Source organism: Mixophyes fleayi, unplaced genomic scaffold (genome assembly GCF_038048845.1).
Source record: "Mixophyes fleayi isolate aMixFle1 unplaced genomic scaffold, aMixFle1.hap1 Scaffold_46, whole genome shotgun sequence".
In the NCBI taxonomy this organism is placed as follows: Eukaryota; Metazoa; Chordata; class Amphibia; order Anura; family Limnodynastidae; genus Mixophyes; species Mixophyes fleayi.
The window spans coordinates 228,781-350,676 of record NW_027448146.1 but is presented as its reverse complement, the minus strand read 5'-3'; the positions used below and the strand labels follow the sequence as shown (position 1 = coordinate 350,676).

The window sequence follows — 121,896 nt, the reverse complement described above, 5'->3', positions numbered from 1 at the left end:
AAAGGGGTGGAGAGAGGCACAGTAAGGAATAAGGGGGATGAGAGGCACAGTAAGGAATAAGGGGAGGAGAGAGGCACAGTAAGTAAAAAGTGCTGGAGAGAGGCACAATAGTGGGGACTATTAATTTAAGATGGGGTGGTTTGGGGGTGAGTTTAGGGAGAATGAGGTCTCTATTAAATGTGCCTATGAATTGTTTAATGGCAGTGACAGGTTCGGGATATTTCTAAAATGTAAATACTATATATTTATTGCTGGGGCTGTTTGTATGGAGGGAAATAGTATTCATATTTAATAAATAAACCTATTATTTTAATGTTGGGGCTGGAGGAAGGCCTAATTATTAATGGTGGGTGGTACTGATTTAACGCCAGGGCTGGCTGTAATTTTCTAAATGTACCCATTTTTTTTTTCAAATAGGTCCTCCAACATTCCAGGATCCAGACAAGCCGCAACTAAAGAAACCTGCAGCACAGGTGGTGAAAGTGAGAAGAACAGGTAGGAGAGAGCAGCAGAGTTTGTGAAATGTTGTGATTCTAGTAGGACAATCCTAATTTTTGGTGATCGTTCAATGGTGTACACAACAATGCAGATTTTTTTGTCTGTAGGAGGGTGCATCAACACACCCATTAGCAATATTGAATAAATATTGAATAAAATTGTAGTAATTATATATATATATATATATATATATATATATATATATATATATACATATTTATGTGATCTAATTAAAGCTTCAATATAATAAATTATATATATATATATATATATATATATATATATATATATATATACACACATACACACACACGAGAGAGAGAGACATGTATAGTCAAAATTGGGGTTATGTTATCAATGTTTATTTTTTATGTTAGTTTTAATGTGCGGTATCATTGCTAGTTTTAATGTGCATTATCAATGGTATTTTTAATATGTGGTATCATTGCTAGTTTTAGTGTACGTTATCAATGGTATTTTTAATGTGCGGTATCATTGCTAGTTTTAATGTGTGGTGTCAATACCAATTTTAATGTGGTGTTTTGATGATTGTTTTAATGTACAGTATTTTAGTTTGTGGAAGCAATGATTTTTCTTATGCAGACAACCTAGGCGAGCCCTGTGGGAGAGCTGTAAGTGTCATACTGCGGGCTGTAGGTGATGTAATGCAGGATGTGTCACTATGCCCTTAATTTTAGATCTTAGGGCCCCTCCAAAGCCTTAATCCATCTCTGCTGATAACAGTAAGATAAAGTCTCAAATATATTTGTTTGATGCACGCTGACACACTCTATACTGAGAATACAGTATTATATTGTCCCCAAACACACTTATAGGTCACTGAGACCCACAATACTAAGCAAAAGTACTTGTAGTCATCTAAACGTGAAAACAAAGTACCAATCACACTGTAATAACAAGTGGTTGAGGCATAGAAACAGATATAAAACCTGAGTAACCAATCAATATAGGAAGAGAACATTAAGAGAAGCTGCAGTCGGAGGTGATCGCGGCCTGTCACTGGGCAAAATGTCAGAGTCCGTGAGGGAGAACCCGCCAAACCAACTGAGGAGGCGGATGCATTACTCCCCTCATCTATTTCTACCCAGAAACGGATGCCTCCTCTAAGGAAGATGCTTCTGTTTTTTATATGTAGGTGCTGTTAATATAATGGAATATGTTTAGCTGCTCTCTGCTGCTTTCCTCCTCATCCTGACCGTTAGTGACAGTTACTATTCAAAGTCGTCACGTCGCACAAACATATTTCTCCATCTCCGCTGCTGATAGGTTCCACTCTGAGGAACTGCTCGTTGTCAGGGGAATGACGACCAGCTGAGAGGAGCGGCTCACAGCATCACTCTCATGAGCCGCAGAGAGCAAGTAAAAAATACCCCCACCACACTAGTTACCCAGCAGCTGCCGTCGCATTAGGGTGAGGGAAGCCCAGAGGCTGCACACCACCTGCATGGGCCCAGAGTGAAGGCAGGCGCAAGGCTATTCACTCTTGTGGGTAAAAATTAAGGATCTCTGCAATGCTAAATAAAAATGTCAAAAAATATCCAAAACAATTTAAATGGACAAGAGCCCCCCTCCACCCCCCCAAATTGCCCTAACTCCTGAGCACTTTATCTAAAACAGAGTCTTAGTCATAGTAGGGGAGGAGCTCATGTTCAAAACAGTTATGTATCAATTGCTACACTCCTGTAGCACCTACTATAACCCAATATCTCACAGTGTAATCCAATGTCAGGAAAGAGATGTCCACTATGATGCTTTTTAAATTATCCGAGGAATGAAGTTGCTGTCCCAAAAACCTAATTTTTTATACTGTAAACACAGCTGAATAAATTTGCATATCCCTATATGGAGCAGTGTCCTGCATTGTATCCAAAGTTTGTTTTGATGTATACTAACACAATGTATATGCAATATCCAAACAGCAGAACCAGTTTTCTCATTTTTAGAGGGGACACAGATTCAGAACACTTTTCTTTTAAAATAGTTTATTTACAAGTTCCTTAACAAAAGTACACTTCTGGTTACACTGGAAGAATTGTCTAGAAATTTTACATTTCATATTCAAAATGATAACCATTTATCCTATATACACGAGTCTTGTCACCGTTTATTGCAACCTGCCCCGCTAAGTACTGCTGACCACAGAGGCACTGCTATGGATATTATTTTGCAGACTTGTATTCATAGTAGTTTTATGAAATAAACTTCCAGAAATGGAACTATTATACAATTTTGTAGTTGCTGTCCATTTTAAAAGAGGCAAGATTTAAAAAAAAAAAAAGGAAGAAAGGAGGCAAGCAACTAAAGAACCAAGGGAAAGTAGTGCATGCTGGGTAGACAAACTATCACGCATGACAGACTATGGTACGACAACAACAAGGCTGTTAATGTCTCTAAATGGACGGAAGTTGCAGCTACAGTACAAAGCCAGTCTTTAAATTTATTTGCTATTCCTAGAAAACGGTTTCCTAATCAGTGACCATTATGCATGTGTATCTGATATATCTAAATGTGCATTTGAACTCTGCATGGTTAATTTAGTTTATAATGGGATGAAAGCTGAATAAAAACAGCCTTTCTCAAACAAAACTCACGTTAAAGCTTGCACCAGTATCACCTTTAAATAATACTAATAAAAAAGGTTCTATACTGCAGGCTCTATATTTATAATACTGCTGTAAAAAAAAGTTGCATTTTAATCTATACAATAAAACAGGCAAAAGTTGAGCCTGGAGCTCACGGTGTCTAAATACAAATATATTTATATAAATACAAGATGTGTAAGTAGAAATACATTAAAGTATAAGCATGGTTTATTTAAATAAACACTAAGGCAGCCAGTATATGCAAATTAATTACATAGAAAAGTATATTAGAAAAAAATCAAGAACATGTTATGACATACAATAAGCGGTATAATATAATTTATAATAATGTCTTATTGTTAAGAAAATTATAACATGAAAATGTAAACAAAAGCTCCTTCGTAGTTAAACAGTCATATGCACAAAAAGAACTAATTACAAATTGTAATCAATTATACAATAAAAAGTGTAAAACAGAATTCGATAAGTTCTATTTATGTACTCATTCAGTTCATTCTTGGCTGCCATTCTGGTATGTATAAGTGGTTAAATGTACACTCCTTGTTTACAAGCTTGTAGGCAGCCTTGGCTATAACCACTGAGGGCCTCATGCAGGAAATGCTATTATCATTCACCAAATACAATCAACATAATGGATGCCATTTTTCTGTTTTAAATTTACAAATACCCAACTCTTGCATGTGAGAAGATTCAATGACATTAATGCCTATTTTTGCCAGCTAGAATGTAGCTCGTGTGTGGTAGGTAGTCTGATGCTTATGGATGCGTGATTAGTTATTAAAAGACAAAAATTAAATGCACAATAACTGTAAATGAAGCTGTGAGAACAGTACAGAGTGTTTAAAATAGAAGCTTTTAAGGGAAAAGCAAACATATATATGTTAGACCACTGCCCCTAAAGTTGGTTAGTCTGCAGGTTAGGCCATCCGACCATAATTTTCATGCAAAATCTGACTGCAAAACCATGCCGCGATCATGCAATCACATCACTGCAAATAAATAGCAAGGAGAATATATTAATGGTATGCAAACATACATAAATCTAATATTCTCAATCTAAAACCTCCTGCATACATTTCTCTTTAAGATAATTTACTATGATGCATATTTGTGACCTAAAAGACTATTTCAACCCAAAACTGAAAATTCAGTATTGGGTGGAGTTCCATAAATTATACATTTTCACAAATTACTACTTAATCTAGGTCCAAATGATCCAGCAAGTCCCTTATGTTCTGGCAATGTTATCATTACTCCTTCCAAGGCAGCCTATTTTCATAAAGGCACAGTGTTATTACAACAACATACTACCAGCAGGCGTGAGAGGAACATCATCAGACTGCCGGATCTCATGGAAGTAATATTCTGTGATAATGTAGGTAATGGCACTGCACACAAAACTAACATTTTCAGCCTTGGGTTGAGTTATCATTTAAATAGGAGCATCAGCAGCTAAAAGAATATACAATAGACAACGGATACTTGGTAAACATTTACAGCCATAACTATGTGCATAGCATCTTCTTTCAGCCAGTTGCCAAAAGCCACCTGTTGATTAGTAGGCAACACAATCAATAGGAAATATTTTTTATTACTACTTGCATGTGTAGATCATTTAAACTGGCACCACAATACTATGTAAATTAAGTCAATCACACAGCTTGCTGTGTCAAACATAAGCCTTGCATCCATTCATGTGTTTTATTAGCGGTTTTCACGCCAGTTAGAAGCATGTAAATAGATATGACACTAGAAAACATTGGTTGTAGGTTCACCATATTCACTAACTCTGTTACTAACTTTTGCTAGCATTGTCGTAGCGGTAAGGTTTTTCGAATACTACTGGCTCTACCCCTATGCGTTTGGCTATTGTTAAAAAGACACAACTGCAATGCAAGTGTGTACCTGGCCTTATGCAAAAAGTTTATTACCAAGTCAAAGAAGGACAAACTTATAAAACATTTCAGGATCATGTTTGTAGATGTTTTTAATTATAGGTGTAGTGATATAATGATCACCATTATTGTTTATATTACATTACATAATTATATAAAATATACAAGTTACCCCTGCATATACTTGTATAAAGAGTAAATAATGTAAATGCTTAAAATCAGTGATCATTAGGAAAATGTGATTATTATGAGGAATAATGCACTCCCTACTATAAATGACTGCAGATATTACAAGTGACCTGTATTTAAGCACTTTGCCTACAGTCTCATACAGAACTCCGATTTTTAATATACTGTAACATTTTGGATAAAAGATCTAATATGTGTATTTGGATAAAAAAAAATATATACGGTTTGAGGAAAAATATCTAAATCTATCTGCATGTAAACCTGTTGCACAATGGTGTATGTGTATTTGCGCTATATCACCATCGGCAAGAAAAATGGGATATACACTAAAATGATTTGTTGACTGAAGTTTGATACACTGCCCAACGTAAGGTTACCAGCCCAGGTTACATGCACAATAGCATTTAACAGGGTTAATAATATTTAACTTCCGGCATGTGAATAATGCATATAAATGTATTACAATAGTGGTGTTTAAATATGTAACGGTCGTCATTATTCTAACATCTTACCCTACGGTTGCGCTTTAAAATCTTTTGTCTGATTATAAATTATATTTATATAGGAGTGTTACATATAGAAGTAAAGTGATTAAGTCATAACTTTGATATTGAGATGCCAGTTTAAATTATTTAGTTCTTCAAAACAGTCAGACCACAAAGTGCCAATACCATAAAACAGGGTATTTTACTGACAAATCTGACCTTCATTTTGACCAATGCAAGGCATGTAACCCTTGGTGCAGAAATGTTAACCGTATTATCAGTATTAATTTCATTATTACTTTGTGAAGACTTGAAAGTACTAAAATTAGGAATACATTTTTCTTCTGCAATTATTCTAACTTTCATGTCAGTCTAATAATATCTAATGAAGATCTAGTTATCAAAATATGAATCCTATAATGCATTAATCAATAACATTAGTTGATTAGTTATGTTGTTAGTAAAGTCTTCCTGTTAGGCTAATTAAAGTCCCCTCCCCCCATAAAGTTTTCACCATCAGTTGTAACACACATACAAACCACTTGTACATCCTTAAAAGGGAGTGTTTACCCCCCCCTTTAGTAAACAATGGGAGGATATCTACTAAAAAGTCCCTGCATGACAAATATACCATCCTTCAGGCATTAATATATTCAAGGTATGCCAACACCAGATTGGGACAGGTAGCTTGGTCACGGAAGATGGCTTCCTCTATTTTGGAGCATCGCCGTGTAAGGATACCATGTTCATGACGTTAAATCTTAAGAATGCGAAATCATGGGGGCAGGCGTATGTTTTTGTTCAATAAAAAAAAACAAAAACCAAAAGTGGTCACCCCCCTTAATAGTCTTTATCAACAAAAGAGACAGGCAGAGAAAAAACCAGTTACAACACAAAGAAAGAATTGCACATAATCTAATCTCAACCAACACACTAGACACTGGGAGCAGATGCTTTTACTGGATAGTCAAAAATGATTTTCAATTACATTATAATTTTAGCAAGTGAATAAAAAAGGTTTCACTGACACTGAAGGTACCATTATTTTCTTGCTTTACTAGATAGTGCCCAGTGAACCATGTTCATGGAGGAAAGATCATTTTACTGAAAGCATTATGCTCTCTCATGGGCATACTTTCTCCAGTCTGTAAAGCGGTGTAAAGTAGCCAGCACGCTAGTCTGATATGCTCGCTCCTGGCCCAGCTTCCTCCATACTCCACTGACCCCATGGGCGGAATGAAGCCTGCCCAGAAGAGAGCATAACACCAAGAGTAAAATTATATCTCCTGTGTCAACAATGCTCCAGGTAAGGCAATTTTTTTCCCCGTTTACTATGTAATGCCAAGATACTATGTAGTAAAGCAAAAAATAAAATAACACTACATGACCTGTGATACGTCTGCTTTAAAAGATCACTAGACCCAAGTACAAGTGGATCTGATATTACAATAACCCAAATGAATGAACCAAAGAACCTATCATTAATTTTGTTAGCTAACTGATTGGACTCAATCACGTTTCAAATAGCTTCCTGCAGTTCCCTTCAATAGACTGTCACAAATGAAGTCTGATGTGTACAGGAAAAAAAAAAAGTGTTTCTACAGCACTAATTACTTCATATATGTTCAGTTCCGACAAGTTCCTGGAATGTTTGAAGACAGTGTATGTGTTTAGATGCTTCTAGCAGTTGTTTCATATAATTAATTATATTTTAGGCTTATTTGACTCTTTAATATGAGTAGCTGAATTTTAAAATATTTGGTTTCTCAAGCTGAATTTAAATAATTTTATAATGTTCTATTATGATACTTAATTATCAGAGGCAGGGGCTGGTGGACATCTAACCCACAGGCAAGTCCCATAGTGGGCATTTTTTCCATTAAATTGTGCCCAATAGGCTGCTGAGCAAAGTCTCGCCCCCGAGGCTAAAATTTGCCAGTCAGCCTGATAAGAGGGGACTTGGCCTGGCTTTGAATGTGTTTTTTTTTATATTCAGCATTTGTTTCCTCTCAGCAAAAAATGTAAATCCTCCCATACAACTGGGCTAATCTTGACACAAACATGGAAGCTTTACATCAGGCCTGTCTAACCTGCGGCCCTCCAGATGTTGTGAAACTACAAGTCCCAGCATGCCCTTCCAGCCATCAACAGCTTGTCTACTGGCAAAGCATGCTGGGGCTTGTAGTTTCACAACACCTGGAGGGCTGCAGGTTGGACCGGCCTGCTTTACATAAAAACAATAAGACATCTACCATGTAGAACACTACAACCATCATCTAGCCAAATATGGGATTTTGCTCTGCATTAACTTTCAAATGACAATACTTTAATTTCGCTCTGCAACAAAATAATTAATATTTATAAAAGTATTTACAATTGAAAATCCCATGAATGGTTTTGGCATGCATTCTAACATTTCAAAGTGAACAGCGACTTTCAAAAACCTTTTAAATGTGGTGTGTTGGCTTAAAAATAGCTATTACAGCCTGCTACAATCTAGCAATTTTTCAGTTAACAGTACTGCACCCATGTTACGGTATTATTCATGAAGATTTCTACAGTGATGTCCCAAGGAAGAGACTGCGACTGCTATTTCACAAATTAATGTTTTGTATAATGAAAATGACAAATGGTTCCAAAGCTGCATAAATGCAATAGGAATAATTTAAAAAGAATTAAAGCTTACATGATAATTGACATATGCCTCTGCTTTGTGCATGCTTCAATGAAAAATAGTAATCTAGTTACATTATCGCTCTATTGTACCAAAGTGTACCCATCATCTACTCACAATGGAGGCAACTATTTTTCAGACTGAACCACTATGGACGCATCCAATAAACTGGCTAGGAACTAGTCATTTTGAATTGGATCCTAAATGTAGATGACCATAATAGCTCTATCCATTGTGTGCAGAAGACTGGAAAACGATAATACCTTATTTCCTGCTTTTAGATGGCTCAAGTTGTAGTCATGTGTCAAAATGTTTGCATTACATTTCGATTCTAAACAATTCATTGCCCTCCGAGTTATTTCAATGTAGCCCAAATTCACAATTAAAAACTAAAACACTGAACATACATGTTTAAAACAATTTAAAGTGCTACCTTATTATTTATATAATATTACTAAAGTCAACTAATTAAATAGAAATTGAGTTTAAATAATAATTATAATGGCACAAATTACATTCACTTCTTGTGAAATTTTAAAAAGGAAAAGTTTTAAAAATGCCTCCTGTCGTAATAAAATCTGCAAATTTATTCCCTTATTTTTCCACATTTTTGGAGAGCAGTCATATAAACGATTGCAAATATTTCATTCTTATTTGCAGCTCACAAAAATAGTTTTGGTTTTGACCTAGGAGGATACACTTACTCTACCCCTGGTGGTGGTTTGGCGTGCTGCAAGAAGTGGTAAATATATGTAGTCAGACAGCACAGAGCATTCCAGTAAGTTGCCTAGCCTATCGCAGCACGTAAATGGTTTATATACATATTCCTGAAAATCCAGTTTAACATTCTGTGCATACAAAGGGCTTTTCTGGAGTCAGTTTAACCAACCTCTGTTGAATAACATAAAAGTAAATACCACAATGAAATGTGACCACACACTTGCATATATGTACATTTGGAGGGCTTGTGCAAAATGAACAAGTGATTTTAAGACATCATGTACCAACAATCACAATGTATGATGGCATGACTGTACTTAAATACTGCCTGGACGTATGGTGGTGGACACCCTGTGCTCTGTTCGTCCTCATCAAACAACACAACATGCCCTACTCTTCCATAGTTGAAGGCACATTACATGCCCCCCAGACTGTGAAAGTCCTTGGCGTACTGTGTCTGACAGTGTTGTGGCACCTGGCTGCGCTGTAATATTCCTCCCTAAATTAAGTCAGGAAGTTAATGAATTAACAGTAATTGTCCCGATAGCACTGTGGTGTTTGCTCATTAAAGCACACATAGCGAATACATTTCATCTCCACCTAGATAAGATAAGACTGCCTGGACACATCATTCGTAAGACCACATAGAAAGATAAATCAAAGATTTGTGTTTCTTATTTTAAATCAATGTTTTGCTTAAGAAACATTTCCGATGTTCTGACCTCGGAACAAAAAACAAAAATAAACAAAAAAAAACCAACAACTTTACACCTCATTTTGAAGTGTAGAACTTTTTGGCACTTTCAATGTAACTCAAAATGGCCAAATATAGACAATATCTATAAATTGAACAAGAGGGTTTTATAAAGAGAAGAACCAAATTAAAAGCACAATGGTGACATTTCCTGAAATGTAGTTATATGCAGCCCAAGTTTATGGTGCAGATTTTCCAGCATAAGGTTCTTCTACCTCGCTGTAGCTGGTTGGACGTGCCCTGGGTAAGACCTTCTTGAACTTGTGGCTTGTCTTTGTCTTGCAAGGAACGACTGTCCTGAGCCTGTGTTTGCTAGTCTGTCTTCTGCAGCTTTTTTATGCAAGTTCATGCCCTGAAGATAAGAAAATACCAGAAAGAAAGATTTATTTTAATGAGCACTTGACATCAGCCCCGGCATCATAGTACTTTTTGCCAAGTCAGTTGGAGCCCGTTTCATATAGCTACTAAACTGGTTTTCATACTACACATTACCTTGCATTCAGCATTGTAGTGCCATCCCCGTAATGAATGATATGCTGATGGACGAGCAGAACATGTTTTTACCTCACTTCCCGAAAGTGCACCAACCCGCTTGTGTAACATCAGTAACAGGGCCATACAGGTTGACAGATGAGATCAGTTACCCATAGGTTCTTTCAACATTTTTCCCATGAATAACGTTGGTTTACATACATTAATGAAAATACCACATTCTGTACTTTTTCTGACTGTTTTTATTATGTAGTTCACACTTTTTTCCTTATCTCACCCAGCTCCTATTGACTTTATACTATTTTGCTCAATGGGTGCTAAATATACTAATGAGTAAGTAAAGTTACTTATAGAACACAATATATAAACACAATATATTAACACCTATGTATTACGCTAAGCTAAATGATAAACAATGAATAATGTGTTTATGCTTCAGTCAAAATGTGCAGTGCATTATTTTCTCTCATCATCCTACACTCCCCTTGGCCTTCACAGCACTGTTCTCTCTTGGTCCTCACAGGGGTGGATCTAGACTTTTTATGTACAGGGGCAGGGGTGGTTTAGCAGAGTCCCCCATCCCCTCCCTAATTTGTTAGTTTATAGGATTCTGTACTGTCTATATGTTATGCTGAACATCGAAAAATTGAGCTGCTTACTTTAGTGGTACAGTAAAACATATTTCTATTCAAATAACCTAGCGGAGACAGGGTGGTTTAATTACACATACATCTTTTTCTTGACGACAGGTTCACATTAATGCAAAATAATTCACTAATGTTTAAAACCTTTCAAAATATAAACAAACAGGCAGTATTGTTGAACACAAGATGGTGCTTTTTTTTTACAAGCTGTTGGCACGTATATGTTGTACTTCATCCAATCCAGTGTATGCAACCTGAAGGGATGTACTCTGTCCTATTAGTTTGATATGTGATTCCTAATTTCTGAAGTTCAGCTGCTTACTTAATACTATCATCACCTAAAGGTCCACCATTGCAGTTGGTGGCAGTACATGACAGGCTCCTCTGCTAATGAAAGGATCAAGATATTACAGAAATCACATGACATCCTACACTCTGATTGGTGGATAACTCCAGCTATCCACCATCAGAGTGTGAAGACTCTCCACTGAATGAATAGTTAGCGGCATCCACCTTTCAGTGTGCTAATGGGTGTGCATGGTTGTGTCTGGCAGCTGAGAAGCAGGCGAAGGTCTGCCCATTTCATGCTGGAACCTTTGGCACGTCTATGTAGTGTGCGCTCACAGGCAGCTAGAAAACCCTGCGGGTGTGGGGGCCACAGTGCTGTAATCGTGTCACCTCGCCCCCTCCCACACTTACCACTAGACCTCCCCTTTGGTTGCATTTTTTAGGGGGGGTTAAATGATGAAAGGATCTATTTTACAAGCATAACTCCTGACCCATCTACAAGTATTTAATAGGTTACACGTGGCCCCCACTGCATTGTCAGGTTACTATTTCAGCAGTTTGCACTGAGCGGTGCAAATAGCTCTTTGTGTTACTCTGTTGAAACCGGACGACGTGCGGTTTGTAGCAGAAGTAAGGGCTGGCTGCAGACAGAAACTGCATATGTGTAGCTCATTGAGTATAGAGACACAGAAGTAAAGGAAAGTGCAATCTTAGAGAGAGTATGTAGCAAACAACTACAAGTAGAATAGGAGTTCTATTTGTACATTGAAATCCCAACAATCCCCAGTAAAAATAGACTTATCCTTTACATTTTTACAGCCCACTATTTTGATGATTCTTACCATATTATACCAAGCAGAAACAATCAGCTTTTCTTCTTGATCTCTCTGTGTCTTTGTTTTCTCAAATTCTTTCTAAAATAGAAATACATCAGAAAAGTTAATATAATATACACTGTATAGAATATATATTGCTTACTGCAACTGCTCCCAAAATGATATGATATGTTGCATCTGGCCTCTAGCTAAATAACACTGTTGAAATACTTACACGCAGAAAAGCAAGACCAAATAAAAAAATATAAAACTATAACTGTATTAATAATCATTCAGTTCTTTAATCTCTTTCACATGAACTTTACCCACTACTCTTAAATTCCTATGGCACATTGCTGATACTGTAATATTGTAAGAAATACAATTATGCCCTGACAAATAGGTTATAAATCAACAACATACAGGGCAAAAAAAGTTATTTTTTCACTTATAGTTGCATGCATTTTTTTCCTCAAAGCCACTGGGGGACACAGAGAATAATTGGTTAAAATCTGACTAAAAGACAGGACACTGATAGATCTGTTACTGCTGGGCAGGGTCAGCTGACACAGCAACTAGAAGAGACATTTGAAGGCTGACAAAAAACACTAAGCTTAATGGGGCTTTAAGCTCGCATGAAACTTGACCTAACCCAGCGAGAGACAGACTGGCTAGAAATCACTCTTACCCATACATGCCAACTTTCAAAACTTCTCACCCGGGAGATACCGGGGGAGAAGTCATGTGACAGGGGGTAGGAGGGGGCGTGGTCATAGCCCCGCCTCCACTATAAACTTCCGAAATTCACGGCATTGAATAGCGGGGCTTAATGACACGTTTAAGCCCCGCCCCCACCATTCATTGTCATGAATTTCGGCGAATCTGGGAGGTTTGCCTACTCTTCCAGGAGGACTCCCCAAAATTGGGGAGCCTCCTGGGAATTCCGGGAGAGTAGGAAAGTATGCCTTTACCTTTCCTCAGACCCTATTCCAGAAAGGACAAAAGGCAGTAACAGGGAGCTGTTCTTTCATGTGGATGAATAAATTCTAGACCACAGGTGTGGAGTTTGGATATAAAAAAAAAATGACAGTGGGCCCCGATTCATTAAGGAACTTAAGTAAGAAAACTTACTCAAATTATTTGCCTAAGTTTTCTGGACAAAACCATGTTGCAGTGCAAGGGGTGTAAATTAGTTATTACTGGCTGTTTTTTCATGTAGCACACAAATATCAACTTTAAATGTCAGTGGACAAATAAGCTATCAAGTATTTGTGTGCTACATGAAAAAACAGCCAGTATTTTCCTTATGTGCAAAATAATAAACTAATTTGCATCCCCTGCATGTAACATGGTTTTGTCCAGAAAACTTAGGCAAGAAAATTAGTAAGTTTCCTTACTTAAGTTCTTTAATGAATCTGGCCCAGTAGGAACAAACTTGGTTGACATAAAGGCTTGAAGCCACTTTTGGACAGTAGATTGATACAGTCTGGAGTACTGCCATATTCACATGAAAAATAACATTGAGGGGAACTAGAAGGATCCAGTGGAATCAGAACTGACAATCAGTAGAATTGGATTCACATTCTTAGCCTGCTAGAATGCTTTTTTTTTTTGTTCCATGGACAGATGTTTTAAGCATACAAAAGAAATCAAAACAAACAAAAAGGAAAGCAAACAATTTCAGTTTTTAGCTGAATGTTCTGTTTTTAGAAACATTTGTTTCCTGTTGCCTGACGAATATATCTATTGCCAGGTAGATGAATGCTGCCCTAACAAGACTGGCTCACTGTATATCTATATATCAATCTATATCAGCCCTGTGAAGTCATCCTGCAACTTGGACATAAACAAATTCCTTTACCTCCAAAACGTAGCAAAAGTTGACATTACGGCTGCAGAAAAGGGACCACAAATGACCAAACAAAAAAAAAAAAAAAAGGAGGGGGGGGGGGGGTTTCCTGCAAGTAACTACCCCACTTATCTGTACTCCCCCTAGCAACAGGCCAAAGAGGCAAAAAGACTAAAAATTACAGTTAGACTAATTCTGCCTGGATTAGCATAGGAGCATGGTTGCAAAAACAACCCCCCGAAACCTTTATAAACATATGCATAAACCATATATTTAAGGATTCCCGAGATTCTTTGTGATGGTACACAACCCCTACGTGATCAGAGTGTACACAGAGTCATATAAAAGTCTACAGTTTTGCAGGGACAGGAACCGCTAGTAATCCTAGAAGTTAAGATAAACAACAGCAAAGATGCCTGCAAAATGCTAAACAGCGATTTCCACGTTTTTAGTGAATGTTGAACCCTCTCTAGTTTCTCTGGAGTATGGGTATTTTAGTATGATCAGAACCTGTGCACTCAGTTGTATGTAAACTTGAATGAGAGTGCTGCTTGAATGGCAACAACAACACTAGGGGGCACATTCAATTAGCTTGGTGGTCAGTGATTACGCGCCCGCTGCGCTTTAATTAAAAAGTAATGCGGTACTGTATATTTCCCTTCACAACCCTATGTGGTGCGAAGAAAAATCCGCTTTATTGCGGTACCGCGTATTACTGTCACCAGCAGTTCTGGCGCGTCAGTCGCGGCACACCAAGCTAAGTGAATATGCCCCTAAGGGCAAAGTGTTCGGCATATGACTGATGAAAAAATAATTTTTTAAGAAAACATAAATATATAGCCATATAAAAGAAGAGTCATTTGAATATTTGATTTCTGCACAGCCAACATATTTAGCAGCTGTGAACAAACACATATTACAACCTTTGAGAAGCCAAAACACAGGGTTTACTAGTTAGTTGCAGATTTTATTATAACACAGGATGCAAAATCTTATAACCCATTCAGATGAGGAGATTTCCCATGAATTTTGTTTCTAAATGTAAATGAGGAACTAAAATTAAATACTTAATTGCCTTTGGTAATGTTTATCTGTAAGTCATAAAAAAGAAGATTTACACTGACACACTACACTCTATCGCAGAGAGCGAAATGCGTGTTCTGGGGTACATGTACAGTCAGGAAGATACACACAATTGTTTCTACAAAGAATTACACTGCGGTAGCAGAAAATAAAAGAACGGAGCCAATGTTAAAACAAATTTACTTCTGGTTTCATAGTTTACAACTGCATCCATCAATAAAAATTAAATGAAAAGATTGATCCAAAAGTCAGCAGATAACATGCAATGAAACACCCCGTGAAACAGGGTCAGATTTATATCTCTGGAGTCTGTGGCCACCCAGGAAAATGTTACTTATTTTGCTGCACCCCTCTGCCAGCAGCTAGTTTATCATCCATAAAATACACCACATGCTATGTTTTAGGAATTGGTAAAAATATAGTAGAAATAAATGGACTTCTATAGTTAAGATAACATAGGACATGACCAATATGGAAATGTAGATGGGGCCTCTATGATGGCCTGATGTTAACACAGGGCTGTGTATATGCAGGTGTGGTGCTGTAATCAGTGCGCATCTGACGGTTTCTGGTGTAGATTGGACTGTATGTTACAGCTATGATTACGGTGGCATGGGACTGCATAGGGTGTTCATTAGACTGTGAGGGAGTGTCATGGTGGCATGGGAATGTATACGGTAGGCTTGCTGATCTTGTGCTGGGTATCAGACTGTATGTTAGGGGAACGCAAGGGTACCACTTTTCTGAGTTTATTTTTTATTCCAGATGAAAAAAAATAAGTTGAGAAACCCACTGAACAGCTGAAGAGAAAGGCAACATGTCATTATATGAATACATTTTAAAATGATTACCTCTGTGTACAAGTGATAGTGTTAGACTCTCCTATTTTCCCTGGTGACACTCAAGCTTCATGAGAAAACACCTGGTACGTAAACACAGTCAGAGCTCCACCTTCCCCGCCCTGTGGTCTGCATGATACCAGATAATGTGTGGTGAGGAGTTCCACTAAGGGCTAAGTGACTGAACACTCGATTTAAAATTTGTAGAAAAAGTGTTCAGTAACATTTAGACTGAAGACGCAGCCACAGCTCAGTACTTAATATCATGAAGGGCCTTGCAGCAGAGAAGCTGCACTGCCGTACATTTAGAGATATCAGCATTAATTCACTCTGATCTCTCAGAGTGGAGTGCAGTAAGCAGGGCTTCTAAAGCCCACCCCTTCTTCATGATATGAAGTACAGTCCATGAATGACAGGCACATCAAGGTAGTGCATTGGAAATGACATGAATGCTGCAGCACTAGTGCTAATGTAGGGGACTACTCCTCAATGCTGCTTCAGCTTGGCATGAGCCTACCATGCATAAAGAGAAATCTGCTCCTGACTGGGCCATTACTAATATCCAACCATGATGTATGAGCTGTTGCTACCCAAAGTGAAACTCAAGGCAAACTGCATTCAATGTTATCTGGGTCACCCAAATATAAATAAGTAAGTTTCAGCTACTAAAGTGCTAAGAGCATCTACTGTATATCATCTCCCAGATCTCTATGGTCATTCTTATTGAGGTGTAATAATCCTATCACAATACACAAGGTGGCCTATTGGCAAGGAATATATGTGACATCATTGGGGGCAGAGCATGATATCACTGCTGTGTGGTCAGGTCCAAAAAAAACACCAAACAAACAAAAAGAAAAACAAAAAACACAAAACATGACAGAACAGGCAAGAAAGGTGGCAGACACAGTCCCCTTGCTCACAGCTTGCATAAACGGATAACCATGAAATTATGCTAGGCACAACTAAGACATTTCTGAGGTTACAGTACCTTTAAACTTACCTCTAAAGAATGGAACATTTTATCCCTTTCTTGTAGTTGATTTTTTAAGGCTTGTATCTCTGGTCCTGTTCCCTGGTTCTGTTTTGGATCCAAGGTGCGGATAACCTGTGGAAAAATACATTCTGGTCAAAAATCTTAGTTACAGTGTGTAGCCACCTGCAAGCCATGAGCCAACAAATACAATATAAAGTTTTACTCAGAACTTACACTTTTTGCCTTTTCTAGATATTTTTTGTAGCGTTCCTCCATTTGTTTCATGTCATCTTCTTTCTTTCTTAAAGCATCTTGTAATTCTTCAATTTTAATTGCTTTATTAAAACAAAACAATGAAATGGAGAACAATGTTATTAATCAGGACAGGCTTTACAACACAGTCAAGCAAAAAACACAGTAATGGACTTCTGTGGGGGGTGATTAACACATAACAAATATTGTTTATATATGATGATCACACCTCAGGACTATCTGTGCATGGTCCTAGGCTACCACTAACTACTTTAAAGCTGTATTTTTCTGTTAATTATTTTTTTAAAGAATGTTATAACAGGAACAAATAAATGCGTATGCACCTCTTCTCCTTTTTACAGTAACTTATAACTAATAATGCATAACAACTGAAACAATACAAAAGAAGTCAATTGCATAACCATCAGATAAACTAGTCTACATAGATGTTAAAGAACTGGAAACAGGAAAATTTAACCAGAGATGCAGACTCCATTCTGGAATATGTTGCAGTTTTATAAATTACATAAAAATAGTAGAAAAGAAATGCAGTAATACCATGATCAAACTGCCACCCCGACAATATCCCGGATTTTTGAACCCGGCATATTGCCGTATCACAGAGCATCCCAGCTCATCAGACCCCATTCACATTACACCTTGGACCCAGGAAATACCCGTTTTGACCCTGTTCATACTGAACCCGGGTCTGCCCTGGTAATAAGTGAGTCATCACAAGAGGAGCTTTGATTGGCTGACAAAGATCACTAATCCCCCCAATCAGCTTGTTTCTGAGACATGGGTTGAAAAAATGGCGGCTACCCGGGATGGACCTGGGAATAAGCCTGCAAAAGTCTCGGGTCTAATTTCCAAGTCATCAGACCCGGGTAGATGCAGGGACCCCTGTTCACACTGATCCACAACCCGGGTCGTTGGGGGTCACCCCGACAATATCCCGGGTTTTTAGGTCAGTGTGAATGTGGTATTATATTATTTATTTGTTGATATTTTTAATCCAAGGAGTTGTGTCACTGGGGTTTGATTAAATTTACTGCTTCCTCCAATGCTAAAGGACAGTCAAGTAAACATTTTGATCATTGCTGTGAGCAGCGTCAGCCAGAGTAAGGGCTAGTACACACAGGCGTTGAAAGCAGACGTTTAGCATGTATTTAATTTGCTTCAGCAAAGCCTAGGAAACACTCTCTGGCACCAAAATATTGTAAGCAAGTGGACCCTTACACAGACTGACTAATGCTTGTTTCGCTTTACATCAATTTCAGGGATGCCTGCAGAAATCACAATCTATAACAGTCGGTAGCCGTTTTGGGCCACAGATATTGACTGCGATATTGCAGCGTCTATAGCCAGCAGTGAGTTGTCATAGGAGGCTCCTGCCATAGTGATGTACAAATATTTTTATGGCACACGCGTATCTATAAATGAAGAGCATGTGTGTGTGCAAGTACACTGAGCCCATATAACAACCTTACACAGCAGTACATCTTCAATTTATGGTTTCTTTTGCCACATTCAATAAATCAAACTTGAACAGATTAAGTAGCATCTAGATAATACCATCAGCTAATTAGTGGTAATAGTGACCATGAACTGAAATTGAGGAAGAAAACCTACAATCATAACAGCTGCAGCTTCCAGCAGTTTGTGTGGATACCATTCTGCACTAAACATGCCCTCCTTAAAGCTAAGCGGAAGCATAAATATTTTTCAACGTTGTATTATACTGTCCTTTTAAATTCAAGATGTTAGGAGTGATTAGGAAACACCAATATGCTGTACAGTTAAATATGTTTCTTGTAAACACAAAACATAGAGGCCATAGCATTATACATTAGATGTTGAATAATGATGAAAAGTCTGTAAGGTAAAGTTATTAGGCAGAACCTCCTGGGTTACTGAACGAACAGTCATTCAGTTTGATTTAAAAATAAACCCTAAGAAGCCGGAATAAATATGCTTAGATGGACGAGATTGCAATATAACCCCTCTGCTTTAAATGCCAATTGATGTCACACTGCAGTGTAAGCCAATCATGGTCTGCTAATTATAACTGCAACCTATCAGGTTCCAGTCACACTGGGGAGGTTGCTATGCAAGTTACAGGAGTGCATAGCAACCCAACAGCTCTAGTAAAGGACGACATATGGGAACATCAGAGCATAGCACGGGCAGGGAGGAGGTACAATCCTCACCCAGGTCCACATACAAAATAAAACGTAATTTTCATACATAATTATTACATGCCTGTGTAATAAATATGTCCATTAGATTTGCACACATTATTTATTCTACTTATATATCCATCCGAATTTTACATGTTTTAAGAAAGGCAAAAAAAAACCAAACAAGATTTAAAGAAAAAACTCCCAAAACAATGAGCTGGATTTTCAAAATACAAGGATTTTTAAATGAATAACTTCTAATTGGCTAGTGGGGATCCTGCACTGGTAAAGCCTGTACTACTTTTATAATCTTAGCAATTGCTTCTATGCCAGAATAAGGAAGATGAACATACAGCTGTTGTTGTAACGCGGCTCCAAATCTTCAATAATTGCACGTTTCTTCTGTAACTCATTGTTGGCTTCATGAAGCTTCTCTCTGTAATTAGAAGGACAAAACACTTGTTTTTAGAAGTACTAGAAAAGTATAGGGATATTGACACAGTAAGATATGTAAGTAAGATACAGTGAGATATACTAGCATACATTTAAAACAAAAGTCATGATGAGTTATTTTGTTAAGAGGTAGGCACCACGTAACACGTAATGACGTTTGTTCCTTTCTTACGGCCATCTAGACTATGATTTATTGGGTTTTGTAGAGATTAACTGGAGTCTTTTTGAGGAGTTGAACTTGATGGACATGTGTCCTATTTCCCCGTATACAGCTATAATGTGCACAAAATTCTCTTATTCATATATATGCTGACACATACCGATTTATAAAATACTTTTTAATTCAACCGTCCATAATGGAACTTAATAGATGATATACATCAGCAGGTGCCAATGGGATTAGGTGCATAAATCTAGGAACCCCTTTCATCTAAAGACCACAAAACTTTATCTAAAACCTCAAAAACATGGTCAGCTGGTGCATTTTTCATTACAAAAGCGCTGTGTACGCACACTCATCATGTGAACGGGCCCAATACCAGCTTTTGCTCAATAAAGCATTACGTGGTCTTCCTGAGAAGACATGGGGAAATAAGTAACACAGACAGTCCTGGCTGCTCAACATCAGGCGTGACTGTGAGAAATAAATAGGGTCTTCTAATTGGCTGAAGGAAGTTTGAAAGTAATACAGATGGTTTTTAGCACTTACTACATTGCAGATTTCTAAATCGCATCATCACACACTTTGCACCAGAACCTATGGAAAGTCAGTGTCCCACGTGTGTCAAGGTAAATACATAGTCTGATGCATTTCACCACACAGGACCACTGCTAAAATAGTGATTATTGGTCTATGTGAAGAACAGCCATACAATACAGAGGAGTCTACTGAAAAAGCATGACGCATCAAGAGCTCAAGAAAATACTGCCTGCTAGTCCACTCAACGCACTATATGGTGATTCTCCATATGGATCATTTGTCTATATTTATAAATTACAGTAGAAAAAAATACAAAAAGTAAATCTCAGGAGCCTTTAGGCACTTACATGCTCCTGAGCATCCCTATGCAGAAAACAACGATAATATACAAAGAAACTGCTGCAGTAGAAGCACTTTTATACAAAGCATTTTGAGAAAGTACTTACAGATGTTCTTCAAGTTTCTTCTTCAAAAGAAGTGACTAAAAGAAATTAAAAAGAAATATCCACATCAGACTCATTACTAGTTGTAAAATGATAAGTAAAAAAAAAAAGAAAAAAAAATGTATTTAAAACATTATGTATTCAGGTAATATTTGGAATAATTACAATAATGGCAAGAAGAAGTTCTATGACTGTACAACGTTTACGGATCTTTGGCAGAGTTCACGTCATGGTTATCAGAGGCGATTCATTACTTTATTATTAGCCATATATTTTCCTTGAAATACATAAGTGACCATAATGGAAAAGCTATATGGTTTACTACAAATTATCCAGACACATTACTATATATTAATTATTCAATTAAAAATTTCAAATATAAATTGTATATGCCGATACAAATTCTATACACATAAGCCTTTCCCCAATTTAAATAAAAGTTTACAGTTTGTAATAATTTAATCAAAAGTAATCATTACAATCTCCATACTTACTATGGCCTTGTGTGAAGCACAATCCATTCAAGAGAAGCATTGGCAAAGGGATCAAGAAAACAAATTATATTTCCCCCAGACATGACATTGCATACAGACAGTTCACTATGCAAAATGGACTTTAACACCTAGATGTGATACATACAGTTTTACCTTGTTCCACTACATGGCAATAAGTACCCCGATAAAGCCAATCATAGCTATTTAATAGGTCATAGCCATGTGCTAACAAAATATCACTCAATACCTCCAAAGTTCTATAATGGCAGGTTTCCATCGCCACAAAGAAACGCGCATTATCAATCCAAAACACAGGTTTTAAAAACGGTGATAGGGAGAAGGAGAGATTATACGTCAATGTGTATAATAGAAGTTAAAGGGAGACCGATACTACCCCCATTTTACTTCTGACATCACAACATACCAGTGATAAGAATATGAAAATGAAGCACTCGAACATTAAAAGGTGATTTTACTCTATATAATCTGTATAAAGTAAACTATCATCCATCCCTCCCCATCAGAAGACGAGAAAACACCACACACAGCTGGACAGGCCCTCTCCTGCAACATGACACACAGCTATTGTCCCCACATCCTCTCTGTGAACCTCTGATATCTCAACACTCGCTACAGATATTCAAACACATTGTTTAATTGGTGAAAAATGCTGCTGATGTTTGACTAGTGGGAGCCACGCAATTTCAACATAAACAGCTGTGGCTTCACCACTTGAAATCATGGTGGTTTCATACAAACGGCATACCAAGTATATCCTGTTTTACTACACTACTCACGTTAACCATTTAGATTTGCACTCAACCCACTAATCATACCAAAACACATCCCATTTACTTTTGTGGCTCAATCCCATCCTCTTTCATACAGGTGCACAAAATGTAGCTCTCCCACCCTGACAAGATGGACAGCACTAAACCAGAGCATGCATGATTGATTATACATAGACCAGAAACTATAATTCAGTCTGTGTGGGCTGCACTTACATCTTCTGCTTTTGCTCCTTGCTCTTGTAATGATTTCTGAAGCTCTTCCACTTGTGACTGTACTTCTAACAGTCTCTGATTCCCCAGTCTATGCACGAAAATGTGAATACATCAAAGTTAGAGAAAATGAACAGCAACAACACAAGCTAGCAAAGCAACATCTGGTCTCTTGTACCTGTTTTCTGTCTCCAGCTCATTTTTCCTCATGTTTGCATCATCAAGCAAGCTTTGCAACAAAGATATTTTTTCATTGTCTGATCCTTCTTGATTAATTTTTAGCATCTTATTTTCATGCTGAAGACGAATTAGCTTCTCCCTAAATCAACAGAACATTTGTTACTGAAACTGGAAATGGAAAACAAAAATGTGACATTTTGCAATTAACTTTACTTGCAGTAAAGCGTATAGTACTTTTCCCGCAATATATTAAATGGCTATTGTGGCTTTTTTCCATCGTACATACGTTGATAAATGAAATTGTAAAAAAATTACTTGTAAGGAAATTTTCAAACATACATAGCACAGCTTAACTGCATCAAAACAGGCTTCAGGAACATTAATGTCTTTGCTTAACAACTCATAAAAACTATCACCAGAGGCGTAGGAATAGTGCAGCAACCAACTCTATCCACGCAAAGAAATTGCACTGTCACTTTGAGCAGCCGCTGAAGCTTAGTTTAATGAATGAGAAGCAGACAGAGTGTTAGTGACTTATGACAACACAGGCAAATATCAACAGCTGACCGGATGGAAAATGTGCACATGGATACTTTTAAGGATGGTAGAGAGAATTGATAACGGACCCGAAACTTAGATTTTTTTACAATGCCCTTAAGCTACAGCACTGCAACAGCTTTAGTAGAGTAAAGAACAACCAAAGAAGATACGCAACAGAACAGTCTACTGCATATTTGTCTGAGGACCGACATGTGTGCACATTGCATGTTAGTGTAGTGTAGAAAAGATAAAAGAACCCATAAAAAGTGAAGAATGAGATATTACTCAGACAGGTTTCTCAATGAGCAAAAAGCCAAATTACACTTACTTTATTTCAGGTGTAACAATTTCTGCAGCCAAGCTGTCTGCCGGTTCCTGGTTACCTAATGGCATAAACCCTATCAGAGTAAAATACCAAAATAAAAATTAATGATCAGGCAAATTGAAAAAAAAAAAGTGAATGTTGGTGTGACAATGGCACAGAACTGTGAGTACAGATAATAAGACTATGTGAGTGTATTATGTACAACACATAGATATGTTACCTGCTGTGGTGAGCTGACCTTCTTGAGCCTGCACACATCTCAGCTCTTCAATGGTTTCTTTCAGAGAGTCGCGTTCTGACCTTAGTCTCTGATATGTTACAAAGGAAAGATAAATAAGGTATACATTAGGGCAATCTGAAATATCTCACAATGGAACCGATATGACTCAGAAGCATGAAATCTCTGTATGGAGCTATACAAACAACAGACAATAAGACATGCTGAAGATGTATTTGTAGATTTTATACTGAAGTAGTGTAAGCAAAAAAAAAAGATTCCAATAGGGACATTTTCCCAATAAAACAAATGAACAGAAGCTTTTATAGCAAAGATGATTTTATATTTAGTATATGCACAATTAGTTGAACCTCAGAAAAAAATAATTATTAATTCTTATCTTCTTTAATGTCTCTTGCATTTTACTTTTTAGTACCCTAGATATTTTATGGCCATGCCTCAAGTTTTGCTAGAGTGGACAGATCAGTAAATTCAGGGGGTTAACGCAACATTTGAGGCCATCTATGGCTATAACAGGCCAACATCGCCATCTACTGGACATTTCTCCCAGCTGAGACTATAAAGTGAAATGAAATAAATGTAGCCTTTCATTTTCTATTGTAATGTATATTTATATTTTCCTTGGCCCTAAAAAGGACCTGTTCTCTGAACTGTGTTATTAATTACTACAAGTAATTTCAGTGGAAAAAATATAATGTTCTTTTCTAACTCAATTTCAGTGTGAAGTACTGTTGATAATACAGACACATTTGTACAAAAATGTTTAAATGTCACAAATATTTGCAGCCACCAGAAACACTGCGAACTTCCTGCATTCCATCCAAGGTTACAGTGCTTTTAAGGTGTTTGGGGCTCTTTTCTAGCTAACAAACATTCCAGCCTCTTTGTGTTTATAGATGGACAAAAAACATGATTCACTCTAGTAGTGTAGATAAGTGGTTATAAGCAGAGGCTAATCCTTTAGCAGTCACCATATTTAGGCTTTGAACTCAGTGGCGTTTCTTCTGTGCATTGTGCTAGTACAAAGCATGTAACTGGGTCTGAAAATGGAAAATTCCAAAGACCCTGTGTCACGATATTACTCACATTTCAGAGAGTACACAAGTGAATGTATTGGGGAGGCCTACGTAACCTCAAATGACCTCCCAAACCCTAGTAAAACGCTAGCATATTTGCATTTCAGATGCAGTTTCACTGGCATTTGTTCTTATTTATTTTAATGCATAAGAAATGAAAGTGGGTATGAGGTCTACATACCCCAACACCTGAAAACTTAAATATGTCATGAAATGCACTACAATGCTCAGCAATTCCATCATTTACAAAGGCTGAGTGAAAATATGACCACATTTTAATTACAGATTACAAGAGTCCCGCGTACTGGTTGTCCAGTATGAAGAAAATTAGCAGTGTTGCTTCAATGCTGCTAAAAACAAAATGCTACTTACATCCTTTTCTTTTTGTAAGCTGTCAATTTTTTCTTTCAGTCTTTTGTATTCAAAATCCAGTTTGTCTGCTTTTTTAGATTCTTCTGAGAGTCTATTCTGCAGCTCAACAACCTGTTTACCAAGTGGCACATGCTGCATTAGAAAGGAAAACAGTGGCGCAATTGTTTATACAAAACTAGAAGCTGTAGATGTACCTGTCTCTTGTAGGTTTCAAGCTGACTGCGAGCAGCGTTTGCTTTCCTAAGCTCTTCTTCTAGGCCGACTGTATTTTGCATGTACATAGTGTTTTTTTCCTCTAGCAGCTTCACCTGCCTTCGTAAATCCCCAAGATCCTCCAGTTTTTTCTTATAGGACTCTACTTGACCCTCTAACTTTGCTACTTTATCGGAAGAGTGCCTGAAAACAACACGCAACAAAACATTAGCACAACATGGTCTCTGTAAGAAATCAATAGCAGTCAACAACACACATACACGTTCCAATTCTTCAACAGACACTATATCTAATCCAAAATAAAGAAGCGCCTTGTAACCTAGTGAAGGCAAATCGTACTAAATGGACTCTGCCCCTAAATGTATCCAATATAGCTAATGAACTACTAGGAATCGTTCTAGTAAAAATAAAACCATGACAGAGGATGGAAAACAGTTCAAGCAGTGAAGCATACAGTAAACAGTCAAGAAAGTGCTATCATGACTATGGCCTGCACCACACTATTTAAAGCAAGCCATGCAATTTAATATTGTGTATTTGCCTACTTGTCTGACTTGCACTGTACAGACAAATGTATTTTATATCTGTATGCACTTTAATAATCAGTGTCAGTTGGCTTATTTAAGAAAATACAATCATAACTATTTTTTCAAGGTATTAAAAAAAAATTGTTCTGATGACAATTGAAAACCATTCAGATGATGAGGAGTGCTGCAAAAACCACATGTGAATGACATAAATGATCAAACATGGTTTTATACCGTAGAACATCCATTTCATCTTTCAGCGACTGTGCTTCGTCTGCCAGCGTGGTTAAATCCTCATTCTGTTGTTTTAAATCTGTGATCTCCTTCTCAAGCTCTTCACAGCGTATCCTGTAATCATCTTTAGATGCTTCAAGCCTATAAAAAATGAAAGAGACGCAATGCTTTTGTTTACAATCGCAAGTAAAAAAAAAAAGAAAAATCTAAAACATTTAATAAAATATATTAAACAATGAATGCTTAACCCAGCGCACAACTTCAATTACACAGAGTTACTGGTAGCATCCACAAAAATACATTAAATGCAAAAGTGTCAAGATCAAAAGTCTAAGCGTATATGATATCTCTGGAAGACAATCTGCTTTGTTGATGACACGACTGTATTTTGGGATTTAAATATTCATGAAACCTATTGATGATTGTGTGGAGAGTGACAAAAATTAGAAATATTAAATAGATTAAAAATCAAGAACGTGATAAACCGGAATATATTGGACATAGGTTTGCGATTCATGTTTTTTTGTTACATAGCAATATATTTTGCAAATCGATTACGTTTTATAAGCAATTGCATATGTACTGCCAACAGTAATGTAGCAGTGATGAAAGTGCGATTATCCAACGCTATGCTCTAGAGCATACCTGCCCCCAAATAGGGAAGGGGGAAGGAGTTCATGCTTATGAAGGCAGTCAACTCATGAATATAAATAAACACTGCCACCAATGATGTTACAGACTTTCACCATATCAGCTAGAGTCAGATAGGGCAGTTCAATAGTAGAAAACTGGAAACAAAGAAAAATGATCATATAGATAATAATGGAACTGAAAAAAAAAATTCTAATGATTACATAAATAGGCTCATAAAATAATAGAATAAAAATGTATAATAAAGCAAAGCCACATATCATACCTAAATGTTTCTTCTTGCAGCTGTTCAAGCTGTGTCTGAAGCTGTAGGTGTCTTCTTCCTGCAGGGCTGTTGGGGTCTTCTAGAGAATCAGACTGGTTTAAGCGCTCCATAAGAACCTGGTTCTCAGCAAGCAAACTGCTCTTCTCTTCCTGGAGGCCTGCAACCTTAAATACAGACAGAGGCTAAATTATAGTGGAAGATAGCGTTTCCTGTACAATCCATGGTGCATGCCAGCCACACACAGCAGTCATGTCAGTGGCATAAGTGTTTATACAATAATCTTGTGGCATCAAGACCTTTGTTGCTGTGTAGTTATGCTTCAAATGCATTATATGGTTAAAACATACCAAACAAAAAGCCAATCCAACAAATAAATATGTATACACCGCTCTTTCTTACTTCCATTAAGAGTTTTACTTTAGTTATAATCACAGGCGTGAATTTCAATACACATCAAAGTGTTGTGGTTCTTAATTACTTACGTCAGACGTATAAAAAAATAGCAACAGGATTACAATTTTCTACTACTGCCCATTATAATTGGATAACTACGCCTGCATTGGCTGGGGCTCTAGGTCTAGAGCCCTGTGCAGTGACAAAGCAAAAAGGCATCATCATATTGAAAGATTATGTGAATAAGATTACCATTATCAACTATACCATCATTGCTTCCTTAAATTTGTACAACTAACTTACAGCCAGAAACACCTTTCATCTGTACTAAACAAAAAGGTTGGTCTATTGGACTCCTATGCTACAAATGATTGCAAGTGAAGATATCCAAACCCAAAGTTGATTTATTTTAGTCTTCTTATTAAATGACTAACGTCACACCGACTCACTGTTTATCATTAATAAAAACATCTGTGTATTTGGAAAGCACAAAACATGCTATTGTATATATTACCCCTACTGAACTCTCTTCATGTATTAGTGCTTGACTACCATAGGACAATGCTAATGTTCTGAAATATTTTATTAACAATGTAATATGCAATATTAGTATATGTGAATAAAAGAGAAATAAATAAATAAAACAGTGCATATGCAAACCAAAGCATAAATGTGTTAGTAAATGGTGATGCTGTGGTGTGGACATTCACAACTTTACCCTTTCTTCTAGCTCATTACATTCATATTTCAGTTTATCTCGCTCCTCTTGGACATAGTACACCTTTATTTGCATAGAAAGCAAAATAAGATTGGTTAACAGTCTATTATGTTCTGTATGCTCATTATGTCAAGAACTGGGCATGTGACCAGGACTAACGGCCTATCTCTGAAAGGTTACTAGCGTGTCACAGGTTCCGCACAGCAGTTGCAAATTTGTAAACATGGCAATTTGTTGTGGAATTCTATTATATGGTTTCAGTTGAAAAAGAAAGAAATAAAGATTTCTACGCTAGATATTTTTTACCAGGTGGTTGCACACTATTTTACTGGCTTTGGATGCTTATTAAATTACTACTTTTTCTTTGAAAAAGCCTCTTAACAAACCACCACGAACTGACAAGATACTTAATCGGTTGCAAGAGACTTTCCAGAAACAAGAAACTTGCCACTTTTATTTCCTGTGCACTGGGCAATATTGCATTTACTGTATGTAAATATGTTTAAAGGAACATGAAGTTAAATGTTTGGACTAGTTGTTTCCCTGGCTACATTTCAGGAATCGTTAAATATATACAAATCCTGTTCACTTTGCCATTTTTCATGTCTTTATATGGCCACATAACTTTTGTATTAGTTAGAGAATCCATATACTCTGATAACTGGTCAAATATAATGCACATGCAGTATTTTAGGATTAATGTCAGATACTAAATTATTTTATATAAATAGATATAACCCTCATTTGGATTAAAAAGTAGAATGGAGCAAAGCAAAGAATAATAAACTAAAGTAAAAAGAATTAAGCAAAACAGTATAAGCAACAGGAAAAAAGTTGAACACACTGCTCCTATGTCAATGCCACTCAATTGGTCCCCAAACATTCCATTTTAAGGAAAACCATGGAAGACACAAAGAAATCCTTATATTTTACATGTTACCTACACTTTGAAACAATGGTCAAAGTGGAAATTTAGAAGTAGCGGTATGGAAAATCTAATGGCAATGTACGTGAATGGAGTTTGATAGTTTTACAATTATTATTAACCTTTATTTATAATGTGGTCCACAGTGCTGTACAGAGGGGGCAAACAATGCAAGCATAGTAAGACCGTACAATACAGTAAACACATAACTCTACAATCCTCAACACAGCTACTGATAGTCTATATTGGTAATGGCGCTCAAGGGGTATATTCAGCACAAGCCGAAACCTGTGCCCATTAATGCGGGTGCAACTAACAGGTTTAGAGCCACTGAAAGAGGTGCAAAGACAATGGAGGAGTGGAGTCAAGGGGCAAAGGAGGAAGTGCACAGTGAGGCTGCTGAGCAAAAGTTATAGGTAGTAAGAACAGGAGAGAAGAGGGCCCTGCTCGCTAGAGCTTAAAATTTAAAGGGAAAGGGGCAGACAAATGGTTGACACATGGAGGTGAGGCAGTGTAAAGAAATCTGAGGGCAAGGTATGCTCTATGGTGAAATGGTTAAGCGGAGGACTGGTAGGGTTATGAACAGGTAGGTTTTCAACAACCGTTTGTAACTCGACAGGCTAGGGGATAGTCTGATAGATCGAGGGAAATTGTTCCAGTGGTAAGGTGCACACAAGAGAAATCTTGAATTTGGGAGTGGGATGTGGTTACCAAATGGAAAGAAAGGCGATGGTCATTCGCTGACCGGAGAAGGCAGGATTGCGTATGTATGGGGATGAGGTTGGAGATGTAGGAAGCAGTGGAGTTGGAGAGGGCCTTGTACGTGAGGATGAGGAGTTTGAAGAGGATTTTGTAGGGGGAAGGGGAGCCATGGTAAGGCATGACAGAGGGGGGGCAGATGTGGAACGACAAGAAAGGAAGATAAGTCTAGCTGCAGAATTAAATATAGATCAAAGAGGAGCAAGATAGAAGCAGGGGAGGCCAGTAAAGAGAAGGTTGCAGTAGTCGAGACGAGAAATGATCAGAGAGTGAATATGAGCTTTGATGGCATTCTGGGAGAGGATGAGTCTGATAAGAGCGATGTTGCGGAGCTGTTAGTGACAATCAAAGCAGAAGTAGAACAGGCGGCATGGCATACCACCGTATACACTTCGATCACTGCTTCTAACAGGAAATGCATACAGGAGAGAGTAATTTTTCCATTTTATTTTAGCTGAGTGAACCATACAATATTTGGTAGAGAGAGTAGGCTACATAATTTTGGCGACTGAATATAGGAATTTCATTGCTTGTGATGTGATTGACACACAAAAATATTCCTATTGTACAAAAATACTAACCTGCATGTCTAGTTCATGGCATCGCTGAGCGATTTCTTCTTTTGCTGCTAATGCATCATTCAGTTCTTCCGTAGTCTTCTTTAACTATTTGGTATGATGCAAGCATGAATCAGTTAAGAACAAAACCAATACCTGATGTCTTTAGAGAATTGTGTCTCACAGTATAGAGAGATGTATTAGAAACTCTTGGTGCCCAAAAGTCTAACATAACATAAAAGTAGATGGATACCTGTCGGTCAAGCTCAGCATAAGCATCTGTCCCAAGAGAGACCGGGGTTTCTTTGCTCATCAGCTGCAAATAGAGAGTTATATAGCAATGTCAACCAACAATTGTTTACGCAAACATAATATTATTAATAATAATAATAATAATAATAATAATAATAATAATAAATATCTAGGTGTTTTTTTTGTGTTGCATTTTTTTTAAATGCTACTTATTACAATGCAAATAAAATGTATTTACATGTGTATGTATGCATTTGATATGCTTTTTACAAGCACTAAAAGACATCTCAAATACCAGTGGATACTGAGCCTTAGTTGGCAAAACCCCACTGACTTATAGCTTATGTCAAATATATTCTAACTTTAGCATTGTGTTTAGTCCTTTACCTACAGAGCACTTCCAATTTACAACATCTGTTTGTTTTATCTGTACAGATTTTTTTTATTTATTTATTACAGATATTGAGCCTCATTTAAAGTTAGGAATAAATACAGATACGGAAAACAATATTGCACTATAAGGGAGCCAGTTTAAAATGAATGGACATATTTAAAGTTGGGAGAGAACACTAAATAAGGCCCATTATTTTTTAAGTTTTCTATATAGATCATACGTTTCAAATGCTTTCTATGACATCTTAAACTATATGTATGAACTTGAGTGACATCATAAATTTACCACGCCAGACAAGGACCTCACATCTCTGCAATGTGTTGCTTGTGGACCTTGTTCCTTCTACCATCTAACCCTCAGTCTATGGTTTCATGTGTACCTTCAATCCCCCTCTTCATATCTTGACACTGCTCCTATTACAAGCAGCCTCTAAACAAAATCATATTATTGGACAGGCTCACTGCCTTACACTGGATCAGAACACCCATTCTGTGCACCTTCTAATGATCTGATCAGGTTATTCTATCCTGTCCACTTCAAAATTGGGTACATATGGAATAAAAGGTAATGAAAACTGAACACAAAAAGATGCTCAGCAGTGTTCGCCCCAGAAAATTATGCCAGCCGAGTGGCATTAAGAAGGAGCCGGGTGTGGGGAAGTGTAATATTTCCAATAATAATGAAACATTTTGGATGTTATTGCCCACACCTACCAGGACTGGTCACACAGGTGATCAGTGGTCACACACACTGCTGGCTGTAGTGCAGCCGAGTGGGATTTGGGGGAAATTAATGATAAAACCTGGGATACTATTTTGAGCAGTCTGTGTCAAGTTACTGCTTCTGCTAGATTTCGTCAGGTCATGATTTTTCTTTTACATGGAGCGTATTTCACTCCCAATCGGCTTTCCAAATTTAATGGTGGACAACTGGTTCTATGCCCCAAGTGTGGGAGTGTGAGGGGGGACTTTGGCACATGCTCTGGAATTGCCCATTGGTGTCTTCCTTCTGGAGGGAGGTGGGTGCTTGTATAATACGGTTGGGGGTGGGAGTACACGCTATCACACCAAGATTATGCATATTCGGTTTGGGTAAGAAAGTGGATGGCCCCAGAGGGTCCAGCCCTGAGGGATTGGATTGATCTGGTTAATGACACAGTAGGCCATGAGCGATTCATGTATATTAGCAGAAATTTGCTTGACAAATATGAGAAGATCTGGTATAGATGGAGAATATCTCCGTATGTTAGAGGGATTAAGGGAGGCAGACCTATCTTGAGAGTATTATGTCCGGGGCGGGCACCCAGCCTCCATTATTAAAACTGTTGTTTTGATGCCTTATTGTATGCTGGATGTGGGCGAATTGTACGGGGAGATTATTCCTGTATTGCATGCCAAGTATAGATATGTTTGTATATTCTTTAAATATGTCTGACATTTGATCCTAATCTGTACATATTTGTTGATGTATGAGGTGTTTTGACAATGCATACATGAACTTATGACACTGCTGTTACCCCTGCGTGGGTTTAGTTTTAATTGTCATAAGCCTAATGTGTTGGGCTTTTATGTTAAGTTAAAAAAGAAAATAAATGCAATAATTTTTTTTTCTGACTTAAAAAAAAAACCAACAACAACAACAGCCGGGTGGAGCACCCGGGAAATAGGTGCTGGGGAGAACACTGTTTTCAGTGTTTGAGCAAACTTGCTACTCACACAATTTGTTACAGTTCACTACACAGATCAACTAACCTCTGAAGTCGTTTTTCCTCCAAAATAAAACGCACAACTTATAGTAAATTTGCATTGGTAAAGCTCAAAATCAATAACATAACTTACCTCCTGAATAGCAGTCATCACCATATGCTGGACAGACTCTTCCATCATCATGATGGTTTGGATATATTCTAGAAATATATGATGTACACTTTACATTTAATCTGCTTTTTTAATGCAAACATATTTATACACAATGTAATCCTAACCAGTATCAATGAAATTTGACAAATTAAAATATTTGCTTCTGTAGAGCCATGCTGTCATGGGACTAGTGTCACTTGCCTTATTTTTAAAGTGTTTATAACTGTCTTTCAGGTCAAGCACATCTATATAGTTAGACAACTTAATAAACGTCACCTTGAAGTTCTGTGACCTGTATAAGAACACTCAGCCAATGTATATGTTCTGGACTTCTCACTTACTTATATTTTATAGTGGGGGATTCAATAACCCATAACTAACACTTTACAAGTGTCCCTCTTTTTATGTAGTGGTAAGGGCGGAAATCATAGGGACTTTTGAATAGAGAATATATGAAAGTTGAATACATTTCTGCTAGCATTCCATTGGTTACACAGTCTATAATTTTAAGCTCTGTTAAATACAGCTGTAACTCCTCCAACATCTTTAAGAAGGGGAAATAACACAGGTCCAGGCATTTGAGTTAATGTGACATCACTGTCCTACCCCTGTTTATAAATCACCAAATCAACAGTCTGTATTTCAGCACAGCAAGTCTGCAAGTGGTCAATCACACTATGCCTGCTTATAAAAACCCCTCCCCTAACTTTAATGATGTGGAGTGAAAGGATGCATGGAAGACATGACTGTGTGTGCCAATACTGCACTAAATATTTCATGTATATTATACAGCTCAATAATTCACTGCCTTTGCTGTATATTAATGTCAAATAGTGGATTTACTTTCTCTTTACAAAGCAAACACCTGTCACCATGAACATTCTGGGCACTTTCTTATGATAACCTCAGCAATGATGCTCTGTCAGAGAGAATTGCCACCTATTCAATTTATCCCAAAGATGCCCAAAGTGACTCCTTCAATACCCCACCATCAAACAAAATGTGGGTGGTCAAGTCAACCGAAAAGAGATTTGTTACCATGGTGACTCTTAAAGAATTCCTCCGTGTAAATATAAAACAAAATCAACATCTGCCATATACACCCAATTGTAAAGCGTTACGGAATTTGCTGGCGCTGTATAAATAAATGTTGATGATGATGATACACTCATCAAAATAGCACATCATAATCACATCAATACAAATGTGAGCACGGCCATAGACGCTGTTTATAGCACCGATGCACAAAATGCATGCCACTGGGCCATTTCTTTGTGGCCCCCAGGGAAGCACGAACATAGGCGGACAAAAGATCATGGACAAAAATACTACTGTAGTATTTCTGTCCCAGCGTTCTGTATCTGTACTTATCCCATATTGAGATCTGGCCATTAGTCACAGAGGTCAATCTAGCAACAAAACAGAATGAATGGACTTCACACTAACTCCCTGCCAAATTGTCCCTGGGAGAACTGTAAAACTCTCACGAGCAGGCCCCGCTCTCCCATAGTGTTTTCTTGATATGTAATTATGTAGTATGTATTTATAGAAAATGTGTCACTTTTGTACTTATGATATTTTTTTGTAACCCTTGCTGCCCCTTATAATTAAAAGATAATAACATAAGTGTGCAAGGGAATGTGTTGCTACAGGGGTGGGGAAAATGTGTTACAGGGTAAGGGGCATGACTTTCTCCCGATGCGACGTCAAGACACCCACCACATGGGATGGCCTCTTTCAATCATCCCAGCAAAGAGGCGGTGCACACAAAATAATCTTCCCATTTATAGCATACAGAGCATTGTTTTAACTCGTCAACATTTTGATTACTCCATTTATATTTTTAGGATCTGATACACAAGTCCCATGTGTTTTGCACTTTTCTTAATTCTTTTTTCTCTTTACTGTATGTCTACATCAGACCCACTCGTAGGGCTTGGACACATGAGCACTTCTTACTTTCCACATACATATGAAATGTGTAGAACGCATCAGATTAAAGAACAGAATGGACCCAATTGAATCATACACACTGACTTCTACTATCTGCATTTGCAGAGGCAGCTCGGTGTGCTGCTTTCCATGAACACAGCTCGAACCTTTTCCTTCTGTTCAGATGGAGTGTTTGAACCGAAAGAAAATTATCGACAGTGAAAGTGACTGGAACAGATGCTGAACCAACCCTGTACACATGAAGAAATGAATGGCTATGCATGCATTTATGAGCCGTTCAGATGCTCAGTGTGTACATACCATTAAACAATCACATAAAACTTTTGTGCTGGCAAACCCTGCCTATAAAATCAAAAGTAGATGGAAGAGAAAAATACAGCAGCCATTCCAGAAATAAAAAAACAAAAACAGCAAGGTGGTAGGATAGAAAAGGTCTACGTAGCACGCCCTTTCTGTTTTAGCACTCAGTCTTCTAGACTAAGCCGTGTCTGCTGTTTTGGGGTGACACGTACACCTTACAACAGGTGAATTACCTTGCTTTTGTTCGCATTTTACAGCACAGCCTAAAATAAGCTGGAGCATTCGTCCAAGTTCTGATGCATCAGAATGTTCTCCAACCAAATTCACATCTGGAAGTGTAAAATCATTGATCTGATGGCCTAAAATCTGAAAACAGTATATATTAAATTGTTATTATATCATTTTAAAAGGACACACGTGTTATAAAAGCTTCATTTAAATTTAAAAAGATACAGCAATTTAACATGGAATGTTAAAACATATTAATGTTAACAAAAGGCAGAATCATTTCAACAAAAATACCAATTGAAAATGAATGCTACACTGTAACCCATGGTTACAGTATAGCATGTAAGGTACCTATGGCTGAACATCTCCTCCCAGGATATTCAGCTGTAGCAGTGAACACCGTCCTACATATGTAATATCATGACATTCAGCATTTCAATTCAAGATTTATTTTTTGATTACCTCATGATTGTAATCCAAAATTCCCTTCAAAATCTTCTTCAGATTACTAATCTACAAGAGGAAAATGAGAAGTTAAATGGCTGTATATGCTTTTTTTTTTTTTGAGTGTAATAAATATATATATTATATATAAATAAACACGTGACCAATTGTAAGAGACATACAAAAAGGGTGGAGCCTAAATTAAGCAAGGCCACTGTACTCAGGTGAAATAAGATTCAAAAAAGACCGAGGGCTATTGGTTTGAATTAATATATGTAATTAATTAATCTTGTTTATTATTGTATCTGCTAAGCAAGGTGCAGTCACCAACCCCCAAACAAATCCAAGGACATAAAGGACATAGCACCTGTACTGATTTAAACATAAATCTTGTGCTAAACCTCATTCTCACAAGCAGCCAAGAAAAAGATTACTGCTAGGCTGGGTGAATCTCGCTCAATAGGTCATACTAGTTAACAGGCTCCTGGGTCAGCCAGAATTTAAAAACTGTATTGCATGGGTGCATCTCTAATTAACCCATCAGCCAAACATACAGATAAATTAATATAGTAATTGTAGAAGTAGAAAAAAACCCAGCAAACTTAAGAAATCCTTTATGAAAACTGCTGGACCAACAATTAATCAGCTTACAATATTTTTCTCCTATTTTTTTTTTTTTTATGAATTCTATTCTCTTCCCCTCGACCTTGGGATGATTTAAAGGCTGATGTCAGAACGGTCCAAGAACCAGAAGATATTTTTCTCATTGACCTTCTTTTAAAGTGTGGGTGTCGGGGGCGATTCTGAAGGTTTTTTTGGCTTTTTTTTTTTAGAAGGAAGGAGAGGGGGACATGCAGTAATCAAGAAGAGCTGTATACAACAAGGGAAAGCCACAGTTTATTATGCTGCCTGGTTCCCCTTTTCCATGCCTATTGCAAAGCAAAGTTGGTGCTAAACTGCGTCAAATCAAGAACAGAGGGGGGCGGGGGGGTTGTTATTTGTTTATAATAACAAACAAGGGGGTTTTTTTGAAGGAGGAAGTGGGGATTGCATGTATGCTGTTCATTAAAATTAAATATTGCTGTATGGGTGTGATTATTTCTAACTTACTATGTCAGTATAATGGACAAGATTGTTATGGAACCTTTGTAGACTATATAGCCATCAGAGGGGTAAAAGAGTTGAAATAGCCCCTTCGCTGATAGAAGTTGTAAGGGTTGAGGGTCATCCTAATGTTTTGTTGGGATTATTTGAGTTTTATTGGCCGTGCTAGTCCAATGTCAATTAGAATTGTTTCTTCAATGGGAGGTCATCCTACCAAAGTGGAACCAATGCTGCTAAAAAAAAAATCAAAACAATAAAAGCAGGTGGTAACTGGGCTAATGCACAATATCCTACAGTGACGTTTAGCAGGATCTTGATGTTGCTGTTACACGAAATGAGAACAGTTTTAATTTATTAATGAAAAACACAAATCCTATTAGCTTACTGTATAGGGATAGTTTTCAATCCACTCCTATTTCTACCCTAAGAGCCAACTCATACCTTCTACTGTTAAGCATTGCTTTTAGGCCTATAAAAGGCTGTTTACAAATCACTCCAGAAAGGAGAGGAGAGAAATGATTTAGAATGTGACACAGAGGTAGAATTATTTAAACTACTAAGAAACAAAACCCTACTCTAAGAAATCAGTAAGTGACAAGAGAATTAGTTACATGGGACACTTCAGATAAATCCTCTTATCAAGAAAACCGTTTTGAAATATTGGCACATCACACACGCTGACCTTCCATATGGTAAATATTTAAAGATAAGCATGTACTAGACAGAAAAATAAACATTTACTGGCAGCCAAAAATAATGGGATATTTCCTGGTTATAATTGCCAAAGTTGTTCTGCAATTACTTTAGTGTACAGTAGTGTGGTAGTGTGCAGCATCCAACTCACGGTACCTCTATTCCATGAAGAATCTTTTTTATATGTAATTTTACAGGCATAAAGTTGTTCAAAATGCCCATGTAGGAAAGTATTCAAGGTCCGCAAAAGTAAATTAGAATGAGCATAGATCAGTTTTTCGATTATAATTTATTTTTTTTTAAAAATAATAGAAAGTTGAAGGAGAGAGTGGGAAATACAGATATTTATAAGAGCAAAAGTGAGAAGGATACAGCAGTAGCTAAACATTTCAAATCTATGAGACTATGGGGCAGATTTAATTAGCAACTCATAGAGCTGCGAGTAGAAAATTTGCAGAGAAATTCTTAAGAACTACGCGGCTAATTCAATCTACCCCCATGTGTCAGAATTATGATGAGGACATTACGAATTACCTTTCTGACATTAAAACGCAAATTGATACAAAGCGAGGTTTACCGAATTATGAAATTAAATGCAGGACTTGTCCTTCGCACTTTAAGGTTAAAAATGTTTTAAATCCAGTATAACCAAAGGTACTCGCAGTTGTTATCTTGTGTCAGGGAGATCAATTCAGTAAACTTGTTTAATGCAAGTTTCAATGGAGCATGTGGCATTCAAAAAGCAACAAATCTACGGCACGTCTAACATCACAAGTGGGTAAGGGACCATTGCAGCAAATTGTTTCCATTTTCAAAAGTCCATTTCCGTGTTTTGTACCATCATAAAAATGTTAATACAACTTTCAAAATTGAGGCCAGAGCGTATAATATGTTACCGTTACAGGTACTACTATAGTTCAATTACGCACATTTTAAATTGTTGTTTTTTACATGATGGACAATATAAAACCAGTATTAACTATGTACAAGACTGCATACCAATAAAGGCAAAATAGTCCTCAAAAATTACCTTGAGCCGCCAGTTGTCGCCCACATCAGTTTTAATCCGTATTAACCAGTTTTCATCAAAGTATGCTGGGTCACTGTTAAAGAAAATCACATTCCATAAAACTTTTTGTGAATCACTGGTATAGTTAATGGAAACTGAACAAGAAGCAAAAAATAGTAGCTCTATTTAAACAACTGAATATCCTTTGATGAGGCCCTGACTTTTCAAATCATTCACCCAATTCTTCAGATATCAACAAACTAATCTCCACTTGAAACTGAACATATAAAAAAGGTCCTATTTCATTATTATGTACTGCAAATATGGTCTATGTGTAGAAAAAAAAAAAAACACTTAGCTTTTTGAGGCAAAAATTGGATTTTTGTACCTACGTAAAATCCGTTTCTCTTAGTCCATTGGGGGACACCGGCGACATTGGGGTATAGAGTAGGGACAGGTTGAACTGGCACTTTAAACTTCTGTTTAACTAAGCCCTAGCTCCTCCCCCTCTATACCCCCCTTCCTGCTAGCCTCAGTTTATGTTTAACAAAGCCCACAGAAAGCAGAGAGAGAGAAAACAAGAAAGGAGAGAAAACAAGAAAAAAGAGAATAAAAATAACAAAACAACAACATTCCCTTAACTACAAGACAACATGTCAAACAGTAGGAGAAACCAGAGCGTTAATAAGGGTGGGCGCCCGGTGTCCCCCAATGGACTAAGAGAAACATATTTTACGCAAGTACAAAAATCTCATTTTCTCTATCCTCCTTTGGGGGACACCGGGGACATTGGGGACATCCCAAAGCTGCCTCACGGGAGGGAACGCTCAGAAGAAATGACATGAAGCACCTTTCTTCCAAAACTTGCATTCTTGAATGCAAAGACATTAAACTTGTAAAACCTAGTGAATACCACGTGGCCATCCTACACAGCTGTTCACTGGAGGCACCATGGCAAGCCGCCCAAGGAGCACTTACAGACCTTGTAGAGTGTGCCCGCAAATTATCTGGGACAGGCCCACTATAAGCCTGCAAGCAATAGTCACCTTAAAAGCTGGCCAACCTCTCTTGTGAGCATCATAGAGAATCAAAACATCCTCAGTCTTGCGCACATTCTGAGACCTTCGCACATAAATGTGTAAGGCTCGGAAAACATTGAGATAACGAATAGAATCATCGTCAGAGCAGGAATGACAATGTCTTGATTTAAATTAATTCTAGAAAGGACCTTAGGAAGAAAAGAAGGCTTGGTTCGAAGAACTGCCCGGTCTTCATGAAAAACAAGAAGAGGAGACTTTCAGAGCTTGCTGCTTTATCTTGCAAGTCTTCGTGCCGTAGATATGGCCAAAAGGAAGACCGTGTTGCAGGTCAGAAATTTGAATTCCACTGTATTCAAAAGGCGGATGCTGTAAAGCATTCAACACCAAATTCAAATCCCATGGTGCTACCGGAGGAATATATGGAGGTTGTACATGGAGCATGCCCTGAATGAAAGTGTGCACATCAGGTATGACAGTGAGTCTTTGTCAGGCGCCGCTCGGCGGCCGCCCGCCCGTCCACACAGAACGTCTGGTTGCCTAGCAACCAGACGCGTCACTTCCCCTTCCGCCCGGCCGGCCAGCTCAGACCCAGAAGCGTCCCCGTTGCTAGGCAACGGGACGCTGCATGAAGAGAGCGCTACGGCGCTGCAAGATGACTAGCGCTACGGCGCTACAGCTATGACAGCACCACTAGTGCTGAGGGCATTGGCTAGCAGCACTATTTAAGTCCCTCTGACCTCACCTCCTGTGCCAGAGTTTCAGGTCCTTTCCTGTCCTCCAGCGTTCCAGTGTTCCTGTGTTTATCTGTTTCCTGACCCTTGCCTTCCTCCAGTTTATTGCCGTTTGCCTGTGACCCTTGTGACCCGGATTGCCTTGACTACCCCTTTGGATCTCCCTTTTGTACCTCGCTGTCAGAACGTTATCGACCCGGCTTGATTCACACCCCGTTCGGATTCTCCTTGTGTACCTGCATTGCCCGCACCGTTGCTGAACCCGCCTGTCTGACATTCCTCTCGTGCTTCGCTATCTGACTCGTGGAAGGACCGCGACCTGCGTGTTTCCTGCAGCCAAGAACACCAGGGGCACGTTAGACTCCGCGCCTTCCTCCGAGTAGTGCCAACGATAGCAGGTACGCTATACTAGTCGTGACAGTAAACTCTGGCCATGACTACCGAAGGAACGGGGGAACCCTCAGCCCGGGACCTTCTCATTCATTTGGCTCAGCGAGTAGAACAGCAAGAAGCAGCCCAAGCACATCTCCTACAATGTGTTCAAGGTATCGCTACACGCTTCGATGCCTTACAAGGCTCCCTGCCTGCTGCTCCTGCCATTACCACCGCCCCAGGGGCGTCCGCTAGTGTGGTTACTGTATCCACTGCAACTTCTGGCATGCGTATCCCCACGCCTGAAAAATACGATGGAGATCCCAAGAAATGCAGGGGTTTCTTGAACCAGTGCTCCATCCAGTTTGAGTGCAATGCAGGAGCATTTCCTTCAGAGCGAACGAAGGTGGCGTTTATGATCTCCCTCCTGAGTGGTCAAGCACTAGCCTGGGCTTCGCCTTTGTGGGAAAATGGAGACCCTCTTCTTAATAACACCGGCTCCTTTATTGAAGCTTTCAGGAGAGTCTTCGATGACCCTGGGAGAGTAGCCTCTGCGGCCACCAGCTTGCTGAACCTGCGTCAAGGCAACTTATCTGTTGGGCAATATGCCATCCAGTTCCGGACCTTAGCGTCAGAGCTGAAATGGAACAATGAGGCGCTGGTCGCAACTTTTTGGCAAGGTCTAATCGACCGTATTAAGGACGAATTAATTTCTCGGGATCTTCCCTCTGATCTTGATACCCTAATTGCGCTATGCATTAAAGTAGACCTACGTTATCAAGAATGCACCCAGGAACGTCCTGTCTCTAAGCGGGTGGTTCCTCGTTTGGCTCCTCAATTTCAAAACCCAGTTTTGCCTATGGACGAACCCATGCAAGTAGGACGTTCCCGTTTATCCCCAGAAGAAAGAGAGAGGCGCTTCAGGCAGCGTCTCTGCCTTTACTGTGGCGATTCCGGACATGTTCTCAAGGTCTGTCCTAAGAAACCGGGAAACCCGTCCTCCTAAACGGTAGCAGGGAGGCCGGTTTAGGAGTATCTACAGTTGCTCCCTACTCAAAAAACACCCCTGAGCTTCTTATGGCAGTCACCCTGAGCACCCCTAGAGGTCCCTTCTCCACCACGGCCTTTGTGGATTCCGGCTCCTCCGGGAACTTCATTTCTGCCACTCTCATTGCCGGGCTTCAAATTCCAACTCTCCCCTTGCCTCAACCATTATCGTTAACAGCAGTAGATGGGAACCGTGTCAGCAGTGGCTCCATCTCCTACATCACTTCACCTATTCGGTTAATGGTTGGAGCCCTCCACAGCGAGATGATTCAGTTGTTGGTGTTGCCAAAATCCATCAATCCCATTATCTTGGGGCTTCCATGGCTACGAAGACACTCTCCGCAGATGGATTGGGATCGAGCTCAGGTTACTCGTTGGGGTACAGAATGTCATCATAGATGTCTACCTAGTGTTCTGCCTCCTGATTCCCAAGTTGTTGCTCAGTCCACGGTTACGGAAGTTAGCCTTCCAGCTGCATACACTGACTTCCAAGATGTATTCAGTAAAACGGAGGCCGAGTTATTACCTCCCCATCGGCCCTGGGATTGTTCCATCACTTTGCTTCCCGATCAACCTATACCCAAGGGGCGAACGTATCCCCTTTCTCGCCCAGAGACCCTGGCAATGTCCCAATATATCAAGGAGAATCTGGAACGTGGTTTTATTCGCAAGTCTACCTCTCCTGCTGGGGCTGGATTCTTCTTTGTCAAGAAAAAAGATGGGTCCCTGCGCCCATGCATTGACTATAGACCCCTGAATCGTATTACCATCAAGAATCGGTACCCGTTACCTCTTATCTCTGACCTATTTGACAGAATCAGCGGGGCTCAAGTGTTTACTAAATTAGACCTACGAGGGGCCTACAACCTCATTCGTATAAAGAAGGGTGACGAGTGGAAGACCGCCTTCAATACAAGGGATGGGCATTTTGAATACCTGGTAATGCCCTTCGGTCTTTGCAATGCCCCCGCCATCTTCCAGAATTTCGTTAATGACATCTTTCAAGATCTGTTGTACACCTCCGTAGTCGTTTATCTAGACGACATTCTAGTGTTTTCTAAAGATTTGAGTTCTCATCAAGAACAAGTGAGGGAGGTCTTACGAAGACTGCGCAAATATCATCTTTATTGCAAATTGGAAAAATGTGTTTTTGAAGTTCTCCAAGTGTCCTTCCTTGGGTTCATTGTGTCCGGCTCCGGGTTACAGATGGATCCCACCAAGGTGTCATCCATCTTGAATTGGCCTCAACCGCAGAGTCTTAAAAGTATCCAAAGATTCATTGGATTCGCCAATTATTATCGACAGTTCATCCAAGATTTCTCTTCCATCATTGCTCCAATTACAGCATTAACTAGGAGATCTGCCAATCCAAAGATATGGTCTCCAGAAGCTGTTTCTGCCTTCACTATTCTGAAGAAAGCCTTTTCCTCTGCCTCTGTGCTCTCCAAGCCGGATCAACAGCGACCTTTCTTTGTGGAGGTAGATGCCTCTTCAATAGGCATTGGAGCCGTGTTATTCCAAAAGACACCTTCAGGTACCCATTCTCCATGCGGGTTCTTCTCCAGACGATTTCTTCCCAACGAGATTAATTACGGAATCGGAGACAAGGAGCTTCTCGCTATTAAAGCAACTTTGGAGGAATGGCGGCACCTATTAGAGGGAGCCCTATATCCAGTTACCATCTTTACAGACCACCGAAATTTGACATTCATTCGGGAAGCTCGCTGTCTGAATCCTCGGCAGGCCCGCTGGGCATCATTCTTTGCTCGCTTCAACATGATTCTTACCTTCTGTCCAGGTGCTAAGAATGGGCGGGCAGACGCTCTATCTCGTTCTTTTGATGATACAGACCGCCTGAATCCATCGATTCCTCATTGCATTATTGACCCTTCGAACATCATTGCTATTACCAATACTGTGAAGGATGCTCCGCCCACAGGACGATCATTTGTGGAACCACAATTACGACTCAAGGTGTTGCGTTGGGCCCATTCGTCCTGTATCGCGGGTCACGCTGGCATAAAGAAGACCACATTCCTTCTCTGCCGTCGTTTCTGGTGGCCTACCATACGCGCTGATATACGGGACTTTATTGCAGCATGTACCATTTGTGCCCAACACAAAACTTCCAGGAAGGTTCCTGCTGGGTTGCTCCAGCCCCTACCTACGCCGGATGCTCCCTGGGAGAGTATAGCCATGGATTTTATTACTGACCTTCCCTGCAGTTCTGGATTCAATACTATCTGGGTTGTCATTGACCGATTTTCTAAAATGGTGCATTTTATTCCTCTTTCAGGTCTACCTTCAGCCAGTCACTTAGCCGACACATTTATCAAGGAGATCTTCAGACTTCATGGTTGCCCTAAGGAAATTATCTCTGACAGGGGAGTGCAATTCATCTCCCGGTTCTGGAGGGCTTTCTGTAAAAAACTGGGTACGGAGTTAAAATTCTCATCGGGATATCACCCCCAGACCAATGGTCAGACCGAGCGGATCAACCAGGATTTAGAGACTTTTCTCCGTTGCTTTACCGCTGATAATCAAAGCAGATGGTCGCAATTCCTTCCCTGGGCAGAATTCTCACACAATCACCATGTCCATGAATCTACCGGGTTTTCTCCATTCTTTATTGTGACCGGGATGCATCCTATTATCCCAGATCCATTTCCCAATTCTTCCTCCTCTGTTCCAGCGGTGGACTCACTTTATCGAGAATTCTCTATCATTTGGGCCACAACCAAAGCAGCTCTGCAAAAGGCATCACAGCACCATAAGATCTTTGCAGATCGCCACCGTAGAGCTACTCCCCTATTGAAGGTAGGGGATCAAGTATGGCTTTCCACTAAAGACTTAAAACTCAAAGTACCATCTATGAAAATGGCTCCACGTTTTATTGGTCCTTACATCATCTCACAAGTGATTAATCCAGTGTGTGTTAAACTAAGCTACCGGCTTCTTTACGATGTCATAATACTTTCCACGTGTCTCTACTCCGGCCATTGGTGCTTAACAGGTTCTTTGTACCTCCATCTCGACCTCCTCCTGTTCAAACCTCCTCTGGAACAGAGTTTGAGATCAGCCGGATTCTGGATGTCCGCATTCGCTACGGGCAACAACAGTTCCTTGTGCACTGGAAGGGATTTGGCCCGGAAGAAAGATCTTGGGTGGATAAACCGGACCTTCACGCTCCTCAGTTACTTAAGAAATTCCTCCAAACAAGGGGAGAAGGAGGAGGGCATACTGTCAGGCGCCGCTTGGCGGCCGCCCGCCCGTCCACACAGAACGTCTGGTTGCCTAGCAACCAGACGCGTCACTTCCCCTTCCGCCCGGCCGGCCAGCTCAGACCCAGAAGCGTCCCTGTTGCTAGGCAACGGGACGCTGCATGAAGAGAGCGCTACGGCGCTACAGCTATGACAGCACCACTAGTGCTGAGGGCATTGGCTAGCAGCACTATTTAGGTCCCTCTGACCTCACCTCCTGTGCCAGAGTTTCAGGTCCTTTCCTGTCCTCCAGCGTTCCAGTGTTCCTGTGTTTATCTGTTTCCTGACCCTTGCCTTCCTCCAGTTTATTGCCGTTTGCCTGTGACCCTTGTGACCCGGATTGCCTTGACTACCCCTTTGGATCTCCCTTTTGTACCTCGCTGTCAGAACGTTATCGACCCGGCTTGATTCACACCCCGTTCGGATTCTCCTTGTGTACCTGCATTGCCCGCACCGTTGCTGAACCCGCCTGTCTGACATTCCTCTCGTGCTTCGCTATCTGACTCGTGGAAGGACCGCGACCTGCGTGTTTCCTGCAGCCAAGTCCATACCTCCTTGCGGGGGTCCCTGGTGAACACCAGGGGCACGTTAGACTCCGCGCCTTCCTCCGAGTAGTGCCAACGATAGCAGGTACGCTATACTAGTCGTGACAGTCTTCTTTGAAAGAAGACCGAAAGGGCACACCTGACCCTTAATAGAACTAAGGTGCAAACCTGCATCCAACCCGTCCTGCAAGAACAAGTAACCTGGCCAAGCAAAAAGAAAAGTAGGATACCCCTTCTCTTCACACCAGCCAATATATGTTTTCCAGACTCGATGATAGATCTTTGCAGAACCCAGCTTACAAGCCCAAAGCATGGTTTGCACCACACGTTCAGAAAAACCTTTAGCTCACAGGATCAAGGCTTCAACAGCCATGCCGTTAAAGCCAGACGTTGTAAACCTAGATGACAAAAGGGACCTTGAGTTAATAGGTCTGGGCGTAGCGGCAAACGCCACGACCGAGCTCCTGCCATGGAGAGCAAGTCGGTGTACCAGACCCTTCACGGCCAATCCGGCGCTACTAGAAGGACAGGAACACCCTCTCTCTATAGCTATTTTTTTTTTTAAACACCCGTGGGAACATGGCTACCGGTGGGAAAAGGTACACCATGTCTGTCCCTTGGAGGTACCGCTTAGTGTCTCCTGCGACAGCCATAGGATCTCTTGTGCGGGAGCAGAAGAGTGGGACCTTGTGGTTCAACCGACATGCCATCATGTCGACATCCGGCTGACCCCACAGTTCCACCAACTGACGAAACACTTCCGGATGGAGGGACCATTCGCCCGGATTCAGAGTCTGCCTGCTTAGGAAATCTGCTTTCCAATTTTCTATTCCAGGAATAATAATGGCCATGAGCGCTGGAACGTGAGCTTCGGCCCACTAAAAAATTTTGTGCGTCTCTCGCATGACCAAGGGACTCTTGGTGCCGCCCTGATGATTAAGGTATGCCATCGCCGTGGCATTGTCTGACTGAATCTTCACTGGCCTTCCCTGCAGCAAGAATTGCGCACTCAAAAGAGCATGAAACACTGCTTGCAGTTCCAAGACATTGATTGGAAGCTTGAATTCCTTTTGAGTCCAAAAGAAGGAGCATCCATGTCAGAATCCACCGCTAATTCACCCTCCTCCTGGGAACAACAGTCAGAATCTGACGCATTTCCCTGTAGGGGTGCCGCCACCCAATTGCGCTTATGTGAGGAAGACGGTGTAGCAGATTGCAACAACCTCTCTAAAGAGGAAGAGACCGAAACCAAACCTTGTACTGAGGATGCAAGTCCCCGTACCCAAGCTGGTTCTACAGACTCCGCCGGGCTAGAAACAGGCAAACCCTGACTTAGCGAACCAGAACCCATGTCATTCGCCACAGAGGAAGCAGAATTAGAAGATGGAGCGGCCACAGCCTGTGACCGCACCAACTGCCACAGTATTGGAAAGAGACCGAGCCCAGGCAGGTTCTGCTGTATCCAAACCAGCAGCTGTTATTTCACACGGTGTGCTCTCTGAAGACTGACAGGCTGCGCACAGAGCCTTGCGTGCCTGACTCTCCAGACGGTAACTTAATATTACAGGCAGCACAGGTGAAACTCAACATAGAAGTAACACCAGCCTTAACATGCATGGATTTTCCCTTATCAGACATGTTAACAGATGGGACAAAATACACAGATAATAGTGTAATAAACACAGTATAGACAAGCAGCACACAAATCTAAAACAGAAAGTGAGCCTGAAAAACAGCCAAACAGCCCCACAGACTAAAAGAAAAAACCTTGGAAAACAACAGCCCCAACCCTTTACCTTACAGGACTCAGAACAGAAAAGGAAAGAAGCTGGATGGCTGCCTATTCTGGTGTCTGCACACAAAGGAGGAGACCACCAAGGAGGAAGTGCAATAGAGGAACACACCTCTCCCCCAGGGCCCAGCACTGGATTGGCAAGCATCCAACAGGACAATCACCTCAACCAATCCATTGCCTAGCAGGGCTCACTATCTTAGTATGACCCAGTCCCCTAAGCTAAAAATAGTTAATAGTTAATGCCTTCCTAGGAGCCGACTGTGGCCGGCTCCTAGGAGGACATTAAAGCATATGCAGATGAATTTTGGCAGCAGAGGCGCCTCCACGTACCTCCGATCCTCACCTCCAGAAGGCGCACAGCCTTCCATGCTGTGCTCAGCAGACTGTCTTCAATAACAGCAGCCGGCAGCCGGGGAGGCGCCGGCTGTCAGGAACAGGAGACTAAAGTGTCCGACTAGAACAAAAACAAAAAAATAAACAGAATTGGGCTGCTACTCAGCCCTAAACGTTCGCCGGGCACTTAAACTAAACTGAGGCTAGCAGGAAGTGGGGTATAGAGGGGAAGGAGCTAGGGCTTAGTTAAACAGAAGTTTAAAGTGCTAGTTTGCCCTGTTCCTACTCTATACCTGTCAAGAATCGGGCCCTAGTCCTGTATACACCACTCGGCGGTACCATATCACCGTACATCTCCCTCCTGGTCGAATGCAGCATTCTATCTTGGGACAAGCATGACTTCTGTCTGCAGTACTTGAGGCTGCCATCTTGGGTGAGACAATTGCTAAACATCCTGCCGAGTCTGAACACCTGATCTCATCCACCAATTGGCTTTGTCTGCAGACTATAAGAGTGTCATCCTACACTCAGCAAATTGCCAGTGCAACACTTTCCTAGTTCCTGATCACCACAGTTACTGTCTGTTTTGCTGCCTGCTGTATACAGCTCTCAACCCTTAATATGAATTCAGCTTCATCCTGGTTGCTGCTTCTATCCTCCTGCCGTATACAGATCGCCACCATTTGTCCTCTGAGGGAATTCAGCCACACCCTCAGCTGTGTTATGGACTTCTCTGTGCGAGTTCAACTTCATCTTGCTGGCTGTTATATGAACTGCAAACCAATAACCCTCTGTGAGAATTCAGTTGCTTCGTCTTGTTGCTGTTATGTGAGCTGCAAACCATTAACCCATGTGTGAATTCAGCTTGATTCTGCCTGCTGAAATACTTTTGGTTTTATTCCTCATGTGTATTAACCTTCATTCCAACTGCTTGTGTACAGATTCCAGCTACTATCTTCTGTGTGGTTCCTCCTCCCAGTTTCCACTACACTCCTGCCCCAACTAGTCCCAGGGGTCCAGAGACGGATTCCAGAAACCCAATTGCCGTGACAACACCCAAATGTCCCTGGTATCCCCCAAAGGAGGATAGAGAAATACTTATTTTTGCTGCCCTTGGATACAACACAAATAAGCTCTTCTTACATGTGCGAAGTTCAGAGCAGTTCAGTGCAATATTAAAAGGTCCAAAAATAAAAAGAACTTTGCCTGTATAATTGTAAAATGTTAACCAGAAAACACAAAATAAAGACACTAAATTAAAGATGTAGGAGGTTATGACCAATACATTGAAGTCTTCTGAATACAATGTAAAACCCTTTAATTTTTTAGGTATAGGCCTAACATTATAAAATGACTAATATTATCTCAACATCAACTGTAAATCTCTTACTTTACTTTTATGCCTATACCCCCAGTTGACTACTTACATTTTCTGAAGGACCATGGCCATTGCCACACCAGTGGTAAGGTCTTCCACGGTTTTGCATGGTGCATCCACGTGAAAGGTCTGTATCTGGGAAGGGAAGAACGCAGAGTAAATTCAGAGAAAGGAAAACGCTAACATTCTAAATGGATATTAAAAACAGCTGTTTTTATAAACAGCCATTAACAGCATGTATAAAAAATATATGTTACACACATATATATATATATATATATATATATTATACACACACACACACACACACATATTTATATATTAATAGATTGGTGCTATTTAAAATTAAGCTCAATGAATATAATGCCAAACTTCCAAGTTCTGCCAAAATATAGGAGCATTTTATATCTTTGTGAATACTATGAATGGCTCTTTGATATAAGGCATTTTAGGTTCGGTGGCCCTTTAAGCATGTCACCTTTCAATAAAGTCTTTGAAAGTCAACCTTTAGAAAACATTCAACCACACTAAGAGGGCAGGAAATTAAGTGGTGGTGTCATTGCCGGTTGTGGTACTCACTCTGCAATGCATATCTTAATTATATGTAAAATAGCTGAAGCAAAGCAGAAAGTTGGTTAAAGTTAGGCTGAGATTACACAACATTTCTCCATGCTTTACAGTCAAGATCTGAGACAGACAAACATAACCATCAGTTTAACCAAGTAAACACATATGTAGTGTGCCTATAAATTGAGGTATAGGACAAATTTAGAGGTGTATCTCTGGTATTGCACTTGTTGTGCGAAACAAACAAAGGGTAATATAATAGTTACTCTTTTTGGACTATTTTAGCATTTTTCACTAAAATATATTCCTATGCACAACCACATTAAAGCCCCTTAATTCAGGCAATTAACAAGTTACAAAACAGATTGTCTAAACACATGGCTCTTAACATTGTATGATTGGCCAGAAGGTTATCTTTCAACTACAGCTTTAGGACTCTTCCACACAAGTGATTTCTCGAGTTGTTTTAAATGGAATGCACATTGAGTAGACCATCTGAGAAAAAGCTTGGCATAAAGATCAATTCAATCACAGACATTAGATATATATGCGGGTCAGATGTTGCTATGAGAAAATTATGTCAGGCATCAGTTCCCAAAAGTTGTAAGTATTCATTCATTCATTCATTCTTCTGTGATCCATTTTCGATATATATGAATAGAGGAGGGACAGAAACTTGCATAGAGATTATGAAATGACACTGGTGCAGTGCATGCGGCTGTCATTACTAAGCAAAAAAGGGTTGATGGAAAGTAGATCATATTCTACTTTCTCTATAAATTGCTTGTCATTTGACCTGTGAACATGGCACTTGGGCTCTCCACATAGAGATCATTATCTTTCATGAGACTCTGTAGCCCATTTACGACCACGTAAAAGTGCAAACCCAGAGTGTTTTTCATGCTCCTACCTTTGTGCACCTGTATCTGATCTTATGGAAACTGCAAAATGGGCCAAAACAGCAGCATCTGGGGAGGTGCGAGCACTTGCTGCTGGGAGGAGATGGGTGGATCGAGACATGCCTCTTTAAGTACACAAGAGGTCCACAAACATGCTTGGCTACCCTTTGACCCGGATCCACCCAAACCCCATGCCTCACCCTATACCTTTATTAGGATGCATTTTGATTCTGCACATACCAGTTTAAAGGCGAAAAAGTGCATATCCCTCCAGGTGCTCCACTTTCCTCCCAGACTCTAAAGACATTCTGGTAGGTTAAATGAATTCTGATGAAAGATCTACTGGGGCAGGGACTGATGTGACGAATTGATAATTAAATATAGTCTATAAAGCTGGGTACACACTACAGGGTTTTCGTCCAATAATCGGCTCAATCAGCCGACATACGGCAGCTCGTTCGAAAGTCGGGTCAGTGTGTGTAGTGACACTATGGTCGAAAGTCTGCCCAAATGGACGATTATCGCCTCATTTAGTTGGTCGTACCGTTCAATTTTCTTCGATCAATCACCTAACTATCATGTAGTGTATATGCACTCATGCTGAATATCTCCATAGAGTTTACAGAGTTGGGCTCTTTTCAGCCGATGTTAACACTGAATGTCAGAGTGAATACATGTAGAGAGTGCTGTAGAAGGAATAGTTCATTTGTTCGTTCTGAGACAAAATATTTCGTTTCAGAGTCACAGAAGCTAACGAAATTCGTTAGGACATGTGGATAGCTATAACAAGGCGGTTTTAATCAGTGTAACAATGTGACAATAGTGAATGAATTAATATTGTGGACAAAGGACCAGATGAAGAGCACAGATCGGAAGGTAAATCGTGTCAGTGTATATGCATGAATCTCCAGACTGATCGGACCTTCAGTCGTAGGTATAATCGTTTCAGATAGCACATCAGTCTGACCAATTCTTCAGTGTGTACCAAGTTTTAAGCACTGTGTAATATGTAGGCGCTATATAAATAACAATAACTTACTAACAACAATCTAGGCACACTTCGTATCAGCAAGCTTGCAAATGCAAGTGCATCCTCCTAACACTGCAGTGTTCCCAAAGACTGAAGTTATCGTTCACACCAAAAAATAAATAAATAAAACAGTGCAGATTTGTATTTGTTTGCAGTTCATAAAGGAGCCTGTCTGTGCTCCATTCAGCTGCTCAAAATGAAACAAAGGAAAAAAAAAAAAAATTACATTGTGTGCAAAGACTATAAGGTCCACTATTTGTTCAGCTCAGCTATCACACTGTTGTGATGAACAGTACAACACTTTCTAAAGCTGGGTACACGCTACAGAAATTTCTACCAACTTTTTATGCCGAGCAATTTTACATGCGATCGATGTTCCGATCGCTCGGTCCATGGACTGCATACACACTAGCCTTGTTTAGAACGATAAAGGGAAGAGCGGACGTCCCTTTAGCGACTTTTTACAGCCATGTTGTCCTGAGCAATGACTGTAATTTCGTACTCACTGTTGTGGATCGGTCGGAAGTTTATACACACTACACAGCGGAAACGAGATTGGAACGAAAATATTATTAAACGGAACGACCAACCAAATGAGGCAATAATCGTCCATTTGGGCAGACTTTCGACCATCGTGTCACTGCACACACTGAACCGACTTTTGAATGAGCGGTCGTATGTCGGCTGTTTTGATTATTGGACGAAAACCGTGTAGTGTGTACCCAGCTTTACGCCTCTTGCAAACTTCTATAAGCATGAGCGTGTGACAGCACAAACACCTACTGCAACTGGAGTTGCAGGGTTTGTAGCTATCTTATATGAGCAACATTTTCCAGCCAACGTTGGCTGGAAAAAAATTACTTTATAACATTGTTTCAATGTTTATATGATGAAGTAGAATTACTTGATCAGCTATGATAATTGCATCACATATTCAGGGTCTGTCTGTATGTATTGTGTATATTGTCAATATTTGGGAAATTGTACAGGAAGTACTTTAGTCAGATGACTAAGTGAGAAACAGTCATCTGACAATAGCTTTCACTTATTCCGACTGTATGAATATTATTCTTGATATCCTGTATTGCACTCTCGGGTCTGTAACTGTGCAAATTAAATAAAATAAAACGCTTCAGGCACTTCTGTTGAAATAAACTTGCTTCCTCAGATAAGACAGGCAGTGTTAACATTTTGAACACACTCTCACCACCCACTTTATTAATCAGTGTCATTATTTACAATTAGCAGCAAACTTTCACTAGAACTATAATTGGGCAGCTTATTTGCCCAGTTCATTGAGGAAGACATCACCCTCTTGTGATCTGAGGACAGCTACGAAATATCTCAGGCAGTCCTCAAGTGGATGGTAGTCAGCAAACGTCATGCCTTGCAGAGAGTAATTATGGACACTTTACATCAGCCTTGTACTATTTACAGTAACATGGCTCTGTAATGGCCTCAAGAAGCGAACAGGCAGCAAGTGTTATATTGCACCAGTTACAGTCTCTGTCTGTGTTAAAGAAAGCTTCTTTCTACTCAGAAACAATTACCTTTGTTTTTACCCCACTCCCATTTTAAGACCCATGGTTCAGTGTGGAATTACTGTTGAATAACAGAACATATGTCGCCTATACATTATAGAGACAACCATTTTGCCTAAAACAATATGTAGAAATATCATGCAGACCCATACAAACATTCATGGGCATTCCATTTATTTGTTTGCACCCTACAGAGAAATGAAGGGGATAAGTAGAGCATATGTCCGGAGCATAGAAGACAGAAGTACATTCAAAAATTGAGCAGTAACAATGTCAACATTACAATTTACATACATCAATACATACTGCCCATTAGAACATACATGAAGTCCGGAGTCTTTAAATTTCGTGTCCGTTTCAAAAGTAAAAAATAAATAAAAAGTGCAACACTTTCCACTATGGCAGTTAAACATATTTTTACTGCTTAAATTAAAGTTCGTGAGACATCAGGATTTTGGTGAAAATCCCCCCTCCCCTGTTTCTTCAATGGGAATATGTTTTTATTATTTCCATCATATTGTTTGGGACACAAAATATTTTTCAGCACTGTGTTGGATCTGTAACATGGTGTGTGACATGTAATAGCATTGGCTGTCTGTCACTGACATCTAAGCCTATGTCCAAGCATGTAAGCACATGTTCTAACCTTAGAGGTGCTGTGAGGAAGCTGCTCTGCTTCTTACAAGACACAGGGGCTATAATGTCTGCAGGAACCCCAGTGCTAATGACCACAGGGCTCCTGATGATCATGGAAGAGTCCAGTGGCAACGTGTATAGCTATTAAGAATACATCAGGGGGTAAATGTACAAAGCTGAGAGTTTTCAGGCGGGTCTGAAAAGTGGAGATGTTGCCTATAGCAACCAATCAGATTCTAGCTGTAATTTTGGAGAATGTACTAAATAAATGATAACTAGAATCTGATTGAGAGTTTTTCGGTGGGTTTGAAAAACCAATCAGATTCTAGTTATCATCTCCACTTTTCAGACCCGCCAGAAAACTCTCAGCTTTGTACATTTACCCCCAGGTGTACAAAAGGATTGATGGTGTTGTCATAAAACCTACAGCACTGGCAGTCAAAATGGTCAAAAAAGTTCCTTCTGGAATCAATGGCATGAAAGCCAATGTAACATTTTCTGATCATTCCTAGAGGAATCATTTGTTGTTTAAACAGAAATCTATGTTAAACAAAAATATTTAATTTGCAAGCATTTTATATTCTGTGTGCAAGTATGGCTTAGACAAATTACTATTCTACCCATGTCCTGCTCGTCTAAAAAAAATATATGTTTAAAACAGCGTCACAGGTGAAAGTTCCGCAAAAACCCACTAGAAAGGAAAATGTTGTTGGTTGAACATTTGAAAAATCAGCAACTGCTCTGGTGGGCAACCCATTAATTAAATGTTACAATATTAAGAAATGATTTATGAACGTAGCCTGAATTTTAAGATATTTTTCCTCTAACTGGAGGGAAGACACAAACTATTACACCTGTTAGACCCTAATGAAACATCCTATAATATACACTAAATTTTAAATATTTGCCTTAATATAATAAATAAAACCGTTAACTATGTGTAATTAAGAGGAAAAATAAATCTTTAGTCTCTATATACCTTCCTGATTTAAGGAGATTGTCACACTGTTGCCAGCTGGCACGACTGTCCCAACACCTAGAGGCGAGGTGTCAGCCAGTCCACTGGTGTGCACAGGAAATCAAGGAAGTGGCCTATCCGGACTAGCTGTGGCTGCAACTTTTTTTGTATTCTTGTGCACAGGAGAAAGACTAATGTTGGTAAGTATGTTTCTAACATGGATCGTCATTATTTAGTCAATATAATCTTTTTTTTTTTAAATATCTAAAATGTAATTAGAGTAAAAAAATTCTATAATCTAAATAATAATAAAAAAATGAATGGTAAGCTACAGGGCCGTAACTAGGGCTGTGCGATAGGGGCGACCGCCCAGGGCGCAATGATGAAGGGGGGCGCAATTTAGGAATATTTTAGGTGCATTTGGTTAAAATTGAGTGCTAGGGGGGCGGCATTTGTCTTTCTCGCCCCAGGCGCTAGAATTCTAAGTTACGGCTCTGGTAAGCTATGCCAAACTTAAAAATTAGACACGATATAGAACTAAATGATAATAGCCTTACAATAAAATTAAACTACATATTAATATTGCATATTCTCTAAAAAGTACTTGCTACATGTGCAGTAAAAGGAAAAATTAACATTTTTATTTTCCCAACAATGGTTTATATTTTTTCAAATTTTATATTTTTCTTTAAAACACATTTTCAGTGTCATAGTCGAAAACTTTTTTTTTTTTATGCCTTAAGTTAAACTGACAATGCTTAAAAATATTTTAATTGTTTGCAAAACTGATATCCATGGCCTGGCAGCTGGGCCTATTCATTTTGTAAGTTACTCCAGCCTCACAGCCCTGTGGCTACTGGGAGAGGAGGGATGTTTACCACCTTCCCAATATAAACGAAGCAGTGCTGCGCTGACCTGCCTATCGATTTTTGGAAAGGAGGAGATTTAGTATACAAGTTAAATAAAGTGAAAGACCCCTTGAATGGCCCCAGGGTTTTCATCAATTCATGACCAATTACTATTTTACTTTGTCTTCAGGGGGGAGGGGAGGGCAGAAGGGTGAAGGAGGTGCAGAGGTCCAGAATCATGTCTCCTCTGCAATCATCAGCCACTTGTAGTAACCCAACTATTACACATGATCTATCCTTTCTGAAGTGCGTGGTACAGCTGAGTCAGGGTTTTTGGTGGGTGTGACACACAATGTGCAGACTACAAAGTGCAGAAACAGGAAGTTGTTTTATTTTGTTAAAGCCAACAGAAATGGATAGATATTATTCCAATCTTGCAATAAGCAAGAACTAAGCAACTGGACAGCTCTGCTTAAGACCAACAAGAAATTTGATTATGTTTTCCTTTTTTCCCTCTTTACCCCATTAAGTAGTTAATTATTGCAGAACCAGAAATGAATAGTAACAGTGATTGGCCAAAATAATGTGGCCAGTAAGAGCCAGGGAACATGTGCATCCATTAACCTCAACAGTTGTGATTTCCAAAAGTTAAACACCAGCAATATTTTTTTAGTCAAACTGGCTACCAGGCCCCTAGGTTTCATCCAGCCCTGTAATGTGTGTTATAGCACATGTTGTTACGGTAGATTTTCTTTCATAACGGATTGCAATAATAAACCATAGAAGGGCTGAGTTATGATTCCACTCTGTGGAGAGGCAGTACTAGGAGGACAAGGTGATGAATAACAGATTCCCACCCCAACTTGGCAGTAGAGTCTACTGAGTAGACTGTAGAGGAAGAAAGCTAAAGTGGAGTAAAGCTAGCAAAGGTACAGGGAAGCACCGGAACACACAGAGAGGAATGCAGGACAAATGTTACAGCCGTAAAGGGAAGAATGGAAGCGCTATGGACCACTGGAGAAGTTATGATGTTTATATAGATAAATGAATACATTGCACAATTTACAACACATAGCTGTCCTCAAGACACAATCAAACAAGTTATTGCTATTATCCTTTAATTAGTAGCAAACATATCCTGCAGTAGATAAGAAACATGCATTTATTTTGTTTTCTATTATTTCATGTTTTTTATTATTCTACATTTGTTTTAGATTTTTTTTTTTGTAACAAAATATTTTTATTGAATTTTCCAAACAAAACAACAACGGAAGGAAGGAGGAAGGGGGGGGGGGGGGGGTTAAGGAGACATCGCCAGGATCGTCTCTAGACAGGGGCACAATGCGGTCCACTATATGATCGGCCAATGATGGAGAATGTGAACCCTAACTGGACTCAGAGGGTGAGTAGCATAATAGCCAGATCAGGTGAACCACTTTTTCAGGGGGGAGTTTACCGAAGTGGAATACCTGAAACCAATAGTTTCCATAACATAGCTGCACTGAGTTTTTGCTATTATTTTGGAGAGAGGCGGAGGAGCCGAGTTCTTAGAGTGTTGAGCAATAGCAGCTCTAGCGGTTATTAGAATATGGCCAGCAACATATCTATGATGTGCTGGGAAATCTGGAGGATATAATTGGAGGAGGACCAAAGAAGGTTATAGAGTGATGGCATAGAGGTTACTTGTCGGATTAGTCCGAACATTTCATCCCATAATAGTCTGATTTTGGGGCACGTCTAGAAGATAAGGAAGAGGGAGCCGGCTTCCTCACACTCCCTCCAACAAAGTGTAGATATTGCGGGCCAAGTTGTATGCAATTTGTCTGGAGTATAATATAATCTATGAATCATCTTAAAGCATCTCGACATCGTGTACACATTTTTGAAGATTATATCCCAGTCTTCATCCGATAGGGGATGAGCGAGGTCAGATTCCCATCGTAATTGGGCTTGCAGTTTACAGACGTCAGGCAGAAGAAGCTAATACCAGCCAGATATGCCTCCGGAGTGGGTGCGAAAATAAATCAGATGCTTCACTAGGGGAAGTAGGAGCTTCAGTGGGGATGGGAGGAACTTCTGCGACTGGATCCAGTGGCGCACTTGGGAGTTATTTGTAGAAGTCAGAGGACAGGATCTGATAGCGCTTTTGAAACAGGAGAAGGGCATCAGGACCACCTGTTAAAAAAGGTCTAGGACTTTAGTAACTCCTTGAGAATACCAGAGATCCAGACGCAGGTCCAGGACCAGGGAGGCAATTGTGAAAAGGAAGATATGGGAAAAAAGAAGGAAGAAATCCTGAATCAACTTCACTAGTTTATCCCACCAGGGAATCTTTAATGCTATTCAATATGACCACCACAGTCGGCCTGGTTTTATTTCCCAGCCAAAACAAGTCTTATATCAGGACCAGGGACACCATGTGTGCACCGATCAAGAACCATGGTTTGCGAAGGTGGGGAGTTGTCCAGTCCTTAAGCTGGTCCCAGCCTTGCAGCTTGTTAATAAGAGTTCCAGGTCAGGGGCTGCGAGGCCTCCTCTCAATTTGGGGCAGAACAAACGTGACCGAGTCATTCCAGTGTGCTAACCTCTCCACACAAACTTTAGGGCAATCGCATAGAACTTGTAGAGTATCTGTTGGGGGACCAAGGTTGTTATGGATCGAAACAAATAATTTTTTTTTGACAAGATCATCATTTTTTTATGCGGCTATCCTACAAAGCAATGAGACCTCAAATTTCCACCTATGAGTTAGTAAGAACTGGTGCAGGAGTGGGATGTAGTTACAATCTAGAAGGTCAGGGTGGGAAGGGATGTGAATTCCCAGGTATTTAAGAGGGGAGGCGCACCAGTGAAATTTGTAATCTGCCTTGAGAGAGAGAAGGATATTCTGTGGAAGTCCCACAGAATGGCTTCCGATTTGGTAGGGTTTATTTTGTAGCAAGATGCCTCAGAGTATGCTCAGAGGACTTCATGCGGTGTGGGCAAGGGGGTCTCGGGATTGGTGAGAAACATGAGGACATCGTCTGCAAATAAGCAAAGCTTGTGATGCGTATCCCCAATTTGGGTGCCAGTAATATTGGACGATGTTCTGATCCGCTCCACCAGAGGCTCTACTGCCAATGCGAAAATTAATGGAGAGAGCGGGTAGCCCTGCCTAGTTCCATTGGTAATTTGAAATGGAGCCGAAAGTAACCCATTGATGAAAACTCTAGCCGATGGGGAGCTCTAGAGGGTTCGAATCTCTTGAAAGAAAGGACCACAAAACCCAAACCTGGCAAGGACGGCCAACAGGACGGCAATTCCAATGTATCCTGTCGAATGACTTTCGGCATTCAAGAGCAACAGAATCGAGAACCCGTTGAGTCTTATTTGGGGTTTGCCTGCCCAACACAAAGCCAACTTGGTCCTGATTGATCAGGCTCAGCAAGATAGGGTTTAACCTATTTGCAATCAGCTTATTTGCATTTTTTCCTCTTATTTATACATTTTATGCTGATTTATACATGGTTTTAACCCTAATAAAGTATTTTAAACCATTCATCCAATTAGAATCAGAGGCAAAATATTTATTAGCCCGTCTGACACTCTGCAAGTATCTTTGAAACGTCCGATATGGAAGAAACACGTAGGAGCAAAGAACCAAAACTACACTTTTGATCTAAGGCAACCACCGTTATTCTGCCATCACCAATCCAGGACATACCCTTAGGGCTTAATAGTGTTGTAGTTCCTGTGTTGCAGTTCAGTCCTTGTGGCTCCATACACTACCTTGTCATTAAAAGAGCTATATCATTGTGCCTTGATGATTTTTGTTTTTTCTGCCTAATCATATTTATGTATTTATTTTTAGTTTGATTTATCATCTCCTTTTCGATTTTACTTTATTTCATTATATGGTTTTAATAAGTTTGTTTCACTTATTTGTATACCCTAGATTCATACATTATATTACCCTCTTGTATCCTGATTTGAATCCTATTTTGCACCCTTTTTTGCTTCTATTTATCATTATTTAGATAATGATTGAGATCTACAGTCAGATTTTCAATGGTGTTCCTTTCTCCTTCCCAACTCAGCAGGTTTTATCGCAAGAAAGCATTTTAGATCTTTATTTTCAATTCATTATTTAAGATCTTTATTTTCATCGATCAGGGACATCTTAAACTGGGTACATCAAGGCCATTAGAATTATAAAAGCCCATTATAGAGCTGAAAATAATAAACTTGATGTAGAATATACATTTTAGTACAGAACGGCATACAACATAACAGCCACTTATTTCCTGTTTTCTGTGCAAAATATTCTACAAGGGCCCACTGTGGTTTGGTGCTCAGTGTTGGATCTTCAGTAACTGTATCCAGTCAAGGTCTAATTTAAATGTATAGCTTATTTTCATTTTACTTAAACAAAAATCATTGGCTGCAAAATGTGATCTCCTCCAATAACAACTATGAAATACACCCACCCAAACATTCAGGCCCAAGGAGTAGGACTTACCACCTCTATTAAATGAGTGCATGGCCAAATCTTGTTCCTGCAATGTTTGTAGGTGTGGAAATATATTGCAAAATACACCTTGGGGATACTAAATTAATCATGCCACGGTTACCTTATCTATGCCCCTACTTATTACCTTCATAAAAGGAAAGCATTTCGTAATAGCAGTACATATACAAGATGATACCCACTAACTAACCTATCAGCATGGGCGTATTTCATCTGGTTTTGTTTCAAATATTGCCTTATTGTACAGCTGTCTATCAGGCCTATTTAAGGCACATTTGGGTGTCACAAGCCAGCCCTTGCTAGATGTAAGCCCCGGTACCTGGCAAATGAGTGCATCTGATTTACATTGCATTTTAACGGTGTGTAGAGCATATAGGTCAGAGTAGGACCTGCATACAATGAGGTGCCCTTGACACTGGGACGCAGGCTTAAATATTTTGATCAAAATGTGAACGAATAACTCACATTTTCATTTTGCGAGATACACACATATATGCAGTGTTAAAAATAAGCACTGACAATAACTGTCTTTGTTTTAGAAAGAAAACAAAGAAATGCGCATATGCAAACTAGCGCGTATCTGACACTTACACCAGCCTGTGCCTAAAGAGGGGGACGTGTGAGGGAAGTGGCATTCTATCATTGGCCAAATACAGTAAAAGTGTGTTTACACAAATGCAGCTCATGCAGACCTGCAGAAACCTGCATACATACGGCTGTTAGGAGGCATATATTTTAACATGCTAATTGGCAGGAGATAGAAGGAATGTAAACCTGCTGTGCAAATGTACGTCATATACACTGACATGAACTAATTCCCATTTATTGAAGGGTTTCCTGACCAGCATGGTCAATTCATATTAAAACAGTACTTTTATGTGTTCTTATAATAATAGATATATAGTTGCAATAATAAAAAAATAAAAAAAAGTAGCAGTAAATGTCATATTTCTACCAATCACTATACTTTTCAGTACTTTTTAACTATATGTAACGATAGTAGTCAGCATATCGATGCTGACTACCCCGACACTACTTACCCCGACGTCGAGAGACCAAAGGGCTCCTTCCCCGACCAGTGTGCAGGACGATTTCTGTGTAAACCGACTGGAAGTCATGGCGATCCCTGAAGAAGCCGGCGCCAGCATCACTGATAACCGCAAAGCAGTGATTGGTGCTGTGAAGGGGGTCATCAGCTGGCGCCGGCTTCTTCAGGGATCGCCATGACTTCCAGTCGGTTTACACAGAAGTCGTCCTGCACACTGGTCGGGGAAGGAGCCCTTCGGTCTCTCCACGTCGGGGTAAGTAGTGTCTGAATGATGAGGATCATTATTTCGTACCCAACCCATATGTAATACTGTACAACGTAACAACATTTTTGTTTCCCTGTCACCCTGGGCACTCACACCATTTACCCTTAAGGGCAAGTATTGGAGGCCTCTATGATCTATTGGCATCCGCCATGCTGTTCAGGTCCTTACTAGGGAACATATACAGTACAGACTTACACTAGGGGGTATATTTACTAAACTGCAGATTTGAAAAAGTGATGATGTTGCCTATAGCAAACAATTAGATTTTGGCTGTCATTTTGTAGAATGTACTAAATAAATTATAACTAGAATCTCATTGGTTGCTATAGGCAACATCTCCACTTTTTGAAACCAGCAGTTTAGTAGTACATATACCAGCAGTATTTTGTTGCACAATATTAGTGACTGTACATCGGAGAAGCCCACATGGAAAGAGCTGTGGGCACTATGCTGGCAGCAATGGAAATAATACCAGAGATACCAGGGGTTGTTTACTGGTATAGCATTAAAGTGCCCAGGATGGCAGTTACTCAATGAGAAGGGCAACAACATATTGAACACAAAATGGTTTAATAAGTTACATTGTATAGTGTACAACATTTCAAGTGGTGGCTGTATAATCACGTAGTACCCACACACTCGCCAAAAGACTTGATCAGATGTCAAATTGGCCGTAATGCAAAAGGCAATAATGTCACAGGTACAGTTTGGTGGGTAGGCGCAAGGCAAGATATATAATGTTTCCATTCAGCCAATGACCTTACAGGCAGACCGATATGGTCACTGTTAAACTGGATTCTCCATCCTGAGCAAACTTCTGTTTAGTTGGATTTTGATTCTATTGGACAATCATTTGGGCTCACACACGCAGCAAATTCTATTTGGTATGTAACTACATCCACCAGCAAAATTACCAAATGTGTAGCTAGATTTATTCTACAATGCTGTCAGCTTCAAGTTCACTTTTATGCTAATAACATAGCCTGGCTCAAAGGTCAAGAAATCTCAGCATCGTGTTTGCAATTCCCGTGCAGAGCTAAACAGTGATTTAAGCAATATCCTGGAAATTATTAGCATGATCAAATAAAACATCATACGAAATAGAAAAATCATCTCTGTCAAATTGATGGTCCCTAAAATCATTTGCATTGCCCTGTCCCCCCAAGCACTGTAATATTCCTAAATGAATCAGCCTACAAACACCAATTTATAAAATATGCTGCATTCCCCATTAACACTGTCCACAGCTCTGCTCCAAAAATGTCCAAATGTATCATTTATGATGAAACATTACATTTTAACATTCTTGTGTACAGAATATTAGAAACTAACATGCATTTCATTGTATCAAAGTTTAAGCACAGAATAAGAATATGAACTCTGCAACAAAACAATCTAATCAGATTGCTATGTTATCTTGGGATAGTGATGATAGACACATTCTGCTTAGAATGAGACAGACAACAAAGATCAAGATTGTTCTATTGAACCATGACAAAATACTCCTTATCTCATCTTTATAAGCTGTACACACAGTCACATGGACAGTGGCAGCATACATTCAAACATATGGAGTGTACCTGATAATTAGCATGACAACCAGAACAATAGCAAACCAGAACAAGCTGACAATGCAAAGAACTTTTTTCATTGTATGTAAACACAATGTTGTACACATTGTTGATCACTTCACATGTTTATATAGCAAACTACTAAAGTGTGATGTGTACTTACCTAGCTTACCCAGGAACATTAATAAAACTTACATTAACTAGAGGTTTCATATAAGATGGATAGCAGCAAACCAAAAATGTAACTGCTGTACCAGTAGCTAGCATATAGCTATTCCACAGGATTAGTAAACCATTTATTGATGCTAAGCATTTATCTGACAGAACCCATAATTAACAGAATCTGTAAAATGGGATGTACTTGACTATATCTGGGGCAGCACAGTGGCTAAGTGGTTAGCACTTCTGCCTCACAGCACTGGGGTCATGAGTTCAATTCTCGACCATGACCTTATCTGTGTGGAGTTTGTATGTTTACCCCGTGTTTGCGTGGGTTTCCTCCGGGTGCTCCGGTTTCCTCCTACACTCCAAAAACATACTAGTAGGTTAATTGGCTGCTATCAAAATTGACCCTAGTCTCTCTCTCTCTCTATCTGTATGTGTGTATGTTAGGGAATTTAGACTGTAAGCTCCAATGGCAGGGACTGATGTGAGTGAGTTCTCTGTACAGCGCTGCGGAATCAGTGGCGCTATATAAATAAATAATGATGATGATGTATCAGAAACATGTTTATATCCAAGTCCAGAAACCAAAGATATAGTACTAATCTACAGCTTACCACATCCCAATTAAGGAACATTTTAAAGTCTTTTTTTTACATCATTAAGTATATATAATTTGAATACGTGTTTTAATATAATAAAATCATTTTTATGGGTCTCTGGTATATTAGCCAAAGTACAACACTGCATATTATGTTGGCGATTCACAAAGGAAACTAAGAAGACTACAATCAAGAAACCTATTCTATTGATCTCTAGAGAAACATACTTCCAATACACTTAAGTGATGAAACAATGAGTATCAATAGAACCACTGGATGTGACAGCAGCAGCAGCTAGTATGTGCCAGTGTGTTCCTTGCAGTGCAGGGCCTCTCAGAACCTCAGCCCGGGGGTGGGGGATGGGAAAGCCCTTCCACACTTACCCACGTCAACAGACTTTCACACAGATCCACTCGGTCCAGGCTCTCCACGTTCAACATCCTCTTTCCACTCCGCTACTCGGTTTCCGCCAATTCCGCCACCAGAGCGATCCTCTCTATCGGCAGCAACCAGACGAGTCTGAACACCAGGAATAAATAATAAATCACATCCACTGCATGGGTTGTTGCGTGGACAATGCTCCTTGTGACGATTCCCTTGCACAGGTGACGATATAGATAACAATAATACTGTATAGGCCAATGACACTGGCTGACGAGTAGCGGGGCTGACACCTCAGCAGCACCTCTTATGTAGAAACCAGATGTCTGTCCTGCTATGTGTCTGGTGGTGGCCCCGTCCTTGGTGTAGGGTGGCTGCTGTGTCCGGTTCTGGAGGGGATGATCCCGGGAGGTTCCCAGCGGCGTCCCCTTAGTCTGGGCTGCACCGGGTCTTGCTGGGGGATGGGTGGTCCGTCTCCTCCTCTTCCCCCTGCTCGGCAGTGTCTGTCTATGGATGAGGCAGCCACACAGCTGACACCCAGCGCCCACTGCGCACAATCGTAGCATCCACCGGATATTTTGCAAAGCTTAGCCCCGAGGCCCGTTTCTTTCCTTCATTCAGTTGTCATGTTACTCGGAGGATTTACTAACCTGTCTACCCAGCCACTGAGAGTACGAGGCGCTGCTGTACCTGTCACCACAGCTTCACATTTACTGATAGCCAACACTTTACCGTCCTTTATTAAATGCTTATAGTACCGAATTGAGAGTAAATGCAATTCACAATCCACAGCCCCAAGAGCAGGGGCGGATTTGAGGGACGTCTATTTAGTGTTGACAACCCCAGTACATGTTCTACAGAAATACCAAAATTACTTATTTCATGATACTATAATATAGTAATCAGGAACCTTTACTATATAGGGGTCAGATAAATTTAGAAAAGCTATTGAATGCTTCCATTTGGTTGTTAGGTACATTAAAACAACTATGGAAAAAGTATCCTACTATTTGTAATGGGCAGAGATGGTTTACACTTAAGAAGAACAATTTACATGTCTAGTCTGAGGTGTAAACCATTACATGAGTTACTTTGTACTGGTTCCATCAGAAATTAAATTTTTATTGCTCTATCCAAACAATTTAATATTTTGGGGGCATTAAGATGTTTATTTTGGTAACATATTGAAATATGCTATTTTATGTCCATTTGTTTGGGAAATAAACACATTTTCCCCAAAATAGTTTACAATGTTTTTCCTTTTACTACTTTTTCCTTTGTCAGAGTAATATCAGAAAACCACCCTGAATAGTATCGTAGTGTTTCTGAGTATACGGTTATCAAATATGTTTACAGTTAATCAAGGCTTTAGACCTCATACCAAGGGGCGTCAAAATAAATGCTTTTACTAGTGGGTTTTAACATTAGTAAAAACATGTAAACTGCTCTGAGAACGTATCCCATTGGTTCCAGTTACCCCATACCCGCTAGCATTGCATTTGTGTTTGGGAGAGTTGTATTGCAATCTTTTTTCCCGGTGCTGCCTGCTCCATTTAAGTTAACATATTGGGGCAATTCAAACACTGCATGTTAAACGCAACCCCAGAGGGTAAGTGCCCTTAAGCAGTTGTAAGGGCAGAAACAGGGACATGGTTTTTGTCTCTTGGATTAATTTTATTTCTTTGTGTACGATTTATTGATACTCAAATAGCTCTCTACCATTTTTGTTAGCATTAGATACAATGCAACCAGGACCATGATCCCCACATCTCATTGATTATATTTACAAGCTTTGTGGTATTGCAACACCAGATGTGGCATTTAAAAACATAATTTTGTTTGAACATGTTAATCATGAAGTGCATCAAAACTCTGATTTGTAGGAAAAGAAAAGCTTAGTAATATGATGTCCAGCCTGAAAAACAGGACTGTCTAGAATAAAGTTGATCTTACGCAATTATTTTTGAGTCCTTTATCAGGTTTATTGTGGTTTTTTTTTAAAATAAAATCCTATGTAAAACCTCTGTCTAATATTGAATTACCCTGAGTGTAGAACTTTGTTTTGCTTTTTGTTTTTTTGCTGTATGTGGAGTAAGGAAGTAGTAGAAGAATATAATTGAGCCTCTAAAGTAAAGATGAGCGAAATTTTCAAAACTGTCCCATGAAACATTTGTACTATTCTGCATTTAGCTACTGAAGTTTGCATGTTTCACCACTTGCCCCTTAGTGTTTCTAGTCCTACCCCAACCACACGAAACAGGATGAATTATCTGTTGTCATGTCAGCTCTATGTTTAGATAGTAAAGCCTGTGAATGCAAATATACAAATACAGTGCATAATAGTGAAGTAAAAGGCTAAAAGTCGCACTTGAAGATCTTATGACCGTATCTTTGGACTCCAGCAAAACAGTAAATAGCACCTGATCTTTCCATCACACCCCTTTTCCTGCCAAACCACATCATCATCATCACCATTTATTTATATAGTGCAACTGATTCCGCAGCGCTGTACAGAGAACTCATTCACATCAGTCCCTGCCCCCATTGGAGCTTACAGTCTAAACTCCCTAACATACACACACAGAGATACAGAGACGGGTCAAATTTGATAGCAGCCAATTAACCTACTAGTATGTTTTTGGCGTGTGGGAGGAAACCGGAGCACCCGGAGGAAACCCACGCAAACACGGGGAGAACATACAAACTCCACACAGATAAGGCCATGGTCGGGAATTGAACTCATGACCCCAGTGCTGTAAGACAGAAGTGCTAACCACTTAACCACCGTGCTGCCCACACATCTCTTTTCCAACAGTCCATTTCCTCGTGAAAGAATACTATTTATTTTGGTTAATAGTTTTACTTTTGTAAGTTTGAGCTAAAATAAGCGCTGTTTGTTAATTCTCTCCAGTTGGAATTCTGCTTGTTACTGAATGGCTGCGAAAGAATGCATGACTGCTGAAACATTATGTAACTAATTATCTCAAGACATAAGTACTAATGAATGTCTCAGGTCAGTAGAAGTCACTAGACCAGGACACATTACGTTGGTTCAGCCTGCAGTAGCAAAAAGATCTGTTTTTTGTAGCAAGTGGTCCATTTGGCATTCTGTATTAGCCTTAGTTTTGATACTACAGTAATGAGAACGTATATAGCCCCTTATGTTTAGTGTACAAGATATTTTATAGAATATCTAGGTAGAAACATCTACTATTCAAAGGCATACCTATAGCAATGGTACCCCTCAGTGTACACATGGAAAGTAGCATCTTGCAGAGTATTGTTGCAGTGTAATATGACCAGCTTCTTTGTATCCCCCAATATGCCAGCAAACCTTCATAGAGTGCATTGTATGACTCTTGCCAGTATATATCTGTCTCACACCCTGCACCAGTTGTGTTGAAGAGGAGCACTAAAGTCCGTCTCTGGTGGTCTAGTGGCCCTAACTGTGGCACCGCCAGGTGCGCCCTCTATGCCTTGTAGTTTCCGGCTCTCCTGTAGTATATCTGGCTAGCAGTGTCTTAGAAGCTGCATAGGGGGCTGTGACAGCAGCATAACTGTGCTGCGTAGGAGTTTGTATGCCTGCAATAACGGAGCCTGCATGGACGTGCAGTGTATAGTGCCCTATACCTAGTAAATGTACTACACGGCTATGTAGTACATAGTGCCCTATTGAGACTGCTTAATATCTAATGAGCTGTATTCTGTATCCAGAAGTACTATTGACTGCCTGCAGATTGCTGTATACATGCAAGTTACATATACTTCACTGTATCATGCAACAAATAAATCAACGTTCCTGGTTAAGTTTAACAATGTGTTGCTTAACATCCTTCTCACATTCCGCTGACACTTATGACAGACATTGACCCATATGTTCTACCAATAGGTTCTACCAAAAAATTGCTTATCGATGCAGGGCAATGCCGTGCGCTACAGAGTTGCAGTAAATATAGCTTCCACTCTTCTTGCAAAGCTTTCCACAAGATGTTGGAGTGTTTCTGTGGGAATTTGTGCCCATTCATTCTGTAGAGCATTTATGAGGTCAGTCACTGATATTGAACGAGAAGTCCTGGCTCGCGTTTTCAGTTCCAGTTCATCAAAATTAAGATTGCCCTTCACTGGAGACAAGGAGTCTATTCCAAACCCTGAAAAACAGCCCGAAACCATTATCCCTCCTTCACCAAACTTTACAGTTGGCATAATATATTCAGGCAGCTAACGTTCTCCTGGCATCCGCAAACCCAGACTCACCCATCTGACTGCCGAATGGAGAAGAATGAATTATCACTCCACAGAACATGTTTCCACTGCTCCACAGTCCAGTGTCGGTGTGCTTTACACCATTTCAACCGACGCTTGGCATTGGTCCTGTTGATGTGAGGCTTGCAAGCAGCTGCTCGGTCATGGACACCCATTCCATTAAACTCCTGTTGCACAGTTTTTGTGCTTACATTAATGCCAATGGAAGTTCAAGACTCTTCAGCTATGGAATCAGCAGAGCGTTGGCGACTTTTACGCACCATGCGCCTTAGCAGTTGTTGACCCTGCTCTGGTCTTCCGGTTCGTGGCTGAGTTGCTTTTGTTTCCAAACGCTTTGACTTTCTAATAGTGTCACTTAAACTTGACCATGGAATATCCAGCAGGGATGACATTTCACAAACATCTTACTGCAAAGTTGGCATCCTATCACAGTGTCACGCTTGATGTCACTGAGCTCTTCAGAACGACCCATTTTATATCACAAATCTTTGCAAATTGAGACTACATAGCTAGATGCTTGTTTTTATACATCTCTGAAAATGGGTATGATTGAAACACCTCAATTCAATAATTAACAGTTGCGATCAAATACTTTTTTCCATATAGTGTGTGTGTGTGTCAGTGTGTGTATATATATATATATATATATATATATATATATATATAAAAGTTAACCCGTGCATGATACTCATGCATTCTAGTCAAATCAAGCTACCTAAGGTGTTAAAAAGGTTCTTGTCATGCATTTGGGCCTAGCCCAGGCCTCCTCAGGGGAAGAGCGTTACTTCCCGACGCAAGCGCCCTTTTTTAACGTGGTTTTGTCCACATGTCACCACCTCCTCATTTTTCTCCATCACCTCATCCTTCATCTTCATCGCCACATCCTTCATCAAGCTACTTAAGGTGTTAAAAACTCCCCACTGTCACCCCCGGCAACCACCAACCACTCCCAACTGTCACTTCTCCTTCAAGAAATATATAGGTCAGTGTATAACTCCGCCCAGCAGGCAGCGCTGCAGCATGGTAGTTTTTTTTTCCACTAGGCATTTATATAGTAGATATATATGTATATATATTTCAATATTTTTGGGCTAAGGGTCACATAATAATTACAGACTGCTACAGAGCCAGAAAACATATTGAAAAACAAGAGGTCACAGTGGAATTATAATCAATTTTAGCTTTTGTATGTGTGATAGGATGGACCGCCTATGCTACCCTGTCTGTTGCTGCTGGGAATCGGCTTTGCCACCGTTCCCTTTAGTTTTCCCAATTGCGCCCTCTAACTGCAGTAGGAGGGACTTACAAGTGCTGCCACCACTGGACTCGTACCGGCATCCAAAACCGGGTTTCTTCTGGGTAACTGACGCTGCGAGTGTACCCCATTACTGGTGTACCTGGGCTGGTACTCCTGACCTCTTCCTATGGATCAGTGTTGCTGTAGATGGATCCCCCCTGGCCTATCACACTGGCCCGAGCTGCTGGATAGCGGCAGAGCGGTGGTCCTGGATGCTGGGTCCAACTCTCAGAACAGCCGGGAACGGATTAGAGTTAGGTATAATCTGTTGGTCACAGGAATCAGCATAGAGAAGTTTCCAAGTAGGGCTTTGAAGCAAGAGATGTTTATTTGCTTTTATACTGGTTAAAGGTACCAGTGATCTGGTCAGATGAGACAAGAAGAACAACTTTTAATACAAAACAGTGCTGTTTTTATACACATCTGGAGACTAGTCTTAGCAGGAGGTAATTCGTCCTCCTGTCCCTTTATCCAATCTGGGTTGATTCATGCAGCCTGCACTTGAATCAACCCAGATAGGTTTAACACCTTTAACACTGCTGCTAGTGGCAGTGAGGAGTATACTTCCCCCCCTGTCCACGAGCTGCCAGGGAGAGGGGGGGCTCAACCCACTCTCCTCCCCTGGTGCCTCTCTGTCTGGGGTGGGAGATTCATCTTTTAAATCTCACGCCCAAACGGACTTCTAGGGACTGGGCGCCGGGGTCTGGCTCTGCTCCCTGGCCGAAAATAGTACCAGGGGAGAGCAGCCAGATTCCGGGGCAGCAGACTCTGGCCTGTTGCTAGTTGAAGCTCTTTGAGCTCCAACAAGGGACTTATCTTCCTGGGACCCCCAGGAGGCACTGCACCCCCTGGACCTATTTGATTCCAGGAGGCTGGTTGTTAAGTCCCTCCACTGAAGCTGGCTGCCGGAGGGTGAAGGATCCAGGGCTGCCTCTGCAGCCCCCTCTGGGCCGAGGGACAGGGTAAGTACTTTTGTTTATTTATATACATTTACATTCACTTTATACACATATACATTTAAAATATACATAGTTACACTCCTAGCGCCAGGAGTTAACCCTTTCAACGCTGAGCACATACACGTTTTACATCTAAAATACATTTTTACACTCAGCGCCGGGTATAACCCTTTCCCTGCTGCAGCGCTGGGTGCTACATTTATTTATTTTTAAAACATTTTAATACTTGCCTATGCCTGCGGCACCTGGATTTTAACCCCTCCGGCGCTGGAGACCATTTTAAGGTACTCAGGACCCGGCCACACTCCTCCCCCTAGTCCATGCAGGCCATGTCCCCACGATTTGGCTCCTGGTCCCGCAGTCTCTTAGAGTTACCGGAGTTGACCCGGGGGAACCCAGCTCTTCCTACCGAGACAGTCCATGAGCATTACTGTGAGCCTTTCCTTGCTTGTGAATTATGTGAAAGTCATAAATTTGAGGCTCCAGTGCAACAATCTACCATTTTCCCCTGAGGTGTATTGTAGCCACTAAATGATTATGATCAGTCACCACAGTAAAATGTCATCCATACAAATAAAGTTGAAGTTTTTTCAGTGCCCAAACAATAGCCAAACACTCCTTCTCAATTGTGGCATACCTCCCGGTTTAGCAATTTTCTGCTCAAATAGGCCACAGGCCCCACCTGGCTAAGTACTGGTCCCAGTGCATACTGTGACGCATCAGTTTGCACAATAACGTCCTTGTCATTATTGCTCGCCAACAGTACTGGAGCACGAACCAGGGCTTCCTTTAATGACTGAAATGCCAGCTCACAAGCGGTCCAGTCAACTACTTTGGGGAGTTTCTTCTTAGTGAGATCTGTCAAGGGGTTCGCTACAGTGTTAAAGTCTGGGACAAAACATCTGTAGTAGCCTGAGGTCCCTACGAAGGCCAGTACTTGTCTTTGGGCTGAGGGCCGGGTTCAGTCACGGATTGCCTCTACCTTAGCTGGTTCTGGCTTAACCCTACCTCCCCCCACACGATGACCTTGGGCTTTAACCCCTCCGGCACCGGGTATTAACCCTCCCAGTGCCAGAGACCATGGCAAGATGGCCACCGGTACCAGGACCCGGCCACAGTATGTTTTTTGTTTCCTCTGTTTGACACAAGTAGGTGGCAATTTTTATAATGTATTCTGAGCATAATATATTTGAAAAACATTTGAGTTCGCTTTCCACTTTTTGACTTCACTCATAGATCTGCGAATAGGAGCCACAGCATTGAGCTGCTCGATTCTTCCTCCCAGAGGATGTACTTTGCAGGGGCCGGTAGCTGCTGGGTAGTATGGTGCAGACTATCTACCATGAGCTGCACCAGCAAGCAGCTCAACCTCTTGGTAGCCGAAATTGGGCTGTCTGCACTTAGCAGACGCTTGACTGGGCCCAGGCTTTCTTCCTCAGAATGGGACATGATTGAAATGTTAACAAATCAACAGACGGCAAAATACCAAAATAGATCACAAATGGCAAGACACAATCCACTTAATCAGCTTTGTATAGTACCTGTAGAGCTGTATTGTTATGGCATCAGTTGCGTGGGAACGCCCTGTCATTGGAATGACCCTAATTGCCTTGGGACACCCATAATTGGGATGGTAGAACCCACTATTATGTTTGAAGGGGAAATGACAGGTACTCCATTATGGAGAAGTCAAAGGAAAGTTTATCTGCCATTTTAGATATGGTCTTGAAGAGAAGCCCGACTTATGTACGTACATCCATACATATCCTGATATTAAATGAATGAGTCTCATTCACTTACAAAAATGCGCTCAGCCAGATTCTCCAGAATGGAGCAGTGGGCTCTTACAAAAGTAATGGATCAGCACCCCAATATGTAAGCAATGCAGCATATAGGGCTGCAAATATATGCGCCGCAAAGTGGTCAGTAGGCGGACTATTGCATTGACCGCTGCAGGAGACAGCCACAGCTCCTTGCGGAGATTAGAAGGGAGATAGCAAAGCGTAAGTTCACTATTGCAAATAAAATATGAAATCTGATATTTATCTGGACCATGTAGTTATCCCAGAGTAGTATGTAATAGTGATGTGTCAGTATAATGTTTACATGTGTGATCACATATAATTTAAGAGACATAATTTTAATAACACCTCCGGTGTGAAGTCTGTGTAATGATGAAGTAATGTTTATCTATCTATAATTATATAAGAGATAATATTTCTAACAATAATGTGTGAAATGTATTTTCTAACAGAAGGCCACCGCCGTCCGTAACAGGAGACCAAGGTAATGAGGCCCAGCAGGAGGAACACCTGGAGGCGGACCAGCTGAAAGAGGATGTGGAGCCAATCCCAAGTCCCTGAATATGAATGTGAATATCTTGATTTAATAATATACCAGTTTATTTTAGTGTGTTGCTTCAGGATAAAAAATTAGGCCTCACAAATTATTTATTTGCTCATTCCATATTTGCCTAGGCAAATGCTGCTATTATACAGATGTATGAATTAATGGGCCTTATAACTGTTTGCCCTTAAGTAAAACAAGCCCACCACAATACAGCTGCATGTTCCTCTTTAATGCAGTCCATTTGAAGGTTGCTGATATGTGTAGTGAAAAAAGAGAAATTACAATTATAAGGGTTAACCCATAATATAACTGTAGTGAATAAAGCATAAGCATAAGGGACTGCATTGTAAATACTGTAATATCAAATTAATCAATTTATAATTTCTGCTTCTCTGTAAGCAAGGGTGTAATGCAAATTACTTCAAAGCAAAGGGTTAATGACCTAACTCAAGGTGCAAAATGTGAGGCCAGAGATAGTGGCCTGTGTGTATTCTGTGGCTCTGCAGACCCAAGGAGTACAAGAACATCTTTAGGGGGAACTGAACAGCTTGAAAGACCTCATGGGTTGAGCTATGTCCTGTTATAGGAGTGTTTTTGGCACCTAAAGACTTTAGGGAACATCCCAGCAGGGAGGACAATATAATTCCATTTCCAAAATACACTTACAATCAATATAATTAGTGATCAACCACATATTCATAAACAATATGATGAAGGGCAACACACATGTTAAATAATGCTATATGTCATGCAGGGAATGAGAAAAAAATGAGTATGAGCTCAATTAATCCATCTGACCTTTGCCTGTTTGGTATATGTAGATTGGTAAATTTGCATTGGATATAATAATAATAATAATAATAATAATAATAATAATAATAATAAAATTAGGTCTATGTGACACTTCCCAGAAAGATAAGTTACATTTTAGCATTGGGTATTAAGCAGGGAAGATGTAAATTGTGGTTGTAAAACTGTGTCACGGGCCTCCCCTAGAGAACACAACCCACTATGAGTGGAAAGGTGGAAAAAGTGTTTTTAAAAGAGAAGACCACTTACAAGATATTGTCAGACTTTTGGGAAATCAGTCAATATTGATAAGCTGTCCTTTTTTTAAGCCAATTTCTCTTGGCGCAGATTTTACAACACATATATAAGTTTATAATCTGAAATTTCAAATTTCTCCTGTTTATTTGATTTGTTTTGCTATATGTTATGTCATATTTTATTCGTTGTTTTTATAATCTGGGAGCATTGTACTTTTTCGTATATTAAATCTAAAATTTGATAAGTGTTATCCCTCTAAATGAATTACCTGCCTATTTAGTAGAGGTTGATTGCTAGGCTGTGTTAACGCTTTAAATACCAGTGTGGGAAGTGTTAACTCTTTTAGCTATCAGAGCGCAGAGTGTGCGCAATTGGATAATTAAGTCATATGTGTTCTACGGGCCTTATACGTAAATGGTGGCAGATGAGAGGGGTGGGAGTGTGTGCCTGTGTTGGGAAAGGTACCAGTTAAATCTGTAACCTAAGGGATAGGTGAGCACAAGATTTAGACTGGAATCCTGTGTCCCCCTTTACAGTAAACTACCTAGTCATGAAAGCGCAGAGTGCGGTTTGTGACAGGTAAAGGTAGTCAGGAGCTGTTTCCTGACAAAACAGTGGTGATATATTGTTTGACTGTTTGATTATTTGATAAGTTATCAGATCAGGGAGCTGGCAGAGTCGGGTCTCCCTGACAATATTAATAATAGTCAGATTCATTTTAATTATGTATATTTGCATGTTTGACAGCTTTATTTGAGCCACAAAACATTAACCAAAATGCTGTGTGACATCCAACTATGGCTAATCTTAGGTTATTTAGAATGTCATTAAACATAAGTTATAAAACATTGTGAACAGAAGTCACTTGATCTTTATGTGGGTGATAACAAGGCATCAAGCTTAATATCTTAAGCATGGGTTGTGTGAGCTGAGTGGTAGACTGCTCAGGTTTCATGGCTGGATTAACAAAAGAACTAATGGTTATGCAACAGGCAGCATTTGTTTCCTTCCTAGGGAAATTCATTTACGATATCTTTAAAAGTGAATATATAATATATTATTTGTTGTTATAGGAATTAATATCATCCTATATAAAGTGGGAAAGATGGGTGTTGAGCGAGATCCATCAAACTAGTCCCAACAGTCAAAATTGGCCCATCATAGTTTCCAGGTTTAGGCCCATTTACTTTTCAGAAGCCTCTTGATAGAACACTAGTTTTAATAAATGGACAAAAGGGGTGTTAGCTCAAAGCCCACATGGTCATGGGGCCTACTATGAGATTTCTTAGTAATTGAGTCCAGATTGTACAGGGCTGACCGATCATCTAAAATAGATGAAGCATCTCTTTAAAGCCCTTGGGCTAGTTTTACTAAACTGCGGGTTTGAAAAAGTGGAGATGTTGCCTATAGCAACCAAGCAGATTCTAGCTATCATTTATTTAGTGCATTCTACAAAATGACAGCTGGAATCTGATTGGTTGCTGTAGGCAACAGCTCCACTTTTTCAAACCCACAGTTTAATTAATATACCCCCAAGTCCCTGCAGTAAAAGTAACCCAAGTTGTAAACCTATTCCACGTTCACACTTAGAAGTCTTTTAGGGGCACATACAAGATTTTTAGAGGTGGCTTTCCAAATGTTTGATTTTGGAACAAAGCAAAAAAAAACTTGCTGCAATAAGCTGGCAACAGACACTTTTTTGTAAAGAAATTGACTGTAAATAATAAGTTTGGTTAAGTGACAGAGTGTAAGACCTAATCTAATAACAACTGGTGCAGAAGCAGCTAATGAGAGGCGTTTGACAAATTTATTCCCATTTTTTGGGAAATTTGAACCTGATCAGGAAAATTTATTGAAACGCCAGTAATTCTAATTTATTTAATTATTAATATTTTTTTATTTTTTTAAAAAACATGACAGCTGCTGAACTTTTGGTGGTGCATGCACAGCGGATATTTTCTCAAATATACTGTATGAGAATGACATATAGAGAAGTGGTACTGTGCAGTGTCTATGCCATTTCATGCTGTACATATATACACTGCACAGTACCGCTTCTAATTATTTCATGTCCATGCTATACATATATACACTGCACAGTAACACTTCTATCTATGTCATGTCCATGCTAAACATATGCACACTGCACAGTATCACTTCTCTTCATGTCATGTTCATGCTGTACATATAAAGAGATGTGATACTGTGCAGTGCCCATACATACAGCATAGCAAAACAATTCAGAAGTGCATACAAAACAGAAATTAGGCAGTAATGCTGTAGTCAGATATAAAAACTAGAATTAAAAAAAAAGAGTGAGGCATAATGCTTCAAGCTGTACATATTGTGAACACTGCGTTACATAAATCTGACCATCTGACCCAATTAATACTACTCTACAAACTAAAATTAATCGCCTCTCACATGCAATAAAATAATAAAAACTATTAAAATTAGTGTTACTTAACCAGTGCTATACATCAGGAGACTGCATATGAGAACAGGTTGTTTACCTTCTATGTTTTCTATATGTCGGACAAACACTTGATTAGCATTAGATCTAAAACTATAAAAATAATACACTAGAGACAAATGTGACAGCGGCCAATCTTCATAAACATAGGCAGATGCTCATGGAAATGTTTCCTAGGCTGCAAACAATGTGTTATAGTTTGTTTCATGATCAGAGAGAGGGGGTTTCTGGGTAACTGAACCCCCCCCCCCCTCATTTCCCCCTCCCTGAACTAATGCTTTCCACCATCACCACCTCCTTGAACTAAAAAAATCAGGGACACTTTCTTCCTACATAACAACTATTATATAGAGGACAGTGGCATATATGGGGCACCCCAGAAAGCAAGACATGGAGAACCAGGTAAGTTTTTTTTCAATTTATTGGAAGTAACTTTATTGCAAAGTGTTGCAGAGCTTTTCAATATTGGATTTTAAACAGGATTTTTTCAATCCTTCAATTTTCTACAGCACTAAAGTACACTAAGGGGCAGATTTAGCAAAAGTGGAGTTTTCGCCCAAACCAATCAGATTCTAGCTATAATTTTATAGAAAGTACAAGAAAAAATGATAGCTAGATTCTGATTGGATGGTATGGGCAACACCTCCACTTTTTCTTTTTCAGAAGGTTTCATAAATCTAACCCTAAACATTGAGTTGCAATAGATATGTTCTCATTCTGTATGTATGGACAACTACACAGCGCTACTTCACTTGTTCTATATGCTGAAAGAAAGTATTTGTTCTTACTTTCTATTTTTACTACTCCATAAGCGTAGAATGGAATTTTAGTTTTAAGTGTTTAAGTGTTAATCTCAATCTTGTATGTAACATATTATGATATGTGAAAAGCAATATTTTGTGACTGAACCATACATACTTGCAGCGAGACAATTTGAGTACAAAAATGTGTATGTTGCACGCGTACCACGGCATGTTTGTTTTATGCTTTGTTCCAAAATTAGGCATTTGGAAATCCTATGTTTGCCTCTGCATTTCTTATCCCCAAATAGCTATGATCTCACACACTATTTTGTCCTAACACAGCAGTTTCATTCAATAATATACATTTTTGTGTTTATACTTCTATAAAAAGCCATATGCTGCGGAATTAGTGGCACTATATAAATGATGATGATGATATGTTGCTTAGCAGAGACATGCAAGTGCAAACTTTGTATTTAGAAGTTACAGCAATACTTGCTGTCACAGTACTTTATATACTTTCTGTGATATGATTGACAACTATACTCTGGGAGTAGTCACATCTGGCAGTATGGCTAATCTTTCCCCAATCTTCTTGCCACAATGACTACTTTTCACCAAATATAAAGCTTCAGCAAAAGTAATCAGGTTTCTGTGTGCTTCCAGGCTGCTTATCTGCTTATAAGAACAACTGGGGCCCACACAATATAGTTTCTTATCAGGAAAACCATGATGATGTAGCAATGTTATCAAAATAAGGTGTCATCATGTATGTGTTGACCTCTGCATCAGTGGCAGCACCCATCCCAGAGTCTGCTAATTCATCTGAAAACTACTTGAACAGACTCAACCAGTTCCAAACTGCTCGCAGTCCTATCAGTTATACCACTGATCCTCCTTGCCCCTTCACAGTTTTGTTGATCCTCTATAGCAGGGGTTGGCAACCTTTTTCTATTACTGTGTCTGCTAAAATCTAGTAAAGCCCAGGTGTGCCAAATGTGTGTGTGTGTGTGTGTGTGTGTATCAGAATATATAAAATTTAATTATTTATTACTTTATGATACTAATATCAAGATAATATTAATAGTAGAGCCCCCAGTTCATATTATGCCTCATAGTTATGTGACCAATTCACAATTCATATTATGCCTCATCGTTGTGCCCACAATTCACTTTCAACACCAGAAAATGGCTTTTTTAGAACTGGGGAATATCTGACACCCCAAACACTTGTAGTGCAAATTCAGAAAAATATAGTGCTGGTATCTAACAATTTCAGTACCAGAAAATAGATTTTTTGGAACAGGGCAATATGTCACACCCCAAACACTTGTAGTGCAAATTCCAAAATATATACTGCTGGTATATTACTATTTCTGCAGGCAGAAAATAGTTTCTTGAGGAGGGAATATGACACCCCAAACAGTTTGTAATGTATGCAAAAATGCCTCCTCTATCCTCCTCTCTTCCTGCTGTAATAAGTGCTGTAATAACTGTTCTCTCCCTGCTCTAATGCGGCGACCTAACCCTTCTCTTTCCCTCTGTCAAATGGCGCTGGATTGCTGTGGAGGCGGATATTTATGCATTTGAACATCGCGAGAACCGAGCTCCGACGACGTCACAATGATGTTTTGCCTCGTTTTCAATTCCGAATAGGCGGGAGAGTACAGAGCCTGCTTGGCTCGGTACTCTGATACCTAAAGTTTGGGTGGGTTTGGTTCTCCGAGAACCAAGCCCGCCCATCTCTAATTCATATTATGCTTCATAGTTATGTCCACAATTCATAACATACCACATAGTGGATCCCCCAGTTCATATTATGCCATAGTAATGCCCCCAGTTCATTTTATGCCACACATAAGTGCCTCCAATTAATTTTATGCCACACATGTGTCTCCAATTCATATTATGCTGCACATAAGCATCCCTAATTCACATTATGCCACACATAAGCTCCCCCAATTAATATTATGCCATACATAAGTGCCTTCAATTAATATGATGCCACATTAGCCTGTTGTGTGTGCGATTCTAAACACACAAGTCATTCCTTACGTAATGGGACCTCGGAGAAGCTGCTGCGCATACACAGCAGTTTAATTTCGGCAATTCCATGCAGTGAAACCAGCTCTGGCATGCCAGTCTACAGATCTCTGTGTGTCATGTCCGACCCCTGCTCTATAGCATGAACACTTGTTAATAAGGACCGGTAATGTCAGGAATGCATCCTGATTGGCTCAGCATATTATCAACAAAGTTGCAACAGATTTGTGGATGTTTAATAAATATATAAATATATATATAGCTCTACTTGGAAAAAAAAACAGCCAGTATTTTCCTTATGAGCAAAATAATAAACTAATTTACACCCCTTGCATTGCAACATAGTTTTGTCCAGAAAACTAAAGTAAAAAAACTTACTCAATTTCTTGCCTAAGGTCCCTAATGAATCAGGCCCTGTATGCATATTCCACTCACTAACTTTCGGCATATGCTGCCCGCTGCCCTTCCTTCTTTCTAAAGGAATCAGTTTGTAAAAAAAAGATGGTCCAGAATTATACACTTAATATCATTTTTGAAAGGGCATGTTTATATACAGTTTTAACTACAGTCAAAGTAATCATTTGCTTAAAGAAAATATTTGAAACAGAGTTGAGTTCTTTATTTTTTGTTCTTAGTTTAGTAAGAATTGTTTTCCAAAAACTCATGTGCCTCTTGTGTATTTACATTACACTTAGCCTGTCAGTAAAAATAAAGGTGAGCGCTCATCAAAAAATGCAGCTCCTATAATAAAAATTGTATAACAATAGTGGAAGGGCGCAATAAACAATGACAAACTGACAGACAACGGAAATGTTTATAGCTCTTTTGGTAGAGATATAATGTATAGATCCGAAACTCCTTGAGGAAAAAAGGAAAAAGTAGTTCTTACCCTAGTAATCCCTATTTTGTAATGCAGATCCTCAGTATGTAATGATGAATACAGTTCGGGTTTGATGGCAGAGTATAGCATAAATCTGCTTGTGAGAATTTCTCCGTGCCGGCTGATCACTCGTGTGGCTGATATGTGGAAGTGATGAACTGACCCGCAAAGGACGGTGGCTGATGAGATGCAAAATAGATCCAGCCTGTCAGCTGGTGGAAGAAATATTAGAAGAATACGAAACTTGGCAAATAGGGTTCTTTCTTCAATTTAGCAACAACCCAAGTTGAATGGCATCTATCTGGCCAGTACCAGCTTGTTCTTCTGTGCCCATTAAATATGATATATTCAACCAACAGCAGGTTTTGGCTACTGTACATGTCCATGTATTACAATGGGCTGTAGATATTATCTTGAATAAGTCTGTTCTGTTGCTCAACTACACTTTTGTAAAACAACTCAATATGTAATATTTCAGCTGTTGTATTTACATGGGAAAGGGAGTTTCTTAACACAGACACAACTGTACAAAGTGTGCAGGTCTCAGCCGACAGTTCTCCATTGTGTTTAAGAGACAGATCCACTTTATTTAGTGATAATGTATTTAATAGGCCAAAGCAACAGCCCAGAAAGAATTTCTAGAAAACTCGGAACTTTCATTAGGCACATCTCTAAGTTAAATCCCACTTAAACATATGCACAAATATCTCCCAGTTTTCCATACAAGAGATTCCAATGCAACTGTCAAAATGATTAATACATCTTCAGGATATCAGGATCTGCTTGTATAAGAATAATCTTAAGCACCACTTAATGTGAAATACTAGAATATCTTGGCAAATCAGCTTTTCATGCTTGAATCCTGAAATCTCAACTTCAGTTGCTGAAGATGTTTTTTCATGTAGCACACAAATACTTGATAGCTTATTTGTAAACTGAAATTTAAAGTTGATATTTGTGTGCTACATGTAAAAACAGTCAGTATTTAACTTATGTGCAAAACAGAATACTAATTTGCACCCCTTGCATTGTAACATTGTTTTTTCCAGGAGACTGAAATAAGAAGTTTCTCAAGTTAAGATGCTTAATGAATCAGGCCCCAGGTTATAATCTTTACCTGGCCAAAGTCTTTGTTATACAACACAACAGTGCTCAATGACTCAAAGTACACCTTTCCTGACTGGTTGACATTTTTACTATCGCTGAAGCTTACTGGATAATGATGATGTATATGACCATAATATGCTGTCCATCAATATAGTGTATAATACTCATTGTAAGGTTGCTTGCAAATTTAAAGTATACTTTTCTCTCAAGTTATGCATCATGCTCCACTTCTCTGCTCAACTGACAGCGACACCCAGCACATGCAGAGCAGCCGCACATATCCCTGAGCACGATTGATGACAGCTGATCACTCTCCCTTCTCTTAAGCAGTTACATTGTCCAAACCACCAAAACAGATATACATAGATTTGCATGCAGTAGTAGTTCACAGACCAAGCCGGCCTCTCTCATAAACGCAATAAGTAAGAAATAGATTTTAAAAATTGTGCCCCATTGGTTTCTTCCAGCAGTTTGTCGGTGACTTATCATTTCCTTATTTAAATAATCATAACAACCATATGTTTATACATAGAGTGAAAAGCTGCACAAAAATGAAAATAGAAAATAAAGAAACATGTGAATTAAAGCATGTGATAGCAAGTATTTAAGAGTGTTTGACAAGTATATTCAAAATATGTAATTTTAAATCACCGTATGTATCTATGAATGAAAATGTTAATATGACCTTAAGTTATATCCTGTTGTGTATTCTGGAGGAAGCAGCCAAGAGAACGAGCACATTTTTGTTATTATTTAATTATATAATGCCATCAATTAAGCAGTGCTGTACAGAGAATATTTAACCATTAGACCCTGATCTATTGGTGCTTACAGTCTATATCCCCTACCACAGAATGCACTGCCATTTTCATTCTGCAAAAAACACTTAATTGTAAGTACCCAAAGGAGACATTAGACAAAGGTGACATTACACAGCATACACAGGTAAGTGGACAGCTCAAGGTGTACCTTACTATATCATTAAAAATAATTTGCTGTATAGAGTTGGCAATATGCAGGGGATAATAGATGAACAATTGTTGGTACTGCAAATACATGTTTCATTAGTCTTAAACTAAAGGCCGCACATACACGTTTGTGGGGGACATTTTGGAGAGGATAAGACCCAAGAAAGAATCTTATTGAGGTTTTAATGGCCAAGAGTCTGGGGATCTGTCTGTACCCAGACTGGATTGTGCCTCTGGAGCTAAGCTGGTGGCTACGTACACAAAGCTGGGTGGCATGATTATGTTCCTTTGCATGTAAGCGAAAGGACTGGTATAGATGGTGATTAGACTAGCAGAGGAGCATAGGTTGGAACCGGAGTGCTTGACCGAATTGAAACTGGATTGCTGGACTGGACTAGAACTGGGATGGTAGACCGGACAGAAACCAGAATGCAAGAATGGACTGGGACCTGATTGGAGCCGGAATGCTGTACTGGACTGGAACAGGAGTGCTAGACTGGACAGGGACCTGATTGGAACTGAAATGCTGGACTGGACTCGAACCGGAATGCTGGACCAGACTGGAATTGGATTGCTGGACCAGACTAGAACTGGATTGCTGGACCGGAATGCAGACTGCACTGTCTGAGCAGAAATGACAGAGAAAACTGCAGACTGCTGGTTGGTGTCTGGAGAATCAACGCTCCACTGGCAACAGGGAGGGGCTCCAGGTAGTCCTTTTATACTAACTGTTGTTACCAGATTGGAGACTGCGGTAAGCTGGGCTGAAGCAGCACTCTGAATGGCTGAGATGCATCAGGTGACTAGATCCAAAATGGCAGCGACCAGGAAATTGTTTTGGAGAGAACCCTGGAGTGGAGACTGTTATCCCCTGATTGGAAGCTGCAGTCAGCTGAGCTGAATCAGTACTCTGATTGGCTGAGATACATCAGGTGACTAGATCCAAAATGGCTGTGACCAGGAACTTGTTTTGGACAGAACCCTGGAGTGGAGACTGTTATCCCCTGATTGGAAGCTGCAGTTAGCTGAGCTGAACCAGTACTCTGATTGGCTGAGGGAGAGCGGGTGACTGAATCCAAGATGGCAGCACCATGTACTGGTCTTGGAGGGATCTCTGGAGTAGAGATAGAATGGGCAACATCCTACAGAGAGACCTGAGACCAGCAGAGCCTGTGGACTGCAGGGACAGCTTAGAAAGACAGCAAAGGGGTAGATAACAGGACCTGAGAGCCTGGTGTGTGACACCAAGCATGTATATGACACTAAAGAAGCATTACCATTCTTGTGCTGTATGTCAAAGGACTTATCCTAAACTGAATATAGGGCACCCCTTGTTCCCATTCCAGTAACTCAAGTTACTTTTGAATGTATAGCAATGAATAAGGTGGGTCTCTTGGAAAAGTCAGTTTGCAGACACCAATATGTCCTAGTAATTTTGGACTATACCACCCATTATCCAAAGGCCATTCCACTAAGAAATATAAAATCCAGTACCATTGCTAAGGTGCAGCTTCTACTGTATACCAATCTAGGAATCTCAAAGGAAATCCTGACAGACCAGGGCATGTCTAAGCTCACGAAGGATCTTTGTCAGCTCCTAAAAGTAAAAGCCCGGTATACCTCTTTGTACCATCCACAAACTGATGGCCTGGTAGAGCCCATTCATAGGACACTAAAGCACATGATTAGGAAGACAGTAGCAGATGAGTTACTATACTTAAAGTTTTGCGGTACGAGAGGTGCCAGAAGCGTACACAGTGTTATGGCGCCTGCTGGAAACTAGATAAGCTCTTAGAACAAGGCAGTTAGAAGTCTTCACCTATAGCGAGCCACTTTTCCTGTAGAGAGTGTTATTTTCACAGGTACTCTGAAGCCCGAATGTCATGATCGCAGAGTACTAAGGGCTTATCTTAGTAACCATGTAGCGATGGATAATGGAGGCTGGGAGTAGTACACCCAGCAGTATACACAGGAAAACCAGTCCTAATGCAACTGGTTGAGGGCAGGCAGCAAACAAGAATATTAAGGTCTAGCCAGTAGATCAGTGTGACAGACCCGGGCCTTATATTGGGAATATCGTCTGTCATCAGTGGGCCAATTGAACAACTGTGGTCCACTCTCTTATTAAATGGCGCCCGGTGGCCAGATCTGTTATTGATGTGGTTTCCGGAGAGGGAGGGGGAGAGGCAGCTCACAATAAGTGTGAAACAGCTGTGGAACCTGTGCCATCAAAAAAAGAGTGGAAGGGGTTAAAAACAGGAGGGTCAGGACCATATCTAAAATCAGGAGGTGGACTGCCTGTTTGCTAACCAGGGTACAGCAACTCTTCAACACAGTCTGAATGGCACCACAGGTGGGATGTCATGCTCTACTTCCACCCCTGCTACCACCCAAACTCTTCACACCACCAATCACAAGAGGACAATGAATGGTTGGTTGACCCAGGGAGGTGGCCAGGAACGGGTGTCTTGTGAGAAGGGACAATAAGGAGATGTCTGGGGAGGGGTTTTTGGAGAATCTAGAGAGAGCAAGGACTTGGACTGACCGTATTCTCTCAGGGCCAGAGAGGAATGCCTGAAGCAGGAGCTTCTTGAGACAGATCGGATAGTGTGCCTCTAGAACTGATTCTGTCACGATTCCATTGGGAGACATTTGCAGATTCTGGGGAATTTTCTGACACTTCTTATATTTGAAGGGAGAACAAGTTTCTCTTTGGGGAGGACTGTTGTATTTTGCTAAGTGTGTGCACTTTGCTTAATAAAAGGGATTATTATCTCTTTCGTGTCTCCTTACCTGTGTGACCTGTGGACCTAGAGGACTGGGTATCTTGTGAGCTTTGGTTCAAATTCCGGTGTCCTCACAGTCAGGACAGGCAATGAGCAAGAGAGATAACAAAGCCAAGGGGTCGAGATGGCCAGCAGACTAGGAGAATCCAGGAACAAGCAGTGGCCAGGCAACGGGTAGACAATCAGCAGAATGAGATAACAACAACACAGCAGGCAAACATAATGCAGGGCAAAACAACTACAAGCAGCAGGGAGGCTAAGTTCTCCCTTCAATTTAAAGTACAATTGGCCAATCCTAGGGGCTGCTCAGAACGAGCCCCATTTCAGCATTTGATGCCTACTGTGCAATTACATCAGTACATTGATCTATATCAGCAATGACAGATCAACTCCAATAAGTATATATGATACAGTGCATTGGTTCTCTATACTAATTACTCTGGAGGATCATATTGTAACCATTTTTCTAGCAATATATTATATCATTACTAGGTCTATATGGACTATTATAGCAATAAGTCCCATTGACAATCAAATATCATTGACTTAAACAGCTTATGTCCCAGTGATTGAACAATTTTGTTTTTATTGCTATTTTTGATTGGTTTTAATATTTTGCAACAGTTTGCTATATATTGAATTATTAAATATTTTTACTATATTACCGCTGGTCTAACTGGTGTATATGTATTTTGCCATGATTTATATTGATCTTTCAATTGATTATCCACCTATTAAACACCTCTCAGCACTGTTTCCTGTGTCATGTTCATTGTTTCTAGTGGGGATTAACAATTAACTCCTTCTTCACAGCTGCGATGTGTATACTAGTATTGTGGAGTAGCCCATTGCAGGATCACCTCCTTTTTTTCTCCTCTTCAGCATTTAGCAACAGCCGGAATAGAAGAGTCACTTTGAGCCGCCGTGAGTAGCGTGGCGACTTGTGACAAACAGGCTTTAGTCCTTTCAAGCTTCTATATGAGAGGCAGCTGAGAGGTATATTAGATGTCCTTAAAGAAGGGTGGGAGCAACAGGGTTGAAAGAACCAAATATCATTCAATTTGTATCACAGCTGTATGAAAGGTTGGCAAAAATAGGTCCCTTAGTCCAACATGTTCAAAGTGATCAAAAAAGGCAGTAGTTTGAGCTTTTCAGATGGGCAACAAAGTCCTGGTGCTGGTGTCAACTCAAGAGAGTAAACTGATTTCTTACTGATAAGGTCCATATGAGGTAATAAAGGCAGTAGGGTCAGTAAACTACAAAGCATGGCAGTTGGGTAGGAGAAGGAAATAGGAGCTCTATATGTAAAGCTCCTTAAACTGTGGCATAATGCGATCGCAGAGGCCGGGTTATTCAGTACCTGTGTTAAAGAGTCTGAGGAGCCAATAGGGTCATCTTTGTCTCCGAAGCAAAGGCAGCAAGCTGATGACATGATATGTCGGAACAGGGAAGTTTTTTTGGCCCTGCCAGGAAGTACCACCTTAAAAGGTGATAGTGAAACAGAAGTCATATTGTATCCCGTAAGTGAGATGGCTGGCAGTACATGGTCGAGTTTTATATGGTCAATAAATCTACAGGTGAGTGGAATAGTCCAAATGTACTTGTATTGAAACCCAATGGGGCCATAAGATTCTCCAACGACTTCCGCAAATTAATAGTTTGATGCCTACCCCATGCCCCGGTTAGATGAGCTGGTAGAGAACTTAGCAGGTAGTAATTATTTGACCACCCTTGATCTCACCAAGGGATATTGGCAGGTCCCTTTTATCCTTTCAGCCAAGCAAAAGATCGCATTTTCCACCCTGGAAAGCTTTTTACAGTATACATTCCTTCCTTTTGGCCTACATGGTGCTCCTCTTCTTCCTCAGGACTATCTATCCATGGTAGAATAGTCTCTTAGTAGGCTGTGAATCAGCCTGCAACAGTCCTGGATATACATATTCGCCCTGAGGAGATTCCTGGCAAGTCATACAGTGTCTTTAAAACAGTTCATAAGGCACCAGGCCTCTTGGATTGTCTCATAAGTGTGGGTACAGAAAATAATCCAGAAAATAACAAATGGTATGAAAGGCAATGCCTGGGTACACTGTCTCTGTGTTCATGTTCCAGGGCATCCACCAATGCCTGTGCATAGAGGCAGTCTCAAAATATATGCTTTGATGTTTGTCTGCTGACAATGCAAACCCCACTGGATTGCCATCCATGACAAGTCTTTTTGTCTGTCAGTCACTTAGAGGCCTCATTTTCCTAAACATGTTTTGCTGTAGATGCAGGAAGCCTTTGAACAGATTCCATTGTGTCCTTAGCTCTAAAGAGCTTGTGGATAGTTATAGACTTGCACAAGTCTAGTTTAACTACTTCCAGATAGTTCTCCCTCACAAATTGTTCAACATCCAGATAAAACCAGTGAGTGTTCCAGCTGTAATGGAAGGAAATTTCCCACTTGTCCCAGCCAAGGCCCCTCCAAAGAGCAGGAGGAAAAAGAGAGACATGGAGTTGCCAGCAGAGCTGTTTGGTCTCGGGAGACTACCACATCTCATGAGACTAGACTAAGAACCACCTGCAGCCGCACTGACAGGCAGCTGACAGCAGTCGGATTTGCTGCCAGCAAAACAACAACAAAGCTGCAAAAACAAGCATGAGAGTACAGCAGGTAAAGCTACAAGAACAAGTAAAAGTAAGGGAATATGAATGCTGAAGAATACTCCTGAATATTCATATTCAGGACTATCCCTATATGCCTGAATATTAATTAATGAGTTCCAAATATATGTTATATAAGATATGTTGAATGCACCTATGTGCATTAACCGGTTGTTATGCATGTGCACTATGATATTTTGTTCATTGCTGAATATAAATGTAAACATTGAGGGGGGGCGCTACTGGTGTATTGGCCTATAGCGTACAGAAACCTTAATCAGGCCCTGTGCACATGGTCATCAAAATACTCAGGTAGGCTGTGGCATTTAAACTATGTGCTTAATTGGTAATAAGGAACCTAATGTTGAACAAGAACACATTCCCCACACCATTACACCATCACCACCCTGCACCGCTGAAATAAGACAGAAAAGATCCATGGATTCAGGCTTTTTATACTAAATTCTGACACTACCATTGCATGTCAGAGCAGACATTAAGATTTGTCAGACCAGGCAACATTTTACAAATCTTCAACTGTCTAATCTACAAGCCTTACTAAAAAATATGAACAAAAAACTAAATGTGGAAGGCCCCACTATAAACACGATTAACCGTAGCACTGACAAGGTTAATAGTGTTAATACCAAGCACTCCCACTCGTTTTGCTAACATTTTTTAGTAAGACTTGTAGATTAAACAGCTGGTGGTTCCTTTCATTGCCCTTTTAATGCCGCCAATGTAAGTGTCAAGGTTTTAAGTGTCGCCAGTCATACTGCCTGCATTTTGTGCTGGCGCCAATTATCACAGCGATGTTTGAAATCATGGATGTCACTTTTTACGTATGTCTGTATTTTGTGTATGTCGCTATAATCGCATTTGCCATTTTATTGTATTGAACTGTTGTCGGAATTTTCACCTTCGTTATTTCGTACCGCACCTTGTACAGACAAGCTCTCTATATAAAAAACACAGTGTGCAACACTTTGACCACCAGCAAACTTATACTAATACAGTAAGTATTTTTAAATGTACATGTGTGAAAGCAATTAACATAGTACTACAGCATATAGCAAATGCGTGAATTACCACACTAGATACATTAATATAATTAAGTTAGGGAAAAAACATATAAAGGGCAGCAATCCACATCAAAACCATATGTTGAAAAAGGTAATATCAAACTACGTATGAACAAAGTTAAAAACACTTTAACACAGAAGGCTATTTAAAAAAATGTGTGCGATATGGCTGGAACTACATACTTATATCCAATCATAAAATGAATATCATAAGTTCTTTAAAGTATATGCCTGGTATTGGTATTGGAGACTGCACTTAGTGGTCCATATTACTGAATCACTTGATAAAAATGCTTAGTGGATAAATAAATGATGATTATGATGATGATTTCATTAATTTAAGCCTCTAGGTGCCATGGTGTCTAGCGAAAATACATATGGCTTTCTTTTTGCAGAGAGATAGTTCTCTATCTTCACCTCATATTAGTGGTGGCATCCAGTCAATTAACATACATTTAAATCAGAACCTTTGGTGGTCCTTCTTTCCCTAAAGCTTCTGGTTGTCATATCAACATAAGTCAATCCACAAGAACAAATTAAGGTGTATATAACGTGGTCAATAGTAAGGTCAGTTTATATTTTATTTTAATTTTAGTGACACACTGTGAATGTGCAAAAGTTGGCCCCATCAAAATGGCTCTACACATTATGCAATTAATACATTTAATACACACTGGTTTTCTATCTGTCAGCCAATTCATGGCTTTAGTTGTAATGTATTGTGGTTTGCATAAGTAGTAGATTTTGGCCTTTTCTGTAAGAGATTAATGGTAGTTTATCCAATACTGGCCACCATCGGCCAGTGGATTTTTATTGTCTTCTTGATCCTATACTCTTCAGTGTTGAATGTACAGTCATGGCCAAAAGTGTTGAGAATGACACAAATATTATTTTTCACAAAGTCTGCTGCCTCAGTTTTTATGATGGCAATTTGCATAAACTCCAGAATATCATGAACAGTGATCAGATGACACCGCTAACACGGGTGAGAGTGTTGATGAAGACAAGGCTGGAGATCACTCTGTGTCATGCTGATTGAGTTAAAATAGTAGACTGGAAGCTTTAAAAGGAGGGTGGTGCTTGAAATCATTGTTCTTCCTTGTTAACCATGGTTATCTGCAAGGAAACATGTGCAGTCATCATTGCTTTGCACAAAAAGGGCTTCACAGGCAAGGATATTGCTACTAGTAAGATTGCACCTAAATCAAACATTTTTGCCAGGACTGTGCATCTGCAAACACAATGAAGCAAAGACTTTTGGAGGATGGTATGTGGTCAAGAAGGCCAGCAAAGAAGCCACTTCTCTCCAGGAAAAACATCAGGGACAGAATGATATTCTGCAAAAGGTACAGAGATTGGACTGCTGAGGACTAGGGTAAAGTCATTTTATCTGATGAATCCCCTTTCAGATTGTTTGGGGCATCTGGAAAAATACTTGTCCGGAGAAGGAAAGGTGAGCGTTACCAACAATCCTGTGTCATGCCAACAGTAAAGCATCCTGAGACCATTCATGTGTGGGGTTGACTCACAATTTTGCCACAAGAACACAGTCATGAATAAAGAATGGTACCAAAACTTCCTCCAAGAGCAACTTCACCCAACCATCCAAGAACAGTTTGGTGATGAACAATGCCTTCTCCAGCATGATGGAACACCTTACCATAAGGCAAAATGATAACTAAGTGCCTCAGGGATCAAAACATCAAAATTTTGGCTCTATGGCCAGTAAACTCCCCAGACCTTGTAATTGTCATTAAAAGCCTTTGACACTTATGAAATGCTTTTATTTCAGTATACCATAGCAACATCTGACAAAACTGTCTAAAAACACTGAAGCAGCAAACTTTGTGAATACCAATACTTGTGTCGTTCTCAAAACTTTTGACCATGACTGTACAAAAAATATATGTCACGGTTTGGTATTTTGGACTCTGGATCTGTTCATAGATGTTGTGGGAACAGATCCTCGGAGAGTGAGAATATGGTAGTACACTGGTAAGTGGTAATGATAGCCTGAGGTTCAATAGATGCCAGATGCAGGATAAAAGTATAATCAGTGGTTTAATGATGACTGGATGAATATACAGGAAAGTCTTGATACATGTATATATATATATATATATATATATATATATATATATATACACACTAGGAGCATAGTACAAGGTGGGCGGAGCCACCGGCAATATCATATGCAATATGAACAATCAGCATGTAATTAGATATGGTTTTGAATGCACAGTCCAGCAATAAGGTGGAAAGAATAAGGCAGCAGGTATATGGTATCACAGTAGAGCAGCCCAAATCAGAGGAGAGATTAACTGTCCAGGTAGCAGTATATGCACAATAGATGCGGCAGGAATCAGGAACCAAATAATGCCTTAATGCTTTCAATAATACATGAACAGTTCAGCCAGAGAAAAGAACAACAAGCAGCTTGATGATACGACCTGTGGAGTGTCATACAGCAGAGATAGTTGCAGCATGAGCTGAATAATCTGTGGAATAGTACACAGCAGAGACAGTTGCAGTTTGATCTGTATGGTCTTTAACAGCAACACAGCAAGGCACTGACGATCCAGGTGAGAGCTCACAGAATAGGTAGGAACCTAATCTGGTAACTTGATCAACAGGCCCAGAGGAAAGGGAGGAAGTGCATTTTCAAGTCTGGAGCCAACGCAGGAACCAATAGGAATCTTAATTAGAAGTAGACAGGTAATCAGTCTGCACCTGTGCAGATCAGAACTTAGAGGTTTGAAGTCTGTTAATGAGACACCTGTGAGTGTCTCAGTCTTTGTCTGTGGAACCCAAATGAGCAGCGTGTGACAATATACTTGCAGATGAGAATCTCACAGAAACCCTTTAAAATAAAACAGAACACCTATCGAACATAAAACCACAGATTATGCCAGAGAAGCTGAATGTGGGACTCCTGAGACATTCACATTTTTTTGTTAATAGTGGCAAAATTGGAGCATATGGGGCTTCGCTGTATGCTTGAAGAAGCCAATATTTTTTCCTCTAGTTGCAGGAATCTATGATCTGTGATCTCTATTTGATCTAGTGAACAAGAGATTGCCACCTAGCAAAAGCTAGTGGGTGGTGAAAGCCTCCCGAAGACATTTATGTGAACCATAAAATTATTTTATGTGTCACTGAGTTTCAAACACAGGGCCATGTGGTCAGCAGAACCAACTGCTGAGATCCCTCGTGCTTAGCCTGTCAGATTTTCTGGAGGACTGAAGACAGCAATCTGCCTAGAAGAGAAATAAAATGCAGTCAAGAAGACATGGAAATTTAATTTCTGTGAAAATTAAATGACACAAATTGCTTCCACAGTTAATAGTGGTAACACACTAGCAACGATAAGAGGACTTTCTGTAATGAGTGGCAACAATGTAATTGAGAACACTGTAATGATGTGTTAACTTATGAAACTAAGAAGAAAATTGGTTTTCTTCTTAGTTAAATTATTTATTTGTAATTTGGTTCTATTTATACTCTCACATAATTATTTAACATTTTTAAATGTATTTTACCTCCAAACCTTTGGGACGGCAATGGGTACTATTTCTGCACCATCCTTTGTTAATCTGTATATGGGCGAGTAGAAAGCAGATAATATTTTTAATAATAATCCTTTCTTAGAGAATATTATTTTATATTGATAGATAGATTCATTGATAATATTTTAATTAATTGGAATGTATCAACTGATTTTTTTTTTTAATTTTTAATTAGGAGATAATCAGTAATCTTAGATTTACCTCCAAAATGGGGGAGACTAGTGTTGAATTTTTAGATCTGATTTTGGAAATAAAAGAAGATAGAATTGAGACAAAAACCTTTATTAAAAATGTGGATATTAATAGTTATTTACATTATGGTAGTAATCATTTAACTAAATGAAAAATAATATTCCACTTTCACAAATTAGCAGGACAAAACGCAATTGCTCAAATACTGATAGATGAAATGAGCAACTTGAAATATTTGCTGATAGGTTCAGGGAGAGAATGCACCCTGAACCTATTATATCTGGAGCTTTGAAGAAAACTGTCACGGGACCTGAGTTTGGAATAGACCACACAGCCCTGCTCTAGATAGATTTACCCCCAGAGAGGTGCAGAGTCTAACGGTAGAGGTATTCACCAGGGATCCCCGCAAGGGAATATGGACTTAGCTAGTCTTTAGCCACAGGTCCTCTAAGGGGGTATAGAGCAGGGTGAGATGGAACCATGGAGTGGAGAAGGACTGCTGGATAGTAAGTGCAGTGGTTCAAGAGTACGGTAGTGAACCGAAGCGCTGAGGTCTTTAGAAAGCGAATAGCTTGAGAACTGGGCCAGTGATGGGGCATGAGTTTCTTGCAATAATACCACAGGTCTTGATCATGGAACAGGTAACACAGGATACCAACTGAGAGGTGGTGAACTGCAGAGAACTGATGCACTGAGATCCCTGGAAAGCGAATAGGTTGAGAACGGGACAGATGATGAGGCATGAGGTTCTGCAATAATACCACAGGTCTTGATTGTGGAACAGATAGCACAGGATACAAATTGAGAGGTGGTGAACTGCAGTTATCGTGCAGCCCGAGGTCAAACCGTGCGGGCAATAGCGATACAGAAGGAGCAGGCAAAAGTGGAGTCAGGAAGCCAGGGGTAAAAACCAGGAGAAGTATGCAGCCACAGGGAGATCCAAAAGCCCAGTCAGGCAGAACAGGGTCAAAATCCAGGAAGTCAGGCAGATTGCTGTGAACTATACAGAAGCGCTGGAGCGTAGGAAGACCCAGACACTCTGGCACCCTAATGGTGCCAGAACCAGCTTTGAATAGATTAAGGTGAATCCTCATTGGTGGCAGTCGAGTTGATGGTCAGAAACAGCTGACCACCATAAGGAAGAGGCAGTAGGCACCTCTGTTGCCTGGCAACGGCCCCCGATCGTTCTGCGCATGTGCCCGCGCTGCAGGACTGAAAACAGGAAGAAGTGCTCATGAGGGAAATGAAGGCAGCCGTCCCTGGTACATACTGTGCATGCGGGGACGGCGCCTTACATTGGTGGTGGAAGCTGTGTAGCAGCTTCTCCATGTCAGGCGCCGCTCGGCGGCCGCCCGCCCCTCCACACAGAACGTCTGGTTGCCTAGCAACCAGACGCATCACTTCCCCTTCCGCCCGGCCGGCCAGCTCAGAACCAGAAGCGTCCCCGTTGCTAGGCAACGGGACGCTGCTTGAAGGAAGCGCTACGGCGCTACAGTATGACTAGCGCTACGGCGCTACTGCTATGACAGCACTACCAGCGCTGAGGGCATTGGCTAGCAGCACTATTTAAGGCCCTCTGACCTCACCTCCTGTGCCAGAGTTTCAGGTCCTTTCCTGTCCTCCAGCGTTCCAGTATCCCTGAGTCTATCTGTTTCCTGACCCTTGCTTTCCTCTAGTTTATTGCCGTTTGCCTGTGACCATTGTGACCCGGATTGCCTTGACTACCCCTTTTGGATCTCCCGTTTGTACCTCGCTGTCAGAACGTTATTGACCCGGCTTTATTCACATCCCGCTCGGATTCTCCTTGTGTACCTACATTGCCTGCACCGTTGCCGAACCTGCCTGTCTGACAATTCTCCCGTACTTCGCTATCTGACTCGTGGAAGGACCGCGACCTGCGTGTTTCCTGCTGCTAAGCCCATACCTCCTTGCGGGGGTCCCTGGTGAACACCAGGGGCACGTTAGACTCCGCGCCTTCTTCCGAGTAGTGCCAACGATAGCAGGTACGCTATACTAGTCGTGACAGTAAACTCTGGCCATGACTACCGAAGGAACGGGGGAACCCTCAGCCCGGGACCTTCTCATCCATTTGGCTCAGCGAGTAGAACAGCAAGAAGCAGCCCAAGCACACCTCCTACAATGTGTTCAAGGTATCGCTACACGCTTCGACGCCTTACAAGGCTCCCTGCCTGCTGCTCCTGCCATTACCACCGCTCCAGGGGCGCCCTCTAGTGTGGTTACTGTATCCACCGCAACCTCTGGCATGCGTATCCCCACGCCTGAAAAATACGATGGAGATCCCAAGAAATGCAGGGGTTTCTTGAACCAGTGCTTCATCCAGTTTGAGTGCAATGCAGGAGCATTTCCTTCAGAGCGAACGAAGGTGGCGTTTATGATCTCCCTCCTGAGTGGTCAAGCACTAGCCTGGGCTTCGCCTTTGTGGGAAAATGGAGACCCTCTTCTTAATAACACCGGCTCCTTTATCGAAGCTTTCAGGAGAGTCTTCGATGACCCTGGGAGAGTAGCCTCTGCTGCCACCAGCTTGCTGAACCTGCGTCAAGGCAACTTATCGGTTGGGCAATATGCCATCCAGTTCCGGACCTTAGCATCAGAGCTGAAATGGAACAACGAGGCGCTGGTCGCAACTTTTTGGCAAGGTCTAATCGACCGTATTAAGGACGAACTAATTTCTCGGGATCTTCCCTCTGATCTTGATACTCTAATTGCGCTATGTATCAAAGTAGACCTACGTTATCAGGAACGCACCCAGGAACGTCCGGTCTCTAAACGGGTGGTTCCTCGACTGGCTCCTCAATTTCAAAACCCAGTTTTGCCTATGGATGAACCCATGCAAGTAGGACGGTCCCGTTTATCCCCAGAAGAAAGAGAGAGGCGCTTCAGGCAGCGTCTCTGCCTTTACTGTGGCGATTCCGGACATGTTCTTAAAGTCTGTCCTAAGAGACCGGGAAACCCGTCCTCCTAAACGGTAGCAGGGAGGCCGGTTTAGGAGTATCCACAGTTGCTCCCTACTCAAAAAACACCCCTGAGCTTCTTATGGCAGTCACCCTGAGCACCCCTAGAGGTCCCTTCTCCACCACGGCCTTTGTGGATTCCGGCTCCTCCGGGAACTTCATTTCTGCCACTCTCATTGCTGGGCTTCAAATTCCCACCCTCCCCTTGCCTCAATCATTATCATTAACAGCAGTGGATGGGAACCGTGTCAGCAGTGGCTCCATCTCCTTCATCACTTCACCTATTCGGCTAATGGTTGGAGCCCTCCATAGCGAAATGATTCAGTTGTTGGTGTTGCCAAAATCCATCAATCCCATTATCTTGGGGCTTCCATGGCTACGAAAACATTCTCCGCAGATGGATTGGGATCGAGCTCAGGTTACTCGTTGGGGTACAGAATGTCATCATAGATGTCTACCTAGTGTTCTGCCTCCTGGTTCCCAAGTTGTTGCTCAGTCCACGGTGACGGAGGTTAGCCTTCCAGCTGCATACACTGACTTCCAAGATGTTTTCAGTAAAACTGAGGCCGAGTTATTACCTCCCCATCGGCCCTGGGATTGTTCCATCACTTTGCTGCCCGATCAGCCTATACCCAAGGGGCGAACGTATCCACTTTCTCGCCCAGAGACCCTGGCAATGTCCCAATATATCAAGGAGAATCTGGAACGTGGTTTTATTCGCAAGTCTACCTCTCCGGCTGGGGCTGGATTCTTCTTTGTCAAGAAAAAAGATGGGTCTCTGCGCCCATGCATTGACTATAGACCCCTGAATCGTATTACCATCAAGAACCGGTACCCGTTACCTCTTATCTCCGATTTATTTGACAGAATCAGCGGGGCTCAAGTGTTTACTAAATTAGACCTACGAGGGGCCTACAACCTCATTCGTATAAAGAAGGGTGACGAGTGGAAGACCGCCTTCAATACGAGGGATGGTCATTTCGAATACCTGGTAATGCCCTTCGGTCTTTGCAATGCTCCTGCCATCTTCCAGAATTTCGTTAATGACATCTTTCAAGATCTGTTGTACACCTCCGTAGTCGTTTATCTAGACGACATCCTAGTGTTTTCTAAAGACTTGAGTTCTCATCAAGAACAAGTGAGGGAGGTCTTACGAAGACTGCGCAAATATCATCTTTATTGCAAATTGGAAAAATGTGTTTTTGAAGTTCTCCAAGTGTCCTTCCTTGGGTTCATTGTGTCCGGCTCCGGGTTACAGATGGATCCCACCAAGGTGTCATCCATCTTGAATTGGCCTCAACCGCAGGGTCTTAAAAGTATCCAAAGATTCATTGGATTCGCCAATTATTATCGACAGTTCATCCAAGATTTCTCTTCCATCATTGCTCCAATTACAGCATTAACTAGGAGATCTGCCAATCCTAAAATATGGTCTCCAGAAGCTGTTTCTGCCTTTACTACCCTGAAGAAAGCCTTTTCCTCAGCCGCTGTTCTCTCTCAGCCGGATCAACAGCGACCTTTCTTTGTGGAGGTAGACGCCTCTTCAATAGGCATTGGAGCCGTGTTATTCCAAAAGACACCTTCAGGTACCCATTCTCCATGTGGGTTCTTCTCCAGACGATTTCTTTCCAACGAGATTAATTACGGAATCGGAGACAAGGAGCTTCTCGCTATTAAAGCAGCTTTGGAGGAATGGCGGCACCTATTAGAGGGAGCCCTATATCCAGTTACCATCTTTACAGATCACCGAAATTTGACATTCATTCGGGAAGCTCGCTGTCTGAATCCTCGGCAGGCCCGCTGGGCATCATTCTTTGCTCGCTTTAACATGATTCTTACCTTCTGTCCAGGTGCTAAGAATGGGCGGGCAGACGCTCTATCTCGTTCTTTTGATGATACAGACCGCCTGAATCCATCGATTCCTCATTGCATTATTGACCCTTCGAACATCATTGCTATTACCAATACTGTGAAGGATGCTCCGCCCACAGGACGATCATTTGTGGAACCACAATTACGACTCAAGGTATTGCGTTGGGCCCATTCGTCCTGTATTGCGGGTCACGCCGGCATAAAGAAGACCACATTCCTTCTCTGCCGTCGGTTCTGGTGGCCTACCATACGCGCTGATATACGGGACTTTATTGCAGCATGTACCATTTGTGCCCAACACAAAACTTCCAGGAAGGTTCCTGCTGGGTTGCTCCAGCCCCTACCCACGCCTGATGCTCCTTGGGAGAGTATAGCCATGGATTTTATTACTGATCTTCCCTGCAGTTCTGGATTCAATACCATCTGGGTTGTCATTGACCGATTTTCTAAAATGGTGCATTTTATTCCTCTTTCAGGTCTACCTTCAGCCAGTCACTTAGCCAACACATTTATCAAGGAGATCTTCAGACTTCATGGTTGCCCTAAGGAAATTATCTCTGACAGGGGAGTGCAATTCATCTCCCGGTTCTGGAGGACTTTCTGTAAAAAACTGGGTACGGAGTTAAAATTCTCATCGGGATATCACCCCCAGACCAATGGTCAGACCGAGCGGATCAACCAGGATTTAGAGACTTTTCTCCGTTGCTTTACCGCTGATAATCAAAGCAGATGGTCACAATTCCTTCCCTGGGCAGAATTCTCACACAATCACCATGTCCATGAATCTACCGGGTTTTCTCCATTCTTTATTGTGACCGGGATGCATCCTATTATCCCAGAGCCATTTCCCAATTCTTCCTCCTCTGTTCCAGCGGTGGACTCACTTTATCGAGAATTCTCTAGCATTTGGGCCACAACCAAAACAGCTCTGCAAAAGGCATCACAGCATCATAAGATCTTCGCAGATCGCCACCGAAGAGCTACTCCTCTATTGAAGGTAGGGGATCAAGTATGGCTTTCCACTAAAGATTTAAAACTCAAAGTACCATCTATGAAAATGGCTCCACGTTTTATTGGTCCTTACATCATCTCACAAGTTATTAATCCAGTGTGTGTGAAACTAAAACTACCGGCTTCTTTACGATGTCATAATACTTTTCATGTGTCCCTACTCCGGCCATTGGTGCTTAACAGGTTCTTTGTACCCCCATCTCGACCTCCTCCTATTCAGACCTCCTCTGGAACAGAGTTTGAGATCAGCCGGATTCTGGATGTCCGCATTCGCTACGGGCAACAACAGTTCCTTGTGCACTGGAAGGGATTTGGCCCGGAAGAAAGATCTTGGGTGAATAAACCGGACCTTCACGCTCCTCAGTTACTCAAGAGATTCCTCCAAACAAGGGGAGAAGGAGGAGGGCATACTGTCAGGCGCCGCTCGGCGGCCGCCCGCCCCTCCACACAGAACGTCTGGTTGCCTAGCAACCAGACGCATCACTTCCCCTTCCGCCCGGCCAGCTCAGAACCAGAAGCGTCCCCGTTGCTAGGCAACGGGACGCTGCTTGAAGGAAGCGCTACGGCGCTACAGTATGACTAGCGCTACGGCGCTACTGCTATGACAGCACTACCAGCGCTGAGGGCATTGGCTAGCAGCACTATTTAAGGCCCTCTGACCTCACCTCCTGTGCCAGAGTTTCAGGTCCTTTCCTGTCCTCCAGCGTTCCAGTATCCCTGAGTCTATCTGTTTCCTGACCCTTGCTTTCCTCCAGTTTATTGCCGTTTGCCTGTGACCATTGTGACCCGGATTGCCTTGACTACCCCTTTTGGATCTCCCGTTTGTACCTCGCTGTCAGAACGTTATTGACCCGGCTTTATTCACATCCCGCTCGGATTCTCCTTGTGTACCTACATTGCCTGCACCGTTGCCGAACCTGCCTGTCTGACAATTCTCCCGTACTTCGCTATCTGACTCGTGGAAGGACCGCGACCTGCGTGTTTCCTGCTGCTAAGCCCATACCTCCTTGCTGGGGTCCCTGGTGAACACCAGGGGCACGTTAGACTCCGCGCCTTCTTCCGAGTAGTGCCAACGATAGCAGGTACGCTATACTAGTCGTGACACTCCACACTTGACCACTGGTTCTGAAGGAACAACCCTCCTTATGAAGGGATTCTTTGGGTGTGAAGTGCATCTCTTTAGAGCTGCAAATTATTTTCTAACCGAATATTGTAAATTGGGAAATTTGTTGGATCAGGAGACAAGGTTGCTTACCCCACCTTAAACAGCTAGCAAGATCTCTGAAGATAAGATATCTGGTCAAAGGATTGGCCAATTATAAGTACTGCCCTGCTTATGGACATGAGCAGTGCCATTTTAGAAGCCATTAGGCATTCCCTAGAGCCATTAGGACTAAAGGAATGTATCCGCGATCTGAAACTGGATCTTCCTATTAATGTCACCAGTTATTGATATAGCGCCACCAATTCCGCAGCGCTGTACAGAGAATATTTGTCTTTACCACACAGATAAGGCCATGGTCGGGAATCGAACTCATGACCGCAGTGCTGTGAGGCAGAAGTGCTAACCACTGTTAAGTCAAATTGCTGACCCAAACTGGTCTGACTCTTGAAAAACTTTGGCTACTTATTCCAATGGTAAAAATGGATCCTGTTCCCACATTTGATTTGATGGCCAAAACTTTGTTGGGCAATTCTAAATACAAGTGGGTTTTATATAAGGGACTCCTCTGTGGACCAATGTTGTGAAAACCATGTGCAATTTGATTTAATCATTGAAAAATATTTTTCTGTAAGAATAAGTAGTGACTAGGAAAATAACTTCAGCCTCTTATTTGGGGATATCTCTCCCAGAGAAGTAAAACTGCAACATTTTTAAAGTATGTCCCTGGGATGGATGCAATTTTAGCAATCTTAAAATGGATAATCTATATTATCAGCTAGTCGTCACATACTAATTAAGTATTTTGTGAAATCTGGCATATGGTCAATTACCAGTTAATAAATACAGTAGCAAGAGTGCTAGTAGTAAATAAGGAAATCTTAACTACTGTGGGTTGGGACACAAAATATGGATGGCTTTTGACCATCCATAATGTCACTAGAAAAACACTTTATTGTTTGCTAGAAAAATCTGTAGTCCACATGAATAATTTTAAAGTCTCTCATAAGCAATATGAGTAGTCGGCCATGCAAAGGTAGTCTCTTGCCTTTGTACTTCAAAAAACATTATTATACCAGACGTATAGGAATGCTAACAACTAAACTCCCCAGACACATAGCAGCACCGGCGAAGCCCTCCGTGTCTGCTGCAGGAAGTGATGACATAGGTTGTGTTTCCTGCACAGTGACCTCCTCCAGGAAGAGATGAGAGTCTCACAGTCCCTGACAGGCTGGCTGAATGCAGGAGGAGGTCAGGCAAGCTGTGCTTATAACGTGTATGCTACTTCTACAACTCGCATTTGTTCAAACGCAAGACGCAGGCGTGTGTCTCGCATAATCACTCACAGAATTGTGTGGTGTCTGGATAACAATCTGATTGTTGGTGCTTTGTAGTTTTTAGTTAAGCAAGTTAAAAGAAAGTGGGTGTGTTGTGTGGTAAAAGAGATAATCTCTGGAGTGTCCTGTGTCCCTGAGCACTGTAAAGGTAATCGATCGTGTAACGTTGTTCTTTGGGCAGTCATTTATTACTTTACATTTAATACCAAGTACATACTGCAGGCTTTTTGTCTTTGCTCTTTATGTACATATGCAAAGTTTTTCTCCCACTTTAATATTAAACTGCTAATGTTAGGGGCCAATTTAATATGGCAGCGTTATTCTAGGAATATTGTGGCCTGCGCACAATTACCAGTGGTATGGTAAAAGTGTGCAGTATTAGGGGCATATTCAATTGCCCGCGTTACTGTTAAAAGTAACATGGCGTGCCCATTATTACCGATATTATGGTAGTAATGTGTAATTACCGTTATTACGGTAGTTCTAGCGCCTGCTTTGCTGCGAGCTGAAAGCCAGGCTAAAACTACCGTAATAACGGTAATAGTTTTAGCGCAATGGTACTTCGGGGGAAATTGAATCCCCCTTATGGTTATTTTAACGCTGATTTTTGCTTGTGCCTCTCGGGGCCGCGAGTAAAAATCTGGGTTAACATTACCGTATTAAAGGTAATATGATTAACGCCGCGTTAATCCTAGACTAACGTGGCCAAATTGAATCTGCCCCTTTAAGTGCTTTATAGAAGTGACTTTTTTCTTGCAGCAGTGTACAATCATCTTACAATGTAAGTCTCTTCCTCTGCAGTTGTTACTGCAGGGATTTAAGGTGTGTTTTGACAGTCTGTAAAAATGTAAAAACAAAAATGTACATGTGTCCATAAAGATTGGACACACTTCTGACACTATAACAATACACACAGTAGTATATTACCAATTATTATGAAATTGTCCACCACCTTTTTCCTGCATATGCTGCTGCCACCAAGAGAAAGTAAAACCATTATTTGATCTTAATCTATATCAAAAACTGTGTATTCCTGAACTGAGTAATATTCAAGAAGATAACTGGGGGTTTCTACATACTAATATCCACCATGCTCTCATTCACTCCACATAGGAGTTGATCATGAAGTGCTTCTCTAGCTGAGAAGACCGAGGGACTCCTTTAAAGTTGGATGTACATCTATTTTTTTTCTTCTGCATAAGCTATGTATTTCTATACTGTGCATGTTAACCAAAAATATGTACGCAGTGTATACATTTTTGTGTATCGTTGACCTCCCTTGTCACCTTACAACTCAAAAAGCGAAACAGGTGCTGGTAGGGCCAGGCAAGCATAGGCAGAGTACATTAATGGTTTGTTTGCATAATTGTGCCACAGTTAGCCGTAGACGCATCTGTACGTATGCCTTTTCGGAGGTGTTTATCTTGCAGGTGCTATAGGTCAGAAGCAACGGTACGCAATGATGATGATTTTATCAATATCTAGCTACTTCTGATTGCATATTAACTTATCCAGCTGATAGAGCTAAAGTCGGTAATGTTACATCCATGTTATATTAAGTTGCGATTGTCTATACGCATTACTTAATTGATATTCCCAGCTGCGTCATAGAGGCGCCCTATATATAAAAGCTAATAAAATCAAATGTAACAGGTATGCTTTATGGGTAAGGTATCCACTGTGGTGGAACTATGGAGGGTGCAGTGGTTATAACATATATGGGGCCTGGAGGTGGCCCCAATATACTCTCTTCCTACTTCAAAGGTGGTCTAAATGGTTTTAAGGCCGAGAGTTGGAAAACAAAATTAATAGGGATGGCGCCTGCTTTCTGAGTTTGGTGTGAGTTTGGTGCCATGCCACATTCATTACTTGTTTTATGATATAGATTCATTTTTTTGAAAATGCATGAAATATCCCTTCTGAAAAAACCTAATATGCTTTAACCCCCACTGTTATTGAATGCTTGCTTTTAGCATTATTATGCTTAGAAAACTAATTGCACAGGTCCTGTTTACAGCATAGATCACCCTGGAGGTGGTGGGACATGAAATTGACGACAACTCTTCGAGATGCCTCCCAAAATGTTATATTTTTCAGGTCCCTATCAGAATTTTTTTTTATATAGACAACAGAGGGGGCAGTACTAGTTTTAAAATCAGAAAATTTAGTTGCAGCACAAATAATCACTGACTTGCAGGCATACAATGAGGTACCCTTGATGCAAGCTTAAATGTTTTTATCAAATTATGAACCAATACCTCATGTTTTCATTGCGCTAGATGCACACAGATATGCAGTGTTAAGGATAAGAGCTGACGACTGTCTTTTTGTTTTGTATAGGGGATTTATATTGCCTTGCAGCTGGTAACATATATAATATGGGATTAACCGAGGAATTACTTTTATTTCTTCTCTGGTTTTGTGACCTCTCAAAATGTAACAAGCTATGAAGAAACCATGAAAGGCCACTGTCACACTTTCTCAACATTTATAGAAAAATGTGGAAATAAATCCTACTTTTTAAATTTGCTGTATTATTCCTTTAATATCCAGACAACATGTAATTTATACATTTTATTGTTTTTTTAGATATTAATGCCTGTAGTTTGGAATGGCTGAAAACCAACAGCACTTACAGTTAGATGATGGGTCGTTTATCGAAGGTGTAAGCAATCAAGTGATTATTGCAGTTGCCATCAGCTTGACCTTTATTGCTTCACTTACGTATTTCATGTTAAGGTGAGTCATAAAGAGCAATTATTTCAAGCACTCTGAAACATTGCTCATAGTATGTAAAGGTATTATTTTATTTTGACCCATTACTTTTGTAGTGTCTTGAAAGTTTGGATAGCCAATAGTCAAAAACCTTCACTATGTTCCCTTTTTCTAGCAGTAGCTAATACTCTCCACACTTAAGTCAGATTCAAGGTTTGAGATAAACAGGATCTTGTAGAATATTATCAAAATCACTATGTATGTGTGTGTGTATATATATATATATATATACACACACAAGTTAACCCGTGCATGATACTCATGCATTCTAGTCAAATCAAGCTACTTAAGGTGTTAAAAAGGTTCTTGTCATGCATTTGGGCCATAGCCCAGGCCTCAACCACCAACCACTCCCCACTGTCACCCCCGGCAACCACCAACCACTCCCAACTGTCACTTCTCCTTCAAGAAATATATATATATATTTTTAAAATCTTTATAAACACAATTTTTTAACAATTAACAAATTAAATTAACAAATTAAAAACATCTTAGTATACCAAATTTCAGCCCTTTCTGAATTTTTTTCCCCACACACACTAAGAATTTAGTAGGTCAGTGTATAACTCCGCCCAGCAGGTGGCGCTGCAGCTTGGTTTTATATTTTCCACACACAGACAGACTAACACACGCCACTAGACATTTATATTATAGATATATATATATATATATATATATATATATATAAAAATAATTTAGTCATACTTACCAACTGTTCAATGTTGCCCTCCGGGAGGTGGAGTGTGCAGACAGAGGGGAAAGGCCTCAACCTCACGACGCAATAATGTGAAGCCATATTCTGCTGCCGTGGGCAGGCCAAAATTCTGCGAATCTCATCATTGAGGCTCCCATCCTGCCCACTTTACTAGGAAGTTTTGTAAAACCACACTGCATATGCATGCAGCGCGTGGAAAACATGTTAAAATCATACTTGCCAACTTTCTTCAGCTCTCTTCCGGGAGCCTGCCAGTGGTGGGGGGCAGGGCGGCCAAAATCGCGTCACCGATTGCCCACTTCTTAGTGAAGTGGGCAGAATTCAAGAGATTGCCACACTCACCCGGGAGTCCGGGAGACTCTCGCAAAATGCGGGAGTCTCCCGGACATTCCGGAAGAGTTGGCAAGTATGGTTAAAATGCATCACTAAACCTGTGTATGGTATACTTTTATATATTTTTATTTTTTATAAAACAAATGTTTGTTTTTCATTTGTTGAACAGAAGTGAGCAGCAAAACATTCACCCCGAAAACCAAGAAAGGGTAAGAGCTGTTAGGGAGCAGCTACAAAATGAACAGGTAAGTTATTTATTTATTTATTTTACATACTTTCAAGCCTGTTAGATATTGAAATGTAGGTACTAATATTTGAATTGAATTTACCTGTGAAATTAGTGAGTTGGGTGCTGGTAAATAAAAATGGAAGCAGGTTAGGCACAAATATTATGGCTGATGTAAGAAATGTTTCCTTCATATCTAACCAACTTTGTTCATAAAAACCATGTAAAGCATGTTATTATATATGCTTATGTTGTGTCATAATCTGTACTTAAGTATTTATCTTGTTGCTCCCTTTCCCTGCTCTATGGTAGCTGTTGTATTTTGAATGAGCTCTTGAATTGTTTATGCTGGTTTCCATAAATTTCCTTTGACTATGGCAACATAAACTATGCTCTGTGCTTTGTATACACTTGTGTGTATATACATAACATGTCTGTTGTTGTATCTGAGGGCAACAGAAATAAGTAAAATTCTGCCGGCTTTGAGATTATACAAACAATGCAATGCCAATATAAAGTATTTAATAGGGGGTTGGGCAAACCACAGTATACCAATGGCAGGAATTGTGAAGGAGGAAAACATTTATGTCATCCTCAACATACCATTGTGCAAACACATGTGCTGTGTGGATGGGGGGCATCCTGGAAGATGCTGCACCTATAAGGCAACAAATGATACAACATGAGGTAAAGATGATTCTGGTAACATTAAATAACAATTCACATTGCCTTCTACAGGAATGAGTGGCAGGAAAGTGTGCCCAACAACATTACACAACCTCTCTAACTGTTTACTGTTGGAAACAAGCACTCAGGGCTCTAGAGTTAAGGCTGATGTTGGCACTTGTCTGTCTGTCACGATGAAAGTTGATTCATCTGCCCGTATCGCCTTCCTCCACCGCTCAATAGTCCATTATCTTTGCTCATTGCACCACTAAACTCCCCAAACATGGCTATTGTTGGGTTTGATGAGCAGTTTATGCAACCTGACTATGCTGTCTTGCTGTGTGGAACCCTATTGATTAAACTGGCCGCTCGAGTCACGGGGTGAAATTTGCAGTTCATTTATCTCTCGTTTCTTGCCTATTTTGTGTTGCACTCCAAATTGATTGTTGGACATCATTATCCTGGAGTGTGTGCTTCCTCTCATTGTTGCCCCTTGCCGATGATGGTTTGTTCTCGGAATGCCATGCTGACATCATGTAAGGCATCATTACTTGTGGATCATTAGCAAGTTCAGCTGTCAAAGTCACTGAAGCTCATGCACAAACCTTTGAAAGTCACTGAGATGTTATTTGCATAATTTACCTAAATGTTTTCATTTAAAAAAAAAAAAAAAAAATGTGTTCGCTACCTCTGTCTTCTAATACAAAGTATTGAAGAGGTGATTAACCTTGGTCAACTGTATAAGGATTCCAATCAGGAACAGCCATTCATGTGTAACAGTGGTTGTGTTTTAAGAAAAAAAGCTGTTGCTTGTCTGAAAGTTACAATTATTAGTGATTGAGGTCACTGGATTATACAGTACAGAGCAGTGTGCACTTATTTCACCTGGAAGCTGGGGTCTTTTGGCTTTTCATCCAAGTTCTAGGGATACTTGCTGTACTCTCCAACAGCCATCCAATCAGCTGTATTCCAGACCTACTCATATTTGCAATTCTGAAGGCCGCAACACTTGGGGAAAAGCCGCAGATGCCAGGGTTCGTATCACCCAAACAATGGGGATCCTACAGTTATATTAGTTGGATGAGAAAGAGAAGTTTATGCCCCAAAAAATATACATGAAATATTTTTTATTATTGTTCATCTACATAGCTCCATTATTATTGTCCAAAGAATATGTAATCATTTACTTGCTCCATTGGCGCTTACAATCTGATTTTCTTTGCACACTAGTCTTTTATCAAAAGCCAGTTAACTTATTATGTGTTAATCTACATGTACCAGGTGTCTGAATTCTGGAAAAGTAATAATTTAATGTTACACATTTTAAAAATCTATTTTTATTGAACTTGTTTTGCATTAGCAGGAAACAACAGTACAACCTCGACATCAGTTCTACTCAGACATGTCCTGCCCAGTCTGTTTACAACAAGCTACATTTCCATTGGAAACAAACTGTGGACATCTTTTCTGCGGTAAAAAAGATTCTAAGTTTGTCAAAACGATTCCTCAATTTTTAACCCTATTTTGATTTGTTTTTCTAGTGTTTAAAATATTCCGTGCATAAACTTTACCCCTTTATGCATCTGTAATTCTTGCATATTTTTGTTGAGTATAATTTATTTATCATTATCCTGTGTATAGTTGTTTAGCATAATCCTTATCGATTTTATATAAATCAGAATTATAATCTCTTAACAGGTTCATGTATTATTGCATACTGGAGATATGGGTCATGGCTTGGTGCTATCAGCTGTCCTATTTGCCGACAAACGGTAAGAAATATTACAGTTTGGTAGCCGCTGCTGGTTTTGTAAGAAACAGATTCAGTGAGGTTCCTTTGTTTTGACTTTTTGGTATTCTAAATAATACAGCTTTGCAACAAAGAATGTGATTTCAGTGTACACAGAAACCGAATTTAGTTCAGCTCACCTGCTCTACATCTGCAACTAAATTAACTGTAGCTGAGCTTGTGTATGTATAAGTGGCACAGTGGAATACATTTATAAGAACTGTTGAAGTGCTAGGGAAAAAGACTGTTGTACCCTAGGGGCAACTTATTAATTTTTAAAAAGCAACTTTTTTTCCCTTCAATTGGAACTCTTGATACTTTGATTAGATTCTGGCTGTAAAAAGAAGTGGGGCAGAATTTCTGCAACACTTGTATCAGGATATTTAGCTGGGTGAACACTGCAAGTTTTTTACTTGATTATTTTGCCGATCGCATGATAACTGACTGGTCCGATATTGTATTAGTTTTGTATCCGATATACGCTCCCACGATCATGTTTTATTGTAACAAAGTGCATTGAATAATTTAATTTGATTTTATAACCAGACTAAAAATCTCTATAAATGATGGTACGATGTGGGGTAAATGTGGAAGTATGTATGCACTCACGACCAACTGTGTAGGCAGAGCTCCATAGAGTTTACAGAGTTGAGATCTTTTCAGCAGATGGTTATGCCAGTTGAAGAACACTGATCTGAAGGTAAATTGTGTAAGTGTGCTTGCATGAATCTGCATGCTGATCGGGACTTTCAGTCGTTGGTAAAATTGTTAAAGATATTACATCGGGAGAAATTTTCTGTAGCGTGTACCCAGCTTTAGGCTATGAGGGACTGCACCACGTATTCCCAGTACCAGGTTCAAACATGTTCCCTAGTTTATCCACATGAAGAAAATATCATCATCACCATTTATTTATATAGCGCCACTGATTCCGCAGTGCTGTACATAGAACTCATTCACATCAGTCCCTGCCCCCATTGGAGCTTACAGTTTAAATTCCCTAACATACACACACACACACACACGGGTCAATTTTGATAGCAGCCAATTAACCTACTAGTATGTTTTTTGGAGTGTGGTAGGAAACCTGAGCACCCGGAGGTAACCCGTGCAATCACGGGGAGAACATACAAACTCCACACAGATAAGGCCATGGTCGGGAATTGAACTCATGACCCCAGCGCTGTGAGTCAGAAGTGCTAACCACTTTGCCACCATGCTGCCCAAATTGAAGGTGTATTTAATACGGTGCATTGTAGTAAATTACTGTTTTTCACATCATTGCTCAATACAGCCATTAGAAAAGTTCAGGACAGAATTTTTTTTTTCAACTTGATTATTACTTTTTTACAGGTATTCGTGTATTAAAAGTTTGTGAGCACTGCTGGGTTTTTATGGCAGCTGTAACTACTGTTGCCAGTAATGGTGTCATTGTTGTAGGGAATGTCTCTACTATTCATGTATTGTTGGCACATTTATGGATAATCTTTGTTGTTTGGTCTTTTATACTTCAATAAAGTTATGACAGTTATGTTTTATAAACAGAGTTTTATGAGTTTGTTTTTTTTATTTTTTTGACCATAAATCTTAATTTTAAACGTATGTGCTGTTGAATTTTTAATTTGAAGATTATATGGAATGCGATTAAAGAGTTGTGACACAGATTTACTGAATAGCAGAACAATAGTATAAATCTAGTGTTGCAAAATAATTATATTGCAAAACTAATCTATTTAAGTTTAGTTTAACTGTGCAGCTTTACAGTATATCTCTGTCTATTTTTGCATTCTTTATGTTGGACAGGAGTGTTTGTTGTATTAATAAATGTATTTTTTTTTTTAGGTAACCTTATTGTTTCCATTATTTGAAGTCCGTGAACAACAAGATGCACAAGAAATATTTCAGGAAGTTAATAATTACAATAGAAGATTTTCTGGACAGCCTCGTTCTGTAAGTGGAAGGCAAGAAATAGCATTGTTTGTGTTCCTATTAAGTGCCTTTATCTAATGCTGGCCATGCACCGAGCAATGAGGTAAATTTAAATGTTGAAATTTGCCTTACATCACTCCTTGCGTGTGGGAATAAAACAATTGTATTGAATAAAATTGTACATTCTGTGTGATTATATGACAACATCAGCATGTTTGTGGACATTATCTAGACTTGCTGTTCTAGTTGGTTATTTGTCAATCTACTTGAACAAATCAATTTGTCAGTGTGTGGCCAGCATAAGTATTATATGTCCCCTGGATCAAGTAATTATTGCTACCATAAATACAGCACATATGTAAACAAAGCAAAAAAAAAAAAACAACAACAAGGTAACTATACAAAACAGAAAACGCCACCTTGCAGCCAGCTACCAGTTAATAAAGTAGGGAGGAAACGGGTTCAAATGAATGACCGCCATGGATAGAGAATGAAGGATGATCATAGAAAAACTAATAACCCATGCTCCTCTCACAAATATTAAAAATAAGAGAACAAATACATCCTATTTAACTGCAAAAATTAGATTTTAGCTATAATTTACATATATTTTTTGGGAGAAAATGTATTTTAAATGGTATTCTTAGATATTAATTTAAAAGACATTGGTATATGATGTGCAATTAAAGTTTCTTTGTATTCCTAGCTTGTGGACAGAATTATGGACTTGCCGACTTTGCTACGCCACGCATTTCGTGAGATGTTTTCAGTGGGTGGCCTCTTTCGAATGTTTCGGATAAGAATTGTCCTTTGCCTGCTTGGAGCCTTTTTCTATCTAGTGTCACCTTTGGACATTATTCCAGAAGCTCTGTTTGGTATTCTAGGTTTCATGGATGACGTATTTGTCATATTTCTATTGCTTATTTACATTTCTATCATGTATCGTGAAGTAGTGACTCAAAGATTGCATAGGTGAAGAATGGTTTGGTAAGTTTGTACTATACGAGCCTTTAAATATCTTTCTCTATGCAGGTTTGAATACATGAAACCACCATACGTATAACTGGAATCGAAAATATTTTTTTCTTACTTGTTCTAAAACATTATTAAAAGGTCTCTCCATCTGTCTTTTGCAAATCCCATCATAATGATGCTAAACTTTGTAATTAAACATGCTTTTCCATAGTGCTCCTGTAGCTTCTCTACTTCACTGTAATGTACTATATGTGAAAGCATATAGGTAAGCTCTAATTACAATTAAGGGAGTTACAAAGTTGGTATTGAATTGCAGTTGATATATTTGTTTTTCCTTTCAACATCAACCTTGGCACAACATTGATGCAAAAGTTTTTATTTTTTTTATTATTAAGGAAATTTATACTCTGTAGAGGGCAAATTCTGTTGGACAAAAAGAAATTTGCAAAACCCTTAGAGGGTAACTAAATAAAAAAAAATCTAAGCATCCACAAGTTCATATGTATAATATTCAATACCATCCATGGAGCTAGCTTCCCCCAAAAAAATATATAGCTATGACACTACATTCCCAGTTGACCAATGACCCAAAAAAGCAGAATTATCTGGTAATCAGACGATGGGGATTATAATTTATCGGACAATCTAGCTATCCTTAGTCTGCTAGAAAATGAAAATTAATTAGCTGTTCCACATTGTTCAAATTATTTTACAATTACATTTATAAAGATATGTCTACTTTTCAGTCAATACAATGACTTTTATCAAGGCATTGATTAGTAACTTAAGGTCTGGTTGCTATGGGTTACTGCATATTAAACACTTTTTTTTTACAAATAATCACCACTGTTTTAAATGAATTAAAATGCAAATACGTGGGTCTAATAATTTTATATATTTACTACATGAACATGTCAGCTAATGCACTGTGGATAGCAATGCTGCCTTAGTGCTGGGGTCATGGGTTCGATTCCAACCAAGGCCCTATCTGTGAGAAGTTTGTATGTTCTCCACCTGTTTTGTGTGAGTTTCCTCCAAGTGCTCAGGTTTCCTCCCACAGTCCAAAACAAAACTGTAAGGTTAATTGGCTTAGACAACGAACTCAATTTGGGCGGGGGTAATGTGAATGATTACATATTTTGTACATCACTGTAATATGGTTGGTGCTGTATAAATGACAATAAATAGAGCAATAAGGCACAGGGAGTTATTTATTAAAGCACTGTAGTAAGCCAGAGCAGCCAACATTTGTTTTTTTTAAACTTGCACTAGAACGTCCAAAGTTAATTACTTTTTAGTTGCTGCATATATTCAGTTGTTTTGTGTTTTAACTCAGAAAGGGCCTTATTTGTGAAGTTTACTGGATGGTCCTCCATGTGTACATCGGTGCCTGCTCTCAGTAGAACCCTTTGCAAATAAGAAGTGCTTAGGTGTGCAGAGGTAGAACAGTCTGAAGAGGGGAACCTGGATGTAAACGTCCCATCAAAGTTCAACTACCTACCACTTTCATCAGCCTTTCTTCTAAAATAGTGTTTGGTTTAGCCTTTTTATTGCTTAAATTAATCACATGATAATGGGGATATCTGGACCTTTTTTTTTTTATTACATGTGGCACTTTGGTATGTTGTGTTTGTATAAAGCTCTTTATTAATTTCTTTCTGAAAGTAAATTTTTAGGCACACTGCAACATGGAGGTGCGAAAGGGGTTTTAAGAAAAGTATAGGAAGACCCAAAGATCGCCAACTTTGAGCTGTTGCAGATATTCAAAACTGAACTCCTTTTACAGTGTAAAAATGGCTGTGCACACAGCAAGGAAAGCCCCTTTATTGATGTTTACAAGGAAATCTTGTTTTACACTGCTCTCCACCAGATGCACCAATGTGCTTCTTTCTTACTTGGCAAAGAATCCCCTCAGTTTGTCCAATCCATCCTCTAGGCCTCTCCAAACAATCTGCTTCTCTGCAAATGCTGTCCTGTTGCTCTACAAACCTATGTGCTTTTTGAAATTCGAGGCGCCCTTGCGTACATGGAGGTGCATAGCTGGAGAAAAGCTGTTTTGGCCCTGAGCATTAGACCTTTTGCTTTTTGGAGATGATCAATGAAATGCCATTGCCTTGATAAGTTATTGTCTTGACTGAAACGTCCGTGTATTAGTAATATATTTCTGTATAAATTTCTATATAAATGTGTAAACTATGCAGTATTCAGATTAGATACACTGTTATTTTCATTTTTTAATATATATTTGTGTACGGGTTCCATGTTTAGTGCACAGTATTGTTTATTTCTACCTTGTAAAGACATCACTGGATGAATTGGCACTTGAATTCTACTAGGTGTGTCTAAAAATGGCTAATGGATCGCTAATGATTATTATAGAGAGGTTCTGGCCTGTGTGTGATTGTTGACAAAATGAATATAGTTTAATTTACCTTTGTGCACAGGTTATACCTGGAGAAGTGGCAAAAAAAAGGCACCATGGATTATTCTCTTAACGTGAACATCTGTTTTCTTCTAAAATTCACACAGTATTCCATAGAATAAAAATGTAGATTTGGGGCCTGATTCATTTTGGGACATAACGTGAACACACATTGCATTTAAAAAAAACATGCACAAAACTTGTATTTTCGACCGTACGCTCTGCCTAAACGTTACTTGCCATGTGTCATTTCTGTGTGGACATGCATTTTCGTCCTTTGGCGGAAGTCCTGTTCTGGCGCATGTGCAGAGCCATTTCTCACAAGATACACCACGCAAATGGACTTGCTTCTGAAGATTAATCGGGCCCTTGATCTTAAACTCTACAAGATTATAGTTAATAGCCAATTTCATATAGATAACATTTTGCATACTTTTTCTTTTCTATTTTTGACGCGGTATCTGCAGATGTGTTTATTTATTTTGTTTTTTCTGTTTTGTTGTTTTTTGCTTTTTTTTTTAAAAAAAATATTTGCTTCTCTCTCTGGCTCAGTGGCCTGTTAGTTTTCATTATGCTGCAAAAGTATTGTTTAAACCATAGAAAAAAATAACTTTATTATGTCCGTTTTAAAAGTTATCCAAACTATGACTATTATCCAGCTCTGTTCAACATTTGCTGTTAGCCCTGGAGTTACCATTTCATCTCTGGTAACTGCATGTTTGGGGGGATATATTCCTTAGTGTATAATAAGCCAAATATGTGAATGCCATAGGAAAACTTCTACTACATTTTAGTATTTGTTAGCAAGAGATGTTGCACTGTTCTATGGAATATAGAGTATATGCACTACTTAGTGTTCTACGGGAAACATCACTCAAAAAAGCTATGACTTCTTAAATACCCTTTTCCCGGCTACCTTAATAAAATAAAATAAAAAGAAAAGCGGGTTTAATTCAGTGACCTGTGTAGTCGATAAATATATTGCTATCTTAAGAGGATCTGCTACAAAGCATTTTATACTTCAGTTAAAGTTTAATTCTATTCACTATGTCCGCTAGATTCATTAGAGAGCAATACACAGAAACGTATATCCACTAGTATAGAAATGATTTGGTATGATTCATATTTAGTTTTTAATAGAGAAATATGAATAGTTTTTGAGAGCCACAAGTTGCATCCACTGGATGTCCTAAACTAGACGATTTACCCAATTCTCAGTATTTTTTTTTTTTTTTTTATACAGTTTTGTTTTGGGTTTATAATCCTGTTTTGACAAGGGTAATTGTGTTTTAGAAAACCGCTGAACAGCTACATTGTCCATCACTATTTTGCAGTTGTTTGCCAAAAGGACACACATACTAACTCTTCGAATGATTCTCATTTTCAAATCTTCAAAGTTATTTGCATCATTATTATAGTTTTATTGACGATAAAAAAATATATTGTGAAAGGTAGGATTAAGATAATCTCCTGTCAACCACAGCAATGAAAAGAATATAAACGGATGTGGAAATGAGAGCATCAGTGCAGCTCAGGTAATTGCAACAAAGCTTTTCCGAATTTGTGGTAAGTGTGACCTAGCTTTATGATGAGCGGAATGAGTGCAGAGAGTATTGCGATGTATAGCTGCCCACATACACATTGAGATATGGGTTGGTAAGTGTGGTTAATTCAAGCAAGCTGACTAACAATTACTATATATGTGCTCATTATGCTTTACTTGATGAAAACAATCTGTTGATCATGTTTGGTGGGAAACCGGGTTGAATGTCATATGTGAGTAATTGTTAATTAGCAGACCGAAGCAAGCTGATATGCCTTTACTGTTGCCCAACATTTGTGTGTGCCACGTTGCTCACGAATCTGGTTGCTAAGTAGTTGAACAGCCACTTTGCTGCATGTGAGGGCATTGTTAGTTTAGTACAGTTGCTGCCAACTCTTTTAAATTTTGTAATACATGATACATTGTTTGTCACTCGATTGTTAAATCTTTGTAATAAATACATCTCAAATTATAAAAAAAGGGAACAAATAATAAACCAGTCCAATCTTACTAAAATAATTTCCATTTCAAAGAAATTTTTATTTATACATTCGGGCTTTACCATCCATTTGCTAAATTTTTCCCTTCCCTAGAGCCCCGGGGGCTGCTCCATGCGACAGTTTTCCCCAGGGAGCCAAGGTTCATCTCAAAGCTCTGTTGACCACAAAAATCAGGCTTGTGTCACACTGCTGAGGAGATGTAAACTGTGATTTTCTCTTCTAATCTGTCCTCACGCTCATACCACCTGTATCCTTGTAGCCAATTTAAAGTACTGAACTTAACGTTTGTTGGTTAGCTGTTCCATGCAGTAGTTTATCCCTAAGTTTCTGGAAGTGGTGAAGGACCAAGTGATCCGGTGGGTAATGCAGTCTTGTCTTTATATGAGCAAGTAGTGTTTTTTATATTTGTCCTCCTGGGTACCTGCCCAGCTTTGCAGTCCTAACTGCATTGGACACAGTTTTATTCAGAGAACAGTTTTGTGTCTCATGTTATGCACTACTGATAAACATTGCATTAAGACAGCTGCCATTAAAACACCTGTGTTCCTAGTATATTGGAATCTTTTCTCATATACAGATGAATCAGTTTTTAGTACACATTCTGTGATGCATATTTTAGTTACACTTATTTTAATGGTAAAATATGTGATAAGTTTCTTTAGTGCTAATTGTTAAGCCAGGTGTGCAAGAAAGCCTTCCCCAGCTGTAATTTGGGGTTGTGTGAGTGCTAATTGGTGAACTGTCGAAAGTGCATATTTTTTCTCAAAGTAATTGATTTAGTTTAATTTTGATGGTTCCGTTTCAATTGTCTAGTGGTACTGTAGGTGCTCAGGTTTGGAGGGTAACGTCATCTTCTTACCAGGTGCTTCAGTTGCCTTAGAAATTCTTATGCATATGGAACTGAATCTTGAATTTCAAATCGAGTATGTGATGTCGCTATTAAACTGTTTTGCTTCTTTAGTCAGTTGAAGTACAAAGCTGTTTATAGAACATTCAAACAATTACAGTTGGGTGAATGGTTCATTTTTTTCTTTTTTTTAAATTTGATGCAACAGTAGTTAAAATGTTTGAAATTGTATCTGTTACTGCTGTTTAGCCAAGTACTATCTTCTCTACTCTATTACTAGACGTTTTCAAAAAGTCCTCTTACAGTTTTCAAGTCCTTTAATGTTCCAGGAAGTCATTGAACGTGATATACTTTTTGTCGATTTATAGTTTGAACCTTATTCTATAAAACAGTGGTTCCCACGGACAATTTCCCTGTAGCATTCAGTGTGGCCTCAGCCAAGCTCCATTGTATAATTTTAAGGACCATTGTATACAACATTTGATGCTAAAATGTTCAGGACATGTCCCCTTTATGTCACAAGCACTATTAAAATGCTACATTTCACCAGTATGCCACTCCATATCCATTTGACCAACACCCATAGAACCTTAATCAATAAGCTTGCCTTATTGTTTTCTCCTACTGGCATACACAGAAGAATAATTGCAGCACCTACTATTATGGAGGGATGCTGATTGGCGTTCCAAAAAATCCAATCCATTTTAACTATAATGCAGGTTAGCTGTTGGTGGTAGTAAAATAGAATCCAATGTGGTGCATGGAATGCTGGCTGCTTCTTTACTTGTTCATGTCAATGTTATTAATGATTTATCTGCTTTTGGAAATAATGGAGAAGCAGCCTGCATTCCTGCCAATCATACTGTTGGTCACAGGATTTTTGTGGGACCTCATATCCATCTACACTTCTGACTGCTGTTCTAAAATATGCTTTTCAAATTCTGTCACAAGACACCAGTAGTGGATTAGTGTAGAAGTGTGATGCTCTTACAAAAGCTCAATACAAAGACTTAAGCAAGAATGGGGAAAAAGTAATTATTAAGCAAGAAAAACATTGTTTGTAGGTGGGTCATATGTTTTCAATATCCATTTACTTTTAAGCACAGTATTTATCAATGTGATAAAGGTTAAATCACTAGTGCCATGGCTCGCAATACCCTCTCTTTCTAAAGAATTTGCTTAGCCTATTGCATAGGCATATTTGTTTACAAACAATTCTGTATAAGTTTACATTTTCCTTAGCACTTTACTCGTTTTTGTAAATATAAAAATGGTTTGTGTAATATAAAAGTGCTGGTCTGTAAATAACAGATTTGTAACATTAATGCAGAAACTAACATTCGTATATGCTTGCTTTTTTAAAAAAATATATCAACTAATTTTGAATGATAAAACGATATGCTGCATTAAGTATAAAAACTGGACAGTTACTTATGTGCATGTGTGATGTGAGATTTCTTTGGGTATACCTAGCCTTTAAACAAGTTTGCCTTATTAAAATAAAGATACATGGGAAGTGGGTAAATTAAACACTCTACCAATAACCAATGTACTAATATATTTTAATGGATTGTGACAGTTTTGAGTACAACACTGTCCATATCTGCATTCCTACTCATTCTCTTGGTGCACATTTAAAAAGCATTTTAAATAAGAGTGATACCTTCACTTTAAGTAAAAACAGTTTACGCCTATCAATTGAAATAGTGTTTTAAAATGGTTATTGGGTTTTTCATATTGTCATATAGCTGAGAATTAAACTTCTATGTGACTGGTTTCATGTTTTATTGAAGTGTGCTCCTCATTCTTCCAAGGAGAAGTTTCGCAAACCAGGGATTAGCTGATTTAAAAAAAAAAAAAAAAGACAAAATATTATTTTGTTCCCCTCCTTTATCCATTTGATGAAGGCAGGTTTGTGTGGGGTGCTGATACTACACCCAAACATGTAAATTGTAGCAGGCATTACCATTGCAAACAGCAGCCATGATCAGCACTTGGCTTCAATGGGCTATAAACTGTGGTCTAATATTTTGTATTCAAAGAAGTTATTAAATTATAAGGAAGAATGGGGGGAGAAAAAGTAGATTTATTAAGTGGAATATCATAAGCCAAACATGGTTCCAATAAGTTACTTAGACTGGGTCGAGCGTTTGGACTACTGGGCTTATCCCCCTAAACCAAACCTTGCCCCGCTCGCTGTTGTATACTCTTACAGGCAGAATATACTTGGCTTTTAGGAGAAAAGAGAGTGTAGTATATATCATGGGACTCTCCTTGCTCTTACCATGCCATGTCTTTTTCCTCCCCAAACTGTTCAAAACTCTGGTGCATATGTAGAGCAGTCCAAGAACACTGCTCATTGAACTGTCTGTGTCACTAAGTCACTGTCATAGAAATCTGATTAGGGGTTCACAACCATCCGAAGGGACAATTCTAGGTAGCAAATTATTCCTATGGGGGAAAACAGGCAGATTTAAACAAGTTAATGCAAACAGATGTCTGCCAAAATGGCAGCTACAAAGTTTTCCTACGGAGTCTTGAAAATACTTGAATGAGTCCAGTAGCTCTTCATTGAGTCTCCTGCAACTACTGTCACCATATAGCCAAATGGCAGTATGATTCCTAAGTGCAGTTTACCTTACTTATATTTCATAAGTAAGGTAAACTGCACTTAGGAACCATGAAGTGGGAAAGAATAGCTTCATTGGAAATTAAATTTTCTAATACTACCACATTAATAAAATTCCTGAAAAAAAAGAGATAGGCCTCACAGAAATGCAAGCAAAGATGTAAGACGAGGTGGAGCTGGACTGACAGTAACCTAAGAATTAGAGGATTTCATTCTTAATACAGAATCTGCAGTTGCTGATCTACTGCAAGAATTATTACCTGACACTACTGTGGAATGTTTGCTGATGGACGGAATGCATCACACTCTTATGAAGGAAGCCCACCAAGAGATCTAGGGGTAAATGTATCAAGCTGAGAGTTTTCCGGCGGGTTTGAAAAGTGGAGATGTTGCCTATAGCAACCAATCAGATTCTAGCTATCATTTTGTAGAATGTACTACATAAATGATAGCTAGAATCTGATTGGTTTTTCAAACCCGCCGGAAAACTCTCAGCTTGATACATGTACCCCCTAGTGGTAAAACAATACACTTTTATAAGGTAAAGGAACTCCTGCAGGTAGCCAGAGGTAGGGAAACCTTGACATACTAAAATTACTGCTATCACTTGTTCAACCTATTCCTGACAATGGACAGCATGCTAAAATTGTTTAGATCCTATCTCCAGGTACTCCTATCACACCCACGTCTAATGTAAATGGCAATTTTAACTATAAGCACCAGCATGCTCTTGCCAGTCAGTCTTTGCTGCATTTCCACTGTAGCGGTTATAGTAAAGAAAAAACAAACAAATAATTAAACTTGTTGAAATAAACGCTCTAAAACTCCTTTACTAAATGGCAAATTCATAACCAATTTCCTACAAGTCAGGCAGTCGCATTGGGCCCAGTATCGTATGCCGCTTGTGATTGGCCACAGTATGATCCAATTAATTTTAAAATAGGCAAAATACAGCAATATATTTATTAAAGCCTACACTTGCAATTATTGTAGTGTTAGTCTATACCCCATATTGATTGTGTGTCTATGTTGTTAATAGTGAGTGGACTGTAATCGCCACATGGCTGCATTGCTTGCTAAGTGTTCCATGCACGATCAGTCCCAGGCAATGCACTGCACGGCAATGCAAACAGAGAGAAGTGTCCCTTTGTGCAGACAAATTCGTTGTATAATTGGTTTACATATAAGAGAGTTGCTTCTTGCCCTGGCCTGTCTATTAATGTTTGTGAAGCAGCAATATGGCTATACCCTTATGCACATAATGTAATAAAGTATATACACTGGTAGAGCATGGTTTTTGGCGAGGCAAAGAACTTGATAATTCCCAGTCATTCAGTAAAGAATGGGGAATGGTTTTACAAGATACTTTCACAGAGAATATATCGATTTTTCATATTTTATCCATGTGACAAAATGGACCCCCTATGCCACCCTGTCTGTTGTTGGTGGGCTGGGCTTACTTTGCCACCGTCCCCTTTCGTTATTCCGAATATGCCCCTCCTGCCGCAGTAGAAGGAGCCTGCTGCCACCACTGGGCTCCTTTTATGGCGCCCAGAACCATGTTCCTTCTGGGTAACTGTCACTGCTAGTGTACTCCCGTGCTGGTACACTTGGGCTGTTACCCCTGAACGCTTACTATGGATCAGGGTGCTGTGGATGGAAACCCCCTGGCCTATCGCACTGGCCAAAGCTCCTAGGTAGCGGCAGAGCGGTGGTACCGGAAAAGCTCGGTCCAAACCTTGAGAACAGATTAGATTTTGGGTTTAAGCTGTAGGTCACAAGATTTTCAGCATGAAAGATATTTTTAAGCAGGACTTTGAATCAAACGATAATTATTCGCAGTCACACTGATTGGAGGTAATAGTGCTAAAGTCAGATGAAATCAGAAGAACAACTTTTAATACAAAACAGTGCTGTTTATATACATATTTGAACACTGCCTCACTGGGTAAGCCAGCCCCCTCGAGGTCTGAGCTATTTTGAGAATCAGGATGTAACCTGTTTACCAAAACATGGATTTACCTGCAATGCAAAGCAAACAATATTTACACTTATCTGTGATATCCTAAAAACATTGCTGTGATTTCCTGCATCTTCTTTCAGAGACAGGAAATCTACTGGCAAATGAAAGGATATAATTAACATGAATCCTTTCTTCAGACAGCTGCAGAATACACATTCCCCAAATAAAGGTAAAAAACCCCCCAAACAAGCCATTTCCCCACATCACAATACACAAAAGACTTTCATCCACAAAGGCTTATTGTATCGGATAAATACCTCCAGAAATAATGCATTTCCTCTAGCAAGGTTAAACAGGAAACACATTTTTTCCCTGGTCTCAGAAAGAAGGATTTCCTATACCAAAATATACACAATATCAAAAATAAGTGCATTGGCAATTATATAAATAAGCGCCCTGCGCTATTTCCTTTAAATAAATTTATACCAGAAATTATTTATAAGTGATCCAGTCACAATCCCCATACCTGAAGTGAAAATTATAAGATCATCATGTAGATCTCCAAACAAGGGATATTACATGCTGCTCACAATTTTTATGAATATTCTAACAAAAATATAGCTTTTTATGGGAAGCTGCCTTAAGCATGATCTTAATGAATTCTCCTCTACAGAGTTACAGTTGATGTCAGATGGTGTTCTTCCCCTGCCTTTCCAAGGAGTAGAGCATAGTACATCAAGTATATCACAGTATATCAAGCTTAAAGTCCCACCGTATGGCTGTAATAAAACATGGGGAGTGTGGTGGAAGGTTGCTTTTCTAGCCTGCTCGGGGCTTGGCAAAACTAAATCCTGTACCAGCGGTGACTCCACTGCTTGTGATTCCAGAAAATTTCCTTTCAGAAGAACATTACCTATTGAAGCATCTGGTGCGGAATTTAATAGCGTCAGGCATGACTTCTGCATCGTGGCCTGCAGTTGCATTGAAACTGGTGGTTTGAGTGAGCTCCTCCCCACTTGGAAAATTGTCACATTTTAGTGGCGTAGCCACATTCCAGAAGCCTGTGGATAGAGTATGGCGTTTTCACCTCCTGAAACTTAACACTGAACTGAGCTCTGTAATAGCAGCCCCCAGAACACCCAGTGATGCTGCACAACTTTTGGTCTGCCTGGAGCCCGGAATACAAATCAGACAGCCACCTGCTCATTTGTGTGCTGAAAACTGAAATAATACTTGCAGGCAGAAGAATTTCAGGTGGGTCATCATTACTGTGTCTTAAAAAGTCTGTGTTGATCTAACTGAATGAGTGTGCATTACTTTCCTGCAACTCTATGGGGCATATTTAATTGGCCGCGTAAATGTTAAAAGTAACATGGCCTGCGCATTATTACCGTTATTACGGTAATATTGCCGTAATAACCGTTATTACGGTAGTTCTAAAGCCGGCTTTTTGCTCGCAGCTCCCTGAGTTGCGAGCAGAAAGCTGGGTTAAAACTACCATAATAACGGTAATAGTTTTAACCCAGTTCCCCCCCGATGTTACTTGTCTGCTTGAAAACTGAGTCTGTGTTTTCAATTATGAATATATTGCTGGCAAATAGGAAATTGGAAACATAATATCTTAGCATTACTGCAGTTATCTCTATTTTGAAGCTGCAATGTCATGATAAGGCATGTAGGGGCATATTCAATTGTTGGAGTTACTGCCTAAAGTAACGCGGCGCGCACACTATTACCGTCATTACGGTAATAGTGCGCG

At 40.0% G+C, this 121,896-nt stretch overlaps 2 protein-coding genes across 7 annotated transcripts; one reads left to right on the top strand and one right to left on the bottom strand.

Annotated features, from left to right (window-relative positions):
* Window positions 1–2,484: 2,484 nt before the first annotated feature.
* LOC142134216 (protein Hook homolog 3) lies at window positions 2,485–64,277 on the bottom strand. 3 transcript variants are annotated; one of them, XM_075194538.1, is made up of 24 exons: window positions 64,076–64,277; window positions 49,108–49,193; window positions 38,579–38,651; window positions 35,770–35,820; window positions 35,313–35,445; window positions 32,806–32,873; window positions 30,575–30,637; window positions 30,346–30,429; window positions 28,081–28,143; window positions 26,970–27,133; window positions 26,054–26,194; window positions 25,274–25,475; window positions 25,080–25,190; window positions 23,614–23,701; window positions 23,397–23,466; window positions 22,527–22,667; window positions 22,352–22,439; window positions 20,857–20,891; window positions 19,611–19,693; window positions 17,060–17,160; window positions 16,853–16,957; window positions 12,106–12,177; window positions 10,055–10,191; window positions 2,485–4,111 (listed from the first exon to the last, which is right to left on the bottom strand). In XM_075194538.1, exons 1-24 carry the CDS (start codon window positions 64,130–64,132, stop codon window positions 4,096–4,098), a joined length of 2,232 nt encoding a protein of 743 aa, XP_075050639.1. In that variant the 5' UTR covers window positions 64,133–64,277; the 3' UTR covers window positions 2,485–4,095. The 3 variants fall into 3 exon arrangements, with proteins under 3 accessions (XP_075050639.1, XP_075050640.1, XP_075050641.1); XM_075194539.1 differs by lacking the exon at window positions 28,081–28,143; XM_075194540.1 differs by lacking the exons at window positions 2,485–4,111; window positions 28,081–28,143 and having other exon boundaries at window positions 10,051–10,191.
* Window positions 64,278–100,668: 36,391 nt separating this feature from the next.
* Window positions 100,669–110,446, top strand: LOC142134213 (E3 ubiquitin-protein ligase RNF170-like). 4 transcript variants are annotated; one of them, XM_075194534.1, is made up of 7 exons: window positions 100,669–100,739; window positions 103,415–103,564; window positions 104,818–104,893; window positions 106,901–107,012; window positions 107,239–107,312; window positions 109,172–109,279; window positions 109,965–110,446. In XM_075194534.1, exons 2-7 carry the CDS (start codon window positions 103,437–103,439, stop codon window positions 110,232–110,234), a joined length of 768 nt encoding a protein of 255 aa, XP_075050635.1. In that variant the 5' UTR covers window positions 100,669–100,739; window positions 103,415–103,436; the 3' UTR covers window positions 110,235–110,446. The 4 variants fall into 4 exon arrangements, with proteins under 4 accessions (XP_075050635.1, XP_075050636.1, XP_075050637.1 ...); XM_075194535.1 differs by having other exon boundaries at window positions 100,688–100,764; XM_075194536.1 differs by lacking the exon at window positions 100,669–100,739 and adding an exon at window positions 100,771–100,973 and having other exon boundaries at window positions 106,904–107,012.
* The last annotated feature ends 11,450 nt before the right edge of the window (window positions 110,447–121,896 follow it).

Coding starts and splice junctions, on each gene's coding strand:
- LOC142134216 (XM_075194538.1), bottom strand. CDS start 64,132: ATGTTGAACGTGGAGAGCCTGGACCGAGTGGATCTGTGTGAAAGTCTG. Junction 35,821..38,578: donor GCGACAACTGGCGGCTCAAG/GTAATTTTTGAG, acceptor TTCCTCTTGTAG/ATTAGTAATCTGAAGAAGAT. Junction 22,440..22,526: donor GAGCTGGAGACAGAAAACAG/GTACAAGAGACC, acceptor TTTCGTGCATAG/ACTGGGGAATCAGAGACTGT.
- LOC142134213 (XM_075194534.1), top strand. CDS start 103,437: ATGGCTGAAAACCAACAGCACTTACAGTTAGATGATGGGTCGTTTATC. Junction 107,013..107,238: donor CTGTGGACATCTTTTCTGCG/GTAAAAAAGATT, acceptor ATCTCTTAACAG/GTTCATGTATTATTGCATAC. Junction 109,280..109,964: donor TTTCTGGACAGCCTCGTTCT/GTAAGTGGAAGG, acceptor TTGTATTCCTAG/CTTGTGGACAGAATTATGGA.